This window comes from Fundulus heteroclitus, chromosome 20, assembly GCF_011125445.2.
Source record: "Fundulus heteroclitus isolate FHET01 chromosome 20, MU-UCD_Fhet_4.1, whole genome shotgun sequence".
Taxonomy (NCBI): domain Eukaryota; kingdom Metazoa; phylum Chordata; class Actinopteri; order Cyprinodontiformes; family Fundulidae; genus Fundulus; species Fundulus heteroclitus.
In genome coordinates, this window is record NC_046380.1 from 29,301,181 (window position 1) to 29,440,631 (window position 139,451).

Genomic DNA, 139,451 nt, shown 5'->3' on the forward strand with positions numbered 1-139,451 from the left:
ACGCTCTTCTGGACAGTCAGAGCGATAGCACGTTCATCCTGCAAGAAAGGGCAGAGGCTCTTGACACACAGATGGAGCCTGTGCAATTAAAGCTTTCCACACTTGCGTCCAAACAGACTGTAATCCCAAGTTACAAGTTAGTTGGGTTACAGGTCAGAGGGTTTTACTCCTCCAAGAAAATCCCTCTTCCCGTGACTTATTCACGAGACTTCATCCCTGCTAGTCTAAGCCACATTCCTACACCCAAGACAGCAAGAGCATGGTCTCACTTAGAGCACCTTGCTGAAGAGATCGCTCCTCTGATAGACTGCGATGTCGGCCTGCTCATAGGGTACAATTGTTCCCAAGCCCTGTTGCCGAGAGAAATTGTATCAGGCAAGGATGACGAGCCATTCGCAGTCAGGACCGATCTTGGCTGGAGCATCGTTGGCTGCGTCAATCCCTGTGTTGACTATGGAGATGCTATTGGAAGCAGCCACAGAATCATTGTGAAACAAGTCACACCAAGTCTACAGTCACCTAGTGACCTAACAAGTCAAGTTCAGTACATATGCAGAACCCAAGTTAAGGAAGTTTTTGTTCCGACAGATGTGCTGAAAGTGCTTGAATCCGACTTCAGTGAGAGAAACGCGGAGGACGCTCATTTCTCTCAGGATGACCTTCGCTTCATCACGAAAATGGAGGAGGGTATAAAGATACAAGCGAATGGACAGCGTGAAATGCCATTGCCATTTAAAGAAGACAAGCCGTGTCTGCCCAACAACTTTAAGTGTGCAGATCATCGGCTCAGGTGTCTAAAAAGGAGATTTGAGAAGGACAAGCAGTACCACAAGGACTATGTCGCGTTCATGAGCGACATCATATCCTGTGGAGATGCTGAGAAGGTCCCGGAAAGTGAACTCCAACGAGGTTCTTGCTGGTACATTCCTCACCACGGAGTCTACCACCATCAGAAGCCGGGGAAGATCCGTGTGGTGTTTGACTGTTCAGCCAAGTTCGAAGGAGTATCACTTAATGACCATCTACTCACTGGACCAGAGTTGACTAATACCTTGATAGGTGTCCTTTGTCGATTCAGGAAGGGCCCAGTAGCCGTAATGTGCGATATTGAGCGCATGTTTCACCAGTTTCGGGTCAGAGCAGAAGATCAGGACTATCTCAGGTTCTTGTGGTGGGACAACGGGGACATCAAGACAGAGCCATTAGTGTACCGAATGAAAGTGCACTTATTCGGTGCAGCTTCGTCACCCGGCTGTGCGAACTATGGTCTTAAACACATCGCCGCACAAGGACAAGGCCGATTCAGCGAAGCAACAATCCATTTCATCGAAAGAAACTTCTATGTCGATGATGGCTTGATAAGTGTCTCAACGCCAGAAGAAGCCATAAAGTTGGTTGCTGAAATCAGACAGCTCTGCAGCTCTGGAAGGTTGCGCATCCACAAGTTTGTTTCCAATTGCCAAGAGGTGCTTGCATCCCTCCCAAAGGAAGAGTGTGCAGATTCGTCGAATGGTCAAGACTTGGCTCTGGGTGAACCCCAGATGGAGAGAGCGCTAGGCGTGAAATGGTGCGTCACGTCAGACCACTTCAGTTTTAGAGTGGTGGTGGACGAACGCCCACTCTCAAGAAGAGGAGTGTTGTCAACTGTGGCCTCCATCTTTGACCCCTTGGGCTTTGTCGCTCCCTTTATTCTGATCGGGAAGCAAATACTTCAGCAGATGTGCCGCGACAAGGTTGGATGGGATGATCCGCTGCCAGACGATCTGAGACCACGGTGGGAGTCTTGGCTCCTGGACCTAAAAAACCTGGCAGACTTAAAGATTCAGCGATGTTATCTCCCATCAGAGTTCAAGCAAGTCCAAAGGTATGAACTCCATTACTTCTCCGATGCGAGTGTCCTGGGGTATGGAGAATGTACTTACCTTCGGGTAATTAGCGAAACAGGACAAATCCACTGCTCCTTAGTGATGGGCAAAGCCAGAGTGGCCCCCACTAAGGTCACAACTGTGCCAAGACTTGAGCTATCGGCAGCAGTCGTAGCTGTACGCATGAGTGACATGCTAAGAAAGGAGCTAGAAATAGTTGCTCAAGAAGTTTTTTGGACGGACTCGAAGGTCGTCCTTGGATACGTGAACAATGATGCAAGAAGATTCCACGTGTTTGTGGCAAATCGCATCCAGCGGATTAAAGACAGCACCAGACCAGATCAGTGGAGACATGTGAGTTCAGTAGACAATCCCGCCGATCATGCATCGAGAGGCCTGCGGGCAAAGGAGCTCATTGCTTCCAACTGGTTCTCTGGTCCTGATTTTCTCTGGGGTGAAGAACTTCCCAGTGGGAATGTTGAGGTGGAAAATTTAGCAGCAGAAGACCCTGAAGTACGCAATGTCTTTGTACACAAGGCTTCAGCTACAGAAGTTTCACTGCTGGATCGATTCCTTAAGTTCTCCTGCTGGACAAGATTGGTCAAGGCCATTGCTCGTCTCACGCGACTTGCCAAGGAGCTGAAAGGTTCACTCCCAAGAACGAATGAAGCCACAAGTCTGGTGGAAAGGAGTAATGCTGAGGCTACCATCATAGGTCTTGTTCAGAGAGAAGCTTTCACAGAAGAAATCCAAACCCTCCAACATGGGAAGGAGCTCGTTAAGACCAGTAAGTTATACAAACTGAACCCTTTCCTTGACAAACAAGGAATCCTCAGGGTGGGAGGTCGGCTGACGCATGCTGATTTGCATTATAACATCAAGCATCCCGTCGTTTTACCTGCCAAAGGTCACGTAACAAGACTGCTCATACAGTATTATCATCAACAAGTGCAACATCAAGGACGTGGCATAACAGTCAACGAGCTACGAGCTAACGGATTTTGGATACTCGGATGCAGTCATGCTGTGTCATCCTGCATTAACAAGTGCTTCAAGTGCAGAAGGTTTAGACGTTCTACAGAGAATCAGCAAATGGCAGACTTGCCGCACGACCGTATGGAAGAAACACCTCCTTTTACTTATTGCGGAATAGACTGCTTCGGACCGTTCTATGTCAAGGATGGAAGGAAGGAGTCGAAGCGCTACGGCCTGTTATTCACATGCTTATGCTCTCGTGCAGTTCACATAGAGCTCCTAGAAGAGATGACCACAGACTTTTTCATCATCGCTCTCCGTGCCTTCGTAGCCATACGTGGCAATGTTCGACAACTCCGCTGCGATCAAGGCACCAATTTCGTCGGTGCCAGGCGTGAGTTCGTAGAGGCCTTGAAGGAGATGGATCAAGAATGCCTGAAGATACTGGGCTGTGAGTTTGTCATGAATCCGCCATCAGCAAGCCACATGGGCGGTGCCTGGGAAAGGCAGATTCGGACAATAAGAAGTGTGCTGACGTCTATCCTGGATCAGTCCTCCAATCGACTCGATACTTCTTCACTGAGGACTTACTTCTATGAAGTAATGGCAATCATTAACAGTCGACCATTAACAGCTCACTTACTGAACGATCCTACGGGACCACAGCCTCTTTCACCTAATCATATACTGACAATGAAGTCCTCTATCATTCTTCCACCACCTGGGAAGTTTGAAAGAGAAGACCTCTATCTTCGGAAGAGGTGGCGCAAGGTTCAATACTTAGCCAACGAGTTTTGGTCCAGATGGTGCAAGGAGTATCTGTTGAGCTTACAACCGCGTCAGAAATGGCAACGAAAGCGCAGAAGCGCTCAGGTCAATGATATAGTGATCGTCCAAGATGACACTGCCCCAAGAACAGAATGGAAGTTGGCAAAGGTCACAAAGGTCTATCCTGCAGAAGACGGTTGCGTAAGGAAAGTGCAACTGCTGATCAGTGACTCAACTTTGGATAAAAGGGGAAAACGCGTTGGGAAGCCAGTCTACTTGGAGAGACCTATCCATAAGACGGTGACCTTGATTGAAGCCGAGTGATGCTGCCACATTTTTCTTGCAATGTGTCTTATCATCCAGCATCCAACTTAGTTTGTAAGGTTTGTGTAAAATCACAAGTGATTTGGTGGGAGTGTAGCTGCCATCGAAGTCAGAATAAATAAATAAATAATAGATTAGTAAATATTGGGTTAAAAATATAGAGTTCATAAATACATACATTTCTAGCAAAAATAGTTTAATATGAAAGTTTTAATTTCCGGTATTTCATGTATATTATTTGTTGTGATATGGGGGAACCAAAGTTTGCTGCTGCGTGTTGACGGGGTGTTAACTTTTGAGTGTTGCTACCTGTTTATTAAGAACATTCTGGATCGAGCTACAAGGCAGACACCTCGTTGATTCCTCTGGCTGGACTTCAATAATAATTAAAGAAGACTGAATAACATGCAAAGTGCATTGAAGGACAGAAGATTTTAATTTTCTCTCAAGCAAAGCGGCCAATGAGGTACATTTACGTTTGTTACTGTTATATTTGTTTGACCGTGAAGATGTAACGTCACAAATTTCTGTTGCGTCATGTATGTATGGTCGCGTTGTTTCTTTGATGTTTTTGCACTGAAATTTGTTTTTTATTTGCTTTCTGTCTGTGTATCGAGCAGTTCTCACGGCACACTATCATGCTCCGTGTGATTAAAGCCCGTAACTTTCAAGAACGACTTGGTTTCGTGATTTGGACTTGAGGGGGAATTACAATGTAAAAACAATAAAAAGTTTCATTAAACAGGCAATTACAGCAAGTAGGTATTCTTGAACAGTTTAGATTTGAAGTGAGGAAAAGTGTCAGTACTCCAGATGTCCGAAGGGAGTGAGTTCCAGAGTTTGCGAGCAGAGCGAAAGAAAGCTCTGCTCCCCGTGGTGCTGAGACAGGAAGGAGGAACAGTGAGGTGAATGGAAGAGGAGGATCTAAGGGTGTGGGTGGGAGTAAAACTGGGAAGGAGATCAGAGAGGTAGGGCTGAGCGAGGTTGTGGATGGCATTGAATGTGTACAGAAGGATTTGATTTCTATTCTGAATCTAACCAGTGGAGTTGCTGTAGGACTGGAGTAATAAGGTAAAATTTGTTTTTTTTTATTATTTTCGTATGAACAGCTGATTTCTGAACCACTTGAAGTTAATGGAGCGATTTTTGAGGGCCAAAGAAAAGAGTTACAGTAGTTGATGTGGGAGGCGACAAAGGCTATAGATAAGAACTGAAACAGAGAGCAGGGAAGTAGAGGGACAAAGGTGATTAATGTTGCATAAATGAAAATATGTAGACCGGGTGATGCTGTTGATGTGAGAGGTGAAGGAGAAAGTGCTAACGAAGATGACACCCAGACTCTTGACCAGAGGTGAAGGGGAGACTGTGGAGCTGTCAACTGAGAGAGAGAAACTGCCTACTCTGGATAGCACAGATATCATCATTGACTTTCCCCTTGGAAAATCAGAGACATTTTTTTTAAGGCCGATTGTCGGATTCAATATGGCAGCTCCTTGCATCAACAACATTAAACTGTGATTTAAGGGCGTTTATAACAGGTATTACACTACTAAAACAATGGCTATCCTGGACATCGGCATTTTTGGGTTTCAAGGTTCCAAACCCGAAAACCCTTATTAATAGCTTCTAGCTCCTGCTTCAAAGTCCTGTTCTGCCATTCTACTCTGTTGACTCATAAGGATCAACAGAGTGAACTCGAGCTTCGGACTGCTGAACCCATTTTGGACAGCCTTTAACTCCAACGTCATTACGTGACGGAAATGCACATGGATGATGCGAGTCAATTCCGGGCCTACAGTCTTCTGAAAATTAACTACAACATGCATGTTCTCTTCTCCCTGGACTTTTTCGTTGATTTCTGGGGGGCTGTGCGGATACGTCATGTCACGCCAAGGATTGTGGGATACCTTAAGTCTCCTTAGCGCCGGTAAGGTTCCTAAGCTAAACTAGCTGTGGGAGGAAGCATAAAGTCTACTTTTCTTTCCTCCTTCCTTACTGACTGCACTATTCAGACAGCACTTATGAGGGCGACCGCTGACGCACTTCCGCTTTGGTTAAAAAACGGAAGTGCGTCACTTATTGAGTGCTTACTCAATAAGTGTATTCGGGTGGAGTCTTCATCTTTAGGGTTTTTTATTTTTATTTTTATTTTGGAATCCCAACTTCTCCGACTGTGTTAACTGGAACACTTTTTACTCTGGTTTACCCCATTCCCAGCTCCTCTTTTCGATTTCCGAGGCAAATGGAACGCATGAGGCCTCTGTACATGGGTTGTATGCACTACCCTTGTGCCACTGGCTTGTCCAACAACATGATTGTTTTCTAAAAGCATATTACAATTGGGTGTTAAAACTGAAATTCTGGGTGACCTATGGCTTACAGAGTAAAACATGAAAGCAACATTCGTTTGATGTTCTGGCTTCACAAAGCAATGTTGTTTGTACAAACAGTTCTGTTCATAATGCTCCAGTCATTCTTGATTCCTTTGTGCTTTCCATCCGAAGAGCTGGACTTTGTTGCAGTCTTTTAAAGGGGATTTTTCGGCACATTGTTAAATAGTTGGAATGATTTGCTGAAATGCACTAATTAAATTTATATATATGAGCAAATAAATGTAGAAGCGTTATTTAAAAATGTATACTTTGATCACGGTCAAGGAATTGTTAATAAGAAAGCCTAAATATTTGTCTTTCTAAAGTGTAAATATTAAGGGATCCATATAAAAGTTTGCCTACATAAAGAGAAAACAGCAGAACATGCCATTGTACTCAGAACATTTCCCTCAAATTGAGGGATTGTGCAAAGAACCTTTAATTATAAAAAAGCACAAGTACTTTATCACAGTTCTTACATTGTAAATACTTTATGGTGCCACTACAAGCAGGGATAGTGATTTGATCACAATATTTAGTGATATTTGTTGCCTCAGAAACTTACCAAAAAGGTATTTAGAAATCAATAACAGCAAACATTGTCAAAAAAAAGACAAATATTGCGCTAAGATCTAAACTTACCGTCAGTGGGATTTTTCACAATAAGCAATTTCGGTATAACTGTGGCACTACACCAGACATTGAAAAACCAGCAAGGGAAACAATCCCTATTACACTTTCAGTTTGTAGGTTTTTGCGGATCTCATGAACATTAGTTTATGGTTATCGCTACAGGAAATTTTTATTCATGTCAAGAAGCTAAATTCATTCCTAAGCAAATTTTAATCAATAAATTACTTATATATATTTGTGTGTGTGTGTGTATGTTGTCATTCAGACGAATTGACCCTCATCACACACACTGAACATGGGCCTTGGTACCTCTTCTGAGTGCGCGCCTGTGTTCTGCTTAGCGCCGTTCGTCCTGCAGAGGGCGCTAGTGAATCAGATGCAGCGCTAATCCGCTGGAATCCCCAGAACGTCCGAGCTCTGTCCAGTTCCGGTGGCTTGGCTGTGTGTTTTAGGAGGCAGCCGGGGCGTTATTGTTCATTAAAGTACCGTCGTTTACAATGGAGAACGCAAAACTTCAGGGTTTTAAGAGCTTTTTGACTGAACACTTCACCGCGCTGGCCGTGGAGGTGTTCGGCGAGGTTGAGAGCATGATGGAGTCTTGCTACGAAGAAAACAAACGGCTGAGGAGCATACTGCACATGGTGCTGAGCCCCGAAATAAAGTTACCCCGGATAGGTTGGTGCTTTTAAATGTTTGCGATGTCTGCTAGCCTCGGTTTGTGGCTTCAGTGTAACCCAAGTTTTAAAAGTGATGTTTTTGTATACATATATTTCGATCTGAAGTCGCTCTTCTAAGCAGATTAATTGCTGCTGATGGAAATCTTGAGAAAGTAGGTTCGGAGTTCATAAACAGCCTGGAAAATCGTGGTATTTGAATTAAGTGGTCTTCAGGCCGGACTATGTATAGGGAAGATACGTATTTTCAAGTTTTACTCCCTATCCCTTTGTTGAAAAACGGGGTATCCATCCATGAATGTATGGCCAGCCATTTGTCCAACTGCGCATGCGTGCAATCATCCTTCTGTTTGTCCATACATTCATTTATTTATTTCATTTATTTAATTGTTGATCCCGTCATTCATCTTTCAACTTATTTCCAGTCTGACTGAACTAGGGGGTGTAGTCCTGTGACGTTTCTTGATTGAATTATTTGTTTATTTATTCGTACAAATATTCCCCTTTGATGGCCAAGGGTGTGTTTTCTTTTGTTTTCTTTCTGAATGATAGATGCCAGTCTGTACACGGGATCAACCGCTGTTACCGCAAGGCAACGCTCGGAGCCAAACACAACGCCGGAGCTTGAAAGATCAGAGCCGCTGAGCACGGAACCGAAGGAAGAGAAGATTGAATATGAAATTAGCTGGGAAGCAGGACAGCAGGAGTGGCCAGAGGGGGAGGAAACCTTCCAAATTGCAGTTTGTGTCAAAGATGATCCAGATGAGGAAGAGGAAAAAATGTCCGTCATCACAGAGACGGACAGAGAAGTGGCTGAGCCTCGCCTGCAGTCGACAACCACCGGCCCAGCTTATAACAATGGAAGTGAACAGGAAGGCTGTTCGTCCCCCGAGGTAGATGAAGCAGCACACTCTTCGTTCCAAGTCCTAAATGAAGATGGCACGAGCCTGCAAACAAATCCCGAGACTACAAGTACAAATGTAAGTGTGACAAAATTCCCCCGTAATCCCAAAGCTTTCGGTTAGTAAGTTCCACTGTAGGGGGTTGCTCTAACGTACTGGGCATGCTTCTCAAGAAATGTAATATTGAATGGGTTGCGGCCTGGTTTATCAAATAGAAACATGTTCTCTGTTAGCAGTATGAGCTCAAAGGTGGAAGACAACCCTTTAAAAAGTAATTCCTGACCTAGCAAAGAACAAAACTACACTGCAGCCCCTACCCCTACCTGTTGCTGCATGCTGCAACTACCCATTTCCAATGGATACAACAAAAACAATTTCAGCTTTTTGATATTTTTCTGCCTGTGAAAAACACAGACGTTAATGGCAAGGAAACTAATGGGACTTTTCTATGGCCCCTGTGTACCTCGCTCCACTCTACTCGTCCTGCCCGAGCTCGTCTCCACCGCACAGCTTTTGGTTTTCAACAGACCCGCTAACACGGTGGCTCTATGTCCCACCTTCTGCTTTGCGCCCAGCTGCTATTAAGCATTACTGTGCGGCATTAACTCTGAAGTAGCGGCAGAATAAAAACGTGAATCAATCATTATAAATAAAAACACACAAAACAGAAATAATGTAAGAATGTCTCTGAATATATATATATTTTTGTCCAAGGACTTTATAATCCATTGGGTATTTGCATTGCACTGATTTGGTGGAGTGTTCTCTGGGTTAGATCCACAACAGCAGCTGCTGGAGCAAGGTGCGAAGTGGGCTCCCCACGCAGCGGCTGCCGAGAGACAAGCCGTCCCACCAGCGCCTGGGCTTCCCACCGGCCGTTTCTCTACCGCAGAAGGCGGCAGCTCAGCCCTCTGCTGCACACACACAACACTGGTTAGCACAGCAGCTGTGAAGAACACTAGTGTGAACCACACAGTCTACAGTCTTTGTAGAGAAAACCTCGCAGCTTTCAGCGCAGTGAATCCGGTGTTTCACAGTCGGCTGGCCACACCTACGGCCAATCACTGACCAGCAATCTGCTCACGTACAAGCTCTATTCAGTAACCACCGTACTATCTTTGGAGTATGTGTGAAAAAATGCAGCCGGGTAGGGAGAAAAGCTCTCAAAGTTTGTGGTGTGGAGTAGAGTACGGCCCAGTGGAGTCCATGGAAAAGTCCCACACAGAGGTCCACTCATCACACTTGTTAGAGCAACAGCTTTAAAACTACAGTTGGCTGTAGGGCTGGACGATAAATTGATTTAATCGATCAATTTGAATTTACTATAATTTTTTTTAAGATTTAATTTTTGGAAAATGTGGAACATATTTTGCCAATTCACTCGTTCGGCTTCCATGAAGAGAATATTCAATGCTGAATGTATGTTTAGGAAAATATATTTTTACTATAAGGCGAGGCACTTTAAGTTACTCATTTACTTATGTTTGTTTGAAGTTACACAAGTGAAGTGAAGACTGTTCTTAACTTATTGTGAAAAACAACTAGCAGAAACATTTTGTTGTAAATTAATTGTTTACAAAGGCAGGGCGGCCATCTTGTTTTACAAGCATGTTTCACAGCTTGTCTTTAGTAGCACTTTGAATTCACGTCAACTCCCAAAGGAAATGTTTCAAGTTCAATTCATGAAACATGTCGTCTCAAGACACTTTCCAAAATCAGATTATCCAGATTGGTCAAAAAGTTACCTATCTAAGGAAACCCAACAGATTGCATCAAGTCTTGACAAGCAGCATTCACTCCTCCTGAAGTGAGTAGAGCCACAGGGAGAGTAATCTGCATTGTCAATGGCTTTGCAGCAATCCCTCATACTGAGCATGCATGAAGCAACAGTGGAGAGGAAAACTCTCCTTTAACGGGAAGGAAAACCTCCAGCAGAACCAGGCTCAGTGTGAACGGTCATCTGCCTCGACTGAGAGAAGACAGAGCAGAGACACAAAAAAAAAGCACAGAAGCACACATTGATCTAGGAATCTTTTCTACATTATATGGTTATAGCAAGTAACCTGCCTTCCCTGGATAAAAGCAAGTTTTTAAAATTAATGTAATTTCTTTTTGTGAAATAAAAAGGAAGAAAAAAAATTAAAAAATCGGATTTGGTAAAAAAATAAAATCTCAGATTTTATTTTTTAAGCCGTACCGCCTAGCCCAGTTAGCAGACTGATTAACCCACTACTATCAGTTTGTTATGATCATGTTAAACTATAAAGACCAAAAAAGTGCAATTTTCTGCATAGATCTGAATGACATCACTGGGAGATACGACAAGGTATAATTTTTTATACTCCTTTCTCTTTACCATTATACACTGCCCCACAGCTTTAATAGCTTAAGCATCTCAGACACTAAAAATACATGATACAAATGTGTTATCTGATCAAATATGGCGTCAAACGGCACACACAGGGATAATGGGCTGGTGACTACGTGCCAATATATGGTATGTCTCTTCTGCAGTACAGAGAGCATGTTTACTTGAAAGCTGCTAAATAATAGATTATTGAATATTATTGCTTGTTGATTTATCAAACTTCACAAATGAGCACGTTGTGTACATGAAATAGTTCTAACAAATTATTTTAGAAGCAGTAGAATTTGCAAACTTTAATCTGGAATATTTATGGGGATAAAGCAACTAACAGCTTTGTTTCATTTGTTCTAAGATGTTGGTATATTAGCTTCAGAAGTGGGAAAGATCAAGCATAAGGCATCATGGATTTGGCATTTCTGCTTGGAAAGTGTTAAAATTGGATTCATATTGGTGACATATAACCTGTCCGTCCATCCAGGAACAGGTCTCAGAACCCATGTAGCGTTAGAGAAACTGTGTGTTTGAATTGTCTCTCGTCCATTATTTGTCTCTGACTTCTTAGCTGGTTTCTGGGACTGACTTTACATGCGAGTTGAGCGCGTTCTAGCTTGAAAACTGTGAGAATGGGTATTTGTTTTCATGCTAGGCAATACAAGCCAATAACATATGTAGTATATAAACCAGTTGTTCAGTAGTTATCTTGACTTCTGTCATTAAAAAAAGACACATGAACACTCCGATTTTTAGGACATTCAGATTTAATGTATTAAGATAAACTGGTTAAAGTGCCAATAACTAGTTTACAGGACAATTTTCACTAAATTGCTAAATGCTAAATCCAGAACCGCTTTCCAAGCTCTGGCTCTCTCAGATTTCTGACCTCGGGGGGCGTTATTACTGTATTTCGGATTGGGAACTGATGTATTTAAGATTGCTTTAAGGTATGAAGAATGGATGCCAAGTAAAGCCGTTTGCTTGTGAAATTGTTTACTTTGTAACCAGTTTCAGAACCATCGTTGGTATCGTTAGTGGATACTTAGAACAGCCCATAGATCCGATTTTTAGTCTCACCAATCAGCGCAGATCTGACTGCATCTCAGATATCGAGACCATGGCACCAGACCAACCCGGAGTGACCCTGAACATTTCATACGCAACATCTTTTTGGATTTCCTGACATTACAATTTTGAGCCTTTTATGGTCAGATTGTAGACTCTAAACATGGTAAGTAGATTACACTCTTGTTAAACGGTTAAATAGTTGTAGTAAATGGTGTATTTAAGTAGGTAAACTTTTCCTATAAACAATGAATTTAAGCATTTATTTGCAGACCTTTTGATTTTGTACTATTACTACAATGTAGCCTCAGAATGTGAGCTTAGGTGGTGTTTTTTGGTGGCATATAATTAGTCAGTTATTTTAAAACCAACAGTGCTCTTTTCTTGATCGATTTTAAATTAAAGTATATTTTCTTCACAATATTTACAGTGCGTTGTACAAATTGACTTACAAATGTCTTTCTTTTTTCACCGTCTGCTCAGCTCTTCTACAGAAAGGACGATATCTTCTTTGTGATTACACTCCATATGGTCTGGGATAAATGGGGCATAGGGAAGGAGGACAGCGGTGTCATGCTTTTAGTTTTAGTTGCATTCTTTTCTTCTGCAGTTTGGCCATAGGGAGTTGGGAACAAATCAACCTATTTTTAAGACACTGCCACATCATATTTGTTGGTTTCAGTTGGTTTAGCTTCAGTTTGTTGAGCAATATGAGAGAAATAGAAGATCTGAAATCTCACCCCCCCTCCCCAAATAGGGATATGAAACCAGCTTTTGCAAGTCATCTTTTGCTAAAACTGTGCTTTGAATCAATCTTTCATTCTTTTCTTTTGTTGTTGTTTGTTACAATTTCTCTACAAATGATTCATATTGTTGGAAATATTCTGTTTGTATGGTTGACGTTCTTAGATGGTTAATAAAAACAGGCCTTTCATGTAATATACAGTAATGTCCCATTTGCATTAAATTTTTTTCCAGTTCTTTGTGTCATGTAGTTGTAGTGTAGTTTGACCTGATAAATACCCGATGGGCTCTCACAAATGGCCTCACAGCCTTTTATACTATGTGTAAACAAGGAAAAACTGAACTTTGTCTTGTTATAACCACAGTTGTATTGCCAACACAATGTGTTCATAGTATAAATAACACAATACGCTGGTTTCAGGATTTTTACAGATAAACAGCATAAAAGATATTTAGCTTCTGTTACTTTACCACTAAATAAATCCAGTGCAGCCAGTTTCCTTCAGAAGTTATCTATTCAGTGAATGCCGTCCCCTTGCGTGCAGTTCAGCATTAATCCGGATTTTCTGTGGAGGTCTCAGAGGTGAGGACCAAAAGAACCGGTCTAAGTTAATGGTGAATATTGAGGGAGCTAAATACAGAGCAATCCTGGAAGACAAACTGATGAAGGCTTAAAAAATAAAGACTTCTCACAGAGGCGGACATTGACCCTCTAGTTAGTACAACCCTAAATCCAGAGGCACAAGAGAGTGGTTTCAATTAAAGCATAATCAATGTCCAGATCATGCCATTGTATCTATAATCGCAAGTATATATGGCTATGTTCACGCTGCAGGTCTTGATGCTCAATTCTGATTATTTTTTATTTTTTTGCTGAAATCTGATTTTTTTTTATTTTTTTTTGAGGCGGCCATCATACTACTATTAAATGTGACCGCCATCATACTTTTGTCTGAATGGTTCAAGACCGCAAAGCGTCCCGCATGTGCAGATAACCGAAGGAGACGTCACACAGCCGCGCTCTGTTTACGGAAGTAATACTGAAATTAATTGTTTCTAGAAGTGTTAAGTAAAGTTTTGTTTCAAAAAAATGGAATAAGACACATCTAGATCGCATTTGAACAAAAAGGTCGGATTTGGATCATATTTCACTTCAGTGTGAACGTAGCCTTAGTGGCTAGTCTGTGGGGATGCAAATGCATGCCACATTTTAAATACATTTTCGTGTACAATGTAGCATAAAAATTCAATAAAACACACAGAAGTTTGTGGTTGTAACAAGACAATGTGACAGTTCTTTACGTTCATTCCTGTACATTATGAATAGCCTGTTATTATTTAGTCAAAAGTTACTGTTTTTGAATAAACAAATTCCTTCTAATATCAGGTAGTCAGTATCAGGCAGTGGTAACTTGGCTTGTGTTAACTTTTGTTCCAAAAATAATGATGGACACCACTTTCATATCTTCTTTACTGAAGCCTGGCGTGGTGATCAAGAAAAAGAGGACTGGCGCTGCCACCTACAACTCAAGATTCAACCCAAAGTGGGAGGAGCAGTGGCCGTGCATCACGGCCGGAAGCACACCGTTTCACTTCTGGTGCACGGTGTGCAGGCGGGAGCTGGAGTGCAGGCACTCGGGCCGGGCAGATGTTGTGCGGCACTTCAAAAGAGATTACCACATAAAGAAATTACAATTTTATGAAAAACTTTTTGGAAGCTCGCTAAAACTGAAAATGGCTGTGATGCCACAAATGGATGAAATGGACAAACTTGAAGCACAGGTAATAACATTGATTGGGGCCATTAAAGGTTCCTTTTCCAATATGTTTTTGGTTGCTTTAATGTACTGGATGTTGTTTGTCAGGAGCTACTAATCCTAATCGGCCCTTGTTTTATACATTTTTCTCTGACACAGACCAGAAGAGCCGAGGTTAAAGTGGCTGTCACCCTGGTGCAGCATGACATTCCTCTAGCATTCTCAGATCACCTCAGTCCTCTGTTCAAACATTGCTTTCCGGACTCCAAAATTGCCAGCAAATACTCTTCAGCTCGAACAAAGACCACCGCCATTATAAATAAATGTGTCGCTCCTTATCTGATGAATGAGATGGCAAGAAATCTCACCAAACAGCCCTATTCTCTGGCCATTGAAGGGTCCAACATCATAGGTGAGGGAGGTATAGTATGTAATGACAACTGAAGTGTTTTTGTACCCAAATCTCACCAATCAGACGTTCGGTGTGAATGTTATGCTAGCTCACGTAGCATTAAGTTTGTGTTCCTGCTGTTTTGACAGGGAAAGAGAAGATGAAACCCCTCACTGTTAAACTCTGGAGTCATAAGGGAGTAGTCAAGAATTTTCTCAACATGGGTGTCACTATGGCGGGCACATCCACTGCTGACTCCATGTGCAGAAAAATTAATGAAGCTCTTGAGTCCTATTTTATTCCATGGACTAATTGCATTGCCTTGTCAGTGGAAGACCACAAGGTTGATTTGGGATCTGAAAATGTCGGGAAAATCAAACTTCTGGACCAGAATCCTGCTGTGTACGTTCTAGGCTGGCCCTGCCATATCGTGCATGATAATGCACGAGCCGCTAGCTTAGCGTATTATCAGGTGAATATGTGCATTTGCATACGACTGAAATTTCAGTTTTCAATTTTATATGAACAGAGCTTACAGTGAACCTGAAGAGTAGCACCAATGATTCACTTTGTGCACATTTCATTTTAGTGTTATTTGAAAATTTATTAAATTAATGTATTTCTCTCATGCACTACACACACACACACACACAATGCCAACATGTTTTTTGTATTTTTGCAAATGTATTAAATGTTCAAAAACAAATCACATGTACATAAGTATTCACAGTCTTTGAAGTGAAGCTAAAACTTGAGCTCACCCTATCTAATGACATGTTCGGGAGTAAATTAACGGCCCACAATGCAAACAACGCATTTTGAGCGATGCGTACAGCGCAAATTGAGTCGAATAAAGCAAAGCAAATCTGCAGAAAGACGCGGTGGATGTGCATCTAGAGTAAAGCGAAATTTTGCTCGAGTTCAACAGATTGAACTTTTCTGTCAATTTGCGTCACATTAAGGGTCCTCCTCGTCTATTTATTTAAGATAAAACTATGTAATATGTATCTAAATATTTTTAACATATAAAATGTAAAATATATTTTATGTTACATTTTTAGGCAGTACCATTAGGCTATATTTCTATCAAAGAATGATAGATTTACTGATCAAAGACACTTGGTGCCCTGGAGGGTGTTCTGCCCTACGTTGTCGGGCAGCAGGTCCACCTGCTGGGTCCAGGGCAGAGTAGAGGAAAGGCTTTGAATTCTTGAGTACATGTGATTTGTTTTATTTTTATATTTTTATATATTTGAAAATATCTGAAGAATGTTATTTTTTCATGTTATGGAGTGGTATGGTGTGCAAATCTTTAGAGGAAATTTTTAATTTAATCAATATTGTTTCATAACAAAAAGTGTTGTGAATACTGTCTGGATGCAGTGTTTTTGTAAATCTCTTCTCTTTATAGGAATCAGGCTTTGATGTAGAAGACATGTGCGCTGACCTTGGCTTGTGGTTCAGGTCCAACACAAACCATCCAGATGGTGAATTTCTGATCTCCGTTATATTATTTATACAGTACTCATACAAATACTGACAGGAGCTGCATATCACTTAAATTTATTCTCATGTGCACATTGGTTGAGGTGTCTTAGTGTTTTTTATTTCAGTTTTGAAAACTCAGCCTTAAAGGTATATAGCCATATTATATGCTTAAAAAAAGACAAAAAACAGTTTGATCATGATAAAATAAGGTGATATACACCATGCCTCCATCCTGATAATGTTTTGATGGCCCTTTTTGTTGATAAATATAACCCGAATGCCAGGCGTGATTAGCAGATATAAACAGACGTGACGGCACTTAGCAACAGTATTGCAGAACTATCATAATACCGGTTTGCTTAATTCATCAAAATTAAATAATGCTGGACCGAGCCTGACCCTCTGCAATGCTCGCATTAAAGCATCAGCTCGACGTGATCAAAGACTAACCGTTATTAATTAAATAAAACATTCTAACAGCAACTTTAAGAGCCTCAGTCAGAACATTTACTCACATCAATGAACTTTGCGGTCATATCTGAGCTATCGGCAGGTTTGGCGTCCGCTTCAGTGAACACCAACGTTCATACTGTATTCCCAGCGACATTCCAGTCTTTACCCACTGGGGATAATTTTTCTTTTGCACTTTTTTACTATATCTTGGAAGATTCTTCATTGTTTTTTCCTGAAGATGCTAACAGCTGTTAGTCTCTTCCTTTTTTTAACCCCAGTGCACACTTAATTTAAAATTGTAAATAAAGAAAAAAGGCTTTATTTACTAACGAAATGAGCAAAAATAAAGCATAAAACACCAAATTAACAACTAATACGCCAGCAGGACGTGATAATCTTTCATAAAAAGTTTGTATGCAACCAGAGTGAGCTACTGATGTATAAATAAAAGTCAAATAACGTGGCTATGCACCTTTAAGTTCAGCTGCTACCAAAGTACAGCACATTTTGGTACTTTGTGATGTATAAATAAGGTGCATTGGAGTCATTGAAGTCCACAATTTGAGAACACCACATTATTCAGGCAAAGAACCTGGGAGAGCCGCAACTGAATGCGGTCAATTTCTTATCACATCTCTCCCCTAATGTTCTTAGTGTAAACTTCTCATCATATTTTCTTCTTCTAACCAAATCTTGTAATAAGTATTAAACATACGGCATCATCCACACTTATTGAGACTTTCCCTTTTCTTTAGATTTCCGTGTGTTTTGTGACGCACAGCACATGGAGCTGTTGCAGAGTGTGAGCATCAAGTGGCTTAGTCTGGAGCTCGCAGTCAATCATGTTCTGCGACTCTACAAACGCCTGAAAATCTACTTCAAATCTACCGGTACGGAAATGTTGTTTTGAAACGTTTTTTTATTTTGTTTTTTTTTTAACCACATGTAAAGAAAAAGAAATTAACTGCTTCTGTTTTGCAGATGAAAAGCAGGCTCGTGGTGTACGGTTGCGTGCGAGGTTTGAAGCTCCAATGACGGAGGTGCACCTACTGTTTTACCAAGCTCTTCTCCCAGTGTTTGTGGAGTTAAACCAGATATTCCAGAGGCAGGATCCTTGTGTGCATCTTCTCCACGGCCAGGTATATGGCGTCACGTGGTTTAAGCTCCTCGTTGTTTCATTCAGTTTCAAGTTTATTTAAGATTGAGTTAATGTGTTCTGTTTCAGATAAGAACCTTTATCTGCATGTTAATGTCGAAGTTCCTCAAACCCGAGACATTTAAAGAAACCAGCCCAGAAAAAGTCGGCTATAAGGATGGGGAAAACCAGCTTCCTGGTAAGAAGATCAAAAGTATCACTTTTAAATCCTTGGAATGTTTCAGTTTTTCTTACCTCCACACACATTTTATCTTTCAATAATCCAGAGCGTTGCCACATTTTATGATAATATGCAGCCAGGAATTGGAATGCATGAACCATTGACAAGATATTTAAAGGCATATGCTGATGAAAGGCATTTTAGTTATTTAGATTTGATGTGAAGCTGGTAGAAGAAGACATTGGCCATACAACATACTGTTGCTGTGGTTTTTCACATTCTGATTCACTGAGACAGACTAGGATGTTAGACAGCTACTGCATCCGTGGTGTGGAGACGTTAATGTCCATGTTGTGAAGTTTGGAACTGGCGTTAATGGGGTTTGCTTCCTGTTGTAAAACTGGTTCAATTTTTTTTCAAAAAAAAAATTTACTTGGACTAACACAAGCATTTTCTTAATGTTGAATTTACTCTAGATTTATATGCCTCTGTAATGCAATTATTCTAAAACATCTACACAGCCCTGTTAAAACCCTTGCTTTTCGTCATGATCATGAGATAATGCAAAGTCGTTTCTCAACATTTTTAACATATATGTTGAAGTTTTTTTTTTGTTTTCTGGATGATTTGACCGAAAAAGAAAGCTGTTTTTAGGGAAATAAATGTAAAGGTGCAATCACCTGGTTGTATAGGTGTGCACACCTTTAAACTAAATTAAAATAACTTTTCAGTCAATCTTATTATTCATTCTTCTTTGCTAGAATGCTATTAGCATCCCACATCTCGACCTGAAAACATTTTTCCTCTCTTTCCCTATCAAAGGTTTTTCAAAAGTTCTCCAACTTTATCAGATTGTGTGGCGATCTTTTGTCCTAGGCCTATGTGTAAAATTTATTTCTGGACTCCTGGTGGGCTTTTCCCAACCTTTAACTTCCCTATCATGAAGTCGGTGTGACGTTCCTGTTATCTCAAATATTAGTGACTGTGTAAATAAACCAGTGCTTGGACAACCGAACTCTTTACGAGCAAAGCAGATTCACTATAATTTTGTAAAATGAAGAAAACTGCATGCTTAAACTGAATCAGACGGTGCTTCAATCAATCATTAGTTTAAGGGTGCGCACATTTATGCAACCAGGTTATTGCAAGTTTTGTTTCTTTTTTTGCCATACAGCACATTGCTTCAGTTTTTCACTTGCTTTATATTGTATGTGTTGACATTCATTTTTAAATTCAAGTTGTTTGTGTCAGAACAGCCTTAAAGTTTTACAGAGGTGTGTATACTTTTGATAGCCACTGTATATATTTACATTTTGAACAGTTGTCTTATTTGACCAATGATGACCAGTTTTACTTAATGTTTTTGAAACGTTGTAATGGCTTTCAAATGCTTTCAGATAAAATGTGGTTTGCATGAGGATTAGCTATGCAAACTACTAACTATAACGTTTACATATAGCTGTATTCCTTTACTTTCTATTTCACTCTAAATGAACCAGTAATCTACAAAGTTACCATGCTCTTCTTTCAATTTTAAGCAGTAATTAGAATAGCTTGTGTCCCCATTGAGCCAATCTTTCTATTATGCATTCACTGGCTTTAGACATTTAAACGTTAATACAAAATCTTTTTGCCACTGTAGACTGTGAGCTTGATCTTGGATTAACAACAAGAGCTGCTCTGACCAGACTGAACGAAGCTGGTGAGATCAGTGTTGGCGACGTCTCTGGATTCTACCGAGCTGTGAGATCTTTTCTTCACAAAGCCACAGAGTTCGCTCTGACCACACTTCCACAGAACGACCCTCTGTTGTCACACGCCGTGTTTGTTGACTTCAAGAAGAGGAGAGACTGCCGGTTGGATGACGTTCTCTACTTTGTACGAAGGTACACATTAATGGTTTTAAAATCCATTCATTAGGTTGATTTAAGATGCAGAGTTATAACATACTAACATGTACTAGTATGTCGTAATGTTGATTTAAAGAAAACACAATATTTAACTATTTAATTTGAATTTATACTCTATTGAGGGGGCTTAAAGGTAGCAGGTTATGTAGAACATTGCACACGTTTTTTTTACTGGTAACTACACTTTGGATTTAAATCATGTAAAGCATGTTTCATCTTACTTTACCCAAATAATGCCCACAGGCAATATGTCAAACCAAAACATTAAGAGCCGACGAGAAAGGTAACAATTTTTAGGACAACAGTACAAGCACAAAAAATGAGGGAACATTGGTTTTAGTGGGTTGCACCCTTTTAGATCAAGCTTTGTAGCTTGACCCATGGTTCCTAAACTTGGTCTACATCAAGAAGTAAACAAAATACTAAAATTGCAATTAGAAAAAGTGATTTCCTAAATTTTCTAAAGAATCCCAAATCCTAAACTGCTTTAAATAATCTGTATTTGGTAGCCTGGGTGCCATTCTGAACTTAGTCCCGCCCACAACGTTTTAGGTCGGGAATTCAAATTCTGACTAGAATTGAGTATGACCATGTCAGGCTATGTATTTGGTGTAATCTATTTCAAATTTAATAAGACCTAATGTTATATAGTTTAGAATTCAATTCAATTCAATTCAATTTATTTATATAGCGCCAAATCATGAAACATGTCATCTCAAGGCACTTTACAAAATCAAGTTCAATCATATTATACAGATTGGGTCAGATTATACAGATTGGTCAAAAATGTCCTATATAAGGAATAGAATAGAGGTGATTCAAATTGGTGTAGATATGGGAAAAAAGTAGTGAAACTGTCTGAATGGGAAGATTTTTAGAACATACACATAATAAAACCTGACCTTGTCAATGTTCTCAAGTGTCAGGAAGGTTTCAAATTCTACTGAGAAAATTTTAAATTTTCGATCTGGAAAGGTCTAAAAAAAGGAAAATGTACAATTATAGAAACCTTACCTTTACCACAGCACTGCATAGAAAACCAGATTTAGTTGTTTTGTGATGTGTGGAACATGCTTTAAGTAATACAAAAAATGTCAAAAAATTTTAAACTGTATTGTAAAGCCTGAAATTTTTAATTCATAATTACGTTGTAACCTGGTGGAAAACACTTACCACTCATCTACCGTGACAGTGTTTGAACTAATAATGTGTGCTTCTTCCAAGCAAAATAGGCAATTATTTTTTTTAGAGAGGTTCTTTGCCTAAATTCATGCATCGAAGTGGGATGTTTGTACGTTTCATTTTCAATACAAGCAGATGTACCACTCCACGCCACCTTTTTGTACTTGCTTTTCATTTTGTTGATTTTATTTGCCAATAACCAGCGGTGGGCACAGTCGCGATAATACGAAAGTGGATAGTTACAGAGCTAACTTTTTTTTTGCTGCATTATCGTTCTAAGTTTTGAAATTGTTTGCGGACCAATTAGTGTTAACTTTATATTGTTTTGATAACTGTAGGTATGATAACGTTCACAACAAGATATTCATCCGTCGTTTACATCACTGTCCTGTCTCTCAATACACATCCACACAGACTTCTCTAAGCAGTAGCAGCCACGTCTCTACAAAAAAAACCTTAATACCTGTGCTGTTTTCTTCTTACCTTTCTTCTTACGTGTCCACATTTTTTTTCTGTAAACAGTGCACCACTGTGTGACCTTAATCCCTTTAATTAATCATGTAATTGCCATAGGGCAATTAGTGTATTGCCCTATGTCAATCCGTGAGAAACATTTAACCAGCATGTAGAAAATAGGAAAAACCTACACAGCAATGATGAAACCGATTTTATTTATGCTTTTCAATTAAAAGTAGTGCACATTAAATATATATTATTAATGTTACAACAATATATACAACAATAATGATTTATTACATGTTTGTTAAAAAGTGATGACAGAAAGGAAAAGGGACCTCCAGAAATGCTCAGCACTGTGTTCTGAGCTTCCAGGAGTGTTGCCACGTCTGCTTTTCAGTAACTTTGAGCTTGTTCATTTCTACTATTTACAAGATAGAGGTAATGTTTTTGCTTGTTTTTCTCACAATAACTTGCAACGCTGGAGTGATTTCCCCACTCGCATGCAACGTTTTGTTCTAAGTGCAGCGGTCTTATCAATTAGCGACTAGCGTTAGCTTCCTCAAATTTCCCTATTTATCTCTGGTTTAACTACTGCAAAGCTAAAAAATTTTTGTTTGCTGAATATAAGTTTGTGAAGCTGATGTTTTGGTTTGTCTGTGTCCACCACTGCTAATAACAAGGTTTTTCAAACAGATTTCTTCAAAAAGGATACATTTCTGTGTTTGTACAGGTACAATCATCTCCTTCCTTATGACGAAGCTAAGGAAAAGAATAACCTAGGAGATGAGTTCTTGGACTATCAAGCGATGGAGGAAAGTGAAATTCCTCCAACAGTATGGAAGGATGCTTTGGTCAGACAGAGCGATGATGGAGTCCCCTGTAACGAGCACCACCGTATGGACGTCGTGTGGGCTTTTTTGAGCGACGTTATGAGTGGTATTACAAACACCCAGAGGTTCCCGAGGCTGACGAAGGTAGCCCAGCTTGTGCTTTGTCTACCTCACTCAAATGCAGACGCAGAGAGAAACTTTTCTTTGATCGGCCATAACAAAACGGACACAAGGAATAAACTTACACTCGAGGGCACACTGTCGTCTGTCATGTGCATTAAAATGTCCAACATAGAACCTTGCTTCAAGTACGAACCTCCAGCAGAGATGGTCAGAAACTCAAAGTTTGCTGCAGTGGTTCACAACAAGAAGCGTTCAGTGAAAGAAGCTTGAAAACATTTGTGGCGCCTCGATGAGTGGAGCTGAACATCGTTTCAGCAAAGCTTTCAGAACTACAGCTCTTCTGTGTCATTTTTAACTAGGTAGAACATCCATTTTCTTAAGTTTCCTAAATGAAGACTAGAACATACTGCTCAAGATGCAAAATCAAACAACCTCAGATTAATAGTTACAGATGGATAGAAGCAAATGCTGCCAAGCAGTAAAGTTAACAAAAAGGTGGAACTGATCAAGTAGGGAAGGGATTGCTTGCAGTGTAAAGTCACCATGAAAAAATGTAAATTGTGGATGATGAAACATGGGATTCACTAGGAATACATTACATGGTATTGTTCAGGTAAACTTAGATGAATCTCTGTTAATTTAAATGTTTATTTAACCTGGCCAGCCAGATTGCAAGAATCCACAATTTATTCTTTCATAGAACAGCAAGAAGTGCCTTGACTAACTTACCTTCTTGTGGTTTCTCATAGCAGCTGCTGCTTATGTTTTAATTTGATACCGTGATTGGCTAAAACCAACCTTTGGTAGGCGGGCACTAGTTGTCGCTTCACCCAATCAGCTCAGAGAGTTCTGCTGAATGACCTTCCTTTCCCCCAAACGGATTCAAATGGAGCAGCCCTGGATTGATAATGTGCACAACTAGAGTGCAACACATTATCAATCTGGCTGGCCAGGTTACTCGGTATTGCCATGTCTGGACCTGAGACCCGACTTTGGACTTTTGTGTCTTTACTTGGGACTTGACTCAAGGCTTTGGGGGAACGACTTGAGACTTACTTGTGACTTTCAAAACAATGACTTTGTCCCACCTCATGTCCGTGCTACAACTAACACCTACATGAGATGTTGACACAGAAGGCACGAAAAGTCCATCCGACCTGCGAAATATATTACTAGCAAGCCGGGTTTTAATGTAAATCACTTGAAATACTAGCATTGCATCCAGGCAGTCCTTTGCCATTGTAATACATAGAAATTTTCACGATGGCTAAGAGTCATTATATTGTGTACCTCTAATATTGATAGTTTTAAATAATTGTATTTTTTCCCCTATTATAATCCTAGTTCAGTTTATAGTTTGTGTCATTTTCCTCATTAAAGATGTATCAAGGATGTTTTTACTGGTTCCAGATGGAACCAAATCAAAGGTATTAACTGTAAGATTGCTAATATTTTCCTTGTCTTTTGTATTTTTTTACTTCTTGTCTTAAAAGTGTACACATGACTGTTTTTGTTTTTATTTAATTTAAAGACGTTGACTTGAGCTGTATTATACTTACATGTAAAAGCGCATCCTCCAGACTGTTTTATTTAAGGTGTCTGTGGACATGTTTACTAAGTAACTATTCAAATTATGTCTAAATCACATTTATTCTAAAGTATGTCTCTGTGTCATTTTTCCACCTTCTTTCCATAGAACCCAGTCATTTTTTTTGTCTGGTTTGTTGAGCTATTACTGAGAATACGATCTGGTACCTTTTGCTCTTGTGTTTGTTTTGTGTCTGAGCTTTTAGGCCAGAAAACGATAGTAACGACGCTGTGTTTCATAACCACCAAGAGCAAGAGTTTATTTTTTTTATTGTAATGTCTTTAGATGCTTTAATCAGTGCTATCAAAGGCAAAGGGAGCAACAGTTCCAATTTAATATCTCCTTAAAGGACTAAACATATTTACATTGCAACTCTGTTTTTTTTTTTTTTTCGGTTAAAAAATAATGTTTATTTTCTTTTCTTTTGTCGAAATCTTGCCACAACATGAAAGATGTCAAAGTTCTCCAAACAGAAAACCGTGCTGCAAGTCCCAAGGTAAGAGTGCTTCCTTCTTTATGCTTCCATATTTGTTTATTCTTCTTTTACATATCACTCCTTTTTTTTTTTATTTCAGGATGGTGCTCGACAAGTCTTATAGTGTTTCCCGAGCTGATCAAGAGTCGTTTTTAGAGAGGCTTTCCGATTCCTTTAGAGATTTTCCAGATGACCAGAAGCCACTGATATGCCATATGGGCCTTCAACCGGACGGGGAATGGGTGGAGTGCGCTCTCGGTCCAGTCCCTAAAGGTTCACCGCTTTCTTACCAATGCCCCCTGCCGTCCAGCAAGGATTTCAAGCCCTGGGAGGATGCCCCCCCTCAGCCGGTGCTCCCCTTTTTCGATCACGCTCTGGAGCCGGCGTCTGTCTTTCCTATACTCAGCACTAAAGAGCATGCGTTCTTAAGTGCAATGAAGGTTACTTGGGAGGAAGCACACAGCCTGGAGGAAAGCACCCGAGGAAGTAAGGAAGCTGCAGATAAGCTACTGATGATGCGCCTCACCAGTCGATTTCGAGAAATCTGCAACCTTAAGCCGGGCCGAAGCCACGCAGAGCAGCTTCTGTACAATATTCAGAGAGGACTGCCCAGGTGCAAGACATCAAAGATCGACGCGGAAATGAAGCCAGAAGCTATTCGGGAATACTGTCGGCAATTGTGCGTCAACTTCTCGCCCTGCGGTTTGGTTGTTCACCCGTGCGCTCCGTGGATGGGAGCGATTCCCGACGGGTTGGTGTATGACCCCAAAGAGACGAGCAGGTTTGGCCTGGTGCACATCAAATACGTCGGCATCAAAAGCATCGCCGAGTGTCCGTTTCTGATATGTAGGAAAGGCGTCTTGGAGCTAAACCGGTCCCACCAATATTACTGGCAAATGCAAGGGGAGATGATGGTGACGGGCACGCCGTGGTGTGATCTGTTGCTGCACTCCAGGGAAGACTTGCTGGTCCAGCGGATCTACCGCAACGAGCCCCTCATCAGGCTCATGAAAAAGAAGCTGGAAGAGTTTTTCTTCCATTACTACCTGCCCAATCTGATATAACCGAGGTCACAGTTTGACATGGCAGCTTGACTCTGACGTCGGCAGCATCTCAGGGCTACTGTCGCATTGAGCTTATGGCTTCTACATACACCAGTAATCAAACCCTAATGGCATGGGAAATGTTATTTCATCACATTAGTGGTTAATAGCTCCGTTCAGGCTGAAGCGATCTTCACAGTAATGTATCGGCTGTGGTTTGACCAAAGCACAAACAAGATATTTCAGATGAATGAAGCTTCACATACAGCGCAGTTAGGATGAGCAGTTCAGTTTTCTAAAAGGAGATTTCTGTGTAGCTCGTGGAGGAGTTCGGGTGCTGAGGAGAGCAGGGGAGGCCAGCATGGGTTCCCCTGCTCTGGGTTATTGGAGTGACCTCTGAAGCACAGCTCTACGTGGATGTTTGTAGAAGCTGTGGGAGAATATAATAATATAATACACAGTTCTCTGCAGGCTTTTGGGTGGGAGTTTAGTGATGGACGTAATGAGCCTGTGGCACATTGCATCCATACTTACTATAACCAGTGATGTTTTAGGTATTGTTTCTTTGTTTTTATATATATATATATATATATATATATATATATATATATATATATATATATATATATATATATATATATATATATATATATATATATATAAAGTTTTTGGCTTGTCAGATCTTTGCAAATTTATAGTATTGGGTGTTTTGTATCAGGCTTTTTTAACCATTGTTTAACTTGCTAAATTTCTGCAGACCTTTATTTCCTTTAATGAACAAAATTACTTTTTCTGTGTTTTGCTCCCTACACATTTTAAGCTTGATTGTTAAAAGTTTTTTTTATTGTGTATTTTTCCTAATTAGTTAATTGCACAAGACAAATTGTATCCTTTGCAGTCTGGAAACGTATTAATGACATCTTTTCCTGGTATGGCTCAGTGGATAAGAAACACTATGAGAATGTAGGATTCATTTATAAGCATGTCCATTGAGGTACAGATTCTTAGTCTTGTTAATTTGTTGTTTTTATTTTTCATGTTTTGTGTTTTTTAAGTAACAAATTCATAATAAAGTTAACATTAAACGTATCAAGTGGACTGAGAAGCCTGCTAATTTAAGCTTGGAAGAGTTTGGAATATGCTCGTAAAAATCAGAGTAGGACCCTGATATTGAGGTAAAACGTTTAAATCAAAGTTGTCATGATTACCTTTTAAGGCAAACTCAGCGTTTCCATTTGATCGGTTGAAGATTCAGCCTTAGAGTTCATTCTTTGGAGTTTTTAACCATTTCTCTTGGCAAATTACTGGGAAGCGCATGCTTTTCCTGCATAAATGTTTCCCTGTTACGGCTGTTTGAGGTCATACATTTATGGCCAAAGTTATTTAGACACTAAATGGAATTAGCTTTAAAGTGATCTTTTGATTTCAACATTAACCTCTGTATTTTAGCAGGAAGTAATGTTAACGTTTAGGCCTAACCAAAGTCCTGACTTTAGTCAGTGGAGGGAACTAATGGTCGGCAGGGAGGCTTCTCAACCTCAGAAAGCTCGTCAACAAAGAGAAATGATCATAATCCCAGTGGGAACATGCAAAAAGCAGATCACAAATTAGACCGACGCTTTGCTTTCTACAATGACAAAGATTTGTCCATTATTGAGAGCGGTATATTCTTGTACTCAGGTTTGTTTTTTGTTTTTTTTATGTGAAACTTTTTTTCATAATGTATCCTCGTTTTTTTACACTGTGTAACTTTTTGAGACCTGACTCATTGCCTATGAGAAGCAGACTTTTTTTTGTTGAATAAAAATCATTTGAAATCTAAATTATACAGGGGTATGAGTAATTTTGGGCTTAACAGTACATTTAGATGTACATTTGTAGTACAACTTTATTTGCTGCAGCAATGCCTGTTTTTGGTAGACATTATACTTTGGTGTGGGTAATAATTTACTAGGTGGTGTAGTAGAGTAATACAATGCTAATAGACCTAACAAACATGACATCCATGCTGCTGAAGTCAATCAGTGAGTCCAGTTCTATAAACATTTAGACTTTAAAGACAAATGCAATAGATGTTTTACATGCTCAGTACAGAGCATGTCTCACTGAAAATCGGAATTTGGGGTTTTAATTAGTTGCCAGTTATAATCATCAAAATTAAAAGAAATAAACACTTGAACTATATCAATCTGTGTGTAATGAATGAATATAATATACAAATTTCACTTTATGAATGGAATTACTAAAAAAAAATCATTCTACTTTTTCATGATATTCTAATTATGACTGGCACCTGTACTATGGTGTTAGGCTCATTTATCGTATAACAAAACTGTTACAGGGCCCTTAGATCACCTTGATTGCCGTATACTGAAGTCGAAATGCCTTTTTAAGTGGCTATTTTGAGCTCAATCTTGATTACAGACCAACAAAATTAACGTTTTGGGGTGGCCAGCTCAATTCAAATACTCAAATCCAGTAGAAAACTCACAGGAAGACCACAAACGTGCTCTCTGTGATGCAGAGCCAGAGAACGCTGAGAAGTTAGAAGTCCAAGCACCCTGGGGCTGGATTACCTGTTCATAAATGCCAACGGTTGATCGACTCCATTAAACACAGATGTGAAGCTATGGTTGTACAACAAACAAACAAAAAGCCTTTACAAGTAGTTTGTGCTTTACACACACCTTGTTATTTTTGGACACAACTATGTAGCATTGCCCGTGCAACAGTGCTCATGTGTCACTCATTCCTGGTATATGAGGACAGCGTGATGAAACTCCTGTTCTTATTATTGGTATAGGGCTTGATGGGTTGAGTAGTTGTCTGGCAATCAGAAGGTTGTGGGTTCGATTCCAGCTTCCATCTTGCCACGTGTTGATGTGCCCCTAGGCAAGGCACTTAACCCAAAATTGTCCATCGAGCTGCGTCTCGGTGTATGGGGAGTGTTGGCCGAGTGGTTAGAGCAGCGCGCTTGCACTCAGAGAAGGATGCAAGTACTTGGTTTTTATCCCCAGCGCCTGCACTCTGGGTCCCTGAGCAAGAACCTTAAACCCAGAATGCTTCCCGGGCGCCGCACATGGCACCCTACTGCTCCCCAAGGGTGATGTGTTAAAAGCAGAGAACAAACTTCGTTGTAATGTATGTTCCAATGACAATAAAGATGATATTACTATTACTGCTAATACTATTCTACCGTCTGGTTCTGTAGCACCAGCCTCATATTGCCGGGGGGGGGGGGCTGTGGTGAGCCCCCCTTTCACCAGGCTGCAGACGCCCGTGGTCCACGAAAGAGACGGTGACACGTCGTTTTATTTCTCCGGTAGAAGGCGCTGTGCTCCAGCGCTACGAGTTAAAGAAAAAATTTTAAAAAATGACGTAGGCAGTTTGTTTTGCTGCTGCCGGGTGTTGGAAGTGATGTGTCACGTTTCACTAATAATAATCATTAGTCAGCAGATCGGGCAGTTCCTTTGTGCTGACGGGTCTGCGTGTGACTGAGTGACTGAGTGTGCGCAGGTTGACCGGATGCAGTGCTTTTGAAATGTGCAGCTCTGCCCTCTGAGGGACGCGCGGCTCTGCTTGTGTCTGCGCTGAGCCGCCACGGTCCGTCTCACGATGGCGATCAACAAGACCTACGTGAGCGTCGCATACTCCTCGCTCGGCGTGGTGCTGGGGGTCTCTGCCTTCCTGGTGTGGAACATCGTGTACAGGCAGCCGTGGACCGGAGCCATGGGGGGTCTGTCAGGTGACGTAACGCTCTCCAAACACGCGCTCTGGCAACCAGTTTGTCTGTATGCAGAGATCAAGGTCCAAACATCGCAAATCACGCGTCCAGTTAAAGTTCACAAGGTTGTCAGGTCAATCATATGTGGGGACAGACAGGATATTAGAAGAACCTGGGTGTTTTTTGACCTTGCTATATTGTCATGAAACTAGATTCAATATTCAAGCCTAATATGATACAGAATAAGAGTAACTTAACGCACGTGACAGGCGAAAGTAAGGAATCGACTTCTGCAGCCCGTGACTTCGTTTGTCAGTTTTGTGTTTTGAATTTGATTGAATAATTTGCGCACCAGAGTCCAGTTTTTCAGTCCTGTATGTATATGAATCTAACCTTTTGAACTATGTCCTTAATATAGCCTATATAATCTTTGTGCTCCTTTTTAAAAATTGATTGACAGGAAAATAAAGGAATTTCATGATTATCTTTATTCTAATGACGATTTGCCCATAACTTATAATTTTACTTATTTATTTATCGAATTTGTTACTCATAATTGCATCAAACTGCATGCTGTTGGTAGGTGGGTTTCTATGGAGCTAAAACAGTGACAGCTTGCAGCGACATTGAAAAGAGATTTGCCATTGTAAAATCAACCATTGAAAAGCTTTGAAACATTGAAAAAGATCACTTGCAATGACATGGAAAAACGAAATTTTGCATTGAAAACTTAGACATTGAAAAGTCAAACATCGTTAGAAAGTAAAAACGTATGATGATATTCTCATTTTGTGCTGCAGTTTTTTTTATGACATATTTTCAGTGTCACAGCAGAGTTCCTTCAGCTACCATGTCCCGACAAACCACTGATCTCTATTTATACACTTGATTGCTGATTTGCCCGACAAACTGAAGTCACTGGCCGCCATCTTGCTACTCCCTACTCTCACAGAACCCCATAGGATTTGGTTGCAGCAACAAGCAGTTTTGTGGCTGTGTGAAAATGTTTCACGGGTAATTTTACAGTCTGTGAATGTACTAACACTATCGACTACTAGGAAATTATGCGCTGAAATATTTTGCATGTTATTTATTTTATATATATATATAGAGAGATAGATAGATAGATAATCTAAATAACATAAAAAATATTTTAGCACATGACTTTCTCAGTACTTGATAGTTTTAGTACATAACATAAAAGTAAATGGCATTTGACATTTTAAAAGTCTCAAGCCCCCCTCTCAACATGAAAAAAAATCATTGTTCGATGCTGTATTGCACATATTCCCTAGTTACTGGAGGAAATTGAAGACCTCTTCAGGGGCCTTCTGTTTTTCCGGTACTCGTCATCAGCTACCTGCTGTCACTGGTTTAGCTCCATGTCACTACAATCATAGCTGTATAATCTAATGAAGTTAACATTTATAAAAACAATACCCTTTCTTGTGGTCAAGCAGCGGTACTTGACCGGAGCTTTCCATTGATTCACTACAGGTAGATGATGAGTACTGGAAAAAATGGAAGACCCTTTTGCAGCCTAAAAAATTTGGGTGTGCCAGATCACTAGGGGGAGTAGTGGAACTGAGTAAAGACAAGCATGCTATATGTAAACATGCTGATGTTCTATAATATTGAACAGAATTATGGCAACGTGACGCAAACGAAAACATAAAATAACATAAACACAAAAACATCCCTACAACTTTCTTCTGGGGATCGAATGAAAGTCTTCACTGAGCGCGGGGTCCCACCTGACTTGGTGGTTGACTCCCCCTTGTGGTCTGGCGCACTTCCTTTTTTTTTTAGGGTGTATTTGAAGCTCTTTTTTTTTTTTTTTTTACTTGCGTTTCATACTTGCAGCGCTTTTCTGTTGAATTTGTTTTTAATTTGTTTGTGTGTTTTGGGGTTGGCATCGTTCTTTTTTCTGAGATTTCAGCACCTTTCTTTTGCGGCGTTTTTCTGTTGCAGCGCGATTGGCCGTTTGTGGCTCGTCCAGCCATTTGCTGCGCGTTTGCAGTGAGTTTGTCCTTGTCGGCCACCATAGTTTCTGGATCAAAAAACAGTGCAATTTTTGTTTTGATGCATTTATTGAAGAGGCAAAAAAAAAAAAAAAAATCCACCCTGCTGGTCAAGTGAAAATTGGGGGGATTCCAGAATGATTTACTGTAGCTTCTCCAAAGGTTATTTCCAAAGATTAAACTGTTAATCGACGGGAAAATAATTGCTGAAAACAGCACTGAGTTAGCACAATGTGATAATCTGGCTATAATACACCACTCTCTCTGAATTTTCACTTCTAATTTGGCTTTTCCAAAAGACTTAGGAGAAACCTAGCAGAGTTAAATGTTTTTTTTTTATTATTATTATTTTAGCAAGACAGTCTTTATAGGGAAGTCACATCAGTTTCTGCTGCAACGGGTCAGAGAAAATGAGATTTATGAACACAGCAGCTGCGTCAGCAACTAAAAAACCTGATTCACCACTTCAAAATATAATGAGTATTGAAACCTAGCTGAACAACTTTGTCATGATTTGCTAATATCAGATGTTTTCACGTTAACATTACTGCTTATATTGGAAACTGGGCAACATTGTCTGAATACATTTGTTTTTGATGAGGCTTTCTTAATTTCTTAGCTGCCACTTAATACAAACAAACCCGTGTCGCATCTAATATGAGCTGTAAGTTTTTATAGCACGGGGGGAAAAAAATCAGTGACATTGAACAATTCAGATCCAGCTGCTGTTGAATAAAAGATAACGATGTTTAGGCTGGGGATGGGAGTATGAGACAGGTTTCCAGGTTATCAGGCCAGTTGAGGGTTTAAATAAAGTATGCACTGTTCGGCTTTACTGTGGTCTGGTCCCACTGACATTTTTCTGTTGCACTTAAGAAAACACTTGTTTCAGTTTAGTGTGAAACAGATTTAAAAAAAGATGGCATTAAATGATAGATTTTAAATCCATCATTTTCAGAGGGTGTACTTGGTGTGATGCAAAATGTCCGCTGAGTTGGCGTCACTGTGTTTATGTGGCCCTTCTCTGCCCACAGTTTAATCCGTGTTTACAGCTGGAAGACCTTTTCAATAACTTCCATTCTTGCATTGTAGCTTTTATACAATGAAACAATAACATGACTTTTTTTTCCCAGAATTTTGTTTTTTTTTAGAGTATTTTAACGTGAAAACAATAGATGCCGGTTCTACTAGAAAATGTAAAACTGCAAATAAAGTTGTTGGTTTTTTTTACGGAGATTTATTTATCAGCCGTGTCCTTTTGCTTCTCCCCCCTCAGGTGTGTTGGCCCTGTGGACCTTGATCACTCACGTCATGTACCTGCAGGACTACTGGCGGACGTGGCTAAGGGGCCTCAAGTTCTTCTTTTGCGCTGCGGTTTTCTTCTCCCTGCTGGCCGTCGTGGGCTTCATCGCTTTTCTGTCCCTTGCCATCAGCAGGAAGCAGTGTAAGCTGTGCCACACGGCTCATCACTCAAGGATTCACAGACGTAAAAACCACAGGCTATGCAGGGAAACTTGGTATTCAAGAGGAAAGCAGCGACACAAGATTAAATATAAACAGAAAGCATTTTATTATTATTTTTATTATTATTATGAATGACAAGTTGAAATGAAAAGGGCAATGGGTGCAGGTAAAGCCTTGGCAGCAGGGTAAAAACAGGTAGAAGCTGATATTTAAATACAGTCTTTTTTTTTACACTTTCCAGCAGTAAGTCAGATTAAACCTTGCGTTTGAACTGTGTGACCGTTTTGGGTCTCCTTCCACACGCTTCTCACAGCAGTTTGCAGGACTTTCGGCCCGTTACTCCCTGACAGAACGGCTGTGACTAAGGCAGGTTTGTAGGCCGTCTTGCTCACACACAGGTTTTCGGTTTAGCCCACACATTTTCTGTGGACTTCAAATCAATCCAAAATGTTGACTTTGCTATCATTAAACCACCTAGTAAGTAATTTGGCAGCATATAAACATTTATATTTAGGTTTAGCAACTTAAAGATAATTTAATTCTATGTGATTTTACACAATCCAACAAACTGAGTGAGTTTGCTAATTTTCCCTGTGAACTGTGAGGATTTGATGCATTACTGCTGCTACAGCTCAACTGTTGGGGGACTAACCTTGCCATAAGGAAGGGTAAGCTGACAGGCAGCTGATAGCCAACAGGGTTTCTTACTAAAAGGTTTTAGAAAATCTTCCGAGAGCCCCAAAGAAGCCTTTGGAAACACCAGGGCGAGATGTTTTAACAACTTTTTACTTATTTAGTTGTTTATTTTACGGCTTTTGGTTCCACGTTCTCCATTCTGCGTCAGTGTGAATAAAGGTACCCCTATGTGCTTTACACAGCTTTGTGTAACATATCTCTCTCTTTGTTCAGCTTTCACTGACCCCAGGAGCCTTTACCTGTCGGCTGTGTGGAGCTTTATGAGCCTGAAGTGGTCTTTCCAGCTCCTCCTGGCTGCTAAACGCTACCGCAAAGAATTTGCTGACATCAGCATCCTGAGTGACTTCTGAACACACTGCCCGCTCCTACAGCTACTCCTCAGAGACTTAGGAGTACAATCACCAGCTGGGTGTCTGGCTTGAATATGTGTTGGGGTCATTTAGACGGATCTGCAGGAAGTTAAAAAAAATATTTCTCTTTTAAAAGGACGAGTACTCTTATCTCAGTTACTTTCCTCAATATAAGAGGACTTGTGTTTAGTCTAGCACTCGTCTTTACAATCCCGAATACACTGACTCTTTGGCTTGTAGAAATTTAATTATTTGTTCACTTCAGCCTTTTTTTACCTTCTGATACTGGAATTTCAACACACTGTTGTGGAAATAACAAGTTACAGTTTCACTCTCCAGCCACTAGAGGTCATCACTCTTCCAACTATGACACAGTTTGGATCTCTGTATGTAAACCTGACTCAGTGGTTCACTTATCCATGTTGCATATTGTGGCTCATCTGTCCTACAGGGTGAATAAGGTTCTGTTGAAGATCGTTTAACTCCCAGCACTGCTTAAACAGTGAATGAAAGACTGAAACAGTGGTGGTCAGGCTAAAATGATAATTTCCAAAAATTCTAGATATACAAATATAAGCGCCATGTGTCCCACTTCACGGGGGGTTTTAATGTAAAGGAGTTTTGTATTGTTTATATTAGTATGGGGAAAAAAAAGAGAAGATTCCAAGTTTGTTTTTTGTGTTCTCAAGTATTCATATTAATTTGCCCTTCTCATTTTTATGGACACTGCTTCTGTTGTTTAATAATTTCCCATCTTCCCTTTAAGCGTCTGTCTTTTGGATTCATCTCGCTCAACTAATCCAAAGCACCGTGGCATTACACACCCCACATGTATCTGTCAACTGAATGTAGCACTCTCTTTTTGTACACGTTTGTCTGGGAGATCTGTTAATAAAAAGCATTTTTTTTCACAACTACAGGGTATTGTGTGTTGCAATAAAGTGGACAACAAGCGTTCTTGAGTTTGACAACACTTTCTATTAAAGCATTATGTTTTTGCTATACTAAAAGACAGAAATTGAAACAAAAAAGAAAATCAAAGGTTTCAGAAAAACTCAAAAGTAGATGAACATGAAGTAGACTCTCAGAGCAACTCTTACATTTCACTGACCACACAGCTTATCTGCTGTGTCCATTTGGTATATCACCTCTAGTGGCAGGCCGGCCCTTTGATTTTAAAAAGCTCTGTTAACAGAGGTGGGGGCAAGCGCATGCAAACTTTAAATACAACAATGTTACATTTCTAGATACTTAATGTTTTTATCCCAAAAGGTTACAAAGCTGACATAACAGTTTTTATTTTTATAGCTTTCTTGAAAAGCGATTCTGGTTTTCTAAGATCTGATTTTTATCTGAATGACTAATACAATAATCTAAAAGGTGACATTTTAATGTGGTGGGATCCAAATTAACACCAAGATATTGAAATTCACTTCTAAAACTGAGTTCCTTACCTCTCTGACAGGTCAGAATGCAGCTCAACTTTCTTTTGTTTAGAAAATGTACATTTTCTTTTTTATATATATATATTGGTATTCACTGATACATTTTTTTTAAAATAACCCCGATTCTGTATTATTCGGTGCTGCTGCATGGAAGACATGCATCTTTGTCATGCTTTGCATGAAGAAAAATCACTGTTTCATCTGCATATATTCGGACATTTACATCCAAGACGATTGAAGAAATAACAGATTCTAGTTTGTAATAAGCGCCTAAAATGTCTTTTTTTTTTCAGTGATCTGTTGCTAATTGTGTATCACAAGCAATCCATTTTGGTCTTTACAGTCTCACATTTTTCTAACTAAAAGAATCAATGCCTTAAGAACACATTGCAAATTTAAACAGCATTTACTGAATCAAACAGATATTTTAAACAAAGCTTTTTTTCTTCCATTTACTTTGCATTTGAATTCGGAATGTTAAAAACATGTTTTGCAACAGTTTATATGGCTAGTCTGATAGAAACATTCAGTGCTAACCCCTTTTCTTTCAAATCTAACAATGTTCATTATGGCCAAACGGTTTTATTTTAGCTTCACCAGACCAAAGGACACGTCTCCATGAGCAAGGTCTTTGTCTCTGAGTCCATTTGCAAACTGTAATCTGGCTTTAATGTTGCTTTTGGAGTAATGGCTTCATCCTCTGAGAGGCATTTCAGTCTATATTGGTACAGGACTCGTTTGCCTGGGTATAATTACTGTCTTACCAGCCTTCATGCTTTTGTGCTTCCATATAATTGTTTGAACAGTTGGAAACTGTGACCAAGGATGAACCGGATTAGTGAAGCTCCACACTTCCTGATAAATTAGCTAATTTATTTTGATTTCTTTGCAATATGTTTGAGGTGCTGCCTTAAAAGACATCCACAGGTGTAGCCACAATGAACTTAAATGTTACGACTGAACCAATCAGAAACTTAAAAAGCTGCAACATCGTTATTCGTGTTTCCCAAATTGTTTAAAGTAAAAAATAATGTTAGTGTATGTAAACATGAGTTGGAGAAAAGTAACGCAATCGTAAAAAACTGTCTGCCATTATTCTTGCATTTAACATTTATAAATAAATAGAATTGTAATTGGAAGTATACGGATTGGTTGATAAGTGGGTATGTTTGTAATTAACAGGTTTAAAGACAGAGGAGTGATCGCGTTCCATTTTCCAAGCAGCTCAATCAACAACTTTTTTTTAACTCACTGGACATTAAAAGAAAATACTGAATATGCTGGTAATCGTTTTCTAGTTCAGTAGGGCTTCAGAAAGTGGGAAGTCACCCCCCCCCCCCCCCCCCACACACACACACACACACACACACACACACACACACACACACACACACACACACACACCCATATGAAGTGAAAACACTCCACTGCAATGCAGCAGCAACAGTAAATGCAGCCCAATAACCTGCACTTTGAAGTCGAGCAATTATTCCATCCATCCGCGTTTTTATTCTTCCCCCTTTAAAGGAAAAGGTGGGGTGAAGGGTTGGGGGAGCAGACGTGCCGTGTTTTGGTGCCTGATTTGGTTAAGGCAGCCGGTTGATACGAGGACTTTGAAGTTGATGTGAAAAATATGTGGGTGACTTATTAAAGTTCTATCAGTGTTTGTTGTATTTGAACTCGTTAGGTGACTTGTTCATCAGCTCTACGCTGGAACTAAATGTGCCTCCCGAGTGCGTTCTGCAGCACTCAAAGTTTTGCTATCTCAAAGTTTGATAGGAGCGCTGTGATCACTTTCTCTGTGGCTTTCCTCCCTCCCTCCCTCCCCCAGGACATTTTCTTGTGGCGCTCATACCTTAATGGCATTATACGGGTTTATTTGCGAGCCCCAAGGGCCTCATTGTGCCGAGGTAATTGGGATGTTGTGGTGAAATCTCCATGGTAACGTTTTTAATCCGGCTGTTATAAACTTCGGCATTAAGAGGCTGAAAAACAAGCTGCCTCACTTTCCACTGAACAGGCCGGGGGCTTTTGGAGCCAAATGCATCTTATTAAGTTTTATACACCAACCTTTAAAATGTATGTGTGTGTGTGTGTGTGTGTGTTGTGTGGGAGATGAAGGGAGGGGGTGGGGGAGTAGGGGGGGTCTTGTTTTACTCAATTATAAGACTCCTTTCTACACAAATCAAGGAAGGAAGCCGCCTTGACTGGCAGTCTGGCCCAGTGCGGTGAGACTGGAAACAATAGTTTACACATTAGAAGAAGCCAAAAATATCCCAAACATCCTGCACAAGTAGATACCGGAGCGACAGCAACTCATGAATCGGGATCTCCAGCAAACAGTCTGCTGGGAAACGTCTTGGTCTGATCTGCAAAAAAAAAAAAAAAAAAAAAAACACTCAATAAAACATCACCTTGAAAGAGTCACTCGTGGCATTTCAGTGAAGCGTTTTTAAAGAAGACATGCAGAAACGTTTTAAGAGCCCCTTTTTTCTTTTCTTTTTTGCACACGTGCTGATATGCGATTTAATCACATATCAACACGTTCATTCATAATATCAAAAAGTTCATTCATAATTTTTTTGGAAACAAGCACTGGCAGCGAACATGAGCTGCTGTGGAAAGAAACTAAAATTTACTCCACGGTTATTGTAGAAAACACTGTTAAACCTGGACAATAAAACATTTTAAGAACTGCATCGTACCCCACGCAGTTATTTACTCGCTTATTTTTGATGCCAAGGCTTTAAACGCACATCCATGAGGCACTCCCACCTCCTAAATTAAAATACAAAATAATTTCCTTGATCTCTTGTAAATCTTTCAAAGTACAACACAAGTAGATTTTTGGCATTATAGGTAATCCTATATTGATACTTTTCAAACATTTCTTCTCAGGTTCTACGTCTATCATTAAAGCTTCATCTTGTCCGTTATATTTTATGCGTTATAATGAACATGTTCAACAGTGAGCACCAGTCCCTTTGGATTGATGTTAATGATGTTAATGTAAAAGCTGCACTGCATTTGCATTTTATTTTGTCTTTATGAAAGGCTCCTTTTGTTTAGATTCCTACGCTGTTTTCAACCAACCGGATGTCTATGCGTCAATTCTAATAGACTAGCAAGATAAAAATGTGTAGAAACCTTTAAAATAATTTTATCTTTGGTTGCAGTTGTATATTCTCACGATGAAAAAAAAAATCCAGTGGGTGTGAAAAAAAATAATGATAAGGAACAATGGTTTAAAAGAGACAGTTTCTATAAAATCCATTAAGCTCCTTTTGTTCAAACTTCCTTTTTTAAGAGTTTTGATAACTTTTAATTGGTACGTCACGACTTTCTGTTTCCCCGGGGTGTAAACATGACATCACATAAAGGCCAGTCGTTTTTATCTGCCATGCACAGGGAGCACAATGGTGGGCATCAGAGCGTGGGGGTCTCTGAGTCTCCATGACAATCAGAGATGCTATCTACAGGCCAAGCAGTTGTCAGGAGCCTTTTCTGTGCCACTATCACAAATGTAAAGCTGAGTAAAGTCTTTAACTGGAGCTGCGTGCTCAGGCCGAGCGTTTTGGCAGCACACGTTTAGGATAAAACAAAAGGTGAGCGTGTGGCATGGCACCTCGTGCTCACTGTTGAGTACGGTGGAGGACCTGGAATACTTTGGGCTTGCTTTTCAGTCGAGAAGGAGAGGAAACGGAGTTCCAAGCAAGTCTCGCAGGAAACCTGTGAGGCGAGGTGAGCTGTAGACGAGACAGGATCCAGAACTCTGAGCGATCCAGACGGATTGTGCAAAGAGGAGAGATGACTCCCTCCGTGTGCCTCATCCTTGTAGCATGTTAGCGCAGAGGACTGTAGCAAAAGGAGGTCGAAAAAGTACTGACAGCAGGGGTGGCAGTAATAGTTGCACGGGCGATTTTGCTAAACAAACATTGGGATTTTTTTTTCTTCACTGAATAACTGTCTTCAAATTAAATGTGATCTTTTATTTTACATTATGCTACTTAATTTATTTTATTTTAAGGCGTTTTAGGTATCTATACGAGGGGTGCCATTAAATATGGAGGGCACAGTATGTATTTTACATAGTTAGACAAAACTGTGGGGTTACCGTCTTTGTATAAAATGAAAACATTGTTATGTAGGGGGGCGCTCCGTGGCGCCGCGGCTAAAGCAGGTGCCCCAAGTGCAGAAGCTGTCCCCAACGCCACCCGGCGACCGATTCCCTGCATAGGCTAGTCGCCATGAGTCATTCACCTCTATCAGATCTACTGAACTTTCAAATAAACTCCACAAGTGGCATAAAGTCCCTTTAAACAACAACCCTCCGATAGAGCTTTTCATAACTCCACTTTGATGCTTTGTATAGCTTCAACGATGGAACCGTGATTCATTCATTCCCGAGCTTTTCCATTACGCTACTTCAAGAGCATTACTGATGATACCGATGTAAATCATTTGATCTAAAAAAAGAATGACGGTGAGGAGAGGGGGTGGAGGGGGAGGGGGGGGGGGAGCAAAAACATCTTGAATTGGTCGAGAACCAGATGGCCTTTCTGACTTTAAGAAGTTGCTTTGGCATTTTAAAGAAGGCAGCCTCAGAATGGTTATAGAGGAACTTCCGCAAAGCGTGGAACAAGGCCCACAGATATTTGAGCAACATCCAGAGCAATTTACTGTTTTATTTACAAACTGAAACACATGTCCTCGGAGCTTCACAGCCCCCTCCAGTCCACATCCACTCTGCTTCCACACTAACTTTCTGTCACTGACGGGTTTTTTTTTTAAAAATCTTAATTTATTTGCCTCTTTTCCCCCGATTTGACTTTCCTTCCTTCTGTCCATCGCTCATCAGTCAGTCACAGACTTTCAAAACCCGACCAACCTGTCGACAGCGCCTCAGATCCTGCAGGTTCAACGTACTTTTAGCTCTTATTTGAATCTTTTTTTTATTTTTTGCTTGCGCGATGCCCTCTGTGCCTCTGGGACCGCTCGCATCTGAAACATCTTACAGAGACAGACACATATTTGCCGTTTTAGAGCACAAAAGGACGGCGGAGGGTGTTTGAAGTGGCTTCACAGGGGGAACCAGAACCAGAGCGATGGATTTGAGAAACCATGCAGAAATGTTAACGCAATGTAACTCTGCTAGGGCCATCTAATCTAATGGAGGCGGATAGTGATTCAATGTGAAGGCAGGCGCCTTTGAAGCTGGGTTCTGTTGACGTTTCTCATGCAACAGCTCTGTTGGAGGGAAGCGGCGTTCCTCTCCAACCCCTCGGGCAGTTTTCTCCGCGTACGACCGACGGTGCCGGGTGCGTGATAGCGTCCTGTGCTGAAGGGTCCCAGGTTGACCGTGCTTTCCAGGAACATTAGGTGAGCAATTAGAGGCAGGAGCAGTCGACTTGATCCTTATCTGAGTAAATTAACCTCAACATGATTTGTGGTGTTAGGTTTTCCACTTAGGGAGCCAAGCAGGTGTTTAATTACCATGCAACATCCAGGTACGTAGAGTTTAGCCAGCCTCGGGGGTTTGGTGTGCGCTTCTCATATGGTGCGAGGCCATCATAATCATCCCTCTCTGTCTTGTTGTCAGCATCCAGGAGGCAAGGTGCTCCCTTGTTACTTGGCAAGCTCTGTGCAAGGTTTTACAAGCCGACAGGCTTTCGTGTTCACCTTGATATGATGACTCACTGGGAGGACTACTGGTATTTGCAGTGCCTTGCTCAAGTATTCATACCTCTTAAGCTTTTCTCATATTTTGTCACCTGACGACCACAAACTTTGATGCCTTTTATGAGCTCTTCCTCTGATAGACCAACACAAAGTATAGGTTTCACAGTTTTTTTTACCAAGCTTACTAAAAGTATCAATTTTATGTTTGGCAATCCCGAGCCAATACTTGGCATAAACCGCATCCATCTGCAATCTGCAGCTTTGCACAGAGGCCGACATTTTTGCCCATTCTTTGCAAAGCAGCTCACGCTCTGTCATACTGGATGCAGAGGGTGTGTACTGTATTTTGGCTCCCTCGTTAATTTGTCCAGCTGCCCTGTCCTCCTGAAGAAATGCGTACCCACATTATAATGCTACCAACACCATGTTTAATGGTGGGGAGGGTGGTGTTAGTTTTCAAGCACAGCGTTTTACATGTAGGTCAAAGTGCCATCTGATCAGGGAACCTTCCTCCACAGGTTTGTTCCACAGGTTTTTCTTTCTTTTCACAACAGCTTTCTTTTTGACACTCCCCCATAAAGGTCAGATTTGTGGATCGCTGCAGCTCCTCCTTCGGCCTCTTTTCTGAATAGTGATCTGCTTTCCGCTCATTAAGTTTTTATAAGTTTTTTAAGTTTTTTTATTTTAGGAAACTTCCAAGGCCTTCTAAGAGCAGCTGCACTTACACTGAGTTTGAATTGCACAAAGGTGAATTAAGTTTCTAATTAGGTGACGTGTAAAGGTAAATAGAGGTGTTAGCATTTAGAAAACCCTTTACCGTTTACCTTCCGCTTCACAGCTACGGACCTCTTTGCGTTGGCCTGTCACATCTAATTCCAATAAAACACACAGAAATTTGTGGTCGCGACACAACAAACTATGTTCAAAAAGCGTAAATACTTTTACATGCATGTGACGAAGGAAGTGGATTTAAAGGGGACGTATAATGCTTTTCACTTCTTCATTTTCACGTTGAAATCCTTCAGTTGTGGTCTAGATAAAATGGAAATGCAATGCTTTAATCTGAATTCCTCGTTAATTGACCCCCATGTTCCCCATTTTAACCTCTGTTCTGAGACGTGTCTGAGAGCAAATCGTTTTGCTGCTGTCTCTTTAAATCTAAAGAATGACTGAAACACAATATAAGGATATCTACGTAGCACCTGGAGAGACTACATTTAAATATTCAACATTCCTAGAGACTCCGAGTACATAACAAAAATATGTGCATCTTAACATGTTTCTGTACCAGATTCAGCAGTGAAATCGCTTTTTTTTTTTATACTTTTGTCATGAAACCTGATCAAACCAGTTTGTTTCTGCCTTCCTCTTTGGTGACATTTTAATTGAGACGAGTTTAACGTTGTCCTTCATTTTTCCATGCAGATCACACAGCCGATAATGCAATTTGTACTGTATGAAAACTGCGTTTGTCCTGTTGTCTCTGTATCACATTATCATGGTCAGACAGAGTCCATGACTCCTGCTGCTTGCACATATGAAGATGATATGATGTAACGCCGAAGCAACGTTTCACACCGTGCTCACAGAAAACAGATACGTGCATGTTGTTTCAAAGGAATTCCTTCTGTCGCTAACATGCAAACGAACATCACGCAAACGTCTTGTGTTGCTCGCATGCGTTTTTGTCTCATCAAACATCCAGAGTTGCTTAGTTTCTCCGCCGTATCTTGCAACACTTGAGCCTCTCTTATCCCACCGCGTCCCAAATAAGAAGAACTGTACGAGTCATCGTCCAGCCTGACCTGCCGTGCACTGTGCCGTATCCCCAGCTCCACTGGGAGCTCCACTGGGACTAGTCATAATGTGCCTCAGACGGACCCCGGTACTTGAAGGCCGTAATCAGCGCCAGGGCAGGATATTAGCTAAATTGCACATGAAAGAAGGGATATTTAAAGGAAGCCCGAGCGCTAAATATTATGATAAATTATGTTCTCATAAGAGAGGATACGTAAGGGCTGAACAAGAATAATAGAGGCTCGCACGCAGCAGGAGGGGGTGCATTTTTAAAGCAAGACTGTACTCTTTATCTTGAAGAAGGTGGAAACGTCCACCGATATGTGACGCAGCAAGACTCTCAGTCGTTCTATGTCCCTGGTTTGATCAGATATCAGCATATTTTACCAGGTTGTAATCAGCATTTGTACTTTGAACCGAGCGAAAGTATTTCAGTTTTAAAATTTCAATACACGTTTTGAAACAAAGTTTCAATTTGACGAAAAATATTCCTGATTTTCAGTCGCTCACCGTCAGTCCAGTACTAAGAATAGTACCAGTCTGGCTTTCGTAGATTAATGCTCATCCACTTTCATCGGTAAGAGGTGAAAGCGGAGCACGAAGGCCGGAAAAGTCGCTGTAATACAGAATGGTAAGAGTAAGGGTTAAGTCCTTGCTTTTTTTTCCTGTAGAAAGTACCACCGACCCATTGCTTGTGTTTGGCTGTGACTTTTTACTAGACCAACATGTTGGTGCCATTAGCTTTGTGCTCTCTTTATTTTTCTTTGGCATGGACAGGACTTCAGATTCAGCTCACTCCATCTGTGTGTTGGGAATGCCATTCTCCTGGACTGAGGGATTGCTGCCGTTACAATTCTGTGCTCTCTTTGTTTGTCTTTCTATAGAAAGTACTCCTTGCTCCCTGAGTCTTTATACAGCTATTTGTCATTCCTGGACTGATCTAATTACTGCTAGTAGCCGGGCAAACTCTATAGATTTGTGTGTTTAATTGAAAGTACCACTGCTTGGGTATTTTTCTTTTTTTTTTTTCATTTTTATTTTGCCGCCAGATGGATCTCCTGACAGTGCTATCGCGGTCATTAACGTTGCATACCCCTTTTGTTTTGCTTTCCACAAAGAGGCTTTCTGGCTCAGTGCTTCTGCATTTAGTTGTGTATTTTTCTTGGGTGCAGTCATTAATGGACCTGTTGCTGGCTTTAGCTTTGTTTACTCTCCATTTTTTTTTTTTCGATTAAAGTACTCCAGGGCTGGTTACTTCTGTGTTTTCGGTCATTGATGTAGCTATAGCAGTCACTCACGGTTGTGGTTTGTGCTTTTTCTCCATAGAATAGGGTATGGACGGTTTCAAGATATGAAACTAAAGAGTGTCAGCTTTTGGTTCTAATGTCTTGATGAATTGTCAACCAGAAGTAACTTGGGGGTGAAGGAGAGCAGCAACAGGGAAAAACCAGCTCACCTCCTTAAAGTTCACGTTGGCAGCTCTTTTTCAACTCTGATAGCATCGTTGTATCCTGACAACTTTATCTTATGATCTAGTTTAACATGTTGAGAGGAAGTCATGTGAATAAAGTCACTTCAGCTTCTTCGGATCTATTGTTATATATATACATGTATATATATATTGACTCATATATGTATATATTTATAATACTTTGTGTGGAATGTTGTAAATATATATATAAAAATTTTGTATATCTGGAGCGTGTAACAAAAGTAATTTCCCTCTGGGATTATTAAAGTATGTCTGATTCTGATTCTGACTCTGATTCTCTAATATGATCGTATACTTGAAGAGAAGGTGTATCCTGCAAAAGGACTAAAATGGTTGGTGGAAAAACTAACAAGCTTTATGTCCAGGTGTAAATTGCTCCTCCCACTTGTTGTGAAATGTGCCTTTATTTTAGGTATTTTAGGTTCACTTTCTTCTTCTCCCCCCCTTGGATGCAGGTTTTCTGTCTCCATGCAACTCAGTTATCATCCACACCTTCTGTCCAAGTCCACCTCCTCCTCGTCGACTCCCATCACCTCCACCCATAGGCATCTCCCCTCTCCCCACCCCGCTCCTCCTCTAAACCTCTCCAAGTGGATACCCCACAGGAAGGGTTTCACCATGAGGGGAAATGGGTCCCAGATGTCTGCCTTTTGTGTCCCCATAAGCTCCTCCTGGGATGGAGGGCTTGAAGGGTGATTATAGGGGGAGGAGGAGGGGGGGGAGCATAGAGTGCTATGTACCAACATTAATACCCGCAGCCCAGGAGGGTGAAGAAACTCACAGGGCGGAGGTGAAGGTGAGGAAGAACGTAATGACGGGCTCCCTTTGCTGGGCCGGCACACATATCCAAACACATCAGTTCTGATTGGTCACACCGCTGCGCTCCTACCAGCTGAAGACGTCACCGGAGACCTTCAAGCTTTTGTTCTTTGATGGAAATTGAGTTGAGTGCATTACAAATTTTAAGGAAAAAAAAAAATGTTTTTTTCCTCCCGTCCCCGCTTTTGAACTTCAAAGTTTGAAGCATGGCTTCTCTTCAGTGTTTTATTTCCGTCAGGTCAGAAGCATCTGGTATTGAGACACAAATAGACAATACATCTGCCTGTTTTGATATCCAAGCTATTCCTGCTGTGCATGTAGGACCATATACTGTACGTTGATGTATTTATTTTTTTTCCTTCTCCAGAAAGGGTTAATTATGGACCCTCGTGGAAACAGAGCAGAGATGAGAGCGGGGCCTAAGTGTTTAGTGAAACATTATGTCAAGACTCTGACAAGGAAATGAAATGTGCAACATCAATCAGCCTATGAGGATTGAGATCAAACGAGCCTCCACACTCCTGCATCTGGTTCTGTTTGGACAGCCGCACCAACCCCCCCCCCCCCCTTCCCCTTTCTTCTCCTTTTCCTTTCCCCTTTCCTTATTCTTCTCTCCGTCTGTTCCTGCTCTTCTATTCTTCTTTCGGCCGCAACATTCCTGTTGTTAGCTCATTTTTTCCATCACGGTGGCACAGAGCCACACTTTCGCTCAAGGTAAGCAGCAAACTGGGGAGAGACTGGAGTCGGCCACATGGACTCTCTTGTCCTTCCAGCGTCGACCCATCTCAACGCTGGTCAGTCCAGGAGTTGATCTGACCTGTCCTGGGAACTCAACCTCATATAAGTCACTGTCTCTGCAAAAGTCTTGACAAACAGTTGTTGTTTTTTTCTCTCTTTGGAGACGACTGAACCCAAAAGGCTCTGAGATCAGTTTCACTATATGAATGAAATGTAAACCGGCGCAATCACAGGGCTCATCAGAAACGGCCTCCCCCTCCGTGGAATTCACACGCAGATCATCTCCTGCATGACATGGAGCAAAAGTCACAATAGACGTATCGCTGGCTTGTGAATGAAGCCGGTTCCTACACAACGTCTCGTTCGAAGCTAAATTTAAACCAGCTTCGGCCCTGAGAAGATAGACAGATTTTACATGAAAGCCACCACAGAGCGTGCTCTCGACCAAAAGTCCAAGATTTCGACAGCAGGAAACTCCCCGCACCATGTTCTCCCGGCTATCGGTGGATGACTCACTCGCTCGTGACGCATGTTTGGTGTAAATGGTTGCTGCCGGGGGAGACTGACAGGGATCCGATGGCAGATTCACGCAACATTTAGTAATTAAAGCGAAATTGCACGTTGCAGAGACCGAACAAACAGCCTGACGTCATCTTTCGCAGCGGGGTCTACCTGCTGTGTCACGACCGGCGGTGCGAGGAAAACATCTTGTAAGTGGCTGCAGACGCAGACAAGTCGAGTGGGACGTGAAACATGTGCTGGCTCCAGCCCCGAGGCGTGGATGGCCCAATTAGATGCTCTCTTACCTCTACGGGCTGAACTTCTCCAGGAGGTCACTGAGGTTAGGGGTTATTTAGGGTCCGGACTGCATTGGCTTTCCCAAAGGGAAGCCGAGGAGTTGGACAGCTTACATAAAGAGTGATCGCAGAGAAGTTAAATAGACTCCGTGTTTGAGTTTTTCCACACGTTTACATGATGAAGTTGTTGCAGTCTAACATCCCGGTGCTCAGACTGGGGTACGAGCCTTTAATGTGAATTATTTGCGAGGTAAAAGCAAACAAATAAGCTGTGATGCAGAGATGACACACTCCCGCAGCCCAAAAACCTGAGCTACGTGTCTGCAGAAATTTCTGAGAGGGGAGGTGCAATGGGAAATACATTGGAAAACTCCCAGTTCCCTGAAGTGGATAACGCAACAAGCCAGGAACATGTGCTGGTGGCTACTTATGCTACATTTCATTTACCTCTGAAGTCTTAATTTTTGATCCTGGAATGATACCAAGCACAACTTTAAAGGGAGAGTTGGGATTTTCCGAAGTGAATTTCTGTGAAGCAGACAGATATCATGCTGTCATGAGTTTACTGAAAAGTAAACTAACCTTCATACTGTTGGAAAGCCAAATGTGTTTAGGTGCTTTATCTGGAAAAAAACCCCAACACAAAGTAATTTTTGTTTTATATCCATGGGAAATACTATTATATTGATGGTTCTTAACGATATATACTTAGAAAGAAGATTGTTGTTAAGTTAATTGGTTTTCTCAACCTAACAACTGCTGTTTTACTACGTTAAATGACGTCAGTGGAAGCTACTAGCTGTTTAAACCTGCCTCATCAGCTCTGGCTCGGTTCATGCAGCCGCCAGCCTCTCTAACTCTAGTGGACTAACACCGGGCGGTGAGAAGACCACCCAACTGTCCTTTTGGAAGGTGTAGATGGTTGGGACCCAGCTACAATGTTTTGGATATTTTATTTAACTACTATTTCTTTCTGATTTTGTAAAAAAAAAAAAAAAAAAAAAAAGGAGTGGCGTCCTAGTGGTCAGAGCATGGCGCTCGCATCATGGGAAGGCTACAAGTTCGCTGGTTAGAAACAGACTGCTACTTTGAGTCTCTAACCCCAAATGCTCCCTAAAACAGATGGGTTAAATAAAGAGGACACAGTTAATTGGAAAGTATATTGGAACAACAAATAACGATTATAAATATTATTATTAAAAATCAGCACCATACTGTCTGGTGGATTCCAGTCGGAAACCCAAGAATCAACCAGCAGGTGGCTATATAACACTGAAATTGCCTGAGTTTAGATTTAAAAGAAGAAGGTCTTAGACAGACCCTTTAGCTAAGAAGTATTAGATTAAATACATGCTCCAAACAGTTGTAGTTCTTTACCCTCTTGCATTCAGTCATTAACACCTTCATTAAAGCCTTCGAGCCATATTTGAATTCTGTTGTGAACAGGAGAAAGGCAGAAGAACTTGGGAAGCAAATGTTAAAATCTGGGTACTAGAAGCAGCATTTTCAGAGGAGAAAACGAAAGCTGCAGAGCGCAGTGATTGATTAGTCCCTTTCTTTATTTCAGCTGAACAAAACTTTAAAAATCCTCCTAATATCATTGGTCACTTGCAGCATTCACTCCTCCTGGATGAGCGTTCAGCCACAGTGGACAGTCGCTTGCATTGTGTCATTGACTTTGCAGTTTTGTACCGCCTTGTATCACACGAATGTCACGTTAAGTTTGCTATGGCTCCAATACTGTCAGGGTTAATGGCACAAAAAGCAAGTGCAGGGTGGGCCTCTACATCATAGCTTCCAAAAATCTCTGGACAACCAGTCCTCATGCATACACATGCTGCTGAGTTTTTTTTTTAAAATCTCCACCATGAAAACTATTTAAATAATTTTTTCCCCCCAGAAAAAACACTTACTTTGGGGATAGTACAAAAGAGGTAAAAAGTTCCCGTCTTGAAAAAATAACTTTTATTCTGGACAGGTCAATCACATCTACTAATGTTGCCTTGTATGACATGACTACAGACATTTTCAGCATTCAAGAGTTATTTTAAAGTGTTAAAATTTGCTAAAACGGGGGTCCATCTGATTAGCTGTTGGCTTTCAACCTCACTTAAATAAAATCTGAAGTACCCCTTTAACCACGCTCCGGTTCGAAGTTTGAACTCCATGAGGTTTCTAATTTTTAGTAGAGTTTATAAAAATGGATATTCATAAATTGATTTCTCCAATAGGGAGGAGGACTTCAGGAGAAATCCCGTCTGAGTGCATTAGCTTGGAAACTCAACAAACTGGTCACTAATAGAGAGTTTAGAAAGCTTTTTGTCGTGAGATCGCTCTGCCTGTAAGTGGCGCAATCTGAAATACAAATTACATCAGCTTAGTATTATTCTAACTTTAAATTGTTGCAGACCGTTACAAGGCTACTTACAATTAGCAATACAAGCTAATATTTTAAAGCTAATATGCCACCTAAAGGATGTTTTATGGCACTGTGTGCAAAAAGATTTTGTGTTTATTAAAAGTTTATTTTTCTTATTTGGTCGTCAGTACATTTTAAATACAGTGCAGCCATATTGGATTTTTTTTTTGTGGCTGGGGTTAGAGGGAAACATCTGACTCACTCACCAGGATATCCAACTTCTGGGAACCTTTCTGATGGTGAAAGGTTAAAAAAGTGTCATTTAGAGAGGTCCTAGTTGTTCAAATTCTGAGAGTAGGTGTAACAGATTTTTTTAAAGCAGAGGGCTTCTGGTTAGGGGTTTGTTAATATTTATAGATTACTTTATTTGTCCTTTATAAACACAGATTTCCCATCACGGCACACTCCTTCTCTTCCACTGAAATGTGTTTCAGTCCAATTTTCACGATACTCAGGAGAAATGTTACGCATCCCGAAGACATTCAGTGTTGGATCACATGATTGCAAAATATGGCAATGAGCACAAATTTCTGAGCGTTTTTCTAGCTCGTCTCATAAATCTCCTTCGTCCTGCCAATCCACCGTGTTATTATGCCGACTGACCTGCGGTTCATCAGGTTTGTTTTCACAGTCTGTGGTCAGACAAGTGTGACGAAAGCAATGACAGGCAAACATCAGCGAGAACCTGCTGAATGTTGAAGAGGAGGGGGTGGGGGGGTAGAGAGATTTGAAGGACACCAACAACGAGTAATTTGTGAACAATTCTGATCTGTGAGAAAACTGAACTCTATAATTATCACCATTAAGGATTGAACCATTCATGTGTTAGAAATATAAGGCCTGTGTGGCTCTGAGGATGCCGGCGAACCGAGGGTCCAGCCCCAAATCTGGAACCTATAAACCCCAGACATCCCTGCAACATTAGGCACACTTCGTCTCATTGGCTGAGAGCGCCACTTACCCCCTTTTTCTCCATCACCCGCCCAAGTAATGTATACTTCCTGCTTTCCTGGCCGTTTCGGGCCAAGGCACGCCCTCAGGCCTCCGCAGAGCCAATGAGGAGGGCCCGCAGCACCACGGGTTACCGTTTGCCTATAAAAAAGGCGGAGGTGGACCTGCCTTTTCAGAGGGTTTGTTTTTGCTGTGTCTGGTCGGCAGAAAAGGGGGGAATGTAAAAGTGTGAAACTTAGGTAAAGCAGGACACAGGACAGCCGGGCGTCCAGACTGATGGAGCTTCAGCAGCTGTGACTCCGTTGGACAGAGGAGAAAGAGGGCGTCCCGTTGAGAGCGTCGGCAAACCGTGAAAAAGAGCCATCCCCAAGCCGCTCGGTGAAGCGGAGGTTGGACCCTGCGATGAGAGAAGAGGTGTCCTGCACCAACTCCCCTGAAGGAGGCCTGGGGGCCAGCGAAGAGGAGCTGGAGAGAGCATCGAAGAAGACCCTCCAACAGGCAAACCGAAAACGCTCCCCCTACCCTAAGAAGGACAGCCTCGGTCAGAGCCAGACGGAGGAGAGCAGCACGGGCAGCACCAACAGCCTCCTGCCGTCCGGACCCAAGAGGCTCAAGAAGAGCCCCTCGACCATCGTGTCGCTGGTGCCCACATCCCTCGGCCCCCGGCCAGAGCCGCCATTCGAGGAGCTCCACTCCCAGCGGGTAATTGCCAACGTGCGAGAACGCCAGCGCACCCAGTCCCTGAACGACGCCTTCGCCTCCCTGCGCAAGATCATCCCGACGCTACCCTCGGACAAGCTGAGCAAGATCCAGATCCTGAAGCTGGCCTCACGCTACATCGACTTCCTGTACCAGGTGCTGCAGAGCGACGAGATGGACGCCAAGCTGGCCAGCTGCAACTACCTGGCCCACGAGAGACTCAGCTACGCCTTCTCCGTCTGGAGGATGGAGGGGGCCTGGGCCATGTCCACGAGCCACTAGGACCCCTCTAAACTCATCTCATACACCCTCTCGTGTCCACACCTCCACCTCCCTCCCCCCCAACCCCCCAAACCCTCTGTCTGTGTTTGACCTCTGACCCTCTGAACCTCCTCTCTGCATGGTCTGGTCTTAACCTGTCCATCCAAAACCTCTGCATACATTTTTTGTCCCCCCCCTGTGCTGCATAATGTTTCATTTATCAGCTAAATATACGTCGCTGCAACCTCCCTCTCCTCTTCCCCCCCGACTGCTGTTTCCACTTCTTTGCCTCGTCTTTCCCTGAGTTTAGTCCAGAGCAGCGGGTCACGACACCGCGGCTTCTCAGGTAAGACCAGCACGCACAGACACACTCATATGAGATGATTTTAAAAATGATTTGCAGATCCAGTCGTGCACACAGAGTTTACTGAGAGTGATCTAACCTTAAAGCACCAGGAAGTCGCCGAGGAGCCTTTTAGCCTATCAAGTAAATAAATAAATACACGAGAAAATATATATATTTTTTTAAATTATTGACCTATTGACAAAAATGTCTCATTCATACCTGGGAGAAGACCAGTTTAATGTAGGTTATACAGTCTACATTTCATGGTATGAAAGAGTTTGCGTTTGAGAAATCAGCGTCTTTCTTTTCATGTTGATTTTAAAGATTTTAACCGTTTTAATTCCAGTACATAAGTAGCCCTAGTAGGCTGACTTTCATGAAAAGTGGATTTATACATGTCTCAATTGGGAGTTAATATTCTCCAATGATCTACCACAATTTTTTTTTTTGTTATTTCAAAGCAAATCTGAACAACTTTAGTCTAAAAACACAAAAACTGAAAAAAATTCTTGTTCTAAAATGTATTGTACGTTAAATTATAATATTTGTCGAAGGCTCTTACAGAAAATACGTCATTACAACTTTATTTTAATTTGTTTATATTACACATCTACCAGACAACGCAAAAATAAATTGTAGTCGCAACACACATGAAGTTTTTGTCACCGTATTTTCTTTGCTCATTAAAATTGATCAGGTTAATAAGAACTTGTTGCATGGATTGCAGAAAATATTCTCAAAATTTAGGCAAAATTCAACAACAACAAAAACAAAATAATTAAACAAGTTCCACTCCAACTAAAGTGAACATGTATCAGAAAATGTAAATCGTGAATATTGTATATAATGTCTGGGGGGCTGTGTGCAGGGCTTTGCACATACAAAAAAAGAGAGATAAAAAAGAAATCATTCATTCTCACTAATAGCTGTTTTCCTTGTACTTCAGTACAACTAAAAATATTTCTAACTGAACATTTTTTAATTGAAAACAAATATCTTCTATGAAAGTGTTTTTTTCTTGACAAACTGAATTAAACTTATCCCAACGATAAGCAACTCTCCTTAGTGCAGTAGCAAGACTCAAAGCTAGCAGAAAAGCCTCTTGGTTCTCCGTGTTTATGATCTAAAAAAAAAATAAAAATTAACCAGTATCTGCATCGTGATCTAACCTCTGGGGCTCCGGTGTTTGACAGACCTCTGATGAATTTAAGACAAATGTTTTCCTTCCACAATCTCCAGGGTCTGTTTTCTTTTTTCAACCACTTCTTAAGAGACACCAGATTCCTGTACAGGTACAGCACGAAACAAGAAAGGGAGAGTGAGGAGGGGGGGAGAAAAAAAAAAGAAAGAAAGAAAGAAAAAGCAGAGGCACATCAGTCCCTCTCCCCCTGCAGCCTTGCCCTCTTTCCTGGGGATCCTGTATCGTGCAATCAGGCCTCGCCGGGGCCCAGACTAGCAGGAACCTTTAGATTGGAACCAGTTGTGAGGTATTAGGGAAGGTGTGCGCACCAGGGTGAGGGTCAGGCTGTGCACGCCTGTGTGTGTGTGTGTGTGTGTGTGTGTGTGTGTGTGTAGCTTTAATTGGCTGTGCAGGAATGATCGTGTGCAAACAGCTAAACAGGAATACACTCATAGATGTGTTTTTTTTATTACTGTTATTTGCATCTATCTTAGCTTGCTTTTACTTGTTGTGGGAAAGTTGGAGAAAAGAGAAGCAGTAAAAAAAAAAATAAAAAAAATAAAAAGTACATTACAGCATTTGCATCCTATCAGATTAGCGGAAGCTGTGTTTCTGCAGCAAAATGATGACAGGCCAAGGTGACACGTTTCAAGCAGGTGCTTAAGCCAACGTCAGGCCTTTTTGGATGGCTCCAAAACACACACAGATTATCCAGTGCACGAGCCAGCGGCGTGCAAAGTTCTTCATACATCTACCCATAACGCTGTCCAGACGCACACGTGCAGCTGCCGGCCATGTGCTCGCTGCAGGTGTTCCTCTCCGAGTTACGTTATTAAACCTGCTGCGGCCTCCGGAGCAGACAGACACATTCAGATGAGTGGGACCGAGGGAGCCCGGCTTAAAGCAAGCGTCCTTGAACGCACCTCGACAATCACTGCCCGCTCTGCATCTTGTCACCACCTCTGTGGGGAGTGTTACGGATTGTCCAAGAAACACGTAACCAAGCTGGACCTGCAGTTCTGGAAAGACAAAAGCTTGGAAAGAGTAAATAAAAATATTTTACCAACAAAAAAATGAAGTATACAGGTTTTGAAAAAATTAGGAGACCGCTGCCGTTTTCCCCCAAAATCAGTATCTGCACATTTATGACAGCAAAGGACGAGTGATATGAACTACTTTACAATATTTTGTTCTATTTACTGCAACAAAGACAACATAGACAATAAACAGGATTTTGAAATTTTATTCACACTATAAAGGGGGGAAAAAAACATGTTATCCATTTAACATAAATGGTCTGTTATTAAACAGAATCCTTCTTGGTGATGGACCACTTATGTGACGTAGCACAACTTTAGGCTAAAGCTAAGCAGCAAATAATAACTGCATTCAATCATATTTTTTTTTAAATGTGTTGATATTTGTTGATGCTCTCCAGCAGTGGAAAACAGGGTAAAAGCAGTAGAAGTCAACCACACTGTGCGAGTTTATCGTTATCACGATAAATTACGTTTGTTAGTAGTGTCTCTCCCCGATTACGATAACTGATGCGATTATGCTAGCCGCCCACTTCCACGTCATTTTGCGTAACAAAGCGCTGACGAGGTGATAATCTGAGCCCAGCGGTCACGTGAAAGGTTGATGCAAAGCACGTGAAGACACTTTAAACCTCGGATTAAGAAAAAAATAAATTCAGGTTATTCTTCGACAATGCAATTTTTGTTGTTTTCGTCGTTTGTCACTTTCCTCAAATAAACACCTGAGATGGTAAAAACGTTGTTTGAAATTTGGGAAATATGTAGCCAGGAGTTTATGGAATAGACTCCTGGCTACATATTCTACACGTCACTCAAAAACATGCCAATACGTGGTAAAATCTGAGAAACTCAACAATTAGTTTCTCTGGAGCTGTGTCTGTGGACTTCAAGACTAACATTTTAATAAAATCTTTGTAAATTTTAGAAGTTTTTTTTTTGTTTTCTAAAAGCTGAAAAGATCAAGTCGGCGGTTTTAGTGCACGGTTGGTCTTCAGCGTGGGTCGTAAAATTAAATATGCATTCAGTCCAAGGCTATAAACCAGCAAATTATATAGTGGCTTTTGTTGCTTCGTCCACACCGTGTTTTTATTTGATTTGATCTGCATACAACACAAACAGTGTCCTCCATATTTTACGCAGCAACAGGAGCGTGCACGCTCCCAGCCGCGGTTTGCCGTGTTTTAATGAGCACCGTTTCAGGACATGTGGATGTTTGGCTCTGCGTGAGACTTCACTCCTGGGAGGATTGTTCTGTCGGAGCTGAAGAAAACAAAACTCTGTCCATTGTTTATACTATAATCACAAAGCTTCTAACTGCTCCTTCCTCTGCTGAAACTCCTGGCTGCACCCATGTGTGTGTGTGAGAGTGTGAGTGTTTTATACTTTTTGGAGAGATCGACAGTTGGATGCACTTCTGTGCATATCTCTGGCCTTCACTCCCGGCCGATCTGGGACCAGATGTAAAGGCCTCTGCGGCTCATCTGCAGATTTTTTTTTCCCGTTTTATTTTAAAAGCCCACGTCCAAAAGTTGTGGCTTCTGATAGTCATCTTTATTTTTAGGGATCCAAACTAAGAGCTGAACGCACGTGGGAGGGTTTTTGTGTTGTCTGCGTGTGTTCGTTGCTGCATGTGCGTGACTGCAAGGCCACAGGACCGAGGGCCAGAATGCATCGGGGTCTGTCAAACACATATCCCAACGTGGAACCAAAAGGCACGAATAGAACAAAATAAAACACCTTTTAGTCCGTACTAAAAGGAAAAAAGATCAGTTTGCATCTTTCGACTGAATTCAATTTGTGCTCTCTATTCTTGTTGCGTCTCCAAGTCAGATGTTTTTTTGTTTAAGCAAAAAAAAAAAAAAAAAAAGTCAAAGAGCGGGACGGATTTTTGCGGTCTCCACAAAACTGGACTATTTGTTTGTCTGTGCACACATTTCAAGGCCGTAGCAATTAGCCTTTAAGTCTTGACTCATTTTGGTCTCTTTTCTTTGCAGAAATCTCCACAACTCGGCATTCCACGAACTACAAACAGAAGTCGAGAAAATTCACTCGCACCTTTAAAAGATTTCTTCCCATCCTTATGTGACTCCTTCCTCTATTCCCCACTCCCCCCCCAATGTTCTTCTGGACGTCTGCTGGACTCATGACGCAGCGACGGCTGCTTGTGAGCGTGTTTCTGAGACTCCGTGTGGAGATGTGACATTGAACTGCAGAACATTTGAAATAATTAGAGTAAAAGAAAGAAAAAAGAAAAAAAAAAACAGCTGGCCTGAGGTGACAATGAAACAAAATGGCTGCTGGATGGAGCGCCTTCGATAAGACCCCGATGATAACCGTCATCCCCACTTTCTCCTCCTGACTCTTCTTCTCTTCGGATGACTCACGGCCTGACAGACATTAGGATGACTAATGATAATGGCACAGTGATGGTTAGAGGGCGGTCACAGCCAATTTCTGTTTACAGCTAAAATGCTAATAAGCTAATCGCTCTGGCTCTTGAGGCGGGAATCTGGTGCAGATCTCGTCCTTTTCGCTTCGCTGCAGTGACTGGGTCGCTCTCTTGGTTAGTCCTGAAGCATAGCTGCGCCTGGGTTTGGGGTGCGCGCACGCTGTTTTCCTCCGCCGCTCACTGCTTTATTCTGTTTCACACCACTCATCACAGTTCAGCCGACTGTTTATTTGATTAGCAGCTTGTCTGTCGAGGGCGAGCGCTGCAGCTTTAAAATATCTCTGCGAAAGCTTCATAAGGAAAAAATAATGCAGGGGAGAATTTCTCAGAAAGTGTGCCAAAGCGCTGTGATTACATGCAGAGCAGAGCAGATTAATTTGTAACTGTTGGACCAATTGCTTTTGATCATGTTCCTTTTGTACTTTTTTTTTTTTGTTGTTGTTGTTTTTTTCATTTGCTTTTCATCATTTGTCTTGTGAACAATAAAATTTTACTCAGCGCTGTATGTGCATACTGCATTTGTGTTACTCGTTTCCTTGCGGGAGTACAAATACTGGGACATTCTATAAATAAGAATATTATCAGAAGGTCATTTTTTGCAAACATATTTAAAAAAAAGCATACGTTATATAGGTTCATTACTCAGAGGGACCTTATTAGATATTTATTTCTGGTAATTTGTATGACATGGACATGTCAGCCCAATGAAACGTATATCCAAGTACAGCACATATGCTCATAATCCATGTATGGGGCTCCTTTGGCTTCATTTACTGCATCAATGTTGTGTTGCATGGAGGAGATCGGTCTGTGGCACTGCTGGAGGTGTTTAAAGAAGTCCAGGCTGCTTTATTAGTGGCTTTAGGCTCATGTGAATTGCTGGTTTTATTGGTCTCTTCGTCCTCTTCACAATACCTCATAAATGAAAGATACAGCCCAAGTCAGATGATTTTGTTGTTACCTACAGTTCAGGTTTGGCTCAACTTAAGGAAAGTGAGACTTGTAGGCCATGTCCTAGATAAGTCTGTGAGGGGCAGCTCTTGAAGTGTCAACTCCAGGCACATTCAACACCTCATCAATCTTCCCCAAACCTCTTAACTTTGTCCCTCCACTCAACTTTCCACTAATATGATTGGGTCAGCCTCCTTGTGGACCGCATCAGTGGCTGTCTCCTGGACAACCGCCAAGCCAGCAGCCTTTATCCTGATTGTGTAGGCCCTAACATGTCATCTGTGTATTAAAATCCTGTTTAATTAATATTACGGATTATTATTATTATTCACGATTTCTGAGAAACTTAAATTTTGGCTTCCATCACTGTAAGCCAACTGTAACTAATCATCAAATATATCCAGAAATAAAAGGATGAGCTACATCATGCCGTGTGCATCATACATATAAATTACACGTAATAACTTTGATGATTGTATGATCTACAGAGATGTATATAAAAAGACATTGCAAGAAATCCAAGTGGATAATATATTAAATGATAAAACACATACATACTCAAACAAATGTATATAAGTTATGTTTATTAAAAGATAGAAAACCAAATAGAAAAGTCAAAAAGCAGAAAAAAAAGAGAATAACACGAGTCACTATATACACTGTACAAAAATAAAATGATACAGTCAGTTATCACAAAACTGGACTTGGCCCACAGTTTTCTTTAAGCTCCACATGATTAAGGCCACCTTCACACAGGCTGGTCAGCGTCCTGATTCAGTTGATAATTTGGTCTTGAGGCTTTATTTCTGAGCTCAAATACAAAATATAAACTTTACGTTCGTTAAGACAAAAGGATAAGACATAAGACATGTCACGTCACTTCCACTGAAAACTATGTGGAGCAGCAGAAAGATGGCGGGCGCGGGCCGCTCTGTCCCCATCATGTGGTTTACACGTTTTCATTACATCAACAAGTACTGGAAAGGTGCTGAGCTGCATGTTCAATGTCACACACAGGAAAGAGCCAAACAGAAAAAGTAACAAACACACCGTTTTTAGCACCGTCTTAACTGCATTAGACACGCAGAGAGCACTTCAAAGACGCCAAATCTGAAAGCATAAATACGCCTTAATGTCAAATGGATCTGTTTATGCATCTGAGCGTTTGATGCTTTTTGACTGTTTGGAAAGAGAAAAGAAACTTTCGCGAAGGCTTTGAAGTTCGTCTTTTGGACATGCCAGGCCATGGACAGCACGTTTTTCTCATAAACTTTGGCTGCGGTCAACCTGTGTCCAATCGCGCCGTGTGCATATCGTCGACTATATATGATCAACCACCTCGGGTTTTAATGCTCCGTCCTCGCAGACAAAAGGCCTTCGTTTGGTCGACGCTGATACTGACAATAAACAGACCGCGTAAATTACAGATGAAACACGCGTCATATTGTCCTTATTACTATACAAAATAACAGAAAAAACAAAACAAAAAACACAGCAGGAATGCTCATCCACAGGAAAAGAAACACTGGTCCACTTTACAACATTTACAACGTCAAGGCTGAGATCTCTGAGGGAGATGTACAGTAAGTGCACTTTGTCTGGGTGGAATTGTCTTAAAAGGCTGTAAGCCTCATTGAGAATACCAGGATGTAACTCTTTTTTTTAATTGCATTTTTCTAACTGGGCACTATTTCTGACTAAATTCAGCAGTTTGGTCAGTTAGGATTACTAAAATTATTCTTTTTTGCCAAATGCAATAATATTGAGATAGATCATTTTTATTTTGTTCCTTTTCGTTCAAATCCAGAATTTTACAAGCATTTCTTTAGTACTTGGTAAGATCAACTTTAAACACATGAGCCGATATTTTGGGTCTCCGTCCACAAGCTTCTTACAAGTTTACTGGGATTTTGGCCTATTCCTCCAGACAGAACGTCTGTAACCGAGTCAGGTTTGCAAACCGCCTCGCTTGGGAATCAGTGCTTTGTGACACTCACTCTAAAAGACTGACTTTGCTGTCACTGAGATGTCCCCATAATATTTTTTCTCATGATGCCATCATTTCTGTAAGGTGCACTGTCCCCCCCAGCAGCAAAACATCCCTGCAACATGATGCCGCCTGCCCAGTACTTCACAGGTGATGGCGTTCTCGGGGTTTCAAGCTTCCCTCTTTTTTTCCCCTACATGGAATGACGATCATTATGGCCAAAAACTTTAACTTTAGCTTCATCCCCACCACAGGATATGTTTTCAATAATTTAGATGTTTGCAAATTGTAATCCGTTGCCCTTGGAGTAAAGGCTTCTTCCTCACTGAATGGCCTTTCACAGCATGTCAGTCCAAGACTTGTTCCACTGTGCATAAAGAAACTCTTTTTTTTTTTACCAGCTGGTCTGCCTTTATCCTCGGGTTGACACACACTTCTCACACTGAGACCCGATCATCTCAGGGACACAGAACGGGTCACATAACCTGTCTGCCGTGATGCCACACAAGGAAGCAGCGTGTTTGAGAACATCCACAGGTTTGCCTCCATTTAGCTCAGATGTTGCGACTTAACCAGTCAGAAACTAAGACATCATCATTTTGGCTTTGCCAAATAGAGTAAAAGCATCCCGATACTGGCGTATGTAAACGTATGAAGTTTAACTAAAGCAATGCAAAATTCCATCAAATTCAGGCATTGAGCAAATGTAACTAATTTCAGTAAGCCCAACTGACCTGAACAATGAAACGTTTAGCCTGATTTAATGTCAGACAGTGAGGAATAAGTGATCGTGTGTCTTTTTAGACAGAGGATGTAAATCCCTGGTTTAAACTATATACGATCTATACCAAGTGGTCACAATTCACTGGAGCTTCGTTCAAATCCATAACTGTCCTCCATAACATCGACACTCCAGCTCGCTTAAGGTATTAGCTCTAGGCTGTGACTAATGCCACCAATACGACCGTATTTCTGCATCTTTAAGATGTATTTTATAAAAGAGTGATGTGTCCTCTTTTATCTGTCAGGGGGTGATAACAATAACTGCAGCTATTTAAACTCCTGCTGCATGTGCTCTGCTGACAGGCCAAGAAAGAAAGAAAGAAAGAAAAAAAAAAGAAAAAGAGATTTAAGAAAATATGTGGACACAGAAAGCAATATGAAACATATGTATCTCAGACTCCGCTGTAGCTTCACTCTGGGTCTCTTGAAAAAAAAAAAAAAATCTCATGCTGACATCCACAGAAATGTGGGCCACATGTCAAATAAATGGATATTCAAATGAAGTAAAAATAAGAACAAACAAAACTGTTTGATTGTCGTCACGCTTCACATGCTTCTTGTCTAGTTGCGGAACCATCACAGTGCAAGACGGTCAGAATAAACTGACCTTTTTTTTTTTTTTTTTTTCTTTTTTCCTTCTTCTTCATTCGATCTTTGTCACGTGCAGAAAAACGGATCACCGTTCACCTGCCGCCGTCCCGCTCTGCCGACGCACCGTCTTTTAAAATAACTAGAGTCTCAGTGGTCTGTGCAGGTTTTCGCCGCGACCGGTAATTTGTCATCTCCGCTCACGCTACATCATTTAGCACCAGGTCTTCATTATTCATAGTTTGGACAAGTTTTTAACTTTTTTTTATTTTTTTTAGTTCTGTGATCAATGTCCCTTTTGGGAAGAGGCTGCAGAGATCTTCTGAGGACATGAATGAACTCTGTTTCTCATGTTTCTGAATCGGAGCGGTCACGCTGCAGCCGGCAGTAGTGCAGGTTTGCATGTTCCAGTGATGATCCAGATGCATAGCTTTATGTGTCCGTGTGTGTGCATGTTTCCACTGAGTCTAGGTCCAAGGCATCCTTTTTTTTTTCTCCCCCCTTCACATTCTTTCAAGTGGTTTCCTTTAAAGCAGAAAGAAAATGTTGTTACACATAAATTGCAATGCTGCTGTCATGTTTAGCTCGTAGATAATTAAGAGTTTTGTGTCCAATTTGAGCTTTCGGGAGATTTTAGAGGATGTAAGGAACGGCATTCAAAATGTATTCTTTACAGTCTGTCTGCCTTGAGCAGTTGCTGTAAAACTAGATTTAAGTATTTTAAAACAAAGCGAAAATGACAGAGTTGACATTCTAAGCCGTCTGTAGCATCTTAAGTGAGTCATTAGTTTGGTTAGCATTACTAAAAGAGAGTGGCCTTCGTGTATCTTCCATACAGAATAGAGATCCTCACCTAAACTGAAACATTTCCAAAAAGATTGTAAACATTTCCGAACTAACAAGCTCCATTACAGACAGAGGTCGACCACTCAAAGGGATAAAACTGCAAATCTGTAGTTTTCTGTTCAGGCTTCCTGTAACCTGCTAGTCTGGTTGTCTCTGGATGATCTGCCAGATCTGTCTCAATATGCTACAAAATAAAGTTCATTTTTAAATAACTTCATCTCTGTGCATCCTCTGAATTCACTTATAAACAACCGAGACTGCCGGTTGGGAAAGGATCTGATTTTTCAGTAGGATATTATTAGGATGACCAGCGGATTTCTTGGTGCAAGACTAATAGTAATCACGCGTATTTTTACCTTTCTGACGTGAGGGAGCCCATGGACAGAGAGGCGATGGCGGTGACTGCCTCGCTGTCTGAGTCTCGCCTGAATCTGTGTCTCTGTGCCTGCAGGTAGGACAGATCCACGGTGGCGGCTGAATCCCTCACACTCTGCCAGAACTCACCTGGGAGGGGTGGAAAAAAGATGGAGAGGAGGAAGGAAACAAGTAAGGAAGAAAGAAAAGATTAATGGCCTCAGTCTTGGTTTCATTCCTGTTTTCATTCTGAACTGCTCCTTGAGGGGACGCGCCTGAACTACCAGAAAGTACGGCTCGGTGTTTGATCCACTAGATGTAGATGTTTGATGTGAATATAAGCAAAGACTGCGGAATAAACAGCCCCTGGTCTAAATATCCGTTTTGATAATTTCAGAAATGTAAACTCAGATTCAGTCTGTTCTCTGAGGGCTCGCAGTTCTTTGTCGCACAATGGGGGGAAAACGCAAAATAAAAAAAAAGAAAGAAAGAAAGAAAAGAAGCTCAGCGACTGAAACTTTGTTCCCCTATTCCCCTATAAGTGTGTGTTTTCTGGCTGAGCATGCAACTTACATATACTTCACCCCAGGCCTGAATTATGGGCTTAACATTCCTGTGGCTATTCAAATATTTTTAATTAATCTAATTTGGTTGGGATAACATTTGTGTGCAATCAGGAGGGGATGTTGCGAAGGTCGTGTGCCAGAGAAGTGTTTGAAGATAATTGGAGCCAGGGTAGCTGTGTGCGAGTGTGTGTCTGTTTTGTGGGACGGCTGGAGGGATGGAAGACCGGGATGGGAGGGAGGAGAGGTGATCAGGGAGCAGAAGCAAAGAGGTCAAAAAGTGTTAAATAGAGTGAAAAGAGGGATTGCTATGAATTATTGAGAACAGCAACATGCTGTTGAGTAAAAACTAGACGGGAAAACTATAAATCATTAACATCGAATGTGTTGTTTAAGCTTTTTATGCCCATATTAAAGATGACTTGAAAACATCATTTCTATAAGGTATTTATGGGCTGACCAGTTACAGGGTCTATATTAACGATATTTGACCAGACATTATAGGCAGGCACCTCATTCAGCACCAATGAGTATGAAAAATATGGCCAGAATAAATCATCTACTGAAAAATATTTGTTGATGCAAGCCTGTAGATTCCCTTTCAGCCGACTGAGGGAAATTTATCTTCAGCTCCTATTTATTGTGACAGTTGTTGTACAAATGATCTGCAAGGCTTGGAGTTTCTTTGTTTGTGCCCCAGACTCATTACAACAGAAATTACCCAATCAGTGCTGCAAACTCTGCAGTGGATCGCACTATGCCTTACAAAACTATTCATGGCTCTTTTTCACATTTTGTCACTTCGCAACCTCAAACCTCCATCTGTGCTGTTGGGTTTGTCTGGGATATACCAGCTGGAGGATCATGATACATGGTTTGGACTGTTTGTTTAGAAGCGAAAAAACAAAAACAAAAAAATACATTCAGCCCCCCCTCAAATTAATATTTGTTAGAACTGCATTTTGCTGTAATTACATCTGGAAATGTTTACGGGGATTTCTCTACAAGCTTTGGACATTTACAGGCTAAAGTGTTGGGCAACGTAGGCTAGCAAGATCATCTGTGAACAGAAATAGTTTTACCTTCAGTCACAGATTTCCTAGTTCTGAATAAGTCTGAACTCTGCTGGAAGGTCCACCTCCATTTTTTACAGTTTCAGATGGATTGAACAGTGATCATGTCCAAAGCTCAGGATATTCCTTTATAACCTTACCCCAAGTTTATCTTGGTCTTCATAATGCTGCTTGTTCACTAATGCACCAAAAAATCTCAGAGGCCTTCATAGAGCAGCTGTATTTAGACTGCTATGCAATTAAAATGTAAAAAGGTAAGAATTCTTTACCAAGGCCCTGAATCTGAGCACGTTTACACCAAGTAGACTCAACAAGTTTGCTTTATTTGAACATTTTCCCCTGCAAATCTTATTCTTTGCAGTAAACTTGATGTTGTTTCCTCACCCTGAATCTGGACGACTCTCTTCAGAGAGTGCACTGCGTTCTCACAGGGCTTTTGGTCCAGGAGCGACTGGGACAGCGGCTCCACCTGCGACACACCACACCATTAGTGATCTGGGGACGGGATGTCTAGGTTAAGACCCGGGAGGAGATGTGACGCATCTTACCTCCATGCCGAGCAAGGCGCTGACGCAGGCTTCAGAGGCGTCGCAGATGGCTTTGAGGTCGTGGCCCCCCTCCAGAGCGAGGACGACCCTGCCCCCGGCCAGTGACATCAGCTGACGAGTCAAGAAGCCGAAAACTGGCAGAGATCAGAACCAAGAACGCAGAGGTTGGTTGAAAAGGAAACTAGAATGCAGTAAAAGGTTCACATAGCTCGTTCAAACTGGTGATTTTTAAGCTGTCCTCGTGTCATGGTTATGTGAACATGACAGATTTATGTCATGAAAAAAAAATTATGTCAAATAAAATTGAGACACAGGACAAGTGACTGTATTGAACTGTTTTTAGAAACCCAGCCTTATCTCCTGCTGAGATTAAGATGCTGTGTGTGGATGAGAGCCTGGCTGCTCCTTACGCTTGGCTGTGACCGTGTATCCTCCCAGGGACGGCGGGTGCCCTTCGACCGGCATCGAAGCCGGCGGAGACCAGGACCACGTCAGGGGAAAACTCGTGGGCAATGGGCATCACCACAGCCCTGAAGACAAACAGGGAAAACTGAGGGCTGTTAAGCAAATCCTTCATGTTTGACAAGCATGATTCTGAGGGAAATCTGGGAGCTCTAACATTTCAGCAGGTGCTCCTGAGAACAATTAGGAGTAAATAAAAGACAACGATGTGTAAAAAAAAAAAGGAAAAAAAAAGGAGAACTCGTAATGGGATTGGATTCCTTTCAGATGGCAGCACAACAACGCTAGAACATAGGGTTGTTGAAGTGATTGATTTTCTACTGGAGCGTCCATCCTGTGAGGGCATCTTCTGGACTGTTAACTACAAGCTTTTACTGGGCCGAACACGCCCTTCCATTTGAAAATGATGAAAAGAAAAAAGTCATCAAAGGCAAAGCTCCAAGTGCCTGATCTCAGCTCTCCATCCACCGCTGGAAGACAGCCAACCTCTAAGAGGTGGTGCACCTCCCAGGTGTAAATGTGTGCAACTGTTTGAATGTGAAGCAGAACCCTGATGCTAAGAGAAAAAAAACCTGTCGTCGTTGTGATTGTCTATCCATGCAGCTGGGAAAAATAAAAGCAAAGACCAGACTTGAGACAGGTGTCAAAAACCAAACATGTTCTTTAAAGGGACAAATACTTGGTATCTCTTATCTGAGCAGAGACCACTTTCCAAGCTTCTCTACTCTCCATCTTCCTTCCTCTTCTCTCCTGCTGCCAGTTATTTAGCAAGAGCGCGCGGCCCATGCCGCGTTTGATTCCTTCTTACTCGCTCTTTTTCTCTCAGCGGCAGTTCAAAGGCATTTGTGTGCGTCTGGTTCCTATTAGGAGCTCGTCCCTCTTCTCACGTCACTGACAGCCAGCCATCTGGGATCCATTGGGCCTAATTACGCCGCCTTTGGATTCCCTAACAATGCACCCCCCACTTCTTCTCCTCTCTTCAGCTGTATTCTCCTTCCCTCCATAACTTCATTGTTTGTCAGTAACTGGGGGGGAAATGAGCAGGCATGGTCCTGAGCTACCTGTGAGCGGACGCACCTTAGATTCGGACCATTTTAAAAAGCAAGTATGACCTCATGGCTCTCCGGGGTGATGTGCTCTCTGTTGATTGTGATGGGAGTCCCAGCCGCCACAATCAACCACAGCATTTCGTCTGCCACTAATACACACCCCAGAACAGACGTACACCATCAACAGCAAAGATCTTTTCCGACTGAAAGAGACACAAAGAGTGTAAGACACCCTGTCGTCTAAATTACATATGCATATCGAGCCAAAGAACTGGGATATGATCAAAGAGACTTAACTGCATTAAGGTCAAATCATGATGCAGTTTTTTTTTTTTTTTTACCCCACAGCATGCTAGTCACCACTAACTGACACCCTTGGGTAACAAAACAGTGCCAACTTGAATCATTCAAACATAAGGATTCTTCTTTTCTCTAACGCTCATCAAGTTATTGAGAAAACCTGCTTGAGCCCAGAATCCTCTGTGACAAAAGTCCTGGACCACCAGAAGGCTCCTCCTTCAGACAGCATGATGTAGGTTTCATGGCCAAAGCACAAAACAGTGCAGAATAGGCTGTGGTTAAACTGAGGAAGTTTTACACATGAAAGCACTTGCAATTTCCTAAACTGGGTGAAAAATACTGAAGCCAGACGCCTGCTCAGGAAAAGGACCCGTTGTTTCTTAGTTGGGATCCAGAACTCCAGTAAACACTGGGCACGGTGTTTTCAAGGCAGCCTATTGGGTCGATGGGATTTTACCAGTATGGGTTAGCTCATTAGCATCTTTCCTGTGATGAGGGGCCCACCCACTGTGTCTGAAGCAAGCACCATGAAGAGCTCACATAGCGTTTTATTCATCTGGTGGCGAGCCAGTGCTGCTGACAGATGCATTCTGTTTTCATTACAGCGCTGCGCACCACCAAACCACATTCATTTGGGACTAACAGCTTGAATGAAGCGGAGGAGTTGGTCGCAGGGAAGGTGTGCTATGGTAGCCCCTAGGTGTAGGGCTTCGCATTCAACGTGTCAATAAGTAGCTTTTGCCCAAACTGGCCTCTATTTAACAGCGGTGCAAAACTGGACTATATCCAATATGTGTACAAGTGATAATGTGATTTAAACAGGTTCTGCATTGGCCTCGAGTGGTACTGAAAGATAAAGGTATTAACGCTCACGTTCAGCTGCATGCACAGAATTTATGTTCAGTGTTGTGGGTTTAGGGACCACCACCATAAAGAGGGATTGTTATGCATTTAAAACTCGTTCAGCATTATAGATGTCTGCTTCCCAAACAAATACCACCAACAGCAGTATGCAAACTGAACATTGTTTTACTCCAAGTATTTAAACTCCATGAGTGTTTTCACATTTTATCATGTTACGACCAGTCATTGATGTTTTTTTTTACATGGATTTTATGCGAAAAAGTAGCAGAAAACTGAAGTGCATGGAAAGAGACTTGTTTTAAAAGGTTTTATAAACAAAAACACACAAGGAGGAGTTACAGTGTCTCTAAACATACATTTTCAAGCTATGCTGAATATTCTCAACTGGATTTGGTGTTGGACTTCAGTCTTTTCTCACTCTTGAATGTGTTTTGGTCTAAACCTTTCAATTCTAGCTCTGACTGTATGTTTACGGTTGTATTCCTGCTGGAGGGTCAGCCATCTGCCCAGTTTCAAGTCTCTTGCAGCAACCTAAAACGGTTTTCAGTCAGGATAGATGTGTATTTGGCTCCATCCATTTTCTCACCAACTGTGACCAGCTTCTTTGCATCTAGCCAAAAAATAAGGCATCCCCACAGCATGATGCTGTAACCAGGACGTTTCATGTTGTGGTGTGCTAGTTTTAGTCTTATCTGCCCAGATCAGCATCTTCTGTTCTCTAATGTTCTCTAAAAAAAAACCTTTGAGGCCTTCAGAGAACATCTGTATTTATACTGAAGTCACACACAGGTAGACTTCAGTATAAACAGCATACATTTTTAAATCAGTTGCGTTTACTGAATTTTGCTATTTATTTAGAGTAAAAGGGGCAGTACACACATGCAGACAATTTTTTTTCTTAACTGAGCAACTAAATGCTGAAACAATAAGACAGATTTTTAAAATTTCCAAAATGTAAATTGTGGTGGTAATAATGTAGATGCTCAAGGTGCTGTATATGGTGTTATTGACAATACAATGTAAGACAAGCCACATATTCAAAAATACATAAATTAATCAAAGCAAAAATAATTCCCATCCATACTTGCATACTCCAAGGAAGCGTCATTTTCTGTAACAGTGCAATCCGGTCATCAAACAGGACTTTGATGACCGGATGGCACAGAAATGCATTCAGACACACAGTAACCAGTCAAATTGTTATTTTTGACCAAATCATTTTAATCATTTAAAACCCTGGCCAACCCCTGCCTGTTTGAGTCACGCTTGTTCATACAACAATAGGTCTGAGTCTACCGTATAAAACCTCAGAAAGATTAGGTGGATATGGGGAAAATCTGAAAGGATATGGATGTAAAAACAGGAAAATAGCTTTAAATTCCAGGGACATCACTCATCAACAGGTGCTGATCAATAGATATAACATATGAACTTTGTTTTACACAAATTAACAAAAGCTTCATTAATGATTTAAGACATTGGGATTGATATAAGATAATAGGTAAGGGTAATTGAACAAAACTAAATTTCAAACCAGATTGATAATCTCATTCCTCTCATCATTGGGTTCAGTTATGAAACACTGAACTGAGTGGATTTTCTGAAGGTAAAACAGCATGAGATGAAAGTTTCCCATTCCCATTATAGAATTACGTATTTTATATCCTCCCTGGATAAAAGAGAAAAAGTTATTTATTTACCTGAATGCAGCCAGGTACTCAGCATCCCCCATTGGAGGGTTCAGACCACCAGTCCATCCCACGTTGACATTGAAGCCCTGACCTGCACCAAAACCCACCTGGAGAAAAACAGACCAGGAAAAAAAATCACTGAGAATGTCAAAAAAAAAGTAAACAACTCTTCAGTAAAAGTTGAGAAACTCCATGATGATGACACATTTGTGTGAAATATTCGCAAAATCATCATAACTGTTGCAAAACCTTGTGTTGCAGCAACAGAGGGAAAGTTGCTGCATCTCTTTAAGGCAACACCAGGGACTGATTATGGTTCCTAAATGAAATACGGATGGCTGTTAATTCAACACCCCTGTCCCTCCATTTTGATTTCTATACAATTTGTCAATTGGCCTTTATAAATCACTGAGCCAGATCATAGTTACAGCCGTTTATAGTTCCCAAGCTTTAGGGTACAACTTAAATGGGCTGATTGATCTACAAAAAGAAAAAAAGAAAATGAATAAGGATATACGAGATACTGTAAATTATATTCATGTACTAAAAGCATCATGATTATATATTATTCTGTATATAAGAGTTAAAATAAGACACCGAATCTTATTCAACACAACTTATTTTCTAGGTTTAAGAAAGATGGCAGGCAGAGGCGATGGAGCTTCTCTCAGGCTGACCTCGCATACTCGGGGCAGAATATGAACGGAGGCCTGGCCCTTGGAAAGAAGCTAAGGATTCCTGTCTCCCTCTCTTTGTAGTCCTGCTAGAAGCCATTAGCTGTTCCCCAAACTCTTCACCATCAGTCAATGTGTCAGCTTGAGGAGAAGTGGAGGAGGTTGATTGACACCCTCTTGGCAACAATGTGTGGTAATTTCCTTTGTGTGTGTGTGTGTGTGTGTGTGAGTGTGTGTGTGTGTGTGTGTGTGTGTGTGTGTGTGTGTGAGTGAGAGCATGGGTGTGAGAGGATGCTTGAAAGAGAAAGAATGCTGATGAGCATCACAGAGCGTCTGTCTCCATTCTTCTCTCAGTGGACGGGATGTTCGCGGGGCAAACGAAAAACACATGAGGCCTCCTGTCCTCTGCCAACTGTTAATGTACCCGCATGCGTGTGCTAGGGCGCACAGTCGGATACACAAGCACACTCACATAAACCAAACATACCATTTCTGCGATAGCTCCGAGTGCCTTGCACTCTTCTTTGTCCTCTGTCTCTCTTTCATGTTTCAGGACTTACTGGACTGAATTAGACCGTCGCTGGTTTTTGTGAGCTACTCTGCGCTCTCTGTTATGACGATGACATCAGACCCCTACCCCATGGTGAGATATATACCTACACGGGGGGACAGAGAGACTCCAGAGGTTTACCACACTGCTCAACAGTCCACTTCAGGCAAAGCCACATCCAAGCCAACAAAGCGTTTTTATGTGCCGCTCCTTGTGAGATTTTATGGGAAAACACTGAGTATTATTGTGGGGGAGGATGGCAGAGTGAGAAGAAGGAATGCGGGGGATTGAATGGGTGGCGAATGTCAGCATGGGATGGGGTCCGTTCAGCTGACTAGGATAATCATTACCTTCGGTTTTGGGTAAGACCACAGGAAGAAAACATAGGCATCTCAATTTCTTGGATTCAAACAGCCGTTCAATTCAGCGTCATACATCCTGCTGAGAGGGACTGACCTCCGAAGGCCCCAAAGTTTCTCAACCAGAAGTACGAAGGTAAACATACGCACAGCAGTTACTGAAACATACAATAAAACGTCTTCATGGCCCGTTCCCTTCATAAACATGCTGGTGGCGTTTAGAAATTTGTCTTAAATAAATTGTCACACAAACAAAGATGACGCAAGACTTGCAGTGGGAGAGTGAAAAAAAAAAACATGAGACCTTAAGCTTGCTTTTTAAAGGATTCATACTCAAACAAATACCAAATACTCTGCTGTGTAAAAGCACATGACGTCAAACGTCCAGTACAATCTGCAGTACAGCTGTAAATAATGTAATATTAATACAGCAGATCTGTGAAGCTCTTAGATGTTTCTAAAAAAAAATCCATGAAGGAATAGCACCATGAATATACCCTTATAAATACACTTTAGTGGCAGCATTATGACATGCTTTTCTTCAGCAGAGACAGCAAAGATAGTCAGAGTTGATAGGAGGATAAATTGAGCTAAATACAAGACAACCCAGAAAAAAACTTGGTCAAGGCTGCAAAACACCTAAAACTTGTGCAGACAGTCATCTTCCAGGGGGATAAAAATGCTGTTTGGAGAAACACCTCATCTACCTTATCTACTCTAGACGTGTAAAACCTGCAGACACCCCAAGAAGACTTGTTGTAATTGCAGTGAAAGGTGGTTGGACAGAATATTGACATCAGGGGGCTGGAGAACTGAATACAAAATTTACTTTTGGCATGTGTTGAAATGTATTTCCCTTTTTCATCCTTAATTATTACTTTCTATTGGTTTACTGGATAATAAGATACATTGACAGTTTTGGTGGTAGCATTACAAAACAGAAAACATTTCAAGGGGTATACATACATCCATTACCTGGCCAGCCAGATTGATAATGTGTAGCACTATGCGCTCTGTACATTATCAGTCTGGGTCTGCTCCCATCGAATCTGTTCGAGGAAACGAGGGACATTCAACAGAACTTTCTGAACTGATTGGATGAAGCGGCACCTAACAAAAGTTGGTCTTAGCTAATCACGGTATCAAATGAAACACAGGGACACTCGTGACAATCGTAAATTCTGACAAAACAGATGTGATAGCAGCAGCTACGCATGTGCCACCTGCACTGCCATGTTTATTTTGGTTCAGCAGTGGGCTTGGCACTTCTTGCCTTCGTCACAGCTGGTATGCCCCACCGTAAACCTTAATACTGCAACGTGATTGGCCGACCCGTTTTGAGTCGGTCTGAAACTGTTGATGCGTGAGTTAGACAAGATGGATTCTCGTGTGTTCGTGAACGCACAAATACCACGAGGATGGAGCTTGCCGGCAAGGTTATAGTAATACCACTCTCTTCATGAGATATGGCATAAAATAGGTGTAATTGACAACACCTGCTGAATCAATATCAAATAATCCACAGACAGTTTTATTGCTGTGGGCTTCTGTAATTAGGATATAAAGATATATATTGTACAAGTACCTCGCTTGGATGTCCACTACCAGGAAAGAAGTTCCCATCATCATAGCGATGCAGAGAGATGTACAGGACACTCGGGTCATTATAGAAGGCCTCTTGGGTGCCGTTGCCATGGTGCACATCCTGGACAAGATTTAGTGAGATACTCATGAGTGGATGCAAGTATATTAAACATTTGTTCAAACTAATTCAGACAGTAGAGCTAATTACAAAAACACAAATATGTCTCACATGACCTGAAAAGGAGCAAACAGTTTGTAAAACTAGCAAAACGTTTCCACATCAGGACCAAAAGTACTTATTCTATTTAAATTGCTTTATGATCTTATTAATAAACTATAATTTCAAACTGAATTATGCTGGAGAGTATGGCCTTCGCAAAGATATTATACAGACTCAAATACACACATGTTGAGCAGAGACAACGGCTGGCTATGGATCAATATCAGCACATGTATGCCGCGTTCAACTTTTATGTGCCTGTGTGAGATTTTGAGTTAGCTCTAAGCACATGTGACAGTTCGGCTGACACGTGGATAACAGAAATAACTGTCTAAATGATCTAAATGATGATTAGGAGTGCTACTGTATGTCTGGATCCCTGTTTTTCTTTTTTGTTTTTGCACCCAGGAAAAGATTTTCTCCCAGTAGGTTTGCATTGTGTCCATGAAGCAAAGGGTGATGCTGGTCGTCCTTTTGGGCCTTACCCAGTCCACGATGAGGATCTTGCTGACGTTAAGTTTGTGTTGGAGCTGCTTGGCTGCGATGGCCACGGAGTTGAAGTAACAGAAGCCCCTGTGGACAAACAAACAGGAAGAGTGGCAGCCACATGTGTTTATCACCGCATCTCCAGCAAATTAATTTCACAAAATCCCCATATGGTCCGTAGGAACCTGCAGGACAGTTCTTTGGCTTTGTGTGGCGCCTCTTCAGGCCATGACAGTCCAATCGTCGACTCCTGCCACGTTAACGTCAACCGTATATTATTTGGGAAACAAGTGTGTTTTACGTTGCTCTGTATTTGCCTTTTCTCAGCTAACAAACAAAAACGCCCTCTGTTATTAGAATATCATGCTGAGTCTAAAATATTCCTCTCCTGAGGAACGCAGAAGTCACAAATTTTACGACAAACTGAAAGCATAGCTTATCATAAAATTTAATACAGATTCCAAACCAAGGTGCTGTCACAAATCTGGCGGGATGTTGGGGGATGATTTCGGAGAAATGAACTCACTAACGTTGGCTGTCTACAACAAAGGTATGCAAAGAAAGTGTCGATGCATGGAAAACAATAGAGGAATGTCAGAAGAGGCAGTGTCAGCATTGGGTTGCCTAAATGTGTGTGTGTGTGTGTGTGTGTGTGTGTGTGTGTGTGTGAACAATGCATATCATAGGCTGTCCAAACTTAGCTCATCAAGAAAAATCATTATCACACCATAAATAACCAGTGACAAGCGCTGCTGAGCTCACACACACGGCCACAGCTGAATGTGGTTATTTGGCTAATGCCTGCTATCAAAGGGTGACACAAATCAATGCACGCAAGTATGCACATCCACACATATCCACACACAGCACATGTGCAGGGTGCATGGACACACACCTCCTGCACGTCTCTTTTGAGGTGCTTTGCTTTGTGTCTTGAAAGCTTTAAAGAAAACGTGGAGGAGGTGGCTGGCCTCAGGCATCAGGCAGGTAGTACACGCCACACATACATTAACATAGACAGACTTAGACTCCCTCTCTGTCTTTTTTTTTTCCTCCTTTAGAAGTATACTGTAGCTGGTTTATAAAATGCCCTTTGCAGCCCCCCTTAGCTCCTAGTATGCACGTGTGTGTACATGTGTGCACGTTTCTGTACTTACAGAGGAGAGGAACGGGTTGCATGGTGTCCCGGGGGCCTCACCACTGCAAAACCATTCTGTGAGAGATCAGGAAACAATCTTAGCACCTCGCTCCTTTAACAACTTTTTCTTCAACACAAAAGCGCAAAAGCATTCGTGTGAAATTGCTTCAGATATATTAATAGGATGCACAAAAAGCGAGGAGCTGCAAATACATTCAGATTACTGTACGACAGTGTCCCTTCACTCGCACAGTAAATACTATTTGTAACACGGCAAATTCAAACCCTATAATAGACAATCTATATTAATCTGAAAACTACTCCTGTTGAGGTAAGTTAGGATCAAAATTACTTGTATTTGCTAAACGCCATAAAAATACACAGTTTTTTGTATTACTTTCTACCAATTCATACGTTTACATACATTTCCTTATTTGTTAAAACTGACTTTTAAACTGTAGGACTTGGCTGAAATGTTTTGGACAGCCTCCCACAAGCTTCTCACAATAGTTTACTAGAGTTTTGGCAAAATGTAATCAATGTTTTTTTTTAATGCTTTGGTTGGAGCTATTGCTTCTTCCTCACTGAGTGACCGGTCAGCACCTTGTTGGTACAGAACCAGTTCCAGTGCTCTGGAGCCGAGCATGCACATTTCACACCAAAACACCTTCATCTCCGGGACACAGAACCTGTGTCCTGTCACAACGGCATGAAGGCCTGACATTTTCATGCTGTTTATGCATCCATATAAATGTTCGAACAGATACAAGGAGCACCGTCAGCGATCTGGGAATTGTACCCAAGGTTCAACCAAAGTTTTGGAAGTCCACAATTCAGCCATCTGGGCTTATTTGTTTTGATTACAAAAAAAAAAAAAAAAATCATCCATCCTACAAAAGCTATGATATACTCTGCTACAAAAACACTCACCTTCAGCTCTCTCTGTGCCACCTTAAGGGCCAGGTCTATGATGCACCCTGCAGCCATTTGGGAAGCAACTGCTGTGTGCTGCTCATTCCAGACTGTATCAATGTCCACCTATTGGTAAAACAATGGAAAACACACTACAATCAGACTTTTTTTTCCCACATAAATATGTGAAAAGAATGGACAGGTTCCTGCACAGTGTTTCTGAAACATTTTTTATTAACTTACCAGATGATACAGGCAGAAAAAAACTGGTCAAAAGGTTTTTTATATTAGATAAAGTTGTTAAATCTTTTTAATACATCCCAGAAAAAAACAATGTTAAATAAGGGTCCTGTGAAAGTATTGTTTACATATCATTTAAGGATAATGAAATGTGAGCGGCGATAAAGATATATAATTATTCTTTTTCTTGTTTACTGAATTTCATTTTCTTGTGAGTTTTCTATGCGTTTCTTTGTTTTCGTACACTTTAAAAGTTATCTCTGCTGTGTTGTTGGGCGAACACTGAAATAATAAGATTTTTTTCACAAGGTATGCCATCTTGATCCAATCACTCCTCTTCACTCTAGCAGCTAAAGGCCGGAAATCCAGGCACATCGGTGCTCTTATCAGATGCCACCCATCCCCCTGCAGATTTTTCCTTCTTTCCTATAAGCTTAATATCATTTCATTTCATCCACATCCTCTTTTATTGTACCCAAGCAAAAAAGTCAAAAAAAAAAATTATCTTCAGCTGTTATATGTTCTCTCTTGCTGTTTCCTCCCCCTCTGACAATTGTACAGACTTTGATTTTGGAAGTTTTAAAGTTGTCTTAGCCAAAAACAATAGCATGAGCAATTGGTAGTATCATTACCTAGATTGTGTAATGAGGCATAATAAGGCATGTAATGTTTGCTGCTCAGTAATGCAATTAGATAAGTGGAAATATTCCCACATGACTAGAGTTTTAAAACAAATCTGTGATGTGTGTGTGTGTGTGTGTGTGTGTGTGTGTGTGTGTGTGTGTGTGTGTGTGTGTGTGTGTGTGTGTGTGTGTGTGTGTGTGTGTGAGAGAGAGAGAGAGAGCAGGACTCACCCCTACACCTCCACATGGTAAGTCCACAAAACTCTGTGGTCCTGCATAGAAATATTTGTAGCATTTAACAGTTGTGAATTTATCACATTGACTACACAAAATGTACACAACAAAAACTTCAGACCTTTTTACATTATGATCAAAAGCGTCAATGACTTTTAGTGCCATTTTGAGTGAAACAGCACCACAAAGTAGTGCATGAATGTGATGCAAAAGGAGAAATATAAATGGTCTTCAAGATTTTTCCCACATAAAACCCCAAAAAGTGTGAATATGCATTCAGCCCCTTGAGTTTGAGATCCCTAGAAAAACAGTGTCAATGATTGCCTCAACAATTTTGAGGCGTGTATGATTTGATTTTAGTGTAAATCCAACTGCCTTGTGATGCCCTCAGAGGTTTGTTAGACAGCATTAGTGAACGAGCAGCATCATGGTGCCAGAGGAACACAGCAGAGAGTGTCAGGGATAAAGCTAGGGAGTAGTTTAAAGCAGGGTTAGGTTATACAGCAATATCCCAAGCTCTAAAAATCTGACAGAGCACTGTTAGATTTGTCATTTTGTAAATGGGAGGAATAAAGACTGCAAAACGAGCAAGACATGGCAGTCCACTTAAATTGAGAGGCCAGAAAAGCAGAGCATTAATCAGAGAACCAACCAGCCGGAGTATTTTAACTCTGGAAGAGTAACAGCTCAGGTGAAAGAATCTGTTGACAAGCCAACTCCACAAATCTAGTCTTTATGGAAAAGTGGCAAGTAGAAAGCCATTGATGAAAGAAATATATAAGTCCTGTGTCTAGTTTCCCCAACGCCATCTCAGGGACACGGCAAACATGAGGAAGGTGCTCTGGTCATATCAGAGAGCCGAGAACTAATATTGTACATTAGGGCTGGACGATATAGGAAAAAAAGCATATTGATCAAATAGAAATCGTATTGATCGATATTGATAATTATCAAAACATTCAAAACATATATTTTAAGTGCAGCCCTGACTGGGTTATGCTGTTGCTTGATGACCTAATTTTAGATAAAGAACACTGAATTCAAACTCAACCTTTTATTCAACTTTTTACCAAAACTGCAAGTAAAAAAAAAAAGAAAGAAGAAGAACATGTGCTCTCTGAACTCTTTGAAGGGGGCAGAGCTTGGTGATGAAGCATTCCTGGGTTAATGTTTCTGATTAGTTGGGAGGATGTAATGACTATAGTATAACTACATGATAGGCTAGAATGTCCAAGGAAGAAAAACTGTTCTTCTATTGAACTTTTTATTTACCTTTTTTTTTTTTTTTTTTTTACTATTGCACCACGTGTCTATCAATCGATGTATACTGTTATTGAATTATCATCCGGCCTTACTGTATCACCATCCCCACTTTGAAACATGGTGGTGGCAGCCTCATGCCATGGGATTTAGTCTAGCAAGGACAGGAACGTGGGTCAGAGTTGATAGGAAGAAGAATGGAGCTAAGAACGGGGAAAACCTCAAAGAAAACCCGTGAGAGGCTTTAAAAGACTTAAGACATGGGTGGACGTTCAGCTTCTAGGCAGAGGTGGGTAGTAATTAGTTACATTTACTCAGTTACATTTACTTGAGTAACTTTTTGAACAAAATGTACATTTAGGAGTAGTATTACTGCTCTGTACTTTTTAATTTTAATTGAGTCATATTATTACTCATGTATCACTACTCTTACTTGAGTAAAATTTCTGGCTACTCTACCTACTCTGAGTAACTTGATGAATAAAGAACAGACTTGTTTTAACCAAAACTGGACCAGAGAGACAAAAACCTAGAGTTTATGTTAAAGTGAGAATTCTTGTTTGTACACAAACTTTGTTATTTTCTATCTGCAGAGCTCACTGAGCCACTTGGAAGTCAAATGCACGTACAGTAAATAGTAGATATTGTCATTATAAGTACTTTCCACTGTTCTAACATATTGCATATTAACTGCTGGAAGTATTGCTTTCAGGTGTAATGTTAAAATATGTGTTCGAAAAGTGTTTCTTCTGCCTGAATTTGATGTTCTGTTATTGTGTTATTCTTTGTATTTTTTTCTTTTTGTCTTTCAAAATACCAGAACTTGAACATAACCTTATATTTTGGTCTGTCCGATTACATAATTTAAAACTTTTAAGCATCAAATCATCAGTTGTTATGATTAGCTACTAAGTACTTGAGTAGCCTTCTTACTGAATACTTTTTTACTCTTACTTTATTAATTTCTTGGCTGACTACTTTCCACTTCTACTTGAGCAAAAATATGTTGAAGTAGTGCTACTCTTATTGAGTACAATTTTCGGCTACTCTACCCACCTCTGCTTCAAGGACAACCCTAAACATACAGCTGGAGCTACAGCAGAAGGGTTTAGTTTAAATCATATTCATGAGTAAGAATGGTACAGTCAAAGTCCAGACCCAGTTGAGAATTTGAGGCAAGACTTTAAAATTAAGGATCGCAGACCCCTTCCATCCAGTATGACTGAGCTTAAGCTATTATGCAAAGAAGAATGGCCAAAAAATGTATATCTCTTGACAACCAAAGGTTGTAGAGACATACCCAAGATGATAAGCAGCTGTTATTTCAGAGAAAGTTGTTAAAGATTTTTAAAATCCTGTACCATTTTTGTTCTATTTCAAGCAATAATTTGAAGTTTGTGGTTATGATTGGAAAAGAAAATCACAAGAAATTCAAAGGTTATGAATAACTTAGTAAATAATTGGTATAGGAGTATTATGAATGATTTTTCAGTCCTGTTATTGATCTTACCAGTAAGCCTTTGATTGTCCATCTTGCTGCCCGATATTAACACGTGGTTTTCTGAATGGACGGATAGCAGCTCTGCTCGGGTGGCTTTTCTGCTGTTGATTATCTTAAACACAGAAAGGTTTTTGTGAACACAGAACATTTATGGCATTTGTTTATTTATCTCATCATATACCAATGTGCATAGCTCCTACTTCACATTGGCTCTTAAGCCCTCTCTCTTGTAGTCTTGACCAGATGCTCTGGATCCTCCCAGCATGCTCGGCGTGGCGGCTGTTGTCTCCACAAATACACTGGTGCTTCTGCATCTGGGCATCATAAACCAAACCTGGATAGGCACACACAAAATCATGCTTTACAACCGAAGATTTCCTTCTTAAATGGTTTCAATCCTTCAAAACACACGATCACTAAAATCCTCCGCTAACTGGATCAGCGACTGACTCACCTGTAGTAAAACGTAGCTTAGCATCTGTGGCAGGGCTGGACAGTGACAGTGAAGGTATTGCGGCGGTTGCATGTAAAGTCGGAGTCAGGGAGGTGGAGGGTGGTAGAGAACGGCTCCGAATCACAGGCTGGTGAGACTGATGAGGCCAAACTAAGGTAGGAACTCCCAGTGCATCTGCCTGGAAAGTTGATCTGAGGATTACCTGCCTCTGTGTTTTGCAGATGTTAAAAGAGAAGACGAGGAAGTGATAAACATTTAAGACTAGTTGGAGCTGGTAAAAGGTGTTGTGAGTAAACTAAATATGATACTCCTATGCCTCCCGCTGGTAAAATTACTCATAATGTGGAAGATTTAATTTTACTTCTCTGGGACAAGAGTCTTATAGGGAACAGTGTGCTAATGCTGGTATAAATGAAGCAACAGTGCCCCCTAATGTTATAGCATATTAAGGCAAATTCATTTTAGTAAAGAAAAGCATATTGGTGTTTTGGGAAAGGATGTGACATTGCAGGTGAATCAATCTGTGGTTTCTATGTATAATAAATTGCTCAAGTGAATAATTAAAATGAATAAAATTAAATTTAGTTTTGCAGGATAGTTGAACTGATATTGTTTTATTGCCAGATTTGTTTGTGTATTTTAACATAAACTGACATTAGTACCTGACTGAGAGATTGAGATGTCTCGATCAAGCTCTCCCGAGAAGACGTAATGGACTCTGTGTCATAAACCGAGTCTGTGCTGGCAGTGCTTTCTCTCCTGCGGTGGCCGTCTTCGCACAGTGAGCCCAGTTCAGAGCCGCACAGAGACCCTGTCCCGGAACCTGATGCTGATCCGGTCTCCTCCAGGTCCATGTCCTCAGAAGGGATCTGTGTCAGATGGGACTTTTCGGTGAATTTGCCATTTAGTTAACTCAAAGCACAAGTTTGACACTTTTCAATTTGTAAAATTTCTCTCCTCTTCTTGACAGAATAATAAAACCAAACTGATGAAACCTAATCCCCGTTGGCTTAGGCAAATATTTTTTACAATTCACACATGGCCTACAGGAGGATGAATCAACTTTTTTTAGACACTAATAGATCTACAGTGATGCATTCACACCACTCAAACTTTTTCACTTTTTGTTTCATTACAACCACAAACAGGCTTGTTTTTTTTTTACCATTTCTCCTCTCTTGGAGAGTTTGCACAACTGCTGTACGCTTTCTATGTTCAGTTGATGAATTGAACATTGTTCTGTGAGATTCCCGGGACTTGGGATATTGTTTCATAACATAATCCTGCTTTAACATTTAGCCACAGTTTTATCCCTGACCTGTCTGCAGTGTGCTTTGGTCTTCATAATGCTGTTTGTTAACGCTTTTATCTGGGCTCTAAGATAGAAGACACTGAGATAAAACTGTTGTATTTATACTGGGATATAAGTAAATTAAATAAGTGGAATTAATAATTAGGTGGCTTTGGAGGGAATTGGTAGCACTGGATATTATTTTAAACATATCATAACAAAGGGGAGTGAATGCATATGCATGCCACACTTTCAAAGGTGTTGGTCTATGACATAAATTTTTTAATAAAATACAATAATGTTTGTGATTGTAACTTGACAGAAAGTGACAAAAAGTTTGACAGGCATGAGTTCTTTTCAAGAGCCACTACAGGTTTTTAATCTACGTTATCAATGCAAAGCGTGGTGACATTCATGCCTGCCTTGTCTCACCTTGCTTAGTTGTGCACTCAGCTTAAACCTTTCCAATCCAGCCTTGTGGTACAACTGGGAAAGCTGCTGGTGGGTGTGTGGGTGATGGCCCGCATGCAGGGGTAGGACTGAGTGGCTGTAAGGTAGTGGCTCTGAATGTGCTCGCTCCACAGGTCGGTGGGAGCCCAAGGCAACTAATCCTTCTCTTCTGGACGGGGAGGATAGGTGAGGATGCTGTTGCTGATGAATGGCACTCAAACTATGAACTGAAAAAAAAGAGAAAAATATGTTATGACAAAGAGGTGGACTACAAGTAGAAGCAAGGAATTAATGGGCATAAGGTGTGGGGAAAAAGGCAAAAGGGATAATAAGAATCAAGATTTGACAGAAATCTGCCAAACACGGCAAAAAAGAGAAGAAAACAATATTACAATATCAGCTTGTATGGGAAACCGATAAAAATGGGATAGTGTAATGAAATGTGACATTATAATAATGGTTCTGGCTCAATGGAACATTTTTCTATTCTGAGTGACGCTGCATCACTGCTCTCAGCTCGGTAGAGGGCGCTCCTGTGTCAAAGACACGCAGGGCGAGACAGACGTGATGCAAGCTTTAATGAGACCTCTTGATTTAAAATAATGTTTTTTGTTTTAAAACCTAGCAATTAAGCAGGACGCCTATTACTCAATGACTGGAAAAGCCTTATTCTCAACTTAAAATAAATACTAAACAGGAATGAGTTAAATATTCTCACATGAAAAAGTCTGATGAAATAAAACTTTACTTGTAAATAGTGTATATGTAAGATGAGGCCAAAATATCAACCATGAGTTCTAATATAATAAAATAGTTACATTTAGCATAGGCGTATTGCTGTTTTCTTCATGATATATACTTTACAAACATTGGCACTCACGGGGAACAAGCTGGTGACGCATAAACCTCACGTTCGGATCAATTATGATCACCGGCTGTAAGCGCTGAGACAGAGACGGGCCGCCTCCCTCCAGAGGTAGGAAGACAGATTGCAAACCCGATGCTGTTATCGACTTCGTTACACGCAAGTCAGTCTGTAGAGTTAGAGAGTGACAAACTTAGAAATGCTACAGAAGTACAATTAGGAACACATTCATTAAATGCATGATAAGAGGAAATGCTCAAGGTCTGATTTATCTGGTGGACTACTCCACAAAATGGAAGTGAAAGCCATGAGGTGTAGCTACTACATGCATCAACCTCTGAGAAATATGAAATAAATAATGTTGTGTTTATACAGAGACATCAAATGTCATGCTTCAGCTACAGACCAAATTTATTTTGCTGGAATTTTATGTGATAGACCAACACAAAGTAGCACTTAATTGTAAAGTGAAGGCAGAAGATCACAAGACTTTCAATGTTTCTTACAAAAATATTTAACATTACATTTTCACCCATTCTTATTTGCAAAAAAAGAAAAAAAAAAGAAAAAGTGAAAGCGATGACTGGAGAGTGTCTGTAAAAATCAATTTTCAGGTCTCTCTTAATTTCATTCAGGTCTGGAGTAAGTTTCATAATTACTCATAAAAATGCTTTGATCTGAACCATTTCATTTCATTGTAGATTTAGATTTATGCTTCAAGTAGTTGGTGGTATTTAAGCATTACTTAAACATCAATGTTAATTAAATTGACATCTACTATATGTTTAGCACTACATTAAATAAAAAATATTGCAAAAAACAGATGAAAAGACCTCGTTACCTGCATGCCCCGAAAGAATAAATGCCAAATCGTTTAAAAGTCAGAGTAGCACAATAATTCTACTTCCTTTCGTTCATCGTGTCTTTGATGTCAAACTGTGACCTGCTACTTCCGGTACGTGCACATCCGATCTCCAAGACACGCTTTCAAAATAAAACACTGTTGCATAAACAAAGTAATGCAAACACATATCGTCTGCAGTTACTATATATATATATATATATATATATATATATATATATATATATATATATATATACTTACTGACAATAAGGCAATTAGGTCAAGCTCTCAAATAATACATAAGATGCGAGGGTGGAGTACACATTTATTCCACTCTTTAACATTTATAAAGAGTTGTTAAAAAATAGATTTGTTTGTGTCATTTATGAAGTAGCGCATAACTTTATTGACTAGTTTTAAAAGACACACACAAAAAATAAAAACAAACAATAACTGCATGCAGTATTTTTGTTTTTTTTTGTTTTGGGCTTGAACAAGTGCACTGTGGTCAGGCTGAATGTCTGAGGTGGATCTGCAAGGGCCCATCACAGGTGAACGTCACTGGGAGAAGATCTGTATCAAGATTTAAACGACATCACTGAGAATGTCTGTTCACACATGTAGGTGGCTCCAGAGAGAACCATCATCTGAGCATGCCTTCTCAAGTGGGGAAAGATTTTCATTCTAATGAGGAATAAAACTCTGACAGTGATACTGATTTCAAAGGCTCTGACAGTAGATGATCAGACATCAATGAGTTCAAGATGGACATCACTGGGTGCTTTATCCACACAAGTAAACGAAGGAATATCAAGCACATTTCCCTCTCAACTGTTCTGAATGCCTTCAAATCTTCTTGAAAACTTCCCATGCAGTGCCCCTAACATTGATGAATACTGGTGGTGGGGATTAGCAGATAGTGTGACTTCCTGTAGTGTTGACATGTGAGTGAAAATGTTGCCCTCTAACTGACTTGAAAGAAACTTCAACTTTCTCATGAAAGCTGTCACCAAGCTGTAGATTTTGTGTGCAAAGAGGCCCTTATCTTGCAGCATAACATTTAGTTCATCCATTGGTGCAGTCACATTAACAGAGAAGCCCAGATGTGCCATCCAGTGAGCCTCTGAGAGTTCTGGGATGTCCTTGTCTTTCTTTTCACAAAACTCTTGAATCTCTGCTCTCTGGTCCCACTCTGAAGGATTTAACTATTTGTGCTACATCAACAACATGGTGAATGTTTTAGCACTGAACTTGCACAACATCTCCCGATGAATGATACAATGCACAAATATCAGTTTCTTGGTTAATTTCAATCATTTCATCTTGCATCTGCGTCAAAAGTCCAACATGTTTCCTTGTCAGATTTTCAGTCATCCGTTGTAACGTCTACCAGTTTTTCCCAGTTCAGTCGCTGCGTTTCCATGGATGCATTTACCTCTGTGAACAAATCAGCCCCTGTTGTAGCACCTTCCACTGACCGCATAGCTGCCAGCTCCTCTGTCATCTCAGCCTTTTGTTAATACGCGTACAAAGATAAGTAACTGGGCTGTATCACAGACATCACAACTCTTGTCCAGAGCCAAAGAAAAAAAAGACAAAATTGTCAACTGAAGCACCAAATTTTGTTGCAATGTTGTCAAACCACCTCGTTATGGTGGACAGTTGCAAGCGCGTCTTTTTTATCAGGGCAAACTAATGCCACAAATTTCAGTGGGCTTTGATAAAAAAGCCATACAGGAGATTGGGATATGGATATGTTGTAAATCTGTGGGATATTAAAAAGCTGGTCCTAACTGCTGCATCCCTGGAAGAGTGGAGCTTTGTCAAAAATTCTTGTTCCTTTTTGCAGTTCCCCTATCAAATCTTTTGATGCTCAGGCCGACTCTGCAGCAGTCACACTCCTGTAACAATTTTATTTTTTCTCTTTTTTACTCTCATAACGGCGGTTCAAATTGTAATCCTTAAATGCCTCCTTATGTTCTCCACACACTAAGCACACAGCTTTACGCTTGACTTCAGCAAAGAAATAAATATTCAGAGTCCATGCCTTGTTGATTTCTTAAAAGCTGTTCAACCAGATAGCTGGTCAAAGGCAGTCAGAGGATCCAGATGTGGCCTGAGGGGCGTAAAACGCCCAGATTGGCTCTACACACTTGTCGTGGTCTTCATGATGCTGTTTGCTTACAATTGTATAAGACTAAAACACATACTGGTGGACACTATTCACCCATTAGCTGAATTTGGAAAGCATTCAGATGTATCCGAAAGAGGCTTAATAGAAATGTTCATATATTAGATAGATAGATAGATAGATAGATAGATAGATAGATAGATAGATAGATAGATAGATAGATAGATAGATAGATAGATAGATAGATAGATAGATAGATAGATAGATAGATAGATAGATAGATAGATAGATAGATAGATAGATAGATAGATAGATAGATAGATAGATAGATAGATAGATAGATAGATAGATAGATAGATAGATAGATGTATGTGTGTGTATAAGAAATAAAATAAACATTGAAAACCAGATAAACTTTTCCTTCACATTTGTCATTGTGCAATACTTTGTGTTGGTCAAGTTTATGGTCGTAATCTCAATGTTTAAGGAGAAGCATACTCTTGCAAAGCACAATTCAGGAACATATTGGGGATATTGCTATGACAAAAAACTTAGAAGTAATTCTGACTAAATTTAGTTACACACTATTGCTCACCTGCGCAGGAAGTCCGGCAGTGATGTTGTGCATTGCAGTGTGGTTGGTAGGCAGACCAAAGTGTGCTAAATTACCATTCTTCATCAGCACACTCTTTGACTGAAAAAGCAGAGGTCCTAATTATTAATACTATTTAGGTATTATGAATCCCCACCACCACCACCACCACCACCTCTGATTCCAGTCAGACTTTCTCAAAATTCCTCACATTCAAGCTGTTGTGACAGAAACATTCTTTGCATCACTGTTTGAAATTAACAACACAAACACTGACTGTTTCCACTATGAGGAATCAGTCTCAATGTGTACATATTTCATTTACAGTGTTTCTCAACGGTTGAGAATGTATTTTTTTTTATTAACGCCCCACTAAGTCGCCAAGTAGGCAACGTATTTATGCACTGCCTAAATGTCAGGTCCCCAATAATCCATAATTTATAATAAATAGCATTCATTGTATTGCAATAAAGGAGATCTAACAGCGAAAGATGAAACCAATTGTCATAAAAGATTCACTTTTATGGCCACAAATCCATGGGTTGAGAAAAACATTAAAAACTATGTTAAATATGATAAATAAGAATTCATAGTATAAGGAGACATCACATTTTCTATATTCTCTCACCGGTGGCTTTAAAGATATAATGAATGTTCATAATTCCTTTTTATAGCTTCGCTTATACTAAGTGTAGTGGTTAAAAAGAAAAAAAAGGAGAAAAAACCCTAGCCTACACCCAGTGATGCTTCATAAAACAAAACAATGTATTTGATTTGTTACTATGTATTCCTTCAATAATAAGATGGAATGACATTTAAATGATACTGTATTTAAGTGATGTGTCATTGAACCCATAACTATGTCATACCTTTAAGTGAAAGGATATGGCAATAACTAAACCTTAAAAAAAAGGGGGCTGACCTCAGGAGCTCGTTGGAGGGACCCGTTGTCTGACATGAGGCTGTCGTTTGGCGAGCTGCAGCCTGATGCTGAGGTGCTGCTGCTGCTTGGGGAAGAGTCTAAACCAGAGGGTGGAGGAAAAACCAAACGCTATCATCCACATTAAAATCAAAGCATGTACTGAAATGGAACATGGATTAAAACAGAAGTCTTGGGGACATTTTTTTACCCCCATCACCATCCCGCAAAATAAAATAATGGCCGTCGACCAACCTAGTGGTCAGGACCCAATAGAAATGTCACTGTTGTACAATTTATACCACAGTTAAACTGGAACTAGTAGATTATCAATTAGAAATCTGTCAAATCTATGATACATTTAAAAATAATAAAAATAAAAAGATGCTTCAGTTACATTTATTTTAAATGGTTTTTAGGGTAGTAACAACTGTGGTATCTGTGATTTTGGAAAACAAAACCAAAACTATTTACTAACACTGTATTTTTTTTGTAACTGAAAAAAAATTTAATCACTGGCATCCAGCCTGTCTGGATTTCCCTTTGATATTATGCAACTGCAACAAACGATTTATTTAAAGGATTTGTCTTTAGCAGGGGTGGCAATAACTGCGGCTGGCACTGTAGACGAATATGGTGTATTAAAGACACAATATGCTGAAAAGGCTGCAAGATTAAAGCAAACAGAGGGCTTAGCCTCTGGGAGTTAAACATGAACGTTCATACCCATGGTTTCTGTCCTATGTTTGACAGCAGGAGGGGCGCTGATCTTTCGTTGCAGTGGGTTAGGCCTTGTGGAGATGAGTTTCTTCAACTTCCACTTCAGTGTGGGCTCAGATACTGCACAAATACATATATATATTGATGTGAAATAAAAGTGATAGAATCAAGTTAAAGGAAACTGTTCAAATATTTCAGGGCTGGTGAATCCTTAAAATCATCCATGTTTACAATGGGCATTCTCCAAAAAAAAAAAAAAAAAGAAAAATCCAAACAAAGTAATTGATCAATGGCAGGCTTAGCACACATAAAAGCTATGTTTGTGTTGTCGTCGTGCCAATTAAAGCGCTCTAGGGTGTGTGTGTGTGTGTGTGTGTAAGTGTGCCTGTGTTAAAGGCTTTAGGGCAACATCAATAAATAATGGTCAGTGTACTTGCAGAAATATACCAAAAAAGGAACCACTCCCCCTCTAATGCATACAATGAGGAAGAGGCGCTCAGGACTCTCACGCACTTCATTTTACACATACCATAGTTAAGGTTATATAACTTCTTTGTGCCTCGCTGTTGCCTCTGATTTTATGGCTGTTCAGCTGCACTCTGGCCTTGTAGGTCTGATGCTTAGAGCTTAATCCATTGTAACCCATCAACAACACAAACGCGTGTTGATCCTCTCAGGTGTTCTAGCCTTCTTATGCACAGAATATGTACATCTGAGATGGAATATGTTGAAAATTTTAGCTTAGAGAAAGTTTACAGCATTATGCTGAACAAATATTCTTTTCAGCAATGGCGTACAAGAATTCCTTTCTTTGAGGTGTAACTCGGATTCCACTGTCAACATCACATAAGAAAAAAAAAAAAACTAGGATGGAAAATCACCGGCTTCTTAAACAGGGTTTACCTGAGGGTAGCAACCCCGGTCACAAACAAACAGGAGTCTCACCTGTTCTTCTTAGGGCAAGGTCCTTACGCTGGTCACAGGGTGTAGGTTGAGGCTTGAGGGACATGTCGCGGACCTGTGGCCTAAGTAAGCAAAACAACATGAGATGCACTGCTTTAGTTACAGGCATGCATGGGTACGCGCTGCTTTGCAAACATACAGTATTAATACCGAATTCTACTGAGGTTTTCACCTTATGTTACCTTTAGGGACCAAGGATGGGATAATAATGACATTTTCAGGTATCATTGCGATCATAATAAACGGGATAAAAAGGTTTTTAAAATTCCTTGCAGTCTTTTTTTAGGTATAGATTGTTTGGGTGTGACTGCATGTCACTGGCCACAAACAAAAATACTGCTCTTAAAGAAAAAAGAAAAAACAAAATGTCAACAAGGAACAACTTGCAATTTATTAAATAGGCTTCTTTAGTACATCAGTACTAAAGAAGCCTCAGTCAATCGTTCCCCCAACATGTTTGTTAAGAGTATGTGATGGATGGTTGTACTGGAACTGAATTTTCGATTGTAATGCAAATTGCAGTTGACTAATAAAATTGATTGATTGATTGAGTAACATTAAGTTGGTGCCGTTTTATTGCCAAACAGCACAGAAAAACTGCATCATATTTCTACTGATATTGACATTTTTACACATAGCGCACTATTTTTAGCTTTTGAAGTTGTAAATATGAAGAGTTTAAAATCTTGCAATAATTCAAAATTTTTAAGATCTAAAGATCTTAAAAAATCTCAGAAATGGTGAATGGTACAATAATATCCCAGCCCTACCAAAGAATAAGATGTTTGCCAATTCATGTTAGCAATATTGCCCAAGCTTGGTCATCTTGATTTGCAAGCATTTCTAACACATGAATAGGCTTTGATGTCTAACTCGCCTCAGCTGTATGTTTAGGGTCACTTTCATACTTGAAGTCTTTCAGTCTCAAGTCTTTATTTGCCTCTAACTGGGTTTCTTTCAGTGTTTCTCTGTATTTAGCTCCATAAATCTCCCATTATGAGGAAAACCAGCCCCACAGCATGATGCTGCCACCATCCGGTGTCATCGTGTTTAGGATTGTTCGTTTCCTGCTACACAAAGCGTTTTGCATGTAGGCCAAAGAGTTCAGTTTGGGTCTCACCTGACCAGAGCACCCGATACAACTGTTCTCAGTGAGACGCTCAAAGCCAGGGATGTTGTTTGATAACATAAACCCTCCATAGCATCCCTCACTCATCTGGTGTCCACAGTGAGGGACTCAATGTACTAATTAGGTGACTTCTGAAGGGAATTTTCTTGTCAAAACCATTTGAACATGCTTGTAAAGTCGAACGTAATAATTAACGTTTCAAACGAGCACTGCTGCCAGCCTCACCTGTATCCTGGTGGGGTACTGCAGCCGCTGCCAGGAACCCTGTCCTGAGGAGGCTGGTTCTTCATGATTATATGTTCCCGCAGGATCTGCTTTACATGTTTGCTAGCTACAGCACCTGCCACACAGTAAGAGAGGCCAATAAAGTGTAAAGAGTAGTTATTTTCTTTGACCTAACAAATAAGCTATTCCTTATATGCAATTGTAACTATGAAAGACTGCTCAAAAAGTAGCACAGGGTTTTCCAAACCAAAATATAGGCTACTCAAGTTACTTGTTTTTCATAGACTTATTTGGAAAATTTCCGTGGAATAAAATAATATATGGTGGTGGAAATCCCCTTCATTTACACTGAAAACACATTGTATAGTGTGTGATGACTCAGATTAGCAGCCTTTCAACGCTTACTACCTTTCAGAAAGAACACGTTAACTCACTCTGTTCGTTTTTATTCTTTTGTAGCAGCGGCTGTGGGTCTTCTCTTTTCTCCCCCTCCATCCTTCTGTGCCTTTGTTCAGTGGTATACTGTGAATAAATAGATAGATAAACATTAGCAACTAGCCTAGACTTTTTAGACCATACACACGAGTTTTACATTGAGGGAGCGACACTTTGCTGCTGCCATGGACAATGCATTTTTTTTTTTGTTCGATGTTACTGTAACAATATATGAATATTGTTAAGAACTCTATCAGAAATGAGGAGGAAATGGCCTGTTAGCATTCTGACCTGGTTACTACATGTCTGCTGGGTTTAATGCCTGGGTACAGCTTGTGGGGAAAGCAGATGCATTCTTCCTGTGGTTAATGTGGGAGGAGGTCTTTCTGCACTAAACTCTGTGAGCTCTTTACAAATGCAATGTTGATTTTGCTCAATGTGACAATACGTAAAGAACATCCACAGTGTCTTGGTTTTTTAAAGTAGATCTACAGTTCCTCTGTAAGATGAAATTACACGCGACCCTTCCTGCTGATGGTTAATCGCTGTACACTCATTTAATCACTCGTGCTTTAGAATTGCTGGGAGCTTCATTTCATCACATCTCTATCTGTACACGACTGACGCTTCACTGTTGTCTGACCTGCAAGTGGTGCTGGGAGAACTGAGCGCAATGCTGAGCGGTGAGTTGTTCCAGGTAGAAAGAAGGCTGTTGAGCCAGCATGGCCGAATCTGGGCCTGGATGCAACACCCTGTGGGTCACAGTCAGGTCCATGAGCTTCACCCTACGAATGGGCAATCAACTCTGATTGCTGAGGATCACATCCACTACAGAAGGGGACAAAAAGACAAAGACAGATAATCATTGAGCTGTGACACTGGAAGAAAAGTTACCTTTAGTTGAAAAATAATCAATATATCATATTGCAAACCACAAACGTCATTTATTTTATTGGATTTTTATGTGACAGATCGGAAACAAAGTTGTCAAGATCCACAGGCGTTTGGGTTTATACTTTTCTCCATTTCTGTTTAATTCATTTTAAGCTAAAGTTCCTTCTTCCTCTGGCTTTTGCCTGACATTTTCCTTTCAGGCAGAAAAATAAACCGTATTAGTTGTTGAAGGTGCAAGAGAGAACAAATGAAAGACAGTGAGTTGAGGGTTTTATGTTGGGGATCAGACATTTCAGCCGGGTAAATCTTTGTCTTTGCTCTTTGTTTTGCCATAGGGAACCTAAACAGACAATTGAATCTTGTTTCAGCAACAAAACACACATTTTTAATAGTTGCAGAGCAGCGCAATGGTTTCGGTACGCTGAGGCAAAAACCTATAAATATCAGCTTTTTTTTTAAGCACAAGAGCTCCAGCTGCAGCATTGTGGGATAAATGTAATCTAATGGTATGACCTACAAAGGACAGAGCTGACCCGAGGGGCTAATAATAGTGAGAAAAAGAAAGCCAGAAAAAGTGAGCCTGGCACATGTAAACATAGAGGTAACGTAACACTGACTGACATCTAAAACGAAGATTTGTACGGAAGCACGTTTCAGTACTGATACAAAAGTGTAGATGCAGAACATATGGAAGGAAACACCTTGCTCCCCTTGGGGTGCAGTGACAGCAAAAAAAAAAAAGATGGAGGGATGGAAACTGTTACTGTAACACAGCAACTATTCTGTTTTGACAACACAGTTGCTAACATCACCGAAACTGCGACAGCTCTTTAGTGATTTTATTTTTAATACATTTCGTCAGTTCCTCACAATAATCCATTATTCTGATATTATCGAACCCGATGTCGTCCAACTGCAGCAACCCTAATTTCTCACAGTGAGACTGACTGGGAAAGAGAGAAATGCGCTTGACGCAAGCAGAGTTCCCCTGAACAAGAAAACACTCCCACACAGACTGAGTAATAAAAACAGGCGGCGACTTAATGATAGCAGATTCATTTACAAATCAAAAGCGTTTGGTGCAGTTCAAAAATGAAAATTTGTTAACAGATTCGCCGTTATGTCCACTTCCATGTTTCTGCTCATGCTCATGAGAAAGTTAAAATGAAAACACGGCTTTTGTGTGACAGTAAGCAAAGTACAGAATTGTGCACCGTCTCATTACACAAAAGAAAGTGGCCACAATGTATAAAATGTGAATAGTGCGTTATTTCCCTGCATCTGTACATCCATACGGTCCCAATTCACTTGAGAAGGCACAGAGATGTGAGCGAGGCAAAATTTTGACCCATCTTACTTTCAGCTGGCTCATGGCTTCGCAGTAGGCGGCAATGTTAGAGCAGAAATCTTTTATTCCAATACCACAAAAGTGAAGGTGCAGCAGGAAGAACCAGTCGCAGCAGCACAGTGCGTATTAGGAGAAGAATGTCTGTGTGTTTTTATACGAAATCTACATTTTCACGTACACACACACACACACACACACCAAACAAGCCATCTCCCCTCAGAGAAAGGAAATAATCAGGAAGTCAGAAAAGGAACACCTGTGGTATATATTTTTTTTTTTTTTCTACACAGAAAAAGCTGCAAGGGCTTTTTTTCTGTCACGGCTGTTTGAGATCTCTATAAACTGTGAACAATAAGATGGACATCGTTGACTTTATGGTATTTCGTATATAGGTTCTGGGATGTTTTTAAGACGATTCCAGAATGGTTTGCAAATGATTAGAAATCTCACTTGGATGGATGACAACAGCAAGGAGAACGACTGGAAGAGTTGAGGAAAACTGACGCTATTAACACAAGCACTTAGGCATCGTTAAAAAGGAAATGTTAGCATTTTTTGTGACCGATACGTTTCTGGACGTGATTTTCTGGCACGCAGGAAAGCTCTGCGTCGAAGACGGGCACACTTCCGTCTTGGCAATTGGTAAAAATTGTACAAAGGAGTGAAAATCCACCCCGAGCAACAGAAATTGCAGCTTCAAACTGTTAGAGGCTATCTGGGGAAAGGGGGAAAAAACTAGAGCTCTAAATGAGATGCAACCATTCTGTGGAGATTCAGGGTGAAAAAGCCTTTCCACACACCTGTGTTTGGAGTTTGTGCACTGCTGGTCTATCTTTAGGCAGACTTTCAGCGTGACGCATGACGTATGACTTGACACAAAACCAGCTTGGTCACTGCACTCTGCATTCAAAGAGCCAACTCAACAGATAAGATTTCATCTGCGTTCACCCTGAGGGATTGGAGGCGCTCATGATTACTTCCTATCATATTACCAAGTGTTCTTCAAGAGAATTCACAGAGACTCTAGAGCGCGCATCCTTTCAACACTCCTTTACCAGAAGAGTGATTACTGTATTTTTAGCTGACCTCGTTTAATTGCGGCGTTTATTTACCGACCGAGCTCTAAAAATAACAGGATAAACACAATTAAAGGATAAAATCTGGTAGGAATAAGAAGAAGTACGGGCCGATAACATCTGCGTGCTTGCTTCTCTGTCTCTCTCTTAAGCGTTGTCGTGCTAAAAATAGCAAGAGGCAAACTTCTGGTTTCTGTAATAGCATATTCGTTTCACACGATCATCCTCTTTCTGCGGGCCGAGCGCAGCAGCACACTGACACGAACACACACGAACACACACACACACACACACAGGCGTACACACCGCACAACAAACACACGCGCTCAGACTGCGCTGGTGTGCATCCACCGCCAAGCACAGACACACACTTACACAGAAACAGCGACTTCCTGTTTCTAAAGTTAGTCTGCACCATAACATCCTCTAGGTTCATTTAGGCAAGCAAGAAGCTGCTATTTTGGTTAAATGGCTTCGCTGCAGCTCGGGAGATTCACAGATTATCTGTCAGCAGTAATTCTGTCGACGGCGGGACTTAAATATGCCGAGTTTGCTCTTGGGCTAAAGCCGAAGTCAAATATCAGGTTCTGAGAAAACAGACGCGTGTATTTTGACCACGTCTCTGCATGATTAGATGGAGAACAATGCAAGCAAAAGGCTTATGTGTATATATATCTATATCTATAGATATAGATATAGATAGATATAGCTATATATCTATAGATGTATTTATATACAATATAAAAAATATATATAACATCTCACAACTATTTCAGCTTGCGTTCTATGTGTGCATGTTGCACTGAGCTCATGCAGACCATACACCATGCTTGCCTGCCACCTTTTAGTCCCCCCCCCCCACACACACACACACACACCCACTTCATAGGAATCCACAGCTGCTGGGCACATTCTGTCCCTCTGCTTCCGAGCAGCTGGAGTATCAATCTCCCAATGTGTTCATCCTCCTGTGTGCGTCCATCCTATGCACCCCGAGATATTATTAGCTTGCAGTTGTTTCTTTTGAGAGTACACAGCAGGTCTTTGTGTTTGCATAAGCCGGGTCTGTTTGTGTGACAGTTGATGGTGCGTTCACATGCATTAGTGCCATCGGTGCTGGTGCATGTGTATTAATAGTCGCCACTTGCTGCTTCTGAAGGCGCACTGAGGCCCTTTGTGCAGGTTTTAGTGCATGCGGCCAGACCGAGGTATTTTTAGCATCACCTGTCCACAAACACTGGCGGTATTGTGCGCAATTATGCATGCACATGTGCTTCAGAACAGTGCGTTTGTGGACTGCTGCTTCCCAACCATATTAATAGCAACACACCACTTGTTTGGCTGAGTGTGTGCACGAGCTTTGAGAGTATTATTAGTTGTCACAATTGCCAAGAAATGCGTCTTTATTTGTGTACCGCAACTCCAAATTACATGACAGAGGAAATACGTTAATGGCAGTCGACTGTCCTACGGATAAACAGAAACATTGAATGATATTGCCTCTTTACAGTAAAAAGCATACCGTACTTATACCATAAACCTACAGACAAAGCTAGAAAAACTGCACTTTTCAGAACTAAATCTAGGTCTTCATATTTTTTTGTTTTAAAGAAACATGTGATTTGCAGATGCCTGTCAATTGTTTATCCTTACAATAAGCGTAGCAACGAATGAGCTAGGATAGCCGTAACGTCCTTCACAATGAAAGCCTGTAAAACTGCAACTTAGCACTTCCCAGTCAGTCATTCGGTCTGTCACGAGGGTAACAGCCCAAGCTGGTGTGAGAATCAATTTTTCTGCCTTAAACTCTGGGATCATGCTTTAAATCTATATGATTTCGGATTCTTAGCCCTAGACTGTGCTGTAGCTTGTGCAATAGCCTGACATGCACCTACCCAAAAACAACGGCAAAGATTGGGATTTTAGCCACCAGGATAGTATTTTCACAGCGCCTTGCAAAAACATTCATGACCCTTGAGGTTTTTCAAATTTTGTCACCTAATGACCACAAACTTCAATATATAATAATGGGACTTGACAGACATACACACTAGGGCATAATAATGAAGTGTAAGAAAAATGATATGCATTTTTTTTACAGGATTGCCCTTAATTTAGCAACCTTTAACCTTTCCATAAACTCTGACCAGCTTCGCTGTTTCTGCTGAAGAAAAGCAGACCCACAACATGATGCTGTCACCACTAAGTTTCCGATTCGGGAAGGTGCTCTCATCTGATAAGAGCAATTTCTTCTACATGTCTACTGTCCTCTACATGGCTTTTTGCAAACTTTGAACTGCACTTCATGTCGCTCTCTTTCTTCTATAAGAAATATATATTCTTCTATAACTGCAATATTTGCGAAGTGGACTACTGGGAGTTAAGTAGACTGAGGTCTCAGGCAAACCTAAGAGGTATTCACAGAAAAGTTGGATTTGAAGTGAGATTAAAAGTCCAGTAATTGAACTTTATTTACTAATTAGATTGATCGTACTGGATTTTATTTAGGGATACTAGAGTAAAAGCGGTTTAATAGAAATGTTAGCTACACTTTTCAGACACTTATTTGTCAAAAACAAAAATAAATAAACTGAATGCATATTTCTTGATTACGTATTACATCTGTTCCGCTTCCCAAATATGGACTATTTTGTGGTGGTCTATCAAAAATAGTTAAATAAAATTTTGCGGGTATATAATGAAAAAAGTTGAAAAGGTACTAACTAATCGTAGAAACTCGCTCTAGCAATTTTAAATATTATTAGAACTAATTTTGTGTATTATGTCCATATTCATAGTCAAAAGATAAAACCCAATTCCTCCTGATATATGTTCAAAGATGCACATTTACAAAACTACTTCGATCTGACTACAGTTCTTACTGAGAACACTCTGAGTTAGAAACGCTCTTCGACTGAACACCACTGCTCTTCTTTTCCACACGAAAATCTTCCCACCAATTTTCCACTGTGACACAGACTGGCCACAACGCATTTTTAAAGTTTTACCTTAAAGGTATATAGCCACGTAATATGCTGGTAAAAAAGACCAAAAACTGTTTGATCATGATAAAATAGAGTTAGATACACCACCATTGACACATTTGGGTTGACCTAAACAACACAAATGTCCCCGAAATGAAGATATCAGTGATAGTTCTGTAAACAAGGCGGGCTGCACATAAAGTAAAGAATCTTGAGATTTTTCTCAGTTTCAAGTGATTTGTCAGTCGTCAGGGAGTGTACATGAATGTGGTCAGAATAGGATGTGAAAGCTACTCTCTAAATGATCAGGCATCCAGTAATTATAGCAAAGCTCTGCACGCTTTGTATTGCCTTTAGAAACATCTGTCTTTGATGTAGAAACTGTAACAGTATACCTAAATGTTTCAACAAGGGGCTGAAGGCAGTCAGCATGCACACCAACTACAATCTGTCTGTATTAGAAGAGACCATGCTGCCAGCGTTTACGCGTTTACGCGACTTTCAGGTGTCTCATCGATGCCGAACTAAACTTAAGACAAGTAAGCTTTAAGCTACTCCTACAAGACAAATCAGTTAAAGGAAACAAAGTTAACGTGAGTTTTAGCATGAATAGCAATGCAAAGCCCACAGAGTACATTCTACCTGCTGGAAACAGGTCTGTAACCTATTTGTGACGGGTTATGTACTTTCGGCTGCTCCCGTTATTCAGAGTAACCTGCTACAGCAGGTCGTTACAACTTTCACAGAGACGCGGCAGAGTCTTCACGCCGTATGCCCTTCCCGGCACATCGGGGGATTTGAACCCGGGCCGTCTTCAAAGACGTGGACTTTGCAAGCTACACCACCAGAAGGACATCTATTCTCTAAAATCAATCTCAGAAAATTTGAATTTTAAGAACACACACACACACACACACACATACACACACACAAAGGATTTCAAACTAGGAATATGGGCCTACTGAAAGGTATGTCCGTGTAATGCAATGTATGCATTCAATACTTGAACTGGATTCGTGTCATGGAGGCCATCAGCCTGTGGTTCTGATGTGTTAAGGAAACTCATGTTGTTTTAATAGTGGCCCTCAGCTGGTCGGCATTGTTGGTTCTGGTGTCACTCGTCTTCCTCTTAACAATACATGGATCGTATGTAGAGTTTAGGTCAGTCCAGTTTGCTGACTAATCAAGCACAGTGATCCCATCGTCATTAAATCAGGTATTGGCCCTGTGTGACAGCCAGCTTCTTTAGCAATGGCTGCATGAAATCAGCAATCTTTTTCATGATTGTGTAGCATATAACATGGCCATCACGAAACATGTCTGTATTAAAAATGGTTGTTTTTTGATCGTCCCTTTAATTTTCTGAGAATCCTTGTTTTTGGATTTTCACTGACAGCAGGCCATAGTCATAAAATATAAAAATAAAAGCGTGAAATATTTATCTCTGTGTTTAAATAATTTAACTCATCTAGCATATTCCTATTTATCAAGATGTCACGGTGTTTACATTTTTAATGATTTAAAATGTGAGTAGAATCCGTATGCAAGGTAGAGTCAGGGCCCTGACACCAGGCCCATGTTCGACTTCTGACCTGTAGCATTTTGATGCACATCACCGCCTCCATCGCTCCATGTTGTACACGTTTTGCAGAAACTAATAGGGCTCAAAACCCTCAAAGACATGAAAACAAAAAAGTCTCCTAAATTACGATCACGCTGACTGGAGTTTTTCCAAAGCATTGTTTGCAAATGATGCTTTTATATAGACTCAATTTCAGTATAATCTCGTCATGGTGCCAATAAAGTCGTAATAGTTCCTACTTATCTCTGTTCGGTTGTAATTCTGGTTTTCTAAACAATGGGTGTGAAAGAGTCTTTCTTCAGCGCTTCTTAACCCCTTACTTCTGGGCACCCCCCCCCCCCCAAGTGCAATCAATGCTGGTTGTGTGCTACTACACCAGATCACTGGTGGCTTACCATGATGTAGGTCACAGGTGGTAGGCTAACAATTGCTATGCAGTAAAAACAACTGATTTAAAAAGCCTTATTTTAGTATCATAACATGGTATGACATGTTGAGACGTCAATTACTTGCCTCACAGGTATGCATCCATTTCGGTGTGATTCACCACCCCAAACAGTCACACAATGAGGCTGGCAGTTGTTAAAACAACATTATCTATTTTAGGGGTTGAACTGAGTAATTATTATTGAACGATTATAACAAAGCCGATTAGAGTGCATTCATGGAATTAGCATTAGTGCAAAACTGCACCTTGCTTCAAGCTGTGTAGACAATGTGTGACACTGCTTATAATAGCACTGATGTTTTTACACCCTGGCTAACAGTGATTACTCATGATGTAGATTTGGGACAAAGTAAACTAATAATAGTTGCACTGTACCCATTCAAACACACCGGGTGAGCAGTATCAGGGTAATATTACCCTCAATTATGCAAATTCCGAACAGGCCAAGACTTAACCCAATGGGAACTAGCAGCTAACTTCCTTCATGTACTAAAGGTTTAGTGAGCGGTCATCTTGAGCCTTGGCTTCTGGTCTGGTGCGTCTGACCGCCATTCTCAGATATGCAGCAATGATCACTGACTCTGACATTAACAGATGTTGTGGGAAGGAATTCCTTAACACACCCACACAGAGAGATTGGCGGACAAACTGTACCTTATTGTCGTTTTAAACTCACCTGCCATAGTGACGATCTGACAGAGAAAGCACGTTCTCACGTCGACTTCTCACTATCGGTTTGGCAGTATACTGAGCATCGCTGTTGCACACAGGGTTAAGTGATTATGCAGACAGAAGGGCTTCTTTGTTTTGAATTTCCCCTGCAGTCATTAAGAATAACGTTACTATCTAGCAGTGATAGCCAGCGTTTACTGCTGGTTTTGATAAAGTTACTGATTGTTGATTTCCCCTCGTACCCTTTACTTTTTTGCCCTCGCTATCTTACGATCTCTTTATCACTTTCTATGTCTCTCTCTTTCCCCTTCACACACACACACATACAGAAACAATAAAGAGCAAAGTGATGGTCCCTTTGCTGTGTTTTTTGAGGAGCAGACTCTATCAGCAGTCAGCTGAGTTGATCTTAAATCAGGAACAGGAAATGTGATCTGGGCCTCTGGCCGGGCCAGAACACTATACCTATTGTCAGAGCGCTGCTGTGGCTCGCACGGGGAAAACACTGGTGACTTTTAAAGGTTATCTCTTCTGGGAAAAAGGTTGGCATTACCTCTCACAACGAACGAACCACAGTTATGTGTGCTGGATAAAAGGTATTTGTCTTAAGCGTCTTGAAAACAAAACCAACAAAAAAACAAAGGTGGAAGGGTGTCCCTGGTCACTGAATATGCCATGAAATTAGATTTTCTGCAAATTTTCAGTAAATGACTGAACAGCTGAACCACAGACGCTGAAAATAAATGATTTAACCTTAATGTGGAAGGTCTCTTTTCAGTTAGTCACCCTTACAGAAAAAACAAAAAAAAAATACACTTGACAAAATAAACAAAAAAACTCCACAGCGGCTTAATTCAACTTACACCAATATACCACAGCATTGTGGCCAGCTACAGTTAAAGTAAAAGGAGTGCCAGATTTACCATGTTAATCAATGTCCCGCCACTTCTGCCTATAACGCCCGCTGGACGCATTGTGATGAAATCCACAGAGACAGAACCGGTAACTGGACTTCAGCTGTGGATGGTTCTGTAAGAACTGTCAAGGGTTCTGAATAGCACTGACGTCTTATAAAAAAAAAAGATCAATTGGGGGCGCTACACTTTGGAGCGTTTGGCCGCAGGTGTGGATTATTTGATATAAAAAAATAATAACTGTGTTTTTTGACATGCGTGTTACACCATTCATGTATGTTGCCATTTAGGCTGTCTTGCCGATAGCCTAAACCTTTCAGGACACACTTACTTCCATTCACAGTACATAGATGTTTTGTTGCTAACTTTCTGGGACTGGACCATTTAGGAGAGTCCCTGATGTTTTCTGTGCAGCTCTGTCTGCAAAAGAAGGACCTGATCGTATTTGACAGATGATCATTATGGCGCTCGGAATTGACATACGGACATTAGTAGCAAACTCATTAACTATTATTGTGACGAGCAAAAAAAATAAAATAAAAATAAAAACATTTCCTCATGAATAAAGTAATTCATAAGTAATTTGTGATTTTCCCTACATACATCTAAATTAAACTTCAAAATAGCTCAATTATTTTTAAGGACTATGTTGGAATTTGTCCCTGCGTGACATATAATGATCAAAAATATCTTGGGCTTCAGAAAAGGATGAACAAGCCATGTCTCACAAACAAAAGCAAAAGAAATTTAAACCAGTCATTATACCCTTCCTCCAGCTGACCTGTTAAATGCAAAGAAAATGTATAAAATAAACATTACCATCTTGCTTGTTTAAAAATAACCCAAACCATGTGAAATGAAACCCAGCTTCATACCTCAAGACAAAGTCAAAAGGATGTGGACTGCACACAACCCTGTGATAAGAGAGATATAAATAGCCTGCCTTAGTTACAACTAGTTAGGCTAAGGCGTGGTCAGTAGCTGACACTAACTGTGGAAAGTAGGGAACTAGGTTGAGGTAAAAATGTCTTTGTTGACCACAGGCAGAAAAGGATTTCCCCATTAACTGTTCTTTAGAGGAAGAAACGTGTTCAAAGGTAGACGGCAGAAACGGGTGGAAAATGCGATTGGCAAGGCAAAAAGAAAAAGTGAAGGAGAAGAGGAGCGCAGGTGGTCCTGAGTCCTCTGGCATGGTGGTGATGAAACTAATGCATCTGTGTCTCTGCAACAGCATTAAGGCTATGAGCTAATCAGGATGAAACGGGAAATCTGCTGTGTGTGTATGTTTGGACTTGACTGTCCAGAGAACATAGATACAAAGAAAGTTTTCAAAGAGCAGGACAGATGGCGCCACTGACTATCTTGGGGGGAGCACACCAAGATAAGCACACCACAGGTGTGCCTAGGTTGCTATAATACTGGCTTTCCACTCATTTGCATGGCTCTGGCGTCTCAGTCACATCTTCCTCATGGCAATATCCAACAGATTCTCTATGGCAAATTAGTTTTGGGGAACTTGCTGGCCAGTCTAGCACAGTGACGCGATCGCCATTAAACCGGGTACTGGTACTTTTGGCAGTGTCAGCAGGTGGTGGGTCACGCTGGAAAATTAAATCTGCATCTTAATGAAGATTGTTGGCAGAGGGAAGCAAGCAATGCTGCTGGTAGGAAGCTGCCCTGTCCTTGAACTTGAGATACCACAATAGTCCGACGGATAACCGGCCTCCTAAATCATCACTGACTGTGGAAACTTCGGACGAACCTCAAGCCACTTACTCTGTGCCTCGGCCCCTTTTCTCCCTAGCGCAGGTAAGATGCTTCAGACATCATGTGTAGTTCAGGAAGGGCTTAACAAGAGGAATATGACAACTACATCCAGCTAATGTCCTTGATATGTCCGTGTTGGGACCTCCTAAAGTACCGACTACAGCATCAGACGACGTCTTGTGAATCTCATCCAAACTAACAATGGGCATAATAGGGCTGCAGTGCTTGTCCACACTTTTTCCTTCCACTAAACTTCCCATCAACATATTTGGATACAGCACTCTGAACCGCCACCCTCTTTACCAAGGACCTTTTGTGGCTTACCCTCCTGTCAATGTCTGTCTGCTGGATCACTGTTAAGTCAGCAGTCCTCCATATGCATGGAGCCGTATAGGCCATGTTTTTATATGAATATTTTATTAATCTAACTGGAAACAACAATTATCAAAACTAGAAAAATTTCTGAAGAAATTTAGCAAGGCGCCTGCCACTTGGTGCGTACCGTACCGTCAGAAATAGCAACAGGAAGTAACACTGCGAATTTCAGGTTCCTACGGTCTTCACAGCCCTCGCAGCTGCCGTTGAAAGGTGCCATGTTAAGTCATAGGAGCCTCTTGCTAGCAGCGTTGTCATGGAGACTCACTGACAGCTACAGCCCTCTCTGTCTGTAAAGGCAGAAGAACTCTGGCTACCCAGCTGTTGGTAGGACCTTCCTAAAGCTATTTCCGGTTAGCAACATGCTAACGGTTAGCCACTAGCATGGTTGTGTTCAGTATCAGCGGGTGATGTTACTCTGTTAGTTTGGTTGAAATCCTGTACTGAGAAGTGCCTAAAAAGGGAGAAAATCCTAAAATTCACCAAATCTGTCAAGCAGGAGTTTGTACAAGCTTCTTATAGCTACTTCCGGTTAGCAACATGCTAACCGTTAGCCGCTAACATGGTTGTGTATGGTATCGCTGGGTAAGTGTACTCTGTTAGTTTGGTCCAAATCCTGTACTGGGATGAGCCTCAAATAGGGAGAAAAAACGTTGTTTATAACGTTGCCATGGTAACTCAAAATGGCGGGTGGTACAAAAAAATACTTCATGGGATCAGCAAACATGTTTTAATATACACACTGTGGGGAATATAATACAAACTCTAAGTCTCCCACACTGGGAATCGATCCTACGATCTCTTGCATACTAAGCCTGCACTCTTCCTCTGAGCTATACAGTAGCGCAATATATGGTCATGCATTATTGGGACCATAAGGGGTTTGGTCTCCCATTGAAAAGCATTGGATGTTTGACACCTCATAGCTTGGAGATGCTTTATTCCACGTAGCCCAAATTTATTGTGGAGCTTTCTCTCTAAAGGAAGAACAGACTCTGTGAAGCAGAAGTTGGTGAGACCTTCCTAGAGCTACTTCCGGTTAGCAACATGCTAACCGTTAGCCGCTAACAAGGTTGTGTTCAGTACCACCGGGTGATTGTACTCTGTCAGTTTGGTCCAAATCCTGTACTGGGATGAGCCTTAAATAGGGAGAAAAAACGTTGTTTATAACGTTTCCATGGTAATTGAAAATGGCGGGTGGTACAAAAAAATACTTCATGGGATCAGCACATATGTTTTAATATACACACTGTGGGAATTATAATACAAAAATCTTAGTCTGCCACGCCAGGTTTCGATCGCACGACCTCTTGCATGTAAAGCCTGCACTTTCCATCTGAGCTATACTGTAGCGCCATATATGGGCATGCAGTATTGGGACCATAAGGGGTTTGGTCCCCCATTGAAAAGCATTGGATGTTTGACACCTCATAGCTTGGAGATGCTTTATGCCACGTAGCCCAAATTTCTTGTGGAGCTTTCTCTCTAAAGTAAGAACAGACTCTGTGAAGCTGAAGATGGTGAGACCTTTCTAGAGCTACTTCCGGTTAGCAACATGCTAACAGTTAGCCGCTAACATGGTTGTGTTCAGTATCACCGGGTGATTGTACTCTGTCAGTTTGGTCCAAATCCTGTACTGGGAAGTGCCTCAAATAGGGGTGCCAATACTTAATGTCACCAAACGTGACCAAAGTTCATTGGTCAGATTGGCCTCCTTTAGCAACTCAGCCTCACCACATCTGGGCCCAGAACTCAACATTTGACCAACATGGTGTGTAGTGCCATTTCCCACATGTGGGTGGTGCTGTATTGGCCAAGTGGGTCGTGTCTAGGCATCATGCCAGGTCCTGTTGGAAGCAAAGACCCAATAGGAAAGCATGTAAAATCCAAAATGGGACAGTAAACTGACACATGGCTGAAAGTCACATGAAAATTTTTAAATGTTAAGAGGAAGTGACTGTGCGAATTTCAGATTTCTACATTAATCACAGCTGCTGCAGCTGGCGTCGAAAGTTGCCATTCTATCTCAATGGAACGTCTCCCACTGGCCCTCAGAGTTCCGTCGTCATGGAAACTCACTGACACAGCTGCAGCGGGCCAGTCTAAAAAAGTGCAGACACTTGGTGTCCAAGTCTGCCTATTGGATTATAATGGAGAACTTTGCCTCGAACAACGCACGATTTCTCCGGAACCGTAAATGGTAGAGACGTAATTTTTTCTGTGTTTATTTCGTAAAGGATAGGGGAGGAAGACTTGCTATCGGTTTTTGCTGGAAAAAGTTTAATAAAGGCGTAAAAAATTATGATCTAAAGGACATTTTTATGAAATTTCAGAAATCCTCTGAAAATGATCCCGAACAAATCGCTCTGGCTAAAAAAGTATAAGAGATATCAAAATAATTCTTTCACTGTGAGTATCAGCAGGCTTTTGATGACCATGTAGCTCATTTTCATATTTTTACAAAAATCGGTGTAGGCACAGCGACGATGTAAAAAAGTGGATGATGTGGGAAAATGCAGCTCCAAAGCGATTTCAGGATTTTGCACATTCGCTACTCCCGAACAAATTGTTCCTGTGGAAAAACCCTAACAGTTATCCACAAAATTCCTTTTTTGTGAGTGCCAGAAGGGTTGGGACATTCATGTGTGAAAGTCTCATGTCTGTACATAAAACGGTATAGGAGTAGCGACAATGCGAAAACATGTGATGTTTTGGATTTTTAGACGTCATTTTTCAAAACCGCTCCATAGGAAATGAATGGGGGAGGTTTCGGGTTTGTGTCGGTCTGAGGTGATTTGCGAAAAATCTATAAATGCCACACCAATGAGGGTTACATTTCCCGAATCCTGACAAAAATACCTACGTTTTGATGTATAATTTGTCTACATAGAGTGAAAATTGAGCGAGTAAGGTCAAGTTGTTCGGAGTTTTGAAATCTTTAAAAAAGCTAGAGTGGCCCACTCTAGCGGTTGGAGAATTCCGTCATTGACTTTCATTGTAAACGATGATTTCGCTGATTTTAGGACATGAGCTTTGAGGAGTAACTGTGAAGAGACGATAAAAGATATCCACATCCCGTTTTCCCTTCTGAGTAGTTCACAGATATATCTACAAACTGGAAGTTAAACGGTGTTCGTAGGTGAAAGCATAACGACACAGTACAGTGTTGAAAATGGTCATTTGGAGGCTTTTTTGAGGCTTTCTTTCTACCCGACTCCATTCATTCCTATGGGGTTTTTTGTGGGTGGTTTTTCGCTAATTTTGTTGCCATGGTAACTCGAAATCCCAATAAAAGTAGTAGCACACATCTCGAGATCGAGCCACAGGTTTTGATGCCTATATTGTGGGGGTGCACGCTATGGTTCGGGCCGCATTAATCGTGAAGGAAGAATAATAAAGAATAAGATATAGTCCGTTTAGAGGTGCATAGTAATAGGCCCTGCCCATGCATTTGCATTGGGAGGCAGTGCTGTGCGAAGCACAGCACTGCCTCCTCATTGCACATGCAAGGCAGGCGCCTAATTAACAGCAATAAACCAACACATCATTGTGTGTTTAATAAATCTACAGGCGCCATCAGGGAGTTTTGAATGCAGTTAATGTGTTAAATTTCCGCAATATTATAAACCATTGAAATGCACCTGCAAGACCCTCGGGGTGGGGCAGTTAGGGGGCCAGTAAATTAATTGGGGTAGCCAGTTCCCCCCATGGCCCTCCCCTTGTGCCCCCCACTGACTCTCCACAGACAAAAAGATCCCTTTTGTAGGGGTTTTCTCCTCCTTTACATATAAGCACACGCCATCTGTGCATCCTAGCTGCGAAATGACAAACGGTGGTTGACTATGACTGAGGAAACATGACGTCCTCCGTTTGCGCTTACAGTAACCATTATTGCGCAACTACTAAAACAATGATCTCCATAAAGTATTAATGATCTCTGACAAATAAAGACGAGTACTGGGAAGTCTTTTCTTTTTTTTCTTTTTCTTTTTTTTTTTTGCAATTGTTGAGCCGGTAGCTGCATAGGCAACAACTACAAAAGTATGCAAAATGTCCTTTGAATGACCAAATAGTCCAAAATCACACCAGCTGATTTTTGACGTTTAGAGTTCAACCTACATTTAAATTCCCGTTTCCCCCCCCACACACACTTCACGGGAACCCGGGTAACATTGTTCAAAGTAAACGCGTTACTTGTGACAGGAAAGCAACAGTGGACTAGTTTTTGTTTTGTTTTTCAGAGGAAGTTTTAGAAAGTTGTTTGCCGAGCATGATAGCATGTAAACAATGCCTACCTTTACAGGCTGTGAAGTTCAGAAGCGACGCATTTAAGACCAAAAACGAATTCAAAGTCGACTGGAAGCCAAAGGAAATCAGACAGCAGCAGGAGCGGCTGTGAACGTCGTCTGACAGCGTGTCCTCTTCATCCTCGGGGACGTTTTTCTCAATAGACCGGTCGTTATGGTAACAATTAACGGACGATTTACTGTAATATCATCTGAAGTGTCGTCAAAGCGCGCGCCGCTGTTTGATTAAAGCGAAGCGCTGCAGCGCGAGGCGCCCCTGTTATATAAAGCTCTCAAAGAGAAAACAATGACTGTCGCGGAGCGCCGCTCTGTATTTATCTGCCTCTTCCTCACTCACTCTGACAGCCTGTCGGCGGTGAAACTGCTCATAAACCCCGCTGGAAAGTCTCCCTTGTAGCGGCGGGCGCTGCTGGTGTGAGGGCTCCATCTGCTGCCGAACCCGGTTGGGTGAGGGAGGCCCTGTGTGTGCGTGCGTGCGTGTGCGCGTGCGAGCGTGTGTCACCTTTACCTTACATCTGGCGTAGAAGTGGATGCAATGAATCCTACCTAACAAGATATCCCAGCTCTGTTTAGAAAGAGCTATTATTAGTAGCCTATCGTAATATCTCTCAATCAGAGGAAAGCTAAAGCAAATACGAAGACTCGGGCATCCTCCCTGTCACATTACAATTAAAGTTAAAATGAAGAAATGCGCTAATGAAAGGTTTTCCATGTAGGACCACTCTAATATAAAGAGTTACCTGCTCCTTAAAGTGACAAAAACTCTGCTATTAAGCGAAGAGTAAATAATGTTTTCGCTTAAAAGTAAATGTCTAAATGGAATGGTTGTGGATGGATAGGGTTCCCTGTCCATATGGGGTGGGAAACTGAACCCTTTTCTGTTTTCCAAACCAAACACTCTTTGTTTTATTTACATTTACCGGCAATGTAATCACGTCAAAGTGCCGTTTTAATGGATTCCTTTCTGATGTGGTTACTTCTAACAGCCCAAAGCTATTCATCTAAGCAATAAATTATATAAAATCAAAGTACAAAATATATACCGCCTCACATAACCTTTAAAATTTTAGCATGTCAGACTCATATATTCAAAGTATATGCGTGTGAATGGGCTCGAGGCAAGGTACACCGTCACCGATAGCTGCACGTATGAACTTGTCAATATGCATATATGTGATGTTCTTATTCTATTCTCGTTTTTTTTTTTTTTTTTTTCCTGACGCAAATAAAAGATACGTCTTCTTCGCTATGAGCAACGACTTGTAAAAGAAAAAAAAAAACATACAGGGTCATGTATTCATAAAAACAAAGGAAGAGGGAGAAGAGACAAAGAAAAATGTCTGAGAAATAGTGAATCTTTAGACGTGCTAACATTTGGCACAGTGGAAAAAAAAATTCTAGATGCCTTCTATGAGTAGGGCAAGTGTAAGCACAGCAATTTTAAAAACCTCAAACTGTGATACAGATCACTTTGTTTTTCCTTTAGTTCTTGCTAAGTGAAAAATGAACTGCTAGATAAACCAAATGTAAATACATTTATGTAATAAAAAGAATTACTAATTAAAATATTTGTGCAAACAGGATAAAGCAGAAAAAACAATGGTGTTTCAACATTTTTATCATTTTAGGTTTAAAGGATCTAAATACAAGTCTTTAAAGGTAATTAGGGGCTTTCACTAAAGAAGTCACCTTATTAAAGTCTATGGCTTCACTTTTTGGTTAGTTTATTGCAATATAACTTAAATATATAAGTTTTAAACAAAACTAGAGACACTAGAAAAAAAAAAATTAGCATGGCAAATGCTAAATGTACGTTAAATGTAAGTTAACATGCTAATTTAGCTTTTACCATGTTTGGCTTGTGACCAGTTGAGTTAGTAGTTGTCAGCTATGAAATACTATAAAAACCTGCAACTGTCTTTACCTACAAAAAAAAAAAAGTAATCTCTCAAGCATAAATTCATGTGTAAAAAAAAAAAGTTTTATTACTGTTTCTTTTAAAGTGCTCCAATAATAAACCACCAACACCAGGACCCTGGAACCGAGGCATTGACATAACATACACAGTAGAAATATTAGTATTAATTCATCTCTCTATAAAAAAAAATTACTGTATTTTAAAATGTGTTGTTTTTGGCAATTGCTGGTAGATCCATTAATTACACAAGAAAATATATTTACATCCACCTACTTGGTTTAACCCACACAAAAATGCAGAAATACAGGTCCTGTGAGAGTGAAACAGTGAGTCACTTGTGAAACACCACAGATCTGTACAAAAATAGCATGGACTCACATCGATTGAAGTAAACCAAACAAAAGAAACCTATTACTATGTGCTTATTTTAGATTTGGACTAATGAGAAAAAAATGTGTCTTAGTCTACAGGCTTTAAAACCACTATGACAACAAGAACAACACACGGAAAAATGTTTTACGCAAAAAAAGTTTTAAATCTAGTATTGCCAAGCCTTTAATATACATTAATATTATCATCATCACTATCCGTAGCAGCAGTAGTAGTAATATACCTTTATTTAACCACAAAGTCCTATTGAGTTAAATAATTGGAGTAAGTTTTTGTGATTTATTTACAAATGAAGTGGATTTGAATGCATAAATGCGTCTGCAGGAAGATTGTCTTGTTTTTTTTTTTTTGCCTGCTTGTTCTAGTTAATGATTGACATAAAGTGGCGCTTGAATGTGAAGTGAACGGAAAATGTTCCATGATTTTCAAAAGATTTCACTCATACAAAACTGAGAAATGTATCTTTTGTAGTATTTTTTTTCCCAGCCCCCTTTATGCCGATGTCTCTAAAAGGTTTCAGGGGAACCAGCTGACTTCAGAGTTCAGTCATTAGTTAATAGATTCCTCGTGTGCACGATCTCGGGATACATACAGCTGTCCAAACAGCATCATGGAGACCGATCAACACACCAGGTCAGGTGACACTGTGAAGGTGGCGATTGGTTGCACTGGAAGATACTGCAAGATGCTGCTTATATATTCTATAAGTCTGTTGATGAGAGCGTCATCTCCTCTGCCATCATCTGTTGGGGCAGCAGCATCAGAGCCAGGGACCTGAAAAGGCTCAACAACCTGATACAGGAGGTTGGCTTTGTTCTGGAGACGATGTTGCAAAGAAGGAAAATGATGGACAATCCTGAACATCCTCTTCATGACGTTGTCATTGGAAAACAGAGTCTCTTCAGTCAAAGGCTTCTTCAGATCGGTTGTAAAACGGACCGCTACAGGAGATCTTTCCCGGCCACAGCCATTACCATCTTTAATAATTTCTAGACCAAATGAGTTACATCAACATTGTATTTCCCTCTGGGATAAAGTATTTTTGAATTTGAACTAAATTTTATTTGGGCGGTATCAGAGTAAAGGGGGTTAAAAACAAATGCACGCTACACTTTTCAGACTTTTACAGCTTAAGAATGTCTTTCCACTTCACAGTGTTGTGATACTTTGTGTTGATCGTTCACATAAGATGCGTTGAAGTCCGTGGTTGGAATCTGACATGTTAAAAAGTTCAAGGTTTTTTTTTTGTTTTGTTTTTTTTGTTTTTTTGCAAAGCTCCCTTTACTTTTAATAATTAAAGTTGTGAGAAAAACATTTTGGCACCAGATGGAATATATTTACTGTAAGTGATGAGGAGACTGAAACAAACCGCACAAAAAAATGTAAATATGGCCATTAAAATAATTTGGTAAACCACAGAGGCTTGTGTGAAATTAGCCGGTCAAGCCAAGGGGGCGGCCTCAAACTCTAAACCAATCTTAAGAGCCGTCGGATGCTTTTATTTGTTTTTTTAATTCTCCACTAACTTAAAAAAAGAGTGATATTTTAATTTGAGGATCTGACCATCATGTGAACCCTTTTGACAAGAAGGTTCTGTTTTCGATCACATGAGCTTATCAATTCGGGCACACACGCTCGTCCAAGAAACCTTTATTTCCACGTGGTTTTCCACTCTCACATGTCCTTCTCCAAATTGAGATTTTATTAGGTCTCAAAGTCATCACCCTGCTTGTGGCCAAATCCAAACTGTGCCAAGTAAAGTCAGCATCTTCAGATCCACAAAGATAAGCCAAGCTCCCTGAATACGGCTTTTAAAACATCAACAAAGTAGACCTTTTTTTTCATGTGACTCAGACTTGGTCCTGGTTCTCTGAGGCAGTCAGTAGGTTTTTCTTGCTGCTGAGATAAATTGTTTACCTAAGGGGAAAATTATGGGCAGGGTTTAAAAAAAAGAATGAAAAAAAAATAAGACGCTACCATCAACAACAGAGTATCTTTTCCCCTGTACTCTTGGCAGGCCATCTCACAGTCACAGGGTCGACTGCGGCCTCAACAATTTGAGATACGTTCAAGCAAATTGAATTTCATAACATTCCATTTTAAACTCGGCATTCTTGAGACAGCGCTTCTCCCAGAAGCAGATGTAGAGAACGCCTGGAAACCATTGCCTCTGACATTATGGCACACTTCCCCAAAATTAGACAATTTAACATCGTTATTGGAAAATAATACCGTACAGCTAAAAAAAAAAAAGAATGTTTTTATTTATAATTATCTCATGATCCATCATCAAAATGTTGTTCATGTGAATCATGTGAAAAAGCCAGCTGCGCTATCGGTATATGATTTGTAGCAATATCCCAGAAAATATTTTGAGTTATCATGCGTAATTATATGATATTGATGTCGGTCACTGTGGAAGTTTGTCAGAAGGACTTATTAAGCAGACGTTAACATGCAATGCCTTATAAAAGTATTGACTCGAAATATTTCACATTTTCTCATATTGCAACTGCAAATTTTAATTTTATGGTGACAATAGTGCACAATTGTGAAGTGAAAGAAAAAGTATACTGAAATCTGAAAAGTGTGACATACATTTGTAAATAGTCACCCTGAGTCAATAATAGTACTGAACTATATTGGTGCAGGAGAAGCTAAATTATTATATAAGTTTTCTCCACTTATCTGTGCAGTACATACAGCTCAAGCCCTGTTAGACTTGGTGGATGGCATCTAGGATAATCAGTTTTCAATTCTAGGCTCAGATTTTCAGTTGAATATTGGTCTAGACATAAACTCTGGATGTTAAGGTTTGTTTTCCTGCTGGAACGTGAACCTCCATCCCACTATCAAATCTTTTGCAACCTCTAAGAAGCTTTCTTCTAGGATTGCCCCAGCATTTTGCTTCATTCATTTTTCCTGCAGAAGATCCCCACTACACCAAGCTGCCACCGTAGCATCTCATATTGTCTCGTAATCTTTTCAAGGTGATGTGTCATGTTAACTTTTCTAATTAACAAATTTCATTTTCACATGTAGCACTTTGTCTGTTAGCAAAAAGTTTCATTTGAGGAAGTTAAGCACCTTCTTCCACATTTTCCCGGAAAAGCTTGTGGCAAACTTCAAACTTGATTTAAACCATGGTTTTCTTCTTGTCACGCTTCCATGAAGGTCAGATTTGTACAACATTTCCAGAGTCACTATAGGTGTCTTGGCTGTTTTCCTGTTTAATGCTCTCTTTGACTAACCTGAGCAGTTCAGGCGGACGATCATATCATGTTGGATGTCCAGAATTAATCTTGCTTCCAATCATCACTACAGCACAACTAGTTTGCCATATTTACCACTGCTCTCTCTCTCTATTTGTCAGGTTTTAGTCATCAAATAAAAAAAAAAAAAGTATTTTTCTGCACCTTCTTATTATTCCTTCGGTTTGGGCACATGTAGACCCAGTGTTTAAATCAGGTCTAATGCTTAGTGGGTTGGCTGCATTTACCAATTGAATGACTTCTTGGGGCAATTGGATTTTATTTAGATTTAGTGGTCTCAGAGTAAAGAGAGCACTCTGGAAAATGTAGATTTTTCTTTGTACTAAAGTTTGAAAACTGTGTATAATTTTCCTTCCAGCTCGCTAATTAGAATTATAAATGAGAGTCAGGTTTGTGGCATAACGTGGCAAACAATAAAGAAGGTGCAAGACGGTCATCATCAGATGTCAATTATTAGCAAATTGTTTGTTTCCAAGGAGTTGAAATCCGGTTGCTTCAATAAATCCTCTCCTCTTGCATTTGATGAGAATCTATTCTAGAGGTCACTGATAAGTTATCCAAAAGATAACCCTCAAAGCCGCTCGGTTCCCTAAAAGAATCTCCAAAAGAAGAGAAATGGCAAATGTTCCCTAATGTGGGTCGATCTCCAAGGTGGAGGCTTGTGGCCTGTGGTGCTCACTGCTCTTCCAGTCACAGGAAGGCGGTAGGAATGAGAAGAATGCAGTCAGGCAACACGGTGATGGAGAGAGCAGCAGTTGCAGGGCAGATTGCCAGAAAAAGGAAAACACTCAAGGAAAAGATATGGTGAGAATGAAAATAATTACAGAATAGAAAGAAAAAGAAAACATTTGCCAAACAATATAAGATAATAAGATTCCCTATTCTGGTAGTAGAGAACTCTCACATACAAATGTTGGGATTAGATGGGTGGAAATGGCAAAACTCTGGTCCCTGATAGCAGCTGTTTGGGGTGGATAACGTGCGTTATATTGGTGGGGTCAGCGAGCGAAATGACACAGCAGATCACTGGGATGGGTTTGGAATGTGTGGAGTTATCAGTCGGACAGATTTCCTGGCAACCGGTGGAAGCCGGGGACCTATAAACAAGGATTTGCTTTTTTAACGATCCAGGGGGTCATCCTATCTCACACACACACGCACACGCACCCTGAAAACAGGGGAAATAACACGGACATTGACAGAAGGTACAAACAACATGATAATGTCTGGTTTTTACTTTTTTTAACCCTTCTCCGTTTGTTTTCTGCCTTTTTTCATTCTAAGAAGCTGAATGCCTATCATACCCAGTCTGTAGCAGCATCTTGAAGCACTTTAGGCTGCTTTCTGTTGTTGAGGTCATCAAAGTAAAACCATTTTTGGTTCATCAGTCACACCGCAATGATCACCTATCTAGTACTAAGTAAACTCAGGGCTTGGACAAAAAACCCTCTGGGGATATCCGTTGACTGTAGTGACAGAAACCTTTAGGTCCTCTGGATTTTGGAGTGGAGTTTTAATAAATTGGATTTCCTTCCTGCAAATCCAATCAGAACTTATTAGATTTGTGTCGTGGGAGGCTTGAAATTGGGTAGAATAGCTCAGACTCTTTGTTCCCCTTCTTGGGCTATTGCAAAGTAGCGTTTTTTGTGGCCTACTGCTACTGCACTCACGGGGACTTAGCTATGTAGGTGGGAACTGTAGAGGTAAAGTGAATGTCAGGAAGCGAGGTTTCCCAGCAGAACACCGCGTTAGACGAGAGGCGATTTAAGTTGAGCAGCAAGGTGAAGGTGGAGGGACTCAAAGGCGAAACAGCGGACAGGAGGCCGCAGACGAGGGGCTGTTACATGCTGTGTTGACCCAACTGAAGGGGCTGAGAAACAAACAGCACGGCTGGGTAAAGGAAGCCAAATAAATCACTGAACACAGACTAATCCAAAACTTGGCAGATAGAAGTCAGGAAAAGAGGCAGACACAAAGGTCTGGCAGGGAGCTAAGGAAACCTGGCAGAATACGTACTGAGGAAACAAAAGCCATATAAACAACAGGTGAGTGGAAATCAGTAAACAAAGGTCAGGCGTGTCAGGGGCTGGGTTAAAAAGCGATTCAAGTAACTAGGGAAAAATTCCCAATGTAAAACAGGAAGCGACGAAAATCAAAATAAACTGTGGCGGGGAAAGACTATTGGAACACCGAACATGAGGAAAACGAAAGGTATGACTGTAATAAAGCTGGCAGTGACAAGGAAACAAACAGATATGAATATGTTTACAGAGCAAGAGTAAAAAACCCAACTACAAACAACTTTGTGGGCTGATTAAGTCACTGTAAACTCTAAAACACAACAACAGTTCTGCCATTTTCTTATCATCGTAATCTAATATCTGTACAGTATCTTCTTGTTGCACAAAACAGACCTGTGAAACTCAGCTGACCCAATGTAATCCATCCGCCTTGCTCCAGATACCAGCAACAATATGGCGTACCTTAATAAACTACCATTAACGCTTTAAGTTTGAGATGTTCTCCAGCCCTTTTGTCAAGTGTTAGGTCAAGATCATGTTCAGTATGGTCAATAATTTCCTTACCCTTTTCAATATAGTTATCTATGTTTTTTTCTTTTTTTTTTAAAGAACATGGAAATGGATAAACCCTTGTTAATGTCAGATTTTTTAAAGATAGCCCCCCAAAAGCTGTTTCTAAAGATGCTGCATGCACTGCAAGAGAATAAGATGTCAGGGGTACGTTAAATTTACGTCGTTAAATTACTTAAATTTGAACATAGAGTCCAGTTTGATAGACATCTTTGTTCAAAGCGAAGCAAATTTTTTAATAGCCATTCGTTTCCCACACACTGCAAAAACGGAACTAGACATAAGTAAAATGTTCTTAAAATTAGTGTATTTGTCCTTGATTTGAATAGTTAAATAAGATGATTTGCCAATGGAATTAGATTTTTGCACTTAAAATAGGAACAATTCATCTCAATCATCTTATTTCAAGTGCAGGATATCTAATTATCTTATTTTAGGGGTCAAAATACTCATTCCACTGGCAGATAATCTTATTTACCTGCTCAAATCAAGGACAAATGCACTAATTTTAAGAACATTTTACATATTTTTAGATCCATTTTTGCAGTGCACTCCGTCTACGTTCCAGGCACATATACAAGATGCACTCTTTGTGCTAAACCCTGTCAGAGCTTTGATCTGTGGACAAACGTGGTTAAAAACAAACAATCATACAACACAAACCTAGCATATGTGTTTAGGTAGTTGCCGCTAAGCTCAAGGTAGCAGCTGCATACTGGCTTTGAACCTAGACGGCGCGCACAGCGGTGGGAAACCTCTTAAGCCTTTCTGCTCCCGGCAGCAAAGTAAAAAGTAACCACAGAGGGGAGCGATAGCGCTTAAAGCGGCCGCCTGGTTTCTCTGGAAAGTGGCTGTGATGCTGGAAAGTGCTGCTTTACGACGCCTTCACACTCCAGTGACAGCTCGTGTGGAAAAAGCACGAAACACACGAGGCAAAGAACAATGTGTGCAGATATGAAAGGTTTAAGATGTGGTATTTAATACATCAGAGGTGCAAGACTCTTCAGCGCACAAGACTTTACTCAGACTGGGGTAAAATTAGCATTCATTTCAGGGGTGTCATTAAGTAATATTAAATATACATTCATTAACTACATCAGGACACATGACAGATTATTTGAAAATACCCCAAATCCACACAGGGTCAAAAGTGAGAGCTAAACTCAAGAGAAATGAAAAGGAATCAAAGGTCTTGCTACGAGGGTGGCTGCTACTTTAATCCACTAACTTTAAAACTTTTCAAGGTCCATTTGTTAAGAGCCTTCCTTATTATTACTTTACTTGAGTTTGCAGCCTTTTCTGACACTTGCACCCTTCACCAGACTATAGAAGACATATTTACTTTCTTGGCCAGTTATAGTACATTATAATTAATCGATTTTGGAAGTTGCTGATTCATTTTGGCAAAGGAATAAAACAGAAAATAAAATATAATTTAAAAATAGAAGCCTTAACATGATGGTGTGCATTTATATACAGCCCCTTTTATCCTCTTGTATCACCTGATTCCCCAAAATTTAATCCAGTGCAACCAATTACCTTCAGAAGTCACATTATTAGACCAACTCTATGATGGCCTTACACATAAAATCCCAGTAGAACACAATGATGTATGCGGTTGAAACGTGACAGACTGTGAAAAAAGTTCAACTACAGCCAGGCACTGTCGTTCAGATATGTTTTACATTTGAACAGAAATGCTGATCAGTTTTAGCCGTATGGATGTGCATTCATGGGAATATGGTCGGCGATTGAAAAAGGACAAGTTGCTGTCTCAAAGGACTCGCTCAACTTCAACAAACCTGAGGTCTTATGAATTATCTCTTACTGACGAAAACACAAAACAACCCAAGGTTAAAATGATTTTTCATTCAGTTTGTCTGCCTAGGCTGATATTTGGTGTTTCCTCGCTGCCCTGAAAAGGATTCAAACGTTCAATACATTCTCCATACCTCTGCAACTATCTAATCAGTGCATTATCAGCTAAAATGACCCCAAGTGCCAAAGATAAAATCTGTAGATGTTTTGTTTCATCCAACCGCAAAAAAAAAAAAAAAAAAATGAAAATGCATGACCACAGAAAATGATAATTTATGGTGTTAGTGCCTTTTTAGTACCTTTTCTTTTTGTAATGGAAGTAAAACACAGGCCGAATCTCCATCTTTTATAAAGGATGCTTGTATAGAAGCACTTTTAACATTTTACAAACCACTCCTTAATCAGTGTCGGCTGGACTGTTTGCTGCATTAAAAACATAATTGTAGACGCTCTCATTGGGAAAGCAATTTAATTAACTCTCGCTGTCAACACCACCACTTCTCCTTTCATCTCTACCTCTCTGCTCATCTAATCCCTGGTTGTACCAGACCCAAGTTTTGTTTCTTCTTTTCCCTGCCTCTCTTAATACTTTTTGTGGACATACTTGCTCTCCAGGGTGGGTGTTTCTGCTTCCAATTTTCTCCTCTTACCCATCCTGGGAACCAGCACTTACAAAATCCAAAGAAACGAGACCAGGAAAATAAAAAGAACTACGTGTTTCTATTGCTCACCACAATCTTTGCTGTTTTTTTTCTTCCCTCTCCCCACTTAGCATATCTGTATAATTTTTTATGGCATTTGCATTAGCCACAAAAGTGCGTCCAGAATGCACCAGAGCAACAGAAACAAAGCTGACTGCTTTCCAGGAGCCTAACTGAAGATGAGCCTTGAAACAGCAATCTTACCGGGAATGTGATATCTAAAGAAAACTGTCCATGTTTGTGAAATCTTTTACTTTTATGCCATGCACCTAACTGTTCCTTCACAAATACAGATGTAGGATGAAAACTGAAATGTAAACCTTACCGGTTAAGGGAACGTTGTCCCACAGCAGTCCAGTCAGTCAGAGAGGCAGCAGCAGGATGTCCTGGCGCTTGGGGAGAAGATATCTCTGCTTTGACAGGGGAGTGGTGCTGCAGAGCTGGAGACCCGGCTGTGCTCTGACAAAAGGAGTCACAGACAAACTGCTTGACACTACGAGCGCTCTCTGTCTTTTCAGTGTCTTGCACTTCCTCTCAACTCGTTTGCTCTCTTGTTCTCTCTCTCTCTCTCTCTCTCTCTTACTCAAACACACACGTTTAATCGCATCCCCTTAATTTTTCTGTTTCACACAGGACACTCTGCCCTATCATCTCCCCGTCAAACTTTCTGCCGGTGCTGCCCCTGCGGTGAAAGCTCTGTGGAAGGGAGAGAGGGAAGGAGGTGGAGGTGGAGGGGGGGGGGGAGTTACTGGGCTGTGGTGACTGTGTGTGTATGTGCAAGAGAAAGAGTACACTGATTGTGTAGTCACTCGTGTCTGAAAGACAATTGCAGGAAGTGTTGTTTCAGGATGAACAAAGTACAGAAGACAGCAATGAAAAAGTGCATCAAGATAAAAAGGTACTTGAACAAGTTTTAAATCGGCCATTTTATGGAACATAACCGACAATCAATATAATTTGATAAGCACAATTTTTCAAATCAATTCAATTTTATTTGTATTGCACCAATTCACAACACGTCATCTCAATGCACTTTACAAAGTCAAATTCAATCAAATAATCCAGGTAGTTTGGTTAAAAAATGTCCTATCTAAGGAAACCCAGCAGATTGCATTGAGTCTTGACAAGCAGCATTCACTCTTCCTGAAAGAGCGTAGAGCCACAGTGGAGAGTCGACTGCATTTTTGATGGCTTTGCAGCAATCCCTCATAGTGAGTATGCATGAAGCGACAGTGGAGAGGGAAATCCCCTTTAAAAGGGAGGAAAACCTCCAGCAGAACCAGGCTCGGTGTGAACGGTCATCTGCCACGGCTGACTGGGGGTTAGAGAAGATAGAGCAGAGACACGAAAAAAGCACAGATGCACACATTGATTCAGGAATCCTTTCGATGTTCTATGGTAATGACAGATGATCTGCCTCCCCTGGTTGGTGTCACAGCTAACAGAACTCTAGACCAGGGGCACGTACTTTGGAGAGAAAAAAAAGTTGAAAGTTGAAAACAACAAACAATGCAAATTGGAGAACAGTAGGAGAACTCAGCAAAGTGAGAAAAATAGATCCTGATGTCCTCCAACAGCCTAAGCCTATAGCAGCATAACTACAGAGAAAATCTGACAAGCTGAAAGATAAGAAACCGGCATTGATAATTTTTCATACTCATGGAGCCCAGTGATAAGCAATACAAGTATTGCTTAATCCCTACAGTATGTTCAAGTCTTTCTAGGAGAATGTTGTGATCAACTGTATCAAATGCAGCACTGAGTTCTAACAGGACAAGTACAGACACAAGTCCATTATCTGAGGTCATAAGAATATCATTAGTGACCTTCACCAGAGCTGTTTCGGTGCTATGATGAGCTCTGAAGCCTGACTGAAACTCTTCAAATAGGTTACTGTGTAAATGTTCACATGCTTGATTAGCAACTACTTTCTCAGGAATTGTAGATAAGAAAAGAAGATTAGATATAGGTCTGTAATTTGTTAAGTCATCCTGATCAAGAGAGGGTTTCTTAAGTAAAGCCCAAGGGTTTATTTTTCAAAAAGTGCATACTCATACTTTATAAGGCATTTCTTAACTTGTACAATGCCTAAACTGCTAGTCATGTTATCAACTAACATAAAGGTCCTGGAGGATGATGTGGATGTAAAAAATTGACAGTAAAATATTCTAGGCCTGAGTAAATGAGATTCAAATTGCCAAAAAAACAAATTCTGCCTGACAAAAAAACAAACAATAACCATGTTGTTACAATTCAAAACTTCTTACTTTTGTTGTACAGAAGGCAATAAACACAATGACATGTAACTACAACATCTTGGTAACATCTGTAGCAAGCTTGGTGTACATACCACATGCAATTGATAAGTTATAGATGTATAGATTGTAAGAAATCCAGGCAGAACCCATACTATTTTGTGCCATTTTGGCACAGTTTGGCACAATTTTTAACATATGGCATTTGAAAGGGAGCTCGCAGGCTTAAGGGGTTAATAACAACTGTGCCTGTGGTACAAAGTCATTTAGTAGGGATAGATTAATGTCATGTCTAAAATGGGGGAATTTATCAAAGCGAATACTTCCTTAAATAACTTGGTTGGGATTGTGTCCAACTTACAAGTTAAAGGTTTAGATGAAGCTAAAATTTAAAAAAACTCAAAAGCTCTACTGCGTCTATACAGTCCAAACACCAATCAGGTCCTAAAGATGCCTCCAATGCTGCCACACTTACTGTGGGCAACATAATCATGTTGGGGAGGATGCCAATGATTTTATTTTTTATAGACTCAATTTTATTTATAAAGTCATTACTGCTGAAAGCTGAGGGAATGGATGGGACAACAGAGCTCTGACTCTGTGTAAATTTGGCAAATGTACTAAAAAGAAACCTAAGAAAACGTTATTCTCCTCTATTAATGATGAAAAATATGCTTCTCTACCTCTACACATGGTCTTTTTATACAAAACTAGACTATTTCTTCAGATTAGGTAGTATTCCTCGAGATGTGTAGAGCACCATTTTCTCTCCCTTTTCCTAACGGTGTGCTTAAAGAAAGCGGCTCTGGATTAAACCAGGGAGCCAGCTTTCATTGAATAATTACCTTCTTTTTCAAGAAGGTCATTCACTGATGTTTTATTATTTTGACACTTTATCAAGATTTATATAAGTGTTGTGCTTTTAGGGGGATGAAATGGTTGATGTCAAATGTCTTCTTTGTGCATTTTAATTTTTTTTTTTCCGCTTCTCTGGGTAGTCAAGGTAACAGATACCCTTTCCAGATGACTTGCAATGCGCATTTTCTTCATATTGTCTGTCACTTATACTCGGGCAAGAGATTTCCTTACCATATGCAACAATCTATTTTTTACTTCTTATTTCTAGTAATTAAGCCAGATAACCAAGCTACTTAACAAGCCTTGCAAAAATATTAATGCATCCTGAACCTTTTTTGCATTTTGTCATATTACACCCACAAACTTCAATGTATCTTGTTCGGATATTACATGATAGCTCAACACAAAGTATCACATATTAGAGTAGTAAAAGGAAAAGGATGAATGAAAAATCTGAAAAGTATAATGTGCTTTGTTTTCAAAATCTTTATTCAGATAACCCTAAATAAAATCCAGTGCAACTTATATCGTTCACTTATATCTTTTCTTGTTATTAGTAACGTGACTCCATCTGTATGCCATTTATCCTAAGTATAAATACAGCTGTTCTGCCAAGGCCTCAAAGTTTTCTTAGAGAACATTAGTGGACAAACAGCGTTTTGAAGACAGCTGACTGGTCTGGGATAAAGCTGCAGAGCATTTTAAAATAGAGTTGCTTCATAAAACCACATCTGAAGCTTTGAATATTTCATGGAGCACTGTTTAATGGAAAGAACACGGCACAATGCAAATCCATCAAGACATGGCCATGCACCTATCTGAAAGCTTAAGCAAGTGTTAATCAAAGAAGCAGCCAAGAAGATCATGGTAAGAGCTGGAGTAGCTAAGGATGTCCCAACCTAAGTCTGTGTTAGAATGGCCTGGTCAAATCTAGACTGAAATTCGAGATTTAAAAACTGAAGTTCACAGATGTTCTCCGTCCAATCAGACTGAGCTCTAGCTTATCTGAAGAACGGGGGAAATTTTAAGTCTCTAGATGTGCAAAGTAGGTAGAAATGTACCCCACACTGTAAGAAGCTGTGACCGCGGCAAAGAGCGGTCCTACAAAGTATTGACTGAATGAGGCTGTAAGTCATAGCCCCCCCCCCCCCCCCCCACAATCACACACACACACACACACACACACACACACACACACTCACGCACAACCACAAAATGCATTGAATTTTGTGGGTGTAGTGTGACAAAATGGAATAAGATAAAAATAAGATCTCAAAGGGTGTGAATACTTTTTTGGATTGGAGAAAAACAAAACCACAACAAATCACATGGTCCTGTAACTTCTGTATAAGCGCACAAACGGGTCATTCAGTTTGATTACTTACACGAGGCAACCCCAACAATTACATTTTAGCTGGAGTAAAAGTCAGGAAGTTGGCTATTAAGGAGAAAACAGTTGCACAGTGTCACAAATTTTAATCTGTTAGAGTTGCAATGTGATCCGGTCTTTACCAAAACATATTAGAAAGGCAGGTTCCTTATCTAGGACATTGACTGTTAATTTGAGGGCTGTATGATAGTGTAGCACAGTCACTTGTGAATGCCCTTCTGTTTCGACTTCACATGTTCTGGTAAAAAAAAAAAAAGACACATTTCTTCAAGTTCTTCATGCAATTTAAGCTAACTAGTGGTTTGGTGAGGCTGAACATTTTTTTATGTCTCTACCCCTCAAGCAAAAAGCAAAACTGCTAAAAAGACAGAGGTTAAGTTATTGCCCTCCATCTAAGCAGTGCTAAAATTTTTAAGTGTTGATTGAATAAACTTTCTTTTTGTGGGTGTTTCAAAAACAACATTTTATGTGGTATAACTGTGAAAAAATAAAGTGTATTTAGTGAACTTTCAAGTTTTAATACATATACATTTTGTACAGTGTGTGTGTATTTGGATAAAGGGCACAGATGCTACCTTTTGCTACAGTCGGGATGGCTTACGCTGTTTGCTATTACATCACTGTCTCGTTAGTTTTTTCACTCTATACACAGTCCATGGGTGCCCCCAAGTGGTCAAATAATCTTTAGGTCAAATAATTATTAGCTGAATCAATCGGAATATCTCTCAGACTACATTGTTGTTGGAGCTACTTCAAGCATTCAGCATGCTGAGGTGAGTAAATTGTCCGCGGTACAGATGGAGCATCTGCAAAACATAATAATCGTTGTGACATTTGAGTGGCCCTTGCATGTATTCTTTAGCATGGTGTATATGTTTTACGTATATAGTTCTGACAGCCTAGTTTACCTGAAAAATAAATTGCCTATGTTACTGAACCAGAATTATAGAAGGGTCATGCTGGAATATCAGTATGCATCATGGTAAACACACCACATTTAGTTTTATTATACAGGCTGGATTAGTCAGTTCATGACAGAGGGATTCAGGTCAAATCCTCTGGGTGTTAGCATAGGTGTGACGCATTGTGTGCTCTCATTCACCTGGCTACTTTGATGAGTCTCTACCGTAATTGTTAAATTAGCGAGAGAACATGGTGTAGTTTCAATATTATAACTTTCTTAACTCAGAAGACATTACACCTTTAAACAAAAGATCTGTGCAGTCGTAGTGGCAGATGCTTTTCCTTTGTTCCCACATGCACAACACTGGTGTCAATTCAACTTGTTGCCAGAGGGGGCAGACATCTGCAAAAATCCTGGAACTTACTCTACACTCCTGTAAAGAAAGATAAATACAATCTCAGAGCAGTGAAAGGCTAATGGCTAGTTACGTGTTTTCCCTTGTTTTAGTTGATTTTAGCCAAAAAACTCAGACTGAATACATATTAGTTGCAGGCTGTTGCTAAACCCATACTGCCTTGATGTATCTGCAATTATATTATTGTAGATAAATTCAGTTGTCTACTCTTAAAACATTTCTAAATGAAGAAAATTTTTTTTTATCATAGCACATATGATGGGTATAAATTTTGGTATTTTTAATGCAAATTAGTAAACTTACACATAAACTCAGAGTGCAAGATGGTGGCAAGATGTTTCCAATACAATCTGTGCTTTGTGTAGAAGATGTGTCAGTAGTTATTAATAATATATATGAACCACCTTGGCAGTCTGGTTAACAAATATTACGCTGGTCGAGCTGCCCGGTGTTGTCACTCCACCTGCAACATGTTGCAGCTCTTGCAGCAACCCTAAAATGGAATATCTAGGCATGAATAAATTTTATACCAAATTGAAAATATATATCAAATGCTGGTAATAGCAGTGTTTAATAGGCAGAAAAGGAAAGATAGTAGCATGCGGTTTTGTCAGATTAGTCATTATTGAGACCTTAAGGGAGTGCCTCATCCGTTCCTTATGAGAGTGCAGCATCAGTTTACCATTGGGCTCAAAAGTCGCCTGGATAAACATAGTACATGCTATTTGTTTTAAACAAAATGTTGGAAATATGCATACGATGTGTGGGTATATACAGTGCCAATGCAAAGTGTTTCCCCCTCTCAGATGTCTTCTATTTTTGCTTCTTTTTCACTGTATTTAAATCTGTCAGATTATACAAAGGTAAACTATGTGAATACAAAATGCAATTCTAATGATCATGATATAGCATCTTAATGGGATTTATTTTCAGACTTTGACTAAACCAATCCAAAACTTCAGTTTTTCCTTTTAGAGCCGTTCTAAGGTGGAATTGCTGATGTGTTCAGGATCATCTTAGTCCTGCTGTATAACCCATGCGTGCTTGAGCTAAAGGTAATGCATCGATGGCCTGAAAATCACCTTTAGGATTTTCTGGTGAAGCCCAGAATTCATGGCTGACTGTGGGTATGAAGTGCCTTTTCTGAAATGCTGCATTACAGCAGATGCAACAGGGGGCACATCTTCTGAAAGGTTAAATTTTTTTCTTGTCTGCCAACTGAATATTTTCTCAAAATTCTTAAGGATCATCAATATGTTTTTTCGGGAAATGTGAGATGGGCTGCTGTGTTCTTTTTAGTCAGCAGGGGTTTCTGCCTACTAACTCTCCCCTAGAAGCTATTCTTACCCCACCTCTTCTTTATTGTTGAATCATGAACACTGACCTTAACTAAGGTAGAGTTGTTGATTTGCTCTTGCAATTATTGTTGGTAGGCTGGCTCCTCTTGGGAAGGGTCAAAACAGCTCCATGTTTTCTCCATTTGTGGATCACAGGTCTTACTGTGGTTTGTTGTAATCCCAAAGCCTTAGAAATGACTTTGTAGCCTGTTTCAGACTGATAAATGTCATTGACTTTGTTTCTTGGTGTTTTCTTTAGATCAGGGCTTAACATGTTGTTTTTGAGATCTATTAGCCTGCTTGATGTTGTCAGACAAATTCTGTTTAAATTATTTATTCTACAGGTCTGGCGGTAATCAAGTCTGGATATGACTAGTGAGTTATTTCATGATTTAACAAGGGAGACAATACATTTTTTATTAACTCAAGTTATATTTTATCATAAAACTGGTTCTAAACACACAGGCCTGACAAAACCCATTAAGAGAGCAAATTCTTTCCCAAAGCTTGTTACATCTCTAAAGGGGTTAATCTGAAAGATGTATTCTGCAGGGAGAAATGCAACATGGCAAAAAAAAAAAAAAATATCTGACACATTTTTCACATTTTTCAATATTTTAAAAAGACGGGCTGATATAAATTCTCACTTTGTTTCTATTTACCCGTTGACCAGTTTGGTTTTTTCAATCTTTTACTGAATAAAAGCGAATGCTGCCTTCCTAGAGACGCAACAATCCCACAAACAGACATAGCAACTCAGTAGCAGACGCTAGACCGCAGCAAAGCCTCCGCGCATCGGTCCCATTAGGCTAAAGCAACCTGCGTTGGCTTCAGGGAGTCCATACTTCATGGTTTTTGCTGGTCGTGCAAGTGAAGTGCAGCTAAAAGGGTTGAGAACTCCTCTAACCTCAACTCTCGTGTGGTCTGGCTATCTGCGCAACGACTAGCAGCTACGGATTAGCCTTCTGTTTCAATAGTAACTCCATCCTTTGGGAAAACATACTGAGCAAAGGGTACTTGTGTTTTTGGGTTATGACCCTTTGTCTGTGAGACACCCTGAGGCTGGTTCTCTTTGGTCTCACTTTCTTCTCAAACAAACTTTGAATGAGAGAATGTGCATAACTTTTGAAACTATGTGAACAAAAGAAAATATAAAGGGGGGGAAAAAAGCATTATGTCAATTAAAACCATTCTTTCTTTTACCTCTGCTGAGAACATTAACTGTATTGTAGCCTAAGTTCTTAGGTGTCTTAATGGTGACTAAAGGAAACAATAACATTTTCCAAAATACAAATTTTCCCACAATCAGGTGCAATGTGTGAAAGTCAGCTTCTACGTGCAAATAGCTAACTTGTACCATTTTTGGTGCTGCAGAGGGAGAAAAGACAAAGACGTCAAGGCTGATAAGAGTTGGGAGTCCTTGAGGAATACAATGGGATCTGCATCATCTGGAAACACAAGGTGCAGAGGCTGCTAAAAGTCCCTAAATGTTAGAGCCAGGAGGAGCAGGAGGGAAGGAGAATACCTTTATCTGCCGGAGCAGTCAAGACAGACCACAGAAAAAAAAAGGGAAAATATCTTGCACATAGATTATCAGCTTGGGAATGACCATGTTTTATCCGTTTCCCCTTTATATACTCTTTACTGGAATTTATGGGAAATCCCCCCCAAATTGCTTTGACATCGGATTCATTTCTTTTTGTTATATCCTCTTGAAGTTTAACGAACATTATTATTATTTATTTAATTCAATGCAATAGACAACCTGGATTTCAAAGGCAAAGAGTCTTTGTTTTCTCCACAACCCCATTTCAATAAGCTTATGCATGTAAGCCAACGCCTCTTTCTTATATCTTTGGTTAAAAACTGCTAATATATGCAGTGGTGGTTGGAAGTTGATCTACCTGACAGGCTTATGCATGAATGTCATGTCAAGTTACCTTTTAATGGCACATTTTAACTTCTTCTGGGTGGTACGATGATGGCTGGACCTACGTGTGGTGTAAATACAGATGGAAGTGGAATTTGAAAAAAGTACCCGATAGATGAACCAGACTTATGGTGGTTCTTCTCCTCCTGATACCTTTGATATGTTTTATTTTATTTTTCTACAATGTCCCCCAAGAAAACCGTGTTTGAGGCGCTGTCTTAACATACATTCATAAGGGTGCCTTCCTTTAACTCAAATCAGAAGCTTACAAAGCCATGACATTGTCATCGAGGCTTTCACAAATTGTTCAAGGTCATTCAAACTTTAATGTATCTAAACTTCTGGATTCAAACAAAGTAAAAATAAAAATGCCGGAATCATTATCAATTTACCATTTCCTGGCATTTAACGAATATAAATAATTGTGGGAACTGCAACTGACCTAAAACAGTCAAATTTAATTGAATGTTAAACAGTGAGGAATTAAGGCTTTTCTATCTTTAAATATACGTTTTTTTTTTAATATCTGGCTTCAACGGATGTCATAAAATTACACTGTGTGTTTTCAATTGTTTTCAAGCTCTAAACTGATCATATCTGTGATTGATCAATGATCATTTAATTTGCATTGGTTTTCTTGTAATTGGAAGTTTCATAATAATTTTCTTATTTTTCCTGAAAGATAAGAAAAAGACAGAAGTCAGTGGCTGTTTTTTTTAAAAAACATTGTTGCCTTAAAAGAAAAAAAGAGTCCTGACTTTCAGTACAACAAACAACACCGGTGTGCTGCTCCGATACCTCAGGCTCCGGCGACCCATCGAAACAAATACATCCACCGACCGTGTCAAACGCACTCGTGTATGTCTGAGAATGCCGGCCACTGTTCTTCTTAGCTTTCCGCCAGCCTGAGCGGCGAGCTGACCCGTCTCGCACAGGAAGGGGGGGTTTCCTGAAAGGTCACGGTTGTTCCAGCCAGACCAAACACTGGCTAATTGCTTTGTTGTTTGTCGGGTGTCGGTGCCTGTTTTTGTGTTGTGCTGGTCCTTTGTTTGGCATTCCCAAGTATATTACCTGAGCCTGTGGCTAAAAGATGAAGAGGAGACAGCGAGGGGAAGTTGGAAGAATGGAAAACAAAGGAGGCAGAGGCCGGGTACTGAAAAAAAAAAAAATGAAGGCAGCGGTTGCGTTACGGATGCCGTGATTAGGCCGTGAAGGGGGCCCCTGACTCCTCCTGGCCTCCCTGGCTAAAAATAGCAGGAGTAGGAAGGTGCATATGGGACCCAGGGGGGAAAGAGGACTGGAGGGGACGGGGACGAGCCGAATCCGCGGCGATTGTTGAGAGACAAGCAGCTGGGAGAGCGTGTGTTTGTGTACATGACTCCGTGCAGCTGTGCTCTGTCTTTCAGACCTTCAAATTGTACGATTTTCTCCTTCTCTTTAATGTGCGCGCAGCAGGAAGGAGTGCAACGGGTCCTTGACAGTCAGAATGTAAGAATGTGCAACATGAGGCAGAGGAACAGCTGTATAGATGGGGGCCAAGAAGGGCAGTGGAGGCGACTGATTCACAGAAAAAAAGGGGCGAGAGCCAGCCACAGAAAACATAGAGAAAAATGGTGGAGGAAAAAGGAAAAAAAAAAAAATATGTTTGGAGTGTAACTTCATGTGGAGAGGGTGGACCTCTCTGGAAATCAACAGATTTATTGGCTTGAGTCAAACATCAACCTTAATCAACTCCAGCACATTCTGGCAGGGCCTGGAAGCTCAGCAGATGTTTTGGTCAGCTGTTGCAGAACCGATCCGCAGTTGTGTCAGCCTGCCTCCCAATAAAGTGGGCTCTCTGTGATGAAATGACCTCGGGAACTCAAACGGCTCGGGGGGGAAGTCGGAACGAACGAAGTCGGCCGCAAAACCTGCAGAGCCCCGCCGCGTCTGTGAGCACAGTGGAGGTCGGAGGAGGTGAAAAATACACGAAATCCCCCTGGTTTCACTGCGTCTCGGGACTCCGACTTGACATTGATCTGTTCATTTGTTCTGCGCTCATCCCTCTAAATTCTGCCGTTTTATGGGCCATCAGTTGAAACGCAGATGTGGTCCAGACTTCCGTGCGTCTGTGTTGTTTTCGGCATTTTTATGTTAAAAAGCATCTGCATTTGGTTTATTGCTGCACTCCCATTTCTTCAACAACAACAACAAAAAAAAAGCCACATGTTTCGGTCTTCCTACACACGATGGAAAAAAAAACAATAATAACAATAAGCACAGACATGTCAAATAGAAACCACAGACATCGTCGCAACAGCGTTGCCTCACAGTTGTACTGCAGGTATAGAACATTCACAGAGAATCATATCGCGTCTCGAGATCAGGCTCAGTTATGCTGCCTTCCGTTTTCGTGTCGTTCCAGACAATTTGGCACCTACAGTCAATGCACACCTGGATCACAAGCTCATACTTTGCTTAGAGAGCTTGAGGCTTCACTTCTTGTGAAATACCGCCCCTCGAAACATACCACCGTCGTCGTGGTTGGAGATGACACCTATCGCAGCATCTGAAAAGGGCTTTGTTGGTGTGTGCCTGTGTGTACTTTAGATCAAGGTTGCGCAGCGGCTACATGTCGCTATGCACCTGTGTGCCGACGGAAATGCAGCTCCCCCCATAACCACAATACACACACACATACACAAACTCACTCCAACACGCTCAGGCCACCTGTAGTACGGCCTCGTGTAATATTTGAGTTGCTGCAAATGCATTCTGGTTGCAACTCTCACGCATGTAGCCAGAGCTTCTATTCAATCCCTAAATAAATCAAAGGAATTAAGGATTTTTTTTTTTAATGAAACGATTTTGTATTTTGTGGCACTAGTGACCTTTGTTTGCAGCAATTAGACAGGAAACACGCAGAGAGAGAAAGAGAGAGAGAGAGATAGATAGAGATGCAGCAAAGGTCTCCAGATTGGCGTATGAACCCTGGACGTGGAAGTCTAAGCCTCCTCACTGACTCTAGAGGATTTATTTCACACCATAATTCAATAGAAATGTGGTGCACTTGCAAAGGTGTTGAACCTGATTCACATTTTAACACAAATTTGAATGGTTTTTGTTTGGATTTTTTTTTTAAACGGATTCATCATTTTCTTTTCTTTTTTTTTTTTTAACAAATGAAAATTGTGAAACCATGCCCTGTCTTCTTACCCAACCCCCATGCTCCCAAACGTTGCAGAGCCCCCTGTCACTGCAATTACAGCTGCGTGCCACCGGGGAAGGAAAATTGTGCCCATTCTTCTTTGCATAAAAAGCTGGAGCTCATTCAGACTGGACATAATATCTTAGAACATCAACTTATATGCCTTGTCACGGATTCTCAGTTCGATTTATAGGTCTGGACCATTCTAACACATTAATAAGTTGTCCCTGTAAGGTTTAACCACGCTTTTGTGCAGCCTCTCCTCAAGAGGCCTGGTCTTGACCAAACTGTTCTAGCAAATTTTATCTATCTCCAAGCTGCATTTTATTTCTAATGTTCTAGAAAAAGTTGTCCTTTCCCAGGTCTCAACATAGTACACAGTCTGTTTTAGTGAGAGTTTTAAATGACATAATCAGGGGAAATGATTCGGGTGAGTATGTTGTTCTTGTTTTGCTTGACCTAACCGCTGCTTTTGATACAGTGGACCACAATATTTTATTATCAAGTTTGCAGACACAACTTGGTGTTAGTGGGACAGCGTTAAAATGGTTCAGGTCTTATTTGTCAGACAGAACCATGTGTGTAAAAATAGCTGATTTTGATTCCTCTTCCACTCCTCTACATTATAAGGGTTCTTCAGGGCTCAGTTCTTGGTCCCCTGCTTTTTTCTCTTAATTTGCTTCCTCTGGATTCAATACTCAGAAAACATGAGATCTCCTTTAATTTTAATGTTGACGACAGTCAGATATACATGCCACTAATAAAAGGAGCCTTTTCGATCAAGCCCCTACTATTGTGTTTTGAAGACATTAAAGCATGGATGGCTTTAAACGTTTTAACTTTAAATGACAAGAAAAAAAGAGGTGATGGTGTTTTGTCCCAGAAGTTCTTGTTAACCATCTCGTGTTGATTTGGGCCCCCTGCCGCCAATATCTAAACTTAAACTCAGAGGACACAGAGCTTTTAATGTTGCTAATCCTAAATTATGGAACGTTCTGCCGTTCCATATTAGAAGTGCCCCTTTCTTGTCCATTTTCATTCCTTGACTTTTAACACATGTTGAGACTTGTGCTCTTATTCCTTTTCATATTTATATTGTAGTCTTTTTTTTCCTTTATAAATGTGTATTGATTACTGTCTGTACAGCACTTTGTCTCAGCTGCTGTTGTTTTAAAGTGCTTTATAAATGAAGTAGTTAGTAGTAGAATATGCAACAATTCAAAACATGCACAGCCAGCAGTAGGGTATGCCAGGGATATATATATATATATATATATATATATATATATATATATATATACATATATATAAACACATATACAGACATTACATCGTGATATGTGTCTTCCAGCTGCTTTAAGAGTGACAGAAAGATGTTCAGTAACATAAGTACGCACAGTTTCATGCATCTGAATTTTGTTTTGTGCGCCGCGAGTTTCAGTAGTTCTCCCTACCAGAGCCGCCTTAATACACGGGCTGAAGCCCAGGGGCCTACAGCGTTAGGGGCCTACCGTTTTGAGGTCACATGACAAGCTGAACAAAATCCAGTAATTCTGTAATCGTTGATGTAATATATATCAGTGTTTGTAACTTGTTAGGCTCTGTTTGTCAATCACTTTAGACACCTCTATGACTCTAGAAGCAGGTCAGTGGCCGCTGATTTCTCCAAATTAAAAATAACTGATAGTTTGCTGCCATCATCACAGTTTGTGACGTGGTAAATGGGTGAGGTTTTATGGGAGGGCCTGCCAGACCCCTTTGACCCGGGGCCTACCAGTAGGTTAAGTATTTATTATATAAATAAAAAATTAGGATATATATATTTAAGTCAAGACGTAAACATTCGTTTCGTAATAATATATTACATGTACGATGTACGCAAACCCTCTGGCATGAGTCTGTGAAAAGGATTAATAAGACAAAACCACCAAAATAATCCTTTGTGAACAATGTTTTTTTATTAATTAAATGCTCGTTGGAATCGTAGTAATTTTCCAACTTTTAATTTAAATGCATGTACTGGGTTAGGCAGGGAAATCTATTGGCCAGCCCCACCAAGATTTGTTTTCACCAGCCGCCACTGTTAAAAACAGCTTAAGATGGTTTGAGCTTTGTGTAGATGGTGCCTTACTCTGGCGGAAGTAGAGAGATGGACATGCTCAGGAACAATAGGCTGTAGTGTTTGAGCGATGATGCAGGTGGTAATAAGTAGCCAAAAATGTGACAAGAAAAAAAATCCCCCCACACCATTACCACTACCACCAACCTGAACCGCCGATACAAGGCTGCATGGATCCATGCTTTCATGTTGCCAACCAATATCTGACCCTGAATGTAGCACTTAAAATCAAGACTCCTGAGACCTCGCAACATATTTCCAATCTTTTGTCGACTAATTTTGTTGAGCTTGTGTGAATTAAAGCCTCAGGATCCAGTTCTTGGCAGACAGGAGTGGATCCCGGTGTGGTCTTTTGCTTCAGTGTTCAGTGACTTGTATGCTCAGAGATAGTATTTAGCTTACCATGGTGGTGGAAAGCTGATTATTCGAGTCACGGCTGCCTTTCTGCCACTTTGAATGATTTTGTCCATTTTCTTCTGACCGATGAGACCAGCAAGACATTTTAATCAAAGCAATTACTGCTCACTAGATTACTGCATTTTTTCCAGAGCAGTTTCTGGAAATCCGAGATGGTTGTTTGTGAAAATCCCATAAGATCAACAGCTTCTAAAATACTCAGACAAGCATGTCTGGCAACACCAACCATGTTTCTTTGCCCCTCTGATGCTCAATTTGAACTTAAGCAAGTCGCCTTGACCACCTCTAGATGCCTAAATACATGGAATTGCTACAATCTGATTGTTTGGTTGGCTATTTGAGTAAAAAAAAAAAAAAAGCTATGCAACAGGTGTGCTTAATAAAGAGACATTTTAAGTATAAGAATGCTGACTACAGTAGCTTGGTGTTAGCATTTTCAGTGAATTCTCTAACATTAGTTTGCAACATCGCTCTTACACACAGACCTCTGCTGGGTTGCATTTGTTTTTCTGTCTCCCTCTGTATATAGGCCAGCGTGACCACAGCGCGGATAAGGAGGGCGACAGGTGTCCCCCCGCCTCCAGCTGTGATCAGAAACCCCGCGGTTTTTACTGAGAAAATGCCCCGCTGCAGAGGTGAGAACCCATCGCCTCAATCCAGAGAGCTCCTTGCCTCACTAATGTACAAACATCGACTGGCTGACTATCGTCCTATCATATCTTCTACAATGTAACGCTGAGGCTTAACATATCTGTATGACAGCATACAGCGGAAAAGAGAAGCGTAGACGCAGTGTAACTTCACTGACAGGGGATGCAAAACTCTTTCATGTCTGAGTAATTGTCCACAAGTGAAAAAAAAAAATTGTTGTTGTTGTTTTTATATAAAACAAAACACAACTAAACCTGCAATTACTCACGCAGAAGATATATATGTTGTCCAGGGCTAATGAGTCCCAACAGGAAAGCACAGAGGCGGGACTGTGGTGATATGGGCCATGAGAGCAAAATGGGATTTGGAAATCTTGCTTCTCACTGCTATAACTAAAATATTGATAGATTAAATAAGGAATGTTTGAGTAAAACCAAACAAGATAACTTGGTCCTGACCTGAAACCAGGAGACCATGCTAATTGTATTTATTTTATTCATATTTTTAAATATGATGTGAAAGAGCAAAAAGCCTGGATGACAGAACCTACCTTCCCATTTCAGACTCTGTATTCAAGGGTACGATCAGTAATTATACTGAATAACATAATCTTAAAGACCAAATACCCAGGTGTTAAGCTTAGTAGCATTGCAAGTATAGATTGTGCTTTACATGAATGCAAAAATTTCTAGGCATAAACTCACATGACACACAGCCACCCTAAATGTAACCACTACAGCACATGCACAAAAAGACTTGGATTGCCTCGCCATAGCAGAAAACACACACACACACACACACACACACACACACACACACACACACACACACACTTAGTGGCATAGTTAATTGTGAAACTTCTGGTGAGTTAACTAACCCTCTCATTTGACATGTGGCGTGTCTTCCAGCAGAGTTTGTCTTTGTGTGTGTGTGTGTGTGTGTGTGTGTGTGTGTGTGTGTGTGTGTGTGTGTGTGTGTGTGTGTGTGTCAGAGAGATCTTAGCCAATGCTGCGATGTTAAGTGTTCAGGAAACCACAGAGACATTCAGCTGGAGCGCCACACAGTGACATTTGAGATCATCTTCGTGTTGCACACCCACATCATGAGCAGTAGTCAGGTAGCTACCTTTTTTCTGCTGTGGTAAAAGCTTTCAATGCGCTATGCATTTAGCTGAGTCTGCTCTCCTACCACAGGGATGTGAATTCAAAATTCTCTGAGTTTTATTTTGCCTCAAAAAAAGACTCATTTACTGTTTTTAAAACTCTTGTGTATTGGTGTGATTTGTTTGTCACTGGAACCCCTGCGCTTAGAGTTTCCCCAAACGTACAGCATTTACATTCATATACACCTTGTTTACATGCAGATGTTTTAGAAACCGCATGCATATATCACATATGTTGACTAAATGGGTCATGCTGACCTTTGACAATAGCTGTGCAACCTCGAGCAGGAGTGAAGCGAATCCCCTGTTAGTTCTGTGAGGATCTGGTGACAAACCAAAAATCCTGCTCACGTGGTGCTGCGAAAAAATAAATAAATAAAAAAGTTAAATAAAATAAATAATCAGAAGATAAAGGAGGACTTGCAACATTTCACATTTCATCATTGTTTCATTCAGTCGATGTTGATACTGTACGCGACAAACTTGTGAGAAAATGAGAAAGGTTTTCTTGCTATCGAGTGCCCTGGAAAACTATTCATACCCTTTGAACTTGTTCGTATTTTGTTACAAACACGAACTTCAATGTGCATTATGTTGCCAAAAAGTATTAACTTGTCTGCCTTCACACACATATGGACTTGAGGGACGTCCCATTCGTAATCGGTAGGGTTTAATTTGATGACGCCCCTTTGCTGCACCGACTCGTCTGCGAAGGCTTTCCACGGGGTCTAGGAGCGTTTGTTGAAATGTATGAGCGTACCTCCAGAATCACATGTGCGAAGTCAAACGTTGGTGTTGAAAGAGAAAGTTTGGCTCAATTTTTCACCTGTGATCAATATCAAAAATGTCTCTATCAGGTGGAAGACAGGACTTTGTGCAGGTCAGTCAAGTTCATCCACATCAGGATAGTTCTTTCCTCCTTTTATGGACCTCAGCATCCGTTGATTTTAAACAGCCCACCGCTTCATGGATAAGTTGCTGTTGTCCCCAATCACTTCAACTTTGTTGCGATACCACTAAAAATTCACTGAACTCCAGAGAGCAACCGATTCTTCACCAAACGCTGGTAGAAGTAGACAGCAGATCACTGGCGACTGAGGGTTTGGGGGCACTAGAGGTCAAGGATTACAACAATAAACACTACTTAAAAATAAATATGTCCCCAGCCTGCAGCTGGATTGTCAAGTCGGGTCTTTCTGGTCTACATTCCTTTTCCCATTTTTTTTTTTTACTTCAAGCAAAAGCCTCGTTAAATTGTTCTTAAAATGTTCTTTTGCTGCGCCATTGTCTGCCTCTTCCATTTGCATCTGCACATCTGAGGTGCCAGGGGATTTGACTTACTGTCGATTGATGGGTACGCTGAATTAATCCGACTGGATGAAGAATGATGCAAAAGCCACTGATTGGTCACAGGCGCAGAGCCGTGCCCCAAAAATAATCTTTAAGTAACCAGAGACTAGCATGGAGTCACATGGAGGCCAAACGTTTAAAAACACACATATGTACTCATGTTTCTGGAATTCCTCAACATTAAAAATATGAGTTTAAACTTACACAAAATAAACTCAAACTGGAATAGGAATGCTAGCACGCCCTGTTGACAAGCCACCACTGCTGCAGATGTCAGATGTTAGACACCTGAATCCAAGGATTTGGATGGAGACCCAATACCTTTTGGCGATATTATGTATTTTATTGGGATTTTATGTGCCCACATTGATCAAAAGAGGTGCTAGACCCGTTCTGGATTCGAAACTCACAAACAAGTCATCTATTTACCAATACTTTTATCTGGTTTATCTGGTTGCACTGTGTTCAGCTGTCACAGAGGGAATGCGCAGCTCAGTAATGGGCATACCTTGGAAAACCCTCAAAAATGAAACGCTTCCCCTCATTCTTTTCAGTCACATTTTATTGTGAGAAGCTTACATCAAAACTTTTCAGAATGATAAAAACAAGCCGAAGGGGTTCCTAATTCATGGTGCATAGGTCTGCTGCTTTTACTCCGCTGAGAGAAGCTCCTTTCACCCCCGAATTATTTTGTCAGTAAAGCCGTACACTACATCTATGCTCTTTAGTGGTTCATGCAAATCTCCAATTAAAGTTTGTAACTTGGTTCCTAGGAACGATTTTACTTCCGTTACAGTTCAGGTGGTAAAAACCTGCCCCACTTTCTTTTACTGATGAATTTCCCGTCACCTCCGGAATATGAAAACCTTGACTTAAATGTTTTTATGTGGCTTGTAGTTTTAGGGCATGATCTAATAACTCAACGTGATTTCTAACGTAAAGGTCAAACCAAATAATTTACCATGTGACAGAAATGCCTTCCAGCTGATGAGGCACTGCTTGCTCACACCTTGGTATTCTCATCAGAAAATATGAATGGAAAATAGATGAGAAGAGTGGAATTACCAGATGAGAGGTAGAGCTGGGCTGAAATGAATCCTACAATATTAGGATTCCTCCTTGTTTAAATCATTGGTAATTTTGACTTAAAATCGTCTAAAATAAGTGCTGCTTAAAATCTTTCTGTTCGACAACCCCGGGGAAATAAGTCAGCTTTCAGATCTTCCACATTCCCACTCCAATCTCTGCCTACAGTGCCTCATAATATGATTCATACCGCATGAAAGTATCTCATCACTGTGAAGTGGATTGAAAACGACATAAGTTTCAAAAAATGTTCACAAATTAAAATTTCAAGTCTTACCACAGATTCTCAATTGGATGTAGGTCTGAACTTTGACTAGGCCACTCTAACCTATGAACGTGCGATGAGCGAAACCATTCCAATGTAGGTCTGACTACAGTAGACCTACAGTATTGTTCCAGGATTGTCTGAATATTTAGCTCCATCCATCAATTTTGACTAGCTGTCCTCAACCTGCCAAAAAAAAAATAAAATAAATAAAAATAAAAAATAAATAAATAAATAAATAAAAAATCACCATAGCATGATTTAACACTACCATGCCTCACAATGGTGTCCAGGGGAATATGCTGTGTATTGGGTGTGAGCCAAATTGTTTGTTTTCCGTTGAATCTGACCAGAGCACTTTCTTTTATTAACTTGCTGTGTCATCTGCAAGGCGCGTGGCAAACTGAAAAGAGCCATTTTCATGTCTTTCTTTCATCAATGGCTTTTTTTTTTAGTCTTCCGTCATAAGAGCTAGATTTGCTGAGTGCACAACTGACAGCTAAACGCATAATCTCCCACCTGAGCTGTGGATCTATGCAGTGCCTCCAGAGTTACCATGGATCTCTTGGCTGCTTGTCTAGTTAATAATCTCTTTCAAATTTCAGATTATGGGTTTAACGTCAGACGTCCAGAGCTTGGCACATTGTGTTATAACCCAGACCTGTTTTAAATTTCTCATGGGGATAAAGAGGTGACCAGCATGTGGTTTCACAGGATTTTATATAAGTGTAGCAGACAAAACAAACAACAACAACTAAAAACATGAGAGAATCGGTTTTCCTCCATTAATGCACTGCTTTGTGTTGGTCAGTCATACAAAATTCCAGTAAAAAACACACACTGTAGTTTGTGGTTGTGATACGATGAAACGCTGTAACATTCAGGGTGTGTGACTCTAAAGCGAGGCACTGTACGACAAAAAAAAAAAAAAAAAAAAAACGGTCTGTAACAGAAACCACATAACTGAAGTGCCTAAAACATGAGGAAGCGTACTGGTATGCTACATGCGTGCTATGAAAAGTATAAATATAGGGCCCTGGAAATAGTGGAGGAAATGTTGGGCCATTAGTGCAGCTTTGCAGCCATTATTTTCCAGGGAGAACACTTCCTTACACACACACACACACACACACACACACACACACACACACACACACACACACACACACACACACACACACACACACACACACACACAATGCTCTCTCCATTTGCCTCGAAAGCAGAGGGCTCAGATATGCGAATCAGAAAAACCAGAGCAAGAAGATTCCTCATTCCAGTGCTTCCTTCTTCCTCTTTTATTTAAATGCTCTTATGTAGCTTTTCCCCTCGTGACCTTAGTGAAATGTTCGTGTGAACCAGTAACGACTGAGGAGAAACTGCTTTCTCCTCAGTCGGTTTCTTCTGAGTCTCCACCTTTACACGCTGAGAGAGCAGACATTGTTATTTTTCCTCACAGAAGGTCTGAAAGTGGAGGAGCATCCAGACGCCTTGCGTGCGTTCCTCGCATTCTGAACCAACACCACAGGCCCTAATGATATTTGGATGAGTTGCAATGAGGGTCATCCAACCTCCAGCCTGGTTAAAGCAGGCACAAAATCTGCCGGTAAAAAGTAGAAAAAAAAAAAAAAAAAAAAAGGATAGCGTCACTTAGATTTGTCGGCTTGTTTTTCATTTTTTCGTTGTTCTGTCATCGGGGGCCGTTCAGTTGGACATGAAACCGTCCGGCTCTCTCTTGCACGCGCGCACATGTTGGAGATATGCACACAGCAAAACAACACGCCCTTGTTATTACTGGAAAAGTCACAACTGACATCCCCTCGTTGGCGGGCAGGCCGTCATGTGGCAACTGAGCAACTCGTACCCCAAGCTGGGACACAAAAATACAACACTCGCACTATCAGTGTGCACATGTGCTGCGGCAGTATCAGCCGCCGACGAGGGCGACACCCTTCACTACAACTCAGACAGAAATACATGCCTTCTGAAACAGTCCTGGGGTGACCGGGGGGTCGGCGGCGACCAAACCGCTGCGGCCGCACAACAAGCGATCAGAAATTGTCCTCGCCTGCCGTTCAGTCGCATCGGGGGCAAATCTAAATGCAGAACATTAAAACAAAACCTTAAACAACCATTCTGAGGTTTTATTTGATTTTTTTTTTTTTTTACCTCTTTGGCAAAAATAACCAAAACACTTATGTTATCACCTGATTAAATATTTGACCACACAACCAGTGGCATTTTGTAAATGTTGGGCAATATGGGCAGTTGTCCAGGGCGGCATTGGAAAGTGGGACGTACGGGTCACGTAACATAGGGGATTCCTGGTGACTGGCTGTGGGGCGCCTGGAGGAGAGGCACCGTCTGTGCAAGAACTGCTGGCTGATGGCGTGATGTAATGGCTAAGATGTATTGCTCAACATGAGCAAAGTGAGTTGCAGATGACTGAAAGCGCCGTGCGTGACGACATGTTCTGCATTATCTTTTCAATGCTCCACTGTACACTCGTCTGGCACAACATTATGCCAGATGGTGGCAGGTGAAGTGAACACCTCGTGCCTGTCATGGCGGCGCTTGCCGGCTGAGATGTATTAAGCGGCAAGTGATCTTTTTTTTTTGTTGTTAAAGCTGATGTTGCAAGAAAAATAAAGAAGAAAAAAAGGATTTGAGCGAGTTTGATAAGGGACTGATAGTGATGGCTGCAGAACTGGTTCAGAGCATCCATAAAACGGCAGCTCTTGCAGGTTGTTCCCACTCTGCACTGGTCAGTATCTATCAGAAGGGGTTCAAAGAAGGAGCAGTGGGGAACTGAGAATTATTGACGCAAGGGGGGAATCAGGGGTGGCCCGTGTAAACCCATCCAATTGATGAGCTAGTGTAGCTCAAACTGGCGAAGTTAGTTGTGATTCTGACTGAAAAGTGTCAGAATACACAGCGCATTACTGTTTTTATTATGAGGCTGCATAACAACATACCAGACATTGAGGAAATGTTCTCCTGCTGGCTGTGGCTTCCATCAGCTGGATATTTTTGCACTAGATCTGTCAAATTTCTCTTCAAAAAAAAAATCTTTTTTTTCTTCTTTACAAAATATCTACGTTTGTATTTAAAATGTCCGTGAATTGAGAGCAAAGTAAAATCGGACTCAAGTTCCTCGTTTGTGTGCACACACTTGGCCATTGAAGCTGATTCTGATGATTTGCTCTCTCACAAAGCAAAAAACGGTTATTGAACGAGACGTCTGCGGTGACCTGGCCATCGAATGCCCAAACCAATCAACGAAATGTGGACTGTGCAAGGCGAGTAACACGATCCGCAGAGATTCCACATCCCAACCTTAAGGATCTCTTGCTAACGTATTGTTGCCAGGTGCCACAGCATACCTGCAGGGTTGTAGTAGACTCCATAAATGGCTCGGGGCTGATGGTAAAGATGAAGGTGTGAGATGGCTAGTAAGATAATCTCAGTCCAGTTGGAATGAGAATAAATAGATAAAAACTTTAGATAAAAAAGAAAAAAAAAGATATAGTCATTTATTAAATTTGCAAAAAAATAAATACAAAATAGCAGCAAACCACTAAAGATAAGTGAATTTGCAGACAGTTTAGATCAGCACTTTTTTTTTCCGGAGGGCTATTGACTGATTTATCGTCCTCTCGCTTTCAGGCGTACCTCTCCTAAGTGGCCAAGGAACCACATAATCACCATCAGCCACGGTACAGCTTGAGGGGACCCACTTTAATTCTTTAAATTAACAAAATTTGAAGTTTTAGCTACCAATCTCTGGTTGAGTTGACACAATGACCCTCTGACATCTACAGGGCAAGCAGCCAAATCATAAGGTGCCAAATGACACTGAGCATGAGTTGTTCGGTTAAAAGAAAAAAACATTCCTGTTAGCAAATTATTGTAATTATTTGCTTACAGGAATCGTAAGGAAATGGTAAAAATTCCATTAGCAATTAAAGATGTCACAAACTTATCACACAATACGGAAAAGCAGTGACGAGGTAATGTTAATAAGCTGCACAGTTTCATTCATTGGCATGAACATTTAAACCCAATGCACATTGTAGTCAAATGTGCAACATTTATCAAGATCAAGAAAAATGGCTGGTCGTATTCCTGCTTCCTTCAAAAACGCAAA

The 139,451-nt window shown here is 40.6% G+C and overlaps 4 protein-coding genes across 4 annotated transcripts; 3 read left to right on the forward strand and 1 right to left on the reverse strand.

Annotated features, from left to right (window-relative positions):
- Window positions 1–7,343: 7,343 nt before the first annotated feature.
- LOC105931704 lies at window positions 7,344–24,254 on the forward strand. Its single transcript, XM_012870488.3, has 11 exons — window positions 7,344–7,612; window positions 8,164–8,591; window positions 14,164–14,466; window positions 14,601–14,853; window positions 14,982–15,304; window positions 16,244–16,319; window positions 17,529–17,663; window positions 17,755–17,912; window positions 17,999–18,107; window positions 19,732–19,975; window positions 22,371–24,254. Exons 1-11 carry the CDS (start codon window positions 7,435–7,437, stop codon window positions 22,861–22,863), a joined length of 2,700 nt encoding a protein of 899 aa, XP_012725942.2. The 5' UTR covers window positions 7,344–7,434; the 3' UTR covers window positions 22,864–24,254.
- Window positions 24,255–29,068: 4,814 nt separating this feature from the next.
- LOC105931707 (heme transporter hrg1-A) lies at window positions 29,069–34,911 on the forward strand. Its single transcript, XM_012870491.3, has 3 exons — window positions 29,069–29,444; window positions 32,721–32,888; window positions 33,818–34,911. The coding sequence occupies exons 1-3, from the start codon at window positions 29,315–29,317 to the stop codon at window positions 33,952–33,954; spliced, it is 435 nt and encodes a 144-aa protein (XP_012725945.1). The 5' UTR covers window positions 29,069–29,314; the 3' UTR covers window positions 33,955–34,911.
- Window positions 34,912–50,252: 15,341 nt separating this feature from the next.
- Window positions 50,253–56,579, forward strand: twist3 (twist-related protein 2). The gene is made up of 2 exons (XM_012870481.3): window positions 50,253–51,397; window positions 55,609–56,579. Exon 1 carries the CDS (start codon window positions 50,494–50,496, stop codon window positions 51,070–51,072), a length of 579 nt encoding a protein of 192 aa, XP_012725935.2. The 5' UTR covers window positions 50,253–50,493; the 3' UTR covers window positions 51,073–51,397; window positions 55,609–56,579.
- A 1,000-nt stretch (window positions 56,580–57,579) lies between these two features.
- On the reverse strand, window positions 57,580–116,657 carry LOC105931735 (histone deacetylase 7). The gene is given in 26 exon segments (XM_036151877.1): window positions 57,580–60,897; window positions 61,575–61,722; window positions 63,593–63,677; window positions 63,757–63,890; window positions 64,167–64,215; window positions 64,217–64,286; window positions 68,132–68,229; window positions 71,291–71,410; window positions 71,995–72,082; window positions 73,153–73,208; window positions 74,064–74,171; window positions 75,140–75,180; window positions 77,913–78,015; window positions 78,104–78,237; window positions 78,358–78,565; window positions 79,020–79,226; window positions 80,081–80,325; window positions 80,979–81,132; window positions 84,534–84,632; window positions 85,453–85,550; window positions 86,176–86,289; window positions 87,115–87,194; window positions 88,487–88,601; window positions 88,921–89,008; window positions 89,565–89,749; window positions 116,304–116,657. Coding segments are annotated over 25 exon segments (2,796 nt in total). The 5' UTR covers window positions 89,697–89,749; window positions 116,304–116,657; the 3' UTR covers window positions 57,580–60,875.
- Window positions 116,658–139,451: the final 22,794 nt, after the last annotated feature.

Excerpts from the sequence above, each read along its gene's own strand:
- LOC105931704 (XM_012870488.3), top strand. The coding sequence starts at position 7,435 with ATGGAGAACGCAAAACTTCAGGGTTTTAAGAGCTTTTTGACTGAACAC. Across the intron at positions 14,467-14,600 it reads TGGACAAACTTGAAGCACAG|ACCAGAAGAGCCGAGGTTAA; the intron begins GTAATAACATTG and ends TCTCTGACACAG. Across the intron at positions 17,664-17,754 it reads AATCTACTTCAAATCTACCG|ATGAAAAGCAGGCTCGTGGT; the intron begins GTACGGAAATGT and ends TCTGTTTTGCAG.
- LOC105931707 (XM_012870491.3), top strand. The coding sequence starts at position 29,315 with ATGGCGATCAACAAGACCTACGTGAGCGTCGCATACTCCTCGCTCGGC. Across the intron at positions 29,445-32,720 it reads AGCCATGGGGGGTCTGTCAG|GTGTGTTGGCCCTGTGGACC; the intron begins GTGACGTAACGC and ends CTCCCCCCTCAG. Across the intron at positions 32,889-33,817 it reads TGCCATCAGCAGGAAGCAGT|CTTTCACTGACCCCAGGAGC; the intron begins GTAAGCTGTGCC and ends CTCTTTGTTCAG.
- twist3 (XM_012870481.3), top strand. The coding sequence starts at position 50,494 with ATGAGAGAAGAGGTGTCCTGCACCAACTCCCCTGAAGGAGGCCTGGGG.